At 51.6% G+C, this 110,564-nt stretch overlaps 2 protein-coding genes across 71 annotated transcripts; one reads left to right on the top strand and one right to left on the bottom strand.

Annotated features, from left to right (window-relative positions):
* Nucleotides 1-7,943: 7,943 nt before the first annotated feature.
* On the bottom strand, nucleotides 7,944-92,563 carry Myo9b (myosin IXb). 53 transcript variants are annotated; one of them, NM_001271066.3, is given in 42 exon segments: nucleotides 7,944-8,842; nucleotides 9,232-9,363; nucleotides 9,582-9,715; nucleotides 9,982-10,029; nucleotides 10,367-10,490; nucleotides 12,220-12,351; nucleotides 12,427-12,532; nucleotides 12,713-12,841; nucleotides 12,920-13,112; nucleotides 13,504-13,577; nucleotides 13,994-14,105; nucleotides 14,314-14,352; nucleotides 14,739-14,912; nucleotides 15,032-15,130; nucleotides 16,694-16,869; nucleotides 17,031-17,158; nucleotides 20,429-20,550; nucleotides 21,258-21,312; nucleotides 22,097-22,930; nucleotides 23,325-23,641; nucleotides 25,063-25,185; nucleotides 26,359-26,469; nucleotides 26,878-26,958; nucleotides 27,614-27,736; nucleotides 29,445-29,484; nucleotides 31,211-31,324; nucleotides 32,847-32,861; nucleotides 33,097-33,186; nucleotides 34,206-34,287; nucleotides 34,784-34,988; nucleotides 35,328-35,469; nucleotides 37,621-37,742; nucleotides 39,972-40,106; nucleotides 40,681-40,797; nucleotides 42,676-42,765; nucleotides 45,023-45,152; nucleotides 45,774-45,874; nucleotides 46,159-46,258; nucleotides 47,230-47,292; nucleotides 53,893-53,987; nucleotides 74,430-75,325; nucleotides 92,444-92,532. In NM_001271066.3, coding segments are annotated over 41 exon segments (6,051 nt in total). In that variant the 5' UTR covers nucleotides 75,270-75,325; nucleotides 92,444-92,532; the 3' UTR covers nucleotides 7,944-8,838.
* A 205-nt stretch (nucleotides 92,564-92,768) lies between these two features.
* On the top strand, nucleotides 92,769-107,211 carry Haus8 (HAUS augmin-like complex, subunit 8). Of its 18 annotated transcripts, none has more exons than XM_087587697.1 (12): nucleotides 92,769-92,983; nucleotides 94,835-94,893; nucleotides 98,524-98,576; nucleotides 99,498-99,587; nucleotides 100,775-100,847; nucleotides 101,748-101,840; nucleotides 102,178-102,290; nucleotides 102,585-102,650; nucleotides 102,732-102,890; nucleotides 103,606-103,747; nucleotides 104,962-105,145; nucleotides 106,915-107,195. In XM_087587697.1, the coding sequence occupies exons 1-12, from the start codon at nucleotides 92,955-92,957 to the stop codon at nucleotides 107,096-107,098; spliced, it is 1,245 nt and encodes a 414-aa protein (XP_087443823.1). In that variant the 5' UTR covers nucleotides 92,769-92,954; the 3' UTR covers nucleotides 107,099-107,195. The 18 variants fall into 18 exon arrangements, 12 of the variants coding, with proteins under 12 accessions (XP_087443823.1, XP_087443820.1, XP_087443821.1 ...); XM_087587694.1 differs by having other exon boundaries at nucleotides 101,745-101,840; XM_087587695.1 differs by having other exon boundaries at nucleotides 99,495-99,587.
* Nucleotides 107,212-110,564: the final 3,353 nt, after the last annotated feature.

Raw genomic sequence — 110,564 nt, 5'->3', positions numbered from 1 at the left:
GTTTGTGGTGCTGGTCGTTGAACCTTGTTGCTAGTGGTTTGAATCAGAATGAGCCCCATAGGCAGTGGTTTACAGAGGAAGTGCACCATGGGGCGGGGTGTGCTCTGAGATCTCAAAAGCTTAAACTAGGCTTACTGGCATACAGTCCTTTTTCTGCTGCCTGCTGATTCAGATGTGGAATCCTCAGCTACTTCTGCCTGAGTGCCACCATCCTTCCCGTCATGGACGATGATGGACTAAACTCCTGTGAACCAGCTCCTGTGAACGGTGTACCAGCCCCAAGTAAAATGTTTTCCTTCATAAAGGTCACCATGGTCATGATGTCTTTTCACAGCAGTAGAAACCTTGTGTCCTCTGAGAGAACAGTAAGAACTCTTCTGAGCCAGCTCTCAGTCTACTGCCCTGACTGGCCTCTGCCGGGATTAAAGGCCGGGCCACACTAGCACCTGCTCGCCTTCCTGACTACCACATCCACAGAATGTTCTCCTTTCTGAAGAGGGATGATGCTGTGTCCTGTGTGTGTACCACTTTTTGCTCTTCCACTCACCTGTTGCTGCAACCTGCATGACTTTGGGGTTGACCCAGATGTAGTGACATGGGATGAAGAAACAGCAGACACACAAAGGAGCTGGCACCGGGTGGGATGTTTTACATTTTAATGATTACTTGTGTGTGCATGTGCTCCTGTGCCGTACATCACAGTGCACAGATGGAGACTGAGCCTATCTGCCACTGCTCACGACTGGCCTTCCTAAGGACCAGAGCATAGTACAAAGGCCATCTCTCAGGTTGCCTGGGGTCCCATTCACTTCAGAAAATGTGCTGCGGAATACTGAGTTTAGGGTCCACAAAGGAGCACCTCTGTGGAGTGACTGATGTGTTTATAAAAAGATAGAGAGGGGATATATTTTGATGGTTGTAGTCAGGTGTGGGTGAAATGTACCTCCGTCGGCCCATGCTGAGGCATCCCTTCCTCCTGAGGAACCAGCCACACGATGGCATAGTAAAGAATAGAGTTTATTCAGGGCATGGGGAGGGGAATTAAAGGGTAGTAGAGGCAGAGAGAGGGGGGAGGGAAGGGAAGGGGAGAAGAGGAGAGGAAAGAGAGAGAAGAGAAGTAGAGGAGTAGAAGCTGGCCATGAGCATGTAGAGAGGTGGGGAGGTAATGGGGAGAAAGGGGGGAAGGGGCAAGAGGACAGAGAGGGAGCAAGAAGGCAAGAGCAAGGGAGAGAGGAGGGGGCCAGCAGCCCCTTTTATAGTGAGTGGGCACACCTGGCTGTTGCCAGGTAACTGTGGGGCGGAGCTTAGATGATATGCTACCAATGACCGCCTTCTCTCCCCAGCTGTAGTCAGTATTGTTAAGTCATGTTGAACTTTCCTTGGACCTTAAACACAAAAATCCTGTACATGCCTTGATGGCCACATTTGGCCAAGGGACTGGCGAACTGTTCAGAGAGTTCTCTGAAAAGTACTGAAAAGAAAATTATACAGATTTAAGGTTTAAAAATATGAAGTTAAAAGAGTAAGTTTCAAAATTCACAGACTCAGAACTGAAACAGGCTTGGGCAGGTCCAGGCATGCCCAGGTCCTGTGGGGCCTGCCCCGCCGTTAAAACTGACAGACCATGGGCTGGAGAGATGGCTCAGTGGTTAAGAGCACTGACTGCTCTTCCAGAGGTCCTGAGTTCAAATCCCAGCAACCACATGGTGGCTCACAACCATCTGTAATGGGGTCTGATGCCCTCTTCTGGTGTGTCTGAGGACAGCTACAGTGTATATAATAAATAAATAAATCTTTAAAAACGGACAGACCACAAAGATAAGGAAGAAGGAATGCAGAACCAGCCGGAGGTATCGGAACTGACTCACAGGCCATCTGGCAGGAAGGGATAAGCCCCTGACATTCCGGACTCTTTTGCTGCGTGACCCTGCATCCGCGCCTCATTTGAATCCACCAATCAAGTCCCTGTAACCATGCATCTGCTTCTGTACGCCCGCTTCTGCTTCCCCAAACCCTATAAAAGCCCCATGCTGGAGCTGCTGGGCGTGCAAGTCCTCCGAAGAGACTGTGTGCCCGCAGGTACCTGTGTTTTCCAATAAACCCTCTTGCTGATTGCATCCGAGTGGACTCGGCCTGGTCATTGGGCTTGGGGATCTCCTTCCCGAAGGAAGATTCTCTCTGAGGGTCTTTCAGTACGAGGGCCTGTGCTCAAATCTCTAGCATGCTAATAAAAAACCAAATGTAGGCTGGGGTCAACATAAGCCAGACTCTAGGCTGCCCTGCTGGAGGTTCTGTCCAGTTCAGGCCAAAACATCAAAAGGTGACTGATGGTGGCACTGGAGTGTTAATGCAACTTTTATTCATTTGATGGAATTGTCTTGGAGGCTTATTGCCTCTGTCTGCTAACCTGCGAAGCTTCTAGCCTCTGTACAATCTAATCTAGGCCTAGAATGTTTTAAGACTCTGAGACTTGCTACTGAATAAGCTCACCCTTTCTATTGTTTTCTGAGCTCTTGCTGGCTGGTTCAACTCACCTTTTCTGGCTCTAAGTCCTGATTCAAACTGGCCTCTGTTTCAACCTCTCCTGAATTGCTTTGCCTCAAATGAACTCTAGTAATCTGTTCTACCTTGCTGGTTCCTTCTCATTCTCTGGTTTGTTCGTTCTGTCTTCACCTGTGTCTAACTTGTTCTCTCTTCAGTCTGTTCAAGTAAAGCTGCCTCCTTCTCTCTACATTGCCCAAATAGCTTCTCTTTCCTCTTTTCTCATGAGAGTCAAATCTTTCTCTCATTCATCACTTTGTCACTCAATTAAACATCACTTTCAAAATGGGTACTTCTTTCTACAAACTAACTTTATCTTCATTGTTTGGGACTAAAGGGTTGTACCAAGGGGATGACTGTATTCAAGCCAGCAGGATCAGAGGAGTCATTCTCAGGGTTCTGGAGAATGACTTGAAGGTTAAGAGTTCAATTTTCAGCACTACAAGTCAGTTCACAACCATCCATAATTATACTTTCAGGGGGCCAAAGCCCTTTTTTCTGACTTTCTTTTTTCAAGGCACACACATGGTACACAGACATTCAGTTAAAACACCCACTAACATGAAATGAAAATAATCTTAAAAAACAAAATTAAAAAGCCAACAACCTTCAGGAGGTCTGGAGAGGGGAGATCTTTGGGTGACACTTCCCCAGGAATTTTCTTGTGGGTGAACCCCCAGAAGGAGGTGAGGCAGACAGCTCCCAGAGGGTTCTTGTGGTTGGTGAGGTCAGACGAGGCATAGGTCCTAGAGGGACATGGTGCTGACCCTTCACCCCAGTTAGATTTCAGTGAGACATATGAACAGAACAAACTCCCTCACAGGGTTACCTGTGAAAGGACGCTGAGGAACTCACAACCCAGCTACCCAGTGGTACAAGCAGGACCCCAAGAAGATATAGCAGAGAAAATTCAACCCCTTAACTGGGCCACGACCTGGGGGCACGCCCCAGGCAGTTGTGATGAATCCCAAAAGCTGACCAGAACAAACCTGCTCCAGAATTGCTGCGGGCTGAGGCTCTGTCCAGAAGCCAGCCAGGGTGACCCAGGACTTCCAGAGCCTCCTTGACAAGTGCTTAAATGACCTGACTTCAGAAGCCTATGTGGTCACCTAAGAGGGCCCCTTTTTAGGAGAGTGTGGTGGGGAAGGACAAGATTTTGCTATGTAGCCTTGACTGGCTGGGAACTCACGCAGATCAGATTGGCCTTAAACTCACCGAGATGTCGGGGACCGGACGGCTGGACTAAGCAAAGCTAGTGCCCTGCCCTGAGGAGATTCCTGAGAAGGGCTTGACCTTTTCAAAGAAAGAACATGACCCCAGAAGACTGTTGCCTCTTTGTCTAAGGAGAATATCTTGCAGTTTAATGATTCACCTTATGTCCTTGGGCACTTCCCAGTACTCCCCCTGTCCTAAGCTTCAATTCCTGCTTTAGAGCTTTAAATGCTGTACATTCCTCTCAATAAACAGACCTTGACAAGGACACTGCTTGGTCTCGCTCTTCTTTCTTGCCCGTTCTCCCGCAGGTATGGGTCCCCCTCGACCCCCACAAATAACTGGGTCCCCGATGGCAGGGCAACCGAGATCCATCTGTCTTTACCCCTTGTGTGCTGGGATTACAAGTGTGCACCACCTTGTGTAGCCCTTTGATTTTAATAAAGACTATTTTTGGGGAAAAAAGAAAGGCCAGATGTAGTGAGTGGTCCTGTCCTATCATCTCAACGTAGAATGGAGCCAGCCAGTCCAGTCAATCATGGCGCTCAGGTTCAGAGCAGTCTCAAAAGATGAGGTGAAGAGCCACAGGGGTGGGGGTGGGGACATCATTAACATCAACTTCTGGCTTCCACATGTGCATACAGGGATAAATCAAAACACTCAAGATAAATCAAAATTATCAAGAGCAGGCTAATGTTATCCTGACAACATAAACCCAGAAGCCACACCCCTTGTGAGCTGCTGCACCCCTAGGGCAGACATCCTAATTCCCCACTCACAAATCATGCAGGGCAGACATCCTAATTCCCCACTCACAAATCATGCAGGACTGGGAATCAAAACAACTCCAGCAGCCAACCCTCCCCCTTTCCCCTCCCACCCCCGCAGTGGGCACAGCTGGCCCAACCAGGGCAAACAACCCTTCATTTGCACGAAGGGCTGACTGGCATGGAAACGCTCCCCTCTCCCAGCTATCTTAGCTACTTCCTCCTCTCCCAATGACATGGTAGCATTTGGTCTCCTTAAAAGGCCGAAATCTTTGTGTATAATAGAGTGTCACTATGGTCCTGGAACTTACTGCAAAGACCAGGCTGATTTGCCTAGTTTGGGATTACCCTATTTCTTTCTTGAGACTTGTAGTTGGTCCTTGCTACTTTGAGGGTTCTTCTTTTCCCAGAGGGTTATCCTCTGCACCTCCTGCCCCATCCCATCCCTGCCATTTCACCCCACCCCCACCCCTTGATAGGAACCAGGGATAAGGGTGAGAGGAATTAGGAAAATCCATGACTCACTCACTATATAAGGGGCTGCTTGCCCTTCCTCACCCTCTTGCTTTCTTCCCTTCCCTTCCCATCCCTCCCCGCCACACGCCCCCTCTCCCAGCCGTGTTCATGGTCAGCCTCTACTCCTCTCCTCTCCCCTCAACTCCACTCCCCATGCCCTGAATAAACTCTATACTATATTGTCCTGTGCCTGGTCCTTCAGGGGTAAGGGATGCCTCAGCATGAGCCCGCAGAGGCACTGCCCTCCACCACATCATACCACAGGCCTCCACCAAACATACCTCTGGTCTCTTGTCTTTTTATAAAACACAACAATATTACTCCTTGGCTGAACTGGCTCCTAGAATTTGCTAAGGAGCCTCAAGTTAGGTCCCTGTAGTGGTTTGAATATACTTGGCCCAGGGACTGGTATGGATGTGTGGTCTTGTTAGAAGAAGGGTGTCATTGTGGGCAAGGACCCTCGTCCTAGCTACTTGGAAGCCAGTCATCTCTTAGCAACCTTTGGATGAAGATGTAGAGCTCTCAGCTCCTGCACCATGCCTGCCTGGATGCTGCCATGCTGCTGCCTTGATAATAGACTGAACCTCTGAACCTGTAAGCCAGCCCCAATTAAATGTTGTCCTTTATAAAACTTGCATTGGTCATGGTGTCTGTTCACAGCAGTAAAAACCTTAGAAAGTTTCCAATGGTAAGAAAATACTTGGGGTTGGGGATTTAGCTCAGTGGTAGAGTGCTTGCCTAGCAAGCGCAAGGCCCTGGGTTTGGTCCCCAACTCCGAAAAAAAAGAAAAAAAAAGAAAAAAGAAAAAAAGAAAGAAAATACTTGCGTATCTCTTTTGGATCTGTACTTCTGAACCCAAAAGTGGCCTTTGCCACATCGCATACACACCCAGGAAAGTCTAGGCGTTTTTTTCTGTTTGAGATTTAGGAAAACCCTTACCCCTAGAAACGGCTCATTCACTCACTTCTCTGGCACAAAGTACTGTGTTTTTCAGTTAATGTACCGGACATTTTGAGACCTGTAGCGGTTTGGTCAGTGTCTTTGCAAATGACTGCATTTCTCATACTCAAAGAACCAGGCATTTTGATATCAGAAATCTCTAGCTATAGATTGACCTATTAGCACTGTACACATTAGAAGCAATATTGGTCATGACCCTTGTCCGTCTGTCCACAGTCGCTGCCCATGCCTTTAATGGTCTCTACTTTTACATTTTGTATTTGCATTTTTAAATGCCAAGGGATCTATCAACCCCTGTCTTGCTTCAGGTCTGATGAAGCTTTGCTCACGGCTGACATTAACCTTTGTTAAAAATCAGTGAAGGTTTCTCCAGAGCCTTGTATAATCTTTGTAAATGAGGAGGACCTTTTCTCAGGCTCAACTTTGTCCCAAGCTCTTAAAGTCACCGAGCAGCATTGTTCTGTAGTAGCATCATCAAATCGATTATGCTTTTTTAAAAAGATTTATTTATGGATATGAGCACACTGTAGCTGTGTTCAGACACATCAGAAGACGGCATTGGATTCCATTACAGATGGTTGTAGTCACCATGTGGTTGCTGGGAATTGAACTCAGGATCTCCTGAAGGGCAGTCAGTGCTCTTAACCACCACTGAGCCATCTCTCCAGCCCCAACTCTGTTGTGGTATATCAGAGTCACCCTTCATCCAGCAACTAGTCTTTTATTATTATTGGAGTGGGGGGGTTGTTGAATGACCCTTTCACAGGGGTCACCTAAAACCATCAGAATAAGTTATTTACATTAAGATTTGTTAAGAGTGGCAACATTACACTTTTGAAGTAGCAATGACATAACTGTATGGTTGGTGTCACAGGAGAAGCTGTATTAGAGGGTCACAGCACTGGGAAGGTTGAGAGTCACTGCTCTAGAGCTAACAGCTTTCGAACCCTGAGCAGCAGGTCCCAGCTTTTGGAGACGAGCAGTGAGCTTCTGGACTGGCAGTACTGGTGGCCTCAGGTACTCAGGACCCTTACAGAAAACAAGGTGACGTTTTGCAACATGGTGTGACATACACAAGGTTAGCTAGCTCTCAACATCTAATTCTCCTGCCTCTGCCTTTTGAGTGCTGGTGTCTGAAGGAAAGTGTGTGGTGTGCCCATGCGCATGGGCTGCAGGAAGGCATCAGGTGCCCCACTCCACCACTCTTGTCTCCATCCCTTGAGATAGGCACCCCCCTGAGCTAGCGCAGCACCGGCTTTTACAGGGCGCTAGAGTTTGAGGTCAGGTGCTCCTACCTGTGTGGCAACTGTTCTGAGCCGTGTCCCCAGGCCCTAGTGGGAATTTCATACAGAACTTTTTTGGCACACCTGCTTCTTTTTTCAAAGGTTTTTCATATTTATGAAATATTTATGAATATTTTCATATTTATGAATTATGTGTGCTTTGCCCACACTTACATTTGTGTGCCACCTTCGTGCCTGGTGCCTGTGGAGGTCAGAGGTGTTCAATCTCTCGGAACCGGAGTTACACATGGTTGTGAGGCTCCATGTTGGTGCTGGAAACCAAACCCACAGCTTCTGCAAGAGCTTTTAGTCGTCAGCCCACCCCGCTATTCTCTGGCGCTGTTGTACCTGAGACCCGTCTCCTGAGGAAAGGTCTGGGACTCCTTGCTGCTCAGCAGCTGGCAGTTTCAGGGGACGACGCCGAGCATGGACTAAGCTCTGTAGGCACAGGCTGCTGACACCCAGGCTGAGGTCTGGCTGGGCCCCTTTTCTCTTCATCCAGAACCACGAACTTCTGCTTCAGCTCCCAGCTCCTGGGCCAATGGCAGTTCTTGTCTCCCGACTCCATGGGGGACAACTCAGGCAGTGCTGACTGGGGCCTCATGCAGGCCCTTCTCAGACAGGAGCCCCCATCCCCACTGCAGCCCAGGCAGCAAGACCATACCAACACTTGTCAAGCACTTTTATTTCACACCTCCGGTGGGGCTTCCTTGTGTCCAGGACTGGGTAGGGCCTGAGAAGAGAGCCAGCCTCTTAAGAACCCAGGCTGACACGGGGGCTGCAGAGGAAATTCGGGACATGCACTGCTTGTCCCTACAGCTCCGATCCCTGGCTCCTTGCAGCCCACAGGCAGTGGGTAGAGCATCCCTGCGATGCAGGGACTTCCCATTCTGTCCTGCCTTCAGCTGTGACCCTGTGGACAGCTCCCACAATCTCTGGAAGGTTCTCTGGCCAGATGACCGCTGCTGGGAGGTATTCAAGGGTAAGAGGTGTCTTGTGAGTCCGCTCGTTCGCTTGCTTGCTTGCTCTCCATGGCTGTGGAGTGCAGTCGCCAGGTGTGGCCCACATATCCACTTTGCAGGCTAGTCCTGCCCATGTCCAGGTTACAGCGGTGGACAGTTAATATCAAAGCTCAGACACACGTACAAAAAGTTTGGTCCTCCATTAAGGCTGTTATGAACTTAAAAGTTATGTAAACCACAAAAAGAGAAACAGTTACTGAAAAGTACAAAGGGGGGGGGGGGACTGCTGTGCAGGTTGGGGCTCTGATGGTCCTGGCCAGCAGTCCCCAGCCTCCACAACACACAGAGCTGGCCACAGCATCCCTCTGGGAACTTTTCATTCTAGATCCTTCTCAGAGAGTGAAGGCCGGCTCCACAGCTGGGATGCCAGTTCGGGGATTTTAGAACACGCAGATGGCCAGTCATGGTCCTCAGCCATTGGCTTGGCTGGAGCTGGAGGGCAGGCAGTAGGTAGGGGGGTCTGAATACCTGCGTTTGGCCCCAGGAAGTATGGCATCATGGTGGTCCAGGGGTCCTAGTGTACCCTGCGATGGCAGGTCAGCTCCAGGGGCGATGTATACGGAATGTACCTGGTCCTGTCGGCGGGCAGGTGGCTCTCGGCGCTTCACTGGAACAGCAGCCTCCTGGAGAGCAGGTGCCCAGCTCGTCAGGTGCAAGGGCAGGCCCGGAGGGAGCTTGATGTTGGCCATGGGCATGATGGGGGTCCTCCGGGGTGTCTTCACTCTGACCGTGACGAAGGATGTCGGCCTTCCTCGTGGAGGGGCGGTGGCCGCGGGGAGGGGGTTCGGGGTGGGCGAAATGGGGCAGGGGAGAGCAGGTGCGGGGGGCCCTTGGAGAGACAGACTCGGGGTTACTGCAGTGGGGGCACTGGGTGGACTCCTGCCCTGGGCCTGCCACAGTGGGGAGGGTCATTGGACGGCACCTTCACACTGACCTTCTGCGGCCCCCCGCACGGCCCTCTCCTCCAGCAGGCTCTCAGTGCTGGCTGATGTCTCTGAGTCAAGGTTCTCCTCGTCAGAACCCCGTGGGTCCAGCTCCGGCAGTCGATATGTGATGTCCTCCCTGAGGGTGGGGGCACCATATCTGAGGCTGTTCCCTCCAGGAGACAACCCCCCAAGGAAGTAGTCCTGCTCCTCTGGCCCCTCCCTCATGCCAAGCACAGGCAGTCAGTGATGTCCCTGGCATCTGGGCCCTCAACCCAGCAAGCGGCTTGGCTGCAGTGCTGTTCCAAGGGCTGTTTCTGCCTGGACAGGGGAGAGAATGGGGCACATGACACTTGCTTCTCTTCTTTGATGGACTGAATCCTCTCCATGAGAATCTCCTTTTCCCGGTCCTCGTCACCACCTGCCGCCTCCTCGGGGAGAGCCCCCAGCTCCTCCAAGTCTTGGACCACTGGGGTCCTGGGGCTTTTGGTCTGAAACACAAAAAATGCAGGTCTGTCTGGAGGACGGAGCTCAAGGTGTGGGCAGTCTAGTGCTTAGGTGGAGGGAGGGGTCAGCAACTCCAGGTTAGTTGTGAGGCAGTGCCCCCCACACCTCCCACACACACCGTGCTCTGTGCCTGGGGCACCACAGGAATCTAGTGAGGACCAAGAATGAACATGCACTTCCAGATGTTAGGACGTATCTACCCAGCGTGCACCTGGAAACATGCAGCTTGGGCCACTCAATGCGTACATACCCGGACCCCCTCATAGGGAGACGAAAACCCCAGTTTGAGAGGCCACGGCTGGGGAAGAGATAACACAGGTGAGCAGGGCCAGACCAGCAGCTGGCAGCAGCTGGAGACCCAGGCTGCCATGGGAGCCCAGGACCTGCCCCTCCTGCAGCACCAGTGTGGTTGGTCCTTGGAACACTAAGGGCTGGGGTGCGGCTCTGTGGTAGAACTGACCCACCTGGCCCTCAGAGGGGCACCTGTCGGCTGAATGGAGGCAGCCTTTTGGTGAGGGTAGGGCTTGTCCTGCCTGTGCCACCACCAGTCCACTTCCGAGTTTGTGGAGGCAGTGCTATCCCACACCCATGGCCTTACGCAGCCGCGGGAGGCCCAGCCCAAGGCCAGCACTCACGGCATTCTGCCTCAGCAGGGAGAGCCTGCGGAACGCAATGCTCTCAGCTGCCTCCAGGTGGTTGATCTCCTCCATCTTCACCTTGTATTTCCTCATCTGTTCCTTGATGAGCATCTCCACACACCTGTGCACAGACGCAGTCGGTTCATGGCCGGGGGGTGGGAAGGCAGGCCCTGAGAGCCAGTAGGGCCTGGGCCAGCACCACTCGATACCCTGGGGCCCCCTGGCACCCCAGGAGGCTCACTTTGCTTTTCTGAACCCAGGGACCCTGTCTCTTGACTTTGACAGCACTAAGACAGGAGGGGGAGGAGGGGAGAGGAGGGGAGAGGAGGGGAGAGGAGGGGAGAGGAGGGGAGAGGAGGGGAGAGGAGGGGGAGGAGGAGAGAGGAGGGGAGAGGAGGGGAGAGGAGGGGGAGGAGGGAAGAGGAGGGGAGAGGAGGGACAGGTGGAAAAGTCAGCAGCAGGGTGGGACGACTTGAACTCTAGAAAGGACAGGTATAGAAAGGCTGGGCAGCCTGCCCTAGTCAGTGCCCTGCCCAACAGCTCTAGAATACAAGCTTGGCTCCCACAGAGCTTACTCAATAGTTAGTACCAGAGGGACAGCTCAAACTCCGTCCCTCCCAGTGAGGAGAACGGTGAGCCTTCAGGCTATGAGATCACAAGTCAGACTCCCTATTAAGATCAGAGCGCCGAGGACAGAGGGAGTAAGTTTGTCTGGCCCTCCCTACAGTGGCTTCCGGCTCCTTTCTCATCCTTTGGTGGCCAGGAGTGTGGTTGGGGACCACGGAATGCTTCTCAGCCTTGAGCTAAGGAAGGTGCCGAGGGCAACAGGCCAAAAGAAGGTCCTCTGTCTCCTTGCAGTGTTCTTTTGTGTGGGTGCAGGGGTGGGGTGTATGGAACCTGAGTTCTACATGCCAAGCAAAAGCTCTACCACAGAGCCACACCCCAGCCCTTCTGAGTTCTGAGGCCCACTCATGTGCAGTGGGGAAGACAATGATGGAAACTGCTTGTCCACTCAGAGGCAGAAGTGCTTGGCCTCACCGCTCCCTCTCTCTGGCTTGGGTAGGGGTGGGAGGGTGTTTCTCTCTCTTTTTTTTTTTTTTTTGGGTGTTTCTCTTATATGCTTCTTCTCAAGGGACCCAGAACAAGATCTTCCCTGAACAGGGAGCAGGAGACTGAGCTCTCCCCATGTGGCCTACTGTCCGCAAGCTGCCTGCACTGGGGTAGCTTCTGGAACCCCAACTCCAGATCTACCTCTTGTTAAACCTGCCGAATAGGCCCTGGCAGCATCACAGAGAAGGGGTGTATGTGTGTGTGTGTGTGTGTGTGTGTGTGTGTGTGTGTGTGTGTGTGTGTGTGTGTCTGTCTGTCTGTCTGTCTGTCTGTCTGTCTGTCTGTCGGGGAGGTAAGGGAAGGCTGCTGAAGAAACCTAAGAAGGGGCCACCAGAAAGATGGCTCAGAGGGTAAAGGCGCCAAGCTTGATGACCTGAATTTAATCCCTCAGGCCTACATGGAAGAAAAGCTGTCCTCTGACCCCCACATATGGTATATGTGCCCTCCCCCATAAAGTAATAATCAAAAGGAAACTTAATGATGCTGAACCCCTATAGGTCTGACAGAATTTCTAAGCCAGCCACGGTCACCAGGAATCTCATCTGGGCTTTCTCTCTAAACAGCCAGGGAAGCCATGTGGGCTTTTGAGTGAGCTGCCTTGTTTGGATTTTATAGACAGAGTCTTTCTCTGTAGTTGGCCTGGAACTTCAGAGTCTTGCACCTCAGCCCCCCACTGTGAGGACTGTGAGGATGACAGCCATCCCAGCTGGGTGGCTATGGGTCTGGGCCCTGTGACTCACGTGGTAATCTTTAGTACGTCCTTCATGCTGGTCAGGGGGTCGGAGTTGTCAGGGCAGCGAAGCAGGCAGGGCGCGAAGATGATAGCTAGAGCTCCCGGAGACATGCGGTTCACATCTTCAAGCAGGGCCACTCTGCAGAGTCAACAGTTAGGTGGCACCCCTCTCTGACCCCTCAGCCCTCTCAGCTCCTGGGGGAGGGGTACTTGCTTGACAAGGTGGAAGATGAGCCTCTCCAGGGAGGTGTGGTTGGCTTCAGGCAGGTGGTCCAGGACTGCATAGATGGCAGCCAGCTGCTCCTGCTTCTCTGGAAGCTCTGGGGAAGCCAGGGCCATCAGTTCTGGGCGGCACTAGCTATGCCCAGCCCTTCTTCCCTAGGCGTTTGGGTTGCACAGAAGCCCTCCATGCGGGGTCTAGGTACAGATGGGAACAAACCCAACCCAAACTGCAGGCCCAGCTGGAGCAGGGTAGCTCCATCCCTTCCTCCATGGCTCACCAACAGCCCTGAGGAAGTCTCCATACTGGGCAAAAGTCATGAGTGGCTCAGGCAGCTCCCGCAGCCATTGCTTCAGGACCCCGGTGATGGCGTGGATGGGGAAGTCCTCCAGCTTAACTGTAGCAGGGTCTGCAGGGCAGGCACAGGTGAGTAGTGCATGCGCACTGACCAGTGGGGCTGCGCCAGGCACCTGCTCCCAGTGCCCACCTGTCTGCAGAGCCTGGCGTAATTCCCGTGTCCGGTTGGCAGCGCCTGACTTGCGGTAAAGACCCTCGGTATACAGGCCATGCATCTCTACATGTTCCAGAAGCTTCTCCAGCACAATGGGCACGGAGGCCTTGTCACTGGTCAGGCTGTCTACACACACGCCGAAGTGGCCTGGTTCGGCACCCAGCTCACTCTACGGTGTGGGATGGGTGGAGAGTCAGGTCTGGGTGCCACTTCCCCAGTGCCCTCCACCTGTCCCTGCCTACTCTGTCCCTGAAGGGATGCTTGGAAGGGGCAGCTTACTCCATGAAGCCCCACAGGCTGGGTGTCCCTACCTGGGAGAAGGCCCCACCGCCCCCGTACTCTAATTCTTGCTGGGACCCTAACACCTTCATGGACAGTAGAGGGCCTCCCTCTGCCAGGCCCAGGACTCTTCCACAGGGGTTAGGAGCCTGGCTGGGAGCCTCAATACTAGGAATGGACATGTGTCCCATACTGGAACTAGAGGACACAGCCCTTCCTGCCACTTCCCAGAGAGCCCTGGCTCTAATGTTCTAGAATGTTCCAGGGTTAGGTATACTCACCTTCCTCCGTCCAGTGTAGGAGCAATAGCTCTGAATCTTGTGCACACATTTCTTGTGGCAGGTCATCTTGCACACTAACAGGTCAGAGTGGAGGTCACAAAGAGTGCATGCAGAGGACCCCAGGTTCCTGGGAACGCCCACTCACCCACTCTCTGGAGACCCTGACTGCATTTTAAACTGCATGGGGTTTGCTACCCTTCTGCCCTGATTCCTGTGAGATGGATAGGTGGTGACTGGTGATCAACAGAAGAAACCTGGGCCTTGGTTACACAGGACATGCCCTTGGGTACTCAAAGTCTGATGCTCTAAGCTATGTGAGCAGCATGCATGGTACAGAGGCAGGGCCCCCATGCCTGACATATCACCTGCCTTCGTGTTTGTGTGTGCAAGTGTATGTGTTGAGAGAAGACTTCTGAAGGGTGAGCAGAAGACACGGGCAGTGGCAAGGGTAGGGCCCCCATGTGGCCAGGACAAGGGAAGCTTCGCTCACCACTGCATAGCAGGGCCTTGTCCATGAGCCAGATGTAGGACAGACACTGCTCACACGACTGCGGGATGTTCACTTGGTAGCTGGCAAACACATGTCCATTGTGTTCCTGGACCTGGGTCGGGAGAGGAGGTGGGAGGGCTAGACTGAGGGGACCACTTCCCCACTTTGCTGTCTCAACAGCAGCTCCTTCTCATGGCTCCAAGATGCTGGATTAGGGCTGCACATAATATATGGATGCATGCATGCACACACGCACACACATGCACACTCACACACACTTGCACACACACACTTGCGCACATGCACAAATGACTACTCACAGCACGCTCCTGCTTCCTCTTCTTCTTCTGGGCTTTGCCCTGCTGAGAGACAGAGATCTGGTCAGTTGGGGACAACTGGTTGACCTGACTGTCCCTAGAAACATCCTTGTCCTCACAAAGGAGGTGGGAAGCTTGGGAGCATTGTGACCTTCACACCTGGAGTGGCATAGATGGCTCAAGAGAGCAGCTGTAGTGTGTGTGTGTGTGTGTGTGTGTGTGTGTGTGTGTGTGTGTGTCTGACCCGGAAGGTGGTGGTGCCATAGCCAGTGGGGCTGGAGGATGCAGATGTGTTAGGGCGTGCAAGGCCAGACCAGGGAGGGGTGTGTGACTACATGGGAAGGGCTGGACCAGGAAACCAGGGAGGCACAGGCAGCTGTTGCACAGGGAGAGTCTGGAGGCAGGGGTATGGGGGTGGACCTGCCTACCTTGACCGGCTCAAAGTCAGTCTTGTTGTAGCTGCGAGTGAATTCATCCAGCAGTGACTGGAAGACATTGAGGACCAGGTTGGTGTCCTTCTCCCCACGCTCGGCAGCCAGGTTACTGACAACGATCTGGTAGTTCTCCATCAAGTCCTTGTAGCCTACATGGATCTTCCCGTTCTGTGGGAACATGACAAGGTGTCCCATGACCTAACGAGGCTGGCTGGTGGAAGAGCATGGCTGGGTTGTGGAGTGGGGCTGGGGAAGGCATGGGCAGCTGGGGTGGGGCCACCACGCACAGGCACAGAATACATGGTCTTGATATTGCTCCTGAAACGCTCAGTGGCCTCAATGAACAAGCTCTCGATGGGTGTCTTCTGTGAGCGAAGGTCATTCACCTACAGAGAGAGGGTGGTCACGGCTGCTCACTCTTAATGCCAGCCACGAGATCTAGGGCATCTAGAAACCTCTAAACAGAGCATGGACCAGCCATGTCGCTGGAGAGAGGCTGGTCCACAGGTTATGGTCACAGGAAAAATCCTGCACAGGCCTCCTGCCCTGCATGGCTGGTTCTAGATTAAAGGGCGTGATGTGTATGCATTTGAAGACGCTGACAGGACAGGATCCTGAGGGGTTTGGCACTACTTAGATAGCACGTAGGGCCTTAGGCAGGTGAGGCAAGCATCTCTGTAACACTCAGTCAAGTTCTTCAGAGAGTATTCTTTTGAAATAGTTTGGCCTAGAACTTACAATTCTCTTGCCTCAGCCTCCCAAGACTTGTGGCAACTGCAGTCGTGCATTTCAAGCAGGAACAGCAATGAGGTGCACTGTGCAGCGAAACCGGAACACACTGTGCACATGAGCTCTTATCAACACGCTACAGCTCTTTGTCTAAAGCTCGTGGGACAGGATAGTCTCAGATTGCAACATGGCTTCCCTACATATCCAGGAGTAAGGCTCACACTAAAATGCAGACTTCAGATTCAGGATTTAGACCTTCCTTTAAAAAACAACTTTAGGGGAGGTGGGTGTTGGTGGCTCACATCTTTAGTCCCAGCACTTGGGAGGCAGAGGCAAGAGGATTTCTTTGAGTTTGAGGCCAGCCTGTTCTACAGAGTGAATTTCAAGACAGCCAGGGTTATTACACAGAGAAACCTATCTCAAAAAACAACAAACAAACAAACAAACAAACAAACAAATAAAAACCCCCAAAACCAGGGCTGGCGAGATGGCTAGAGGTTAAGAGCACTGACCGCTTCTTCCAGAGGTCCTGAGTTCAATTCCCAGCAATCACATGGTGGCTCACAACCATCTGTAATGGGATCTGGTGCTCTCTTTTGGTATGTCTAAAGACAGCTACAGTGTACTTATAGATAATAAATTAATCTTTAAAAAAAAAATAAACCCAAACCACCATAACACACTTGAGGGACTCAAGAGCACTGGCTGCTTTTCCAGAGGACCTGGGTTTGATTTTCAGCACCCACATGGCAGCTAAAAGCCTCCTGTGAACTTCAGCTTCAGGGAGATCTGATGCATACACACGTAGGCAAAATGCCACAACATGCTGTTTTTTTTTAATCTAAAGGAGTTTGCTTGTGTGTGTGTGTGCACACATGCATGTTATAGCATAAATGGAGGTCAGAGGAAAAGCAGTGGGAATTGACTGTTTTCGTGTTTGGGTCTGGGACATCAAACTCAGGTCATCAGGCTTGGCAGCCAAGTGCCTTTAGCTCCAAGCCACTGCTCTTTTCTGTAGACCTCATCATGTGCCCAGCTGTCTTGCGCTCAGCTCTGGCTGGAATGCTGTGGAGTCTCCTGTGCTCAGCCTCCCCGCAGTCCCCTGTATTGTTTAATACCCTGATGCTGGGAGCAGAACCCAGGTCTTAGGGATGAGCAGCCACTGAGCTGCACTGTCTCTAGCCTGGCCATGGCTAATGACTGACATCCTTGTGGTGTACCTTGTTGAGCAGGAACTCATCCAGAAACTTGAGCTCGTTGGCATTAGTGATCTTACGGAACACCGACTCTCGCCACTTCTCGGACACTGTGATCTGTCCGACCTTACGATTTCGGTTCTTCTTCCCTTTTAGAGGCTTCTCGCCTGTGGTGTGGCGGTGCTGCTGGCTAGAAGGTACTGAAGGAACACGGGACAGTTGGAGACATGGTCAGAAACAGGCACCCACATGCACCCAGGTCCACAGGCGTGATTGATCCTAAGGCTAGGTCCTATGTCCAGGGCTCAGATCCTGCTACTTGGACCTGACAGCTATGGGTATGAGGTTAAGGGGAACCAACCATCTAGAGTCTTCCTGGCCGGGGCCTCCTGTGCAGCCTGCCCTCCACTGCCCTCTGTCTCCTCCACACCCTCCAGGCTGGGCTTCTTATCCTTGGCTTTGTGCAGGAAGAGTCGCTTAAAGGCAGATCTGCAGGAAAAACAAGTGTTTATTTTAAACTTTAGTTTTTATTGGTGAGTATGCATGTGTCTATGGGGTCTGCTATGTGAGTATAGCACCTTCGGAGGCCCAAGGAGGGTGTAGGATCCCTTTGGAGTTACAGTGACAAAGGACTGAGTCACCAAATGTGGGTGCTACCCTCTGGAAACAGAGCAAGTGTTTTAACTGTGAAGTCATCTCTCTAGTTGTCTCTCCTTCCTTCCTTCCTTCTCGAGACAGGGTTTTACTACGTAGGTCAGGCTGCCATGCTGAGGCTCTCCAAGTGCTAGGACTGAAGGTGTGCGCTCCACACGCATGGAGCTGTTTTGCTTTGGAGACAGGGTGGTCTTGACATCCTTGGCAGCTGCGCTGCATGTGTGAGTAAAGCAGCTCACACCTTGGCTCTGCACCAGGTTTAAAGCATGAAAAGCAGAGGGGAGTGGGAGACAGAGCCTCTGCTTAGGAAATCACGTTCTCAGTGCTGATTTAGAACAAAAATGGAGGTCAGGCATGGGGCACTACAGAACCAGGCAGAAGGACCACAACTAAAAGTCATTCTCAGCTCCTAGGTTCAAAGCCAGCCTGGGCTGCATGACAACTTGTGTTACAGGAGTAGGGAAAGGGAGGGGTGGGCACACTGAGACGTGACAGCTTATACCCACAATCCAGCCCTTGGGAGGCTGAGGCAGGAGGCTGGCCACACATTTGAGAAATACCTGGATTATGGAGTAAGACTTGGTTTCAAAACACCAACAAAACAAAACAAAAAAAACCCCCAAAACAAAAAAACCAAAAAACCACCACCACCAATAACAAAAAAATCCTGGTAGGTTTTTCTGTTACTGTGTACTAGCTGCTCTCTTTCTTAAAAACATTTAGCCAGGAGGCAGTGTCACATATCTTTGATCCCAGCACTCAGGAGGCAGGGGCAGGTGGATCTCTGAGTTCAAGGCCAGCCTGATCTACAGAGTGAGTTTCAGGACAGTGAGGGCTACACAGAGAAACCCTGTCTTGAAAAACCAAAAACAGGGCTGTTGAGATGGCTCAGTGGTTAAGAGCACTGACTGCTCTTCCAGACGTCCTGAGTTCAACAACCATCTGTAATGGGATCTGATGCCTTCTTCTGGTGTGTCTGAAGACAGCTACACTGTACTTATAGATAACAGTAACAATAATAACCAAAAACACAAAAAATTCAGAAACAGAAAAACCAAAACATATTGAAAACTGAAGAGGGCCACTTTAAAGGGTTCACTGTGGAGTCCTGGATCATAGAACAGATGGTGTCTGCCTGCCTGAGCTGAGGAAGACCTAGAGCAAGACTCGGCCTGTCCTAGTGTCATACATAGAATTTTAGGGCACTGGCACTTGCCACCAAGCCTGACCACCTGACTCCAGCAATTGTCCTGTGACCTCTATACACATGCCATGCACCAATGTGCGCTTGTGCGTGCGCACACACACACACACAGTGAAAACAGTGTAAAACATTTTAAAAAATGAAATGCGTTCCTGCTTCCTGAAGGCTCTCATGGGCACTGAGTCAGAACAAAGTCAGAAAAATGACGACAGATTATCAACAGTGGTTGCTGTTGCTCATGGCTGCCATTTTGGGCTCTTAGCTCAGACTCTGACTGGGAGCTTGTGTAGGAAAGGCCTTTGCATTTGTAACTATCTGAATAGAGGATGAGATAAAAAGTAACCAAGTCATGCAAATCTGATGAGAAGTGTCCTTCCAGGACAACAGAAGGATCTGGGGTGGCTCAGGGGTAGAGGACCTGCCGAACATGCGTGCAGCCCAGGGCTCCTTGAGAGCTGTAAGCAACCTAAAGCAATGTCAGGAAGCCGTTGGGTTTGAGTCAGAACCATGAGGATGGAGGCGGGTCAGTTACTTGTCTACAAGGCAAGGATGCTTGGTGTCCTCAGGGCCTGGCCAGAAGCCCAGGAGGAGCAGTCCAGCCAGGCGGCCTGAGCGCAGATCTGAGGACCAGGACAGGTTCCCAGAGGTGCGGGCAGGGGCAGGAGGTGCTTTAAGGTTTCGTGTTTTGTTTTTTGAGATGGTTTATACTGCTCAGACCTCCTCAGGGTCAGGACCACATCACGTGTGTCTAATCAAGTCTAGACCTAGCAAGAAATGACTTCACTGGAAAAAAAAAATGGAGGGCTGGACAGTGGTGGTGGCACACACCTTTTTTTTTTTTCTTTTTTCTTTTTCTTTTTCTTTTTTTTGGAGCTGGGGACTGAACCCAGGGCCTTGTGCTTGCTAGGCAAGTGCTCTACCACTGAGCTAAATCCCCAACCCGGTGGCACACACCTTTAACCCCAGTGCGCAGGAGGCAAAGGCAGGAGGATCTCTCTGAGTTGAAGGCCAGCCTGGTCTATACAGTAAGTTCCAGGACAGCCAGGGCTACATTAACCTTGTTTCAAATCCATCCATCCATCCCTCCATCCCTCCATCCCTCCATCCATCCATCCATCCCTTCATCCCTCCATGTAGAAAGACAGACCCTGTAAGAATGGACTGGAGTTTGAATCAACAGCAGTCATGTAAAAGCTGGGCTCAGGGGCACACACATGTAACCCTGCTGCTGGGCCTTGGGGTGCATGGGTGACTGGCTGGCCAGTTAGCTTAGTTGAATCAGTGAGCTCCAAGTTCAGTGAGAGACCCTACCTAACACATTAAGAGGGAGAGTGTGCTGGTTTGAATGAGAATGGCCCCACAGGTTTATATATGTCATCAGGGTGTGGAACTGTTTGAGAAAGATGAGGAGGTATGACCTTGTTGGAGGAAGTGTGTCAGGTAGTGGGCGCGGGCCACTTACAGAGAAACCAGAGAAACCGTATCTGGAAAAACAAAAACAAAAACAAAAACCAGGCCAGACTGTCTCTCTGCCACCATGATGATCCTGAACTAACCCTCAGAAACTGTCAGCAAGCCCTCGAACACATTCTTTTTTATCAGAGTTGCCATGGTCACAGTGCTTCCACATAGGGAACACTAGCTGGAAGGCCTCTGTCCATCTGTGAAATCAGAGCAGAAGACCTGGTCTGGCTGTGGCTTCCTGAGGCATCACAACCATGGGGCCTGCCTGGTGCTCGAGGTGGTCCTGAGCTGGGCTAAGTGGAAAGGGTTAGTGGGTAGGTGTTCAGCAAGGCTGTTTGGAACTATGCCTCAAACAACCAGAGTCCAATGTGCCTCATTGCTGTAACCAGCTTAGCGGAGCTGAGGCGTCTCGAGTCGGGGGTGCCCTGCTCACTTACTTAGAGTCACCCTGGGAGCCTGTGGGCAGGCCTGCATCGGGACCAGCAGATGGGTCTTCTGACTTCTTCTTATGGCCGGCTGGCTTCTTGGCGCTCAGATCCCCATCGACTTCAGTTGAAGTCTGCAAGGGACAGGAAGGGACAGGTATAGCGAGGGCAGGGTCAGAGAGTCACAGCTGGGGCCCAGACACAGCTCAGACCTCCCGTCTTTACCCACCAACTCCATTGTGAGTTTTCTATCTTTAATGATTCCATTTTATATCTTGATTTTCTGAGACAGGGTTTCTCTGTGTAGCCCTGGCTGTTCTAGAACTCACTCTGTAGACCAGGCTGGCCTCAGACTCAGAAATCTACCTGCCTCTGCCTCCTGAGTGTTGAATTAAAGGTGTGTGCCACCACTGCCTAGCAAAGATTTTATTTTATTTTTTTAAAGATTTATTTATATTATAAGCACACTGTAGCTGCCTTCAGACACACCAGCAAAGGGCATCAGATCTCATTACAGATGGTTGTGAGCCACCATGTGGCTGCTGGGATTTGAACACAGGACCTCGGGAAGAGCAGTCAGTGCTCTTATACACTCAGCCATCCCACCAGCCCGATTTTACCTTTAGAGAAAGGCTGTCAGGCTGCTATGAAGTCTGCCATGTGGGCTCCTGGCTCTGCCTCGCAAGTGTCACTATTGCTCAGCGTGTGTGCATTCACACGTGTGTCTGTGTGAGGGCATGTGTGTGCATGTATATGTGTCTCTGTGTGTGTGTGTCTCTCTCTCTCTCTCTCTGTGTCTGTCTGTCTGTATACGTGTGGGGCACTACAGCTTTACCTGTACCTTGACCGGGGACAGCTTGGAGACATCACTGGTGGAGAAGGAGATGCGCCTCTCCCTGTGAGACCGCAGAGCACAGTGTTACTAACATGTGCCATGCAGAGGGTTCCAGCCTCAGTGCAGTGACACTTACCTGGGCGGGGTTAGTCTTAGTCATCCCAGCAAACGCTCACAGAGAGGTTAGAGAGCTATGCACTGTTCTGTCCCTGTATCCCTTGTTCCACCCATACTCCTGTTCATCAGTCCACCCATCTACTCATCACCCAGGGACCTGTCCATCTCCAATCAACCTCTTTCCATCCATCACTTACCAACCCACTAGTCCATCATCTTTCCATCTCTCTGTTCCATCATCTCTAAACCTACTCACCGATCCGTCACCCATCAACCCTCCACCCTGCAAACCACTGACCTGTCAGGCTTACTAGCATGTGATGGGAAGGGCCAATGAGAATGTTCAACATCCTGGAACAGGGTGTCCTCCTGGCCTCAATCTGTCAGTACCACAGCCAAGAGGTCCTGTGTAGGTGGCCTGCCTCTGACTCCATACTTCCTCCTCAGTCCAGGACAGGCCTCAGGGGCTGAGATATGGTCCCTGATATCGGCTCATATAGGGAAATCTTGTTTGAAGGGCTATGATGGTCAGGGCATAAAGCATGCTCAGCGAGCTCTCTGTCAAACCTTACTCCAGCCTGGACCTGCGCTTCTTCTGCCCTTTGTGTTCCCCTCTGCAGGGCATGTCCCTATCTGGCAATCTTGGTCACACCTGTATATGGTCCTGGGGCCCTGAGCTGGTGTTGCCCACCCCAGTACCCTCGACCCTGTATAACAGATAGGCTTACTCTGTGGGAGTCAGGGCTGCCCCTGCAGTCCGGGGCTTCTCACTCAGGTCCAGGGATTGGCTCAGCATGGCACTGGCGAGCTTCTTGCCTCGCCATATCTCCACAGCAGTGGCTAGCCGCTCTGTGTCCGGGTGTTGGTACCGTTGGATCTGGGTGGAGCCACTGGGACTCTCGGGCTTGTCCTGAACCTTGGTGCTGTTCTCACCCTTGTCCTCATCCTGGGGGGATTCCAGGGAGCTGCTGGGGAGCACTGGGCTAACCCTGCTGTCTAGGTCCAGGCTGGCGGGCCTCTGCAAGGGACTGGGACTCCTAGGCGGATCTCCCACAATCGGCACCTGCTTTGGACAAGAGGGGGCTGCGGTCTCAGTCCATGTCTCAAGTCCATCTTCTCTGGGCTCCTTTGTGTCCTCAGGGAAGCTCTCCCCTGTTTCCAGGCTTGCCTTTCTGGAAGGTTCTCGGAGGGTGCTATTCTCCTCCCTGCAGGATTGGATGTGTTTGTTCTGTCGTTCAACATGCTCCAACCCTCGCTGCCGCCGTGACTCTCGCTTCTCCCGGCTACTGGGGACTTTCTCATGACTTTCAGCTGGCACTGTTTTTTGGGCTGGGGTCTCCATCTCCGGGCTGGGGATCTCCTTCTTAGGTGACAAGCCATTTGGGGACTTGCTGTTCATCCAGGTCTCAGTCTCCACACCCAGGCTCTCAGGGTCCTCCACAGGGTGCTCAGACGGCTGCTCCCCAGCGGCCACAGGGCTGGGCTCTCCCTCTGACATCTCTGCTCCTGCAGTCTCCCTGGCTTGCTCTGCCTTCTGCTTCTCTAACATCATCTGGCTGAAGCTGGTGGGAAGAAAGACATGACCTTATGTCAGATGTGAACATCTGGGTGACTTCTGGAGTGCAAAAAGCTGTCCAAGACCTTCAGAGACCTAGCCAATATCCACCTGGGTAGTGGTGGCCTCCCAACTTGCAAGGCTGGATGCTCAGGATGGGTCGCAGGAGAGGAGAGGTATTCTGAGTTGATTATAGCCGTCCCTCCACCAGGTCTCAATCACCTGTTCTGGGTGGCAGGTGGAGGAAACCACCTTCCCCTTCTTATGCCTACAGACCTCCCCACCTCCCCACGCCCTGACTAAGGTCCACTGGCTGGGCACTAGCAACCTTGGGCAGCTTTTTAGTGAGTGACCCTCTGGGCTCCTAGAATGCTCCAGGGTAGGAAGCCCTGCTCCCTCACCTCCTGCGCTGTAGGTGGCCACGGCAGAGGCTCTGCAGGCGGATGATGCTATGCCTCTGGTGGTGGTAGGCCTGTCTCTGCAGGTAGCCTCTCCAGGCAGCCTGAAGATACACAGCTGCCCGCGTCCTCTCCAGTGTACGGCGCACACGATAAGACCGCCAGCAGGCCTGGATGGTCAGGGCAGCATGCTTCATCTGCACAAAGTGCCTGCGTTCCAGCACCATCCGGAACCAACTCTGCAGCAGCAGGATCCTGCGTAAGACCTCACCATGCAGCCTCTCCTGCAGGGCCTGCCGCTCTGTCTCCTTCAGGAAGACCTGTGGCAGGGACAGGGGAGAGGTGGTGTGGCTGCAGGGCCTCACAGAGCCTGCGCAGGACAGGCCAAGCAACCACCCTCTCCTGTAGTCAGGAGCTACAGCTGTGGCTTCAGTGACCTGATATTATGTTGCTTTTGCCAAATAGGTTCTTGTGTAGCCCAGGCTGGTCACAAGCTCACCAGGTAGCCAAGGCTGGCCTTGTACCTCTCTTCTTTCTGACTGCTCAGGTATGCTCCCCAGCAAGAGTAGGGGTTGTTTAACATATGGAAGTAGAATCCATATAAAATAGCATTCACTCTGCGTGCACAGGCCACAGGCTAACACCAGGTGGCTCCCACACCTTGTTTTGAGGTCCTGAGGCACACTGGGTGGACTGGGGCTGCAGCAGGCACCACCCTCCCAGTTTTTTAAGTGGGGTCTGGGGAATCCAAACTCAGGTCCTTATCCTTGCATGGATGGAGTTCACAAGCACTTACTGAGCCATGTCCCCAGCCCTTTCTTGCTGTTGTTTGAGACAAGGTCTTGTTGTATAACTCTAGTTGGCCGGGAACTCACGATTCTGTCTTAACTGTCTAAATGCTAGTTGACGGGCATGTCCCAGTCCTGGCACTTCAACTCAGAGGGCCCTCAAAGCCAATGGTCTTCCACAGATGGCCGCTATCACTCATCACGTCTCCTCACTCATGCTGTAGTATGTCAGTTTTATTCCTTTTTATGGACAGACCACATTCTGCTTACCTAATGGGCATGCTGGCTGTGTCCACTTTCGGACGGTTGTGTGCAAGTGTTTTTGGGAACATCTGGTCTCAGTTCTCTTTGGGAACTTCTGGACTCGCTTTGGGACTGGAACTGTCAGGGACCTAGCTGAACTGTGCAGCCGAGTGACACTTAGTGGCACTCACTGGCACTCTCTGAGAGATACAAGGAAGGACTGGTCTCATGCTGACCTGAGGTCAGGATGTGTCATCCCTCAACATTCCTGCTCTGGAAATTTGGGTCAGCATGTGACCTGAGCTGAGGGTCCTTCAAGAGGTGGGGCCCAGTGGAAGATGTCTTCTCTGGTGCCTCTCGAGGAAGATATTAAATATGGTTCTCAAGGGACCTGCCGGTTCCTATAGACTGAGTGGGTCTTGAAGAGCTAGCCTGTCTTGTCACATGCTTCTTCCCACGTGTCCCCATCTTCTGATGTCAACTGGAGCCAGGGAGGAAATGATGCCCTGCCTCCAACTCCCAAAATAGGGACTGACAGAGCCCAGGGTGCTACGTGCCCAGCCTTGGGTCCCCCATCCTGGTGTCATAGACAGAGCTTCACTGCAGAGGCCAGGACCCTTCAGAGCACAGTTTAGGGTACTGAGGGACGTGAGGTCCTGCCTGGGTGCAAGTGGGTCTGCAATGGCAGCCTTGAGTGTGGTGGTGCTTACCTTCGTCTTCCCGATCTGGTAGTTCTGCCTGTCCACCTGCAGCTTCTCCAACAGGGCAGCAATGGCCTCCCTACAGGGCTGGACATCCTTGGGCAGCAGCACCTGGAACTGCTCCGTGAAGTCCTGGCATGTGGCAGGGAGGGACAGTATAAGCACCTTGGTAGCTGCGGTCACTCCATGAGCAGGGCCGACCAGATCCCCTCTCTTGTGTGTGGTGCTAAGGAACCATATGAGGTGGGCACAGCTGGGGTAGAACCCAGGTCTCAGGTATGTTCCCCACCCATGCATATATGAATGCCCCCCTCCCCCCCATGCATACATGAATGCAGTGCTCATGGAGGTCGGGGGAGGGCGTCAGATCTGGAGCTGATGTTACAGGCAGTTGTGAACCACCATATGTAGACGTGCAGACCCCGGCTCAGCTCCCCTGCAAGCCCAAACTGTGCTCATCACTGCAGAGCATCTCCCCAGCTCTTTTTTTTTTTTCCTCGGGGCTGGGGACCGAACCCAGGACCTTACGCTTCCTAGGCAAGCACTCTACCACTGAGCCAAATCCCCAACCCCTCCCCAGCTCTTTTTTTCGTGGTTGCTATTCTATTATTCAGTGGAAGTTTGCACAAGTGACCGTACCAGACTTGCATGTAACCGTGAGGGCATGAGGTCTGAAAGATGAGCACTGTGAAGGGTGTGTGTGGTCTGAATGAGAACAGAGACCCAGCTGGTTCAAGGCTTAGGAGGTGTGTCATAGGGGATGGGGTCAGGAGCCCCTCGGTGAGCTCTCTGCCTTCCTGATGACACATCTCTCTCTACCACTACAGAGTAAGGTGCCTGTACTTGCCAAGGCCAAAGGATATGTCTTTTAAGTAAATGGAGGCAGAGACAAGGTGCTGCCTGTTCTTGGGCACCACTGACCATGGTAACCGTGAGAGTTGCTCTCACTGGGGCTGGGGAGATGGAAAGGCTCAGTAGGTAAGGTGCTGGTGGCCAAGACTCACAACCTGATTTCAAGAGCCACGACCCATGGGGTGGGAGGACAAAGTTGCCTCCTGCAAGTTGTCCTCTGATCGCCCCAAATGTGCTCTGACCTGTGTATGTGTGCATACACACATACAAAATAGATCTGAACAAACAAACCCAGAACATGTCAAAACCTCAGGCTAGAAGATGCTCAGACAAGGGCACCTGTGACTTCCTGGATTGGTGTCAGCTTATGAATCTTCAGGTTTGGTTGTGGAAGCTAGGCCTGCTGAGGAGACCTGGCCTGCAGAGCAGAGGGAGTGGGTGTGGGTGGCCTACCTGGAAGGTGTACTTGGCGCTGTAGCCAGAGCGCCGGATGCGCACGGTCTCCAGCATGCCTGTGTAGCGCAGTTGCTGAAGCACCAGCTCATCATCAAAGCAGAGCTCCTTCTGCAAAGGAGCAAAATGCTCAGAGGCTCCGTGGGACAGCACGTGGACGTCTCCCCCAATCCCCACTCAGCACCTGGTCACTCCTGGGGGTTAAAGCTTCTTCTGTCCCAGTTTTTTTTTTTTTTTTTTTTTTTTTTTTTGAGGCAGGATCTCATGTAGCCTAGGCTACCTACCCTCCATTCCTTCTGTAGCCGAGGATGATCTTCAATTTCAGATCCTCAGTGCCGGGACGGCAGGTATGTACCTAGCTTACATGGGGCTGTGGGTGGACCCTGGGGCTTCTTGTGGGATAGAGGTTCTCTTCATTGAGTGCTAGTCCCAGTTCCTGCCTGTGGCTGGGGCCAAGGCCTGACCTCTTCATACTGCGGTGGGACCCACAGGGTCCTGCGCACACTGGCCCACACTTACCTTCTCGGCATTGGAGCGAATGCAGCGGATGAAGAAGGGCTCAGCCTTGCCCAGCGCCTCCAACAGCTTGTTAAGAGATGTCTGGAGGAAGAGGGAGTGCATTTGGAATTCCTGATCAGGTATGTGGCTCAGTGGAGAGGACCAGGACACTACTGCTGCATGGAGTCAACCAAAGGCTTGCTACTCTAGCTGTAGGGGGCCCCCATGGCTGACCAAAGACTCTTCTGGGGTGGAGGGCTACACAGCTGCCATTTTGTAGGGGTGAAGCAGTAGAGTCAAGACCTCAGTGCCTTGGAGGCGAGTGTGGAGGTAGCTGCTATCTCCCTTTCCTTTCTCTTTCAGTTTCTGCAGGGCTGGGGCTGAATGCATGCCAAGCAAGTTCTTTACCTGAAGTTACCCCCTCCACAGGTCAGTGGGAGAGCCCTGAGCTCACACTTGGAGACACAGGTAAGAGCATTACTGAGGCCAACTTGGAGGGCAGTTTCAACAAACAACAATAACAACAAAAAACTGTCTCTGAGTTTGCCGGAAGCCAGGACAAAAGAGAGCTATGCGCTCAGAGCACGGCTCGGCAGCCCTGTGACTGGCTTGCTAACCAATGGTTTCCTTTTCATCTGGGTGGTTTTCAAAAGGGAGGATGTTGCACCTAGGGCACATAATGTCACATACCTGTAAGCCTGTTTCGGGGCCTGGAATAGCAGCGGCTGGGAGGGCCCCGCTGAGCTGCACTACCCACCTGGAACTGTGCACTGATGCTGGGCGGCTTCTTCTTCTTGTGCAGGTGCAGCAGTGACTTGGTAGTTCGGTCATGCAGCGTCATGCTGATGATGAGCCTCAGGGACTTAGAGTCCAGCAGGTTCTAGGACAGACACACAGGGTCGGGCCTGCTTCCCACAACCTATAGGGGCCGCTGGCTCCTGGACCTGCCATTCCTGTCCCTCCACACCCTCACCCTCAGGCCAGAGTCCAGGGTTCAAGTCCACCAGACCTCAGTGCCAGCTTGAGCTGGTGCAGACAGGACCCACTACATCTCCCATGGCAGTGGGTCAGGACAGGGCCTTATCTGGACGAACTGCCTGTTATGTCATAAGCTCCCAAGGCATATGGATTCCATGCCTTTGCACCCCAAACTGAAACCACACGCTTTCAAGCCAATGGTATCTTTTCCCCTAAGAGTCTCATACAGCCCAGGAGATCTCGGCTCCTCATCCCCATCTCCCAAATGCTGGGAGGACAGGCACATGGTGGCTGCCATGCTTGCATTTGACTTTTCATTTATGGGACAGTTTCACTCTGAAGCCTTGCCTGTAACTAACAAGTCCCCTGCCTCAAACCTTCCTAGAGAAATGACAGGCATGCATCACTATGCATACACAACCTTATACTTTAAAACTGAAACTGCACATGCAGGGGTCAGAGAACCAGTTGCTGGAGTTGGTGCCTTCCTTCCATCATGTGGGCCCTGGGGATTAAACTCAGGTGATCAGGCTTGGCAGCAGCACCTTTCCCCTCTGAGAATCTCCTCGGCCCCTATATGATGGGTCTTCTGGGCATGCACATATGCACACATAAGTATTAGTGATACTGTGTCAGATTACTTTAAGCTATGAGTCAAGGTGAAAAGGGAACACATTTCACACATAAATTGCATCCCAGCACCTCACTGTATATATGTAAATGTCTCGGAATGCTTAAAAACAGTCAAGAATCTCAGCTGCCTCCAGTCTATAGAATTTTGGACAAGAGCTACTGACCATATTTTAAAAAACCCACATTACCCAGAGGCCCTGGGAACTCCCCACTGTGAGCACTGAGGAGAGAGTGTCTAAAACTAGACAGAGTCTGTAGGGCACTCCGGCCTGCCTGGTCCTGCAGGCAACACATAGGTAGTGCCTGACTCATGCTGGGTGGCCTGTGGGAAGCACCAGCTCCAGGCGGGAAGGACCAGCTGAAACACTAGAAGGGCAGACTTGACATGAGTGGAGCCTGGTTCCTTCTCCCACTTGCTTTATAGATTCCTGAGAGTTCCTCAGCTGCTCCTGCACAAAGGACCCCATTGAGGTCCAAGTGTGATGAAACCCGCAAACGACTACAAGGTCACAGTAAGGAAAGGAATCTGATTTCAGTACTGGGAACCAAGGAGCTAGGCAGGGGTTGCATCCCACCCCCTCTCTGGGGGACTCCTAGACAGATGAACTATCCCTGAGCCACACCCTCAGCCCCTCACTGATGGATTCTAGGCAGGGACTTCACCCCTGAGCCACCCCCTCACCCCCTCACTGATGGATTCTAGGCAGGGACTTCACCCCTGAGCCACCCCCTCAGCCCCTCACTGATGGATCCTAGGCAGGGGCTCCACCCCTGAGCCACACCCCCAGCCCCTTCACTGATGGATCCTAGGCAGAGGCTCTCCCAGCTGAGCCAAGCAGCTTTGTATTAGAGGGAGTTAGCTAGGGAAGGAAAGAGGTCCCAGAAGCACCGTGTTTCCCTCCTCCCTGTCTTAGAGTGACTTGAGAAAGGTGCTCTCAAGCCATGTGTGAGGGCGTCATCTGCGGGTGCGAGTTTACCTTGGGAATGATCTGCTTTTGTTTGATACCTTTACTCTTCCTGTCAAAATATTAAAAATGGTGTGAATGTGAGGGTAACAGGGCTGGGGTCTTGTTAGTTCAGCAGCCACGCCTTGCGGGTTAGATCCAGAGAGACAGAGAGAGGACAAATGCAGCAAGGCCACCGCTGACTTCCTAGATGCCCAAGGGCTCCTGCCTTCCACTCTGAGGGCTCTGGTCTAACTGAGGGTGCAGAAGGTACATGCAGCAGTGATAACGTGAGCCAGCAGTCGAGCACACAGCACCGAGGCCCCAAGGTGCCCTGATGCACTGAGCGACTGACCAGTCTGCTATGTCAGCTCTCCACTGGTGGGGCAGACACCTACAGAGAACACAGCCTGGTGACTCCTCACTTAATTGTCTTCAGGGCATTTGTTATGAGTATGCCATACTTGGGATGGAACCCAAGGCCTTCCACATACTGAGAGATGGCCTGCCTCAAAGCCACACCCAGCTCCGGGGTTCCTGATGCTGGAAGAAAAAAACTGAAGCCAGATCCATGGCCCAGGGCTCTGGTAGTCTCACAGTGGAATTCTTTTAAGACACAGGGTCTCATGTAGCCCAGGCTGGCCTGTATGTGCTATGTAGCTGAGAATGACTGAACTCCTGGTCCTCCTGCTTCCAGCATCCCAGTACCAGAATGACAGGCATGGAGTACGTTTCCACCCCACCCCAATCCTCCTGCCTTCGCCTCGTTCAGGCTGGGTGTCCTTGGGCAAGTGCCACAGTATTTGGGTATGACGTGGACAGGTAGAGCACACAAGAACCCTACTCACCATGCATTGGTCAGGAGCTGTTGTGTGCGTTCAGGCCTTAGGGCTGTGAATGCTAAACCTCTGGCTGTCTCCAAGCCACACCCCAGCCCTCAACTACATCTCAATGTGGGTTAAAAGAAAGCAACAGAGAAACATGCAAAAACCATGTCTGGACACGGTGGCAAGTGCCTGCAGCCCCAGCTGCTCCCAGAGCTGAGGCAGGAGGATTCTCTGAAGACTTTTTAAGTATGTATAAATGTGAGCACACATGGAGGCTGGAGGAGGGGATCCTCAAGCTGGAGCTCCAGGAAAGTTACTCAACACTGGAGCTAGGAGCAGAGAAGCAAGTGCTCTCAAGTGCTGAGAGATCTCTCCACCTGGGGCAGATCTTTGAGCCCAGAGGGTCGGAGGCCAGCTTGGACAACATGGTGAGACCCTGGCATGGGTGGGCTCCAGGGGGAAGGACCAAAAAGTCAGGCTCCTCTGGGCACAAGTGCTATTCTCAATCAGACTGTGGGGGTGACTGTGGGTGCCCTGACAGGTCACCTCAGTGGTGCTAGGTCAGCACTAAGGGTCTTGAGTCTTATCACCCCCTTTTTCAGAGAAATGCTGAACCCCAAGGGATTCAGTGAACGATGACAGGACCCATGCTAACAACTGGTCCCCAGCTTTATGTGGTCCTCACTTCCATGGGCTTCATAACAAGGTCATAGCAGGCAAAGGCTGGGCAGCGGAAGCTTGTGCTCTGCAAGCTGCCCAGTGTGGAGAGGGCTTGGTCAGCAAATCTCCTCACAGGGAGTACTGCTCAGCTCAGGGAGCTGCCAGGGACATTAGGGCTGGTCAGCAACGGCTGGCTGAGGGCTGGATTGTGAGGCAGCGCTGGGGATGGGATGAGGGAGTGTTAGTGGCCAATCATGTGGAGGAGGAGCAGACAGTGGTGGCTGCTGCACTTGGAGGAGCTGGGGGACTCACAGGAAGAAGGTGCGGGGCTTCTGGAGCCGACTGAGGGACTGGAGAAGCCTCCGCGGGTCCTCGCCCTGCCATGGCAGTCCTTTGAGGCTCTTGATGATTTGGTTATGCAAATCGCTGGGGGCCAAAAGGGGACCCAGTGACAGAGAGAAGAACAGTTAGAATGCATCCCGCCACCTGGGGCTCCAGTGCCCATCAGGGTGTCCCCAAGCCACAGGAGACAAAACATGCATTTGAGGAAGGGGCATGAGGGTGGGTGACCACTATGTCCTTCCTGAGAGAGGACTGGGCCAGGAACAGAGCTCAAGGGACCATGGGCTTAAGACAGGAACCTGGCTGGCCTGCATCTTGATATGAATAGGCTGACCTTGAATTCATAGAATTAACACCTTGCCTTCCCAGATTTTTTTATTTTAAGAATTTTATGTGTCTGCATGTGTGTATATGAATGTGTGCACCGATCACATACAAGGGTGTGCACATGGGTTGAGATATGCTAGAGGCCAGAGTGGGTGCTGTGTGCCTCAGACCTGGAGTGACAAGTATTTTTGAGTATTCCACGAGGGTTCTGGGATTCAGACTCTAGTCCAACAGCAAATGCTCCAAACTGAGCGGCCATCTTTCAAGTGGCACAGTCTTCTATATTTAAGTGGCTTTTATTTGTATCTCAGGGGACATGTCACAGCCTGTGGAGGTCAGAGGACAGCTCCAAGCAAGCAGCTTTTCTTCTGTCATGTGGGGACTTAGCAAATTCGAGAGCGTAGGTGTGGCTGCAGGCACCTTACTCCTGAGCTGGTCGGCAGCTGGGTCTTGTACGTATGCTTTGTGATGTCTATGGAAGTGACTGGGTCTGTAGAGCATGGCCCAGACTTCCTGGTGCACACAGAGACCCCTCACTGTCTGTGCTTCTCAGCTGGTGGCCACACCGCCTCTATCCAGCCCCAAGCAACCAATCTGTGTCCAGACATGGAAACATCTGACTGTTCTTTCTAGGTTTTGGTAACTTTGGCACAAAAAATTTATTGGAACTCTGTGCATAAGTGTGTAGACACATATGGAGTTGCGAACACAAGTATGGTGACCATGAAGGCTGAAAGGGTCAGAATACTTGGCACTGGAGCTACAGGTAATTGTGAGCTGGCCTGCGAGCACTGGCAGCTGGGTCCTCTGCAACAACAGGGAGTCACTTTTGCAGCACACACATTGGCCAACAACGGTGCTCAAGGCCCCAGGCAGCCTAGGCAGCTGCTCTGCTACTAGCTTCGCCCTGATTCTCACTTGCTATGCAGCATTTAATTTTATGTTTGTGCATATGTGTCTGAGAGTGTGTGTGTGCATCTGCGTCTGACTGTGTGCACGCTCATGCACATGTGTGGATGCATGTATGTGTGTCTGAGGGTGTGTGTGGAGGTTAGAGGACAACTTGCAGGGATAGGTTCTCTCCACCATGTGGATTTTTGGGTTCAAATGAGGTGGGCAGGCCTGGTGGCAAGCACCACTGGGCCATCTTGCCAGCCTCACTCCTGTTCTTCTCAAAGCATGTTTAGGCTCGGACAGTTGGCCTGAAGGAAGCCCTGTGTGCAGCCCCATACTGTGATACATGCACCATGCCTCGTGCCCGGATGGATGCCATACTTACCTCCGCTCCCTCACCCTCCAGGGAGGCACAAGAGCAAAAACAACATGGGTGACACAGGGTTAATGGTTTCTTTTACTTCCTGTGCAGCTTTCCTGTCTAGAAAGCTCTGAGCAGGGCCTCCTACCAGCCCCACATATACGCTGACCTGGCCAAATCTGGCAGTGTGTCCCCAGAAGGATGTTGCTCTGAGCTCCTAGAAGGTGGCCCTGGCCTGTGCCTCCCTGGTCTTGGTGCAAAGGCTGCTACTTACTTCCTGCTCTCATAGAAAGCCATGATGTCCTCAAAAGCGTTAACATCCAGCTCCTCAGAGCGCTCAAAGGAGAAGTCTAGCCCTGCGCAGCTGCAAGGGAGAAGCTTGGTGAAGCCAGCAGACACAGCACTGACACCGCTCGGCCAAGCATGGGCTACTCACATGGAGACACTGTGTGGTTTGAGGCCTGCCTCTCCTTTACATGGCCCCTGTGGGCTCCTAACTCCTGATTTGGTTCAGGGCCCTGCTCAGCAGCCCAGATGAACTCAGTCACAACCCTCCTGCTTCAGGAGGAGCATAGCTAGGAAGACAGGTGTGTACAGCCATCACTGCCTCGACAGTTTCCATACAAGGGGCCTGCCTGGTTCCAAGGCTGCTGGGCCATGGCCTTCCTGACCTGTGACTTCCTCTGGCAGCTTCTGAGCTGTTGAGCTAACCTGCCCCCTGCCAAGTGATGTGCAGGACAGTGAGGCCAGAAGCTCATTTGTGTGAGGCAAGTGCCACAACATAGATGTCTACCTCCAACCTTTTGCTGTCTGTCCACGGGGTCTCCCTCTGTAGCCAGGCCAGCCTTGGTCTTTCAATTCTTTTGCCTCAGGCCCCCAATCAGCAGCAAGCACAGGCCAGCACTTCCATCCCAGCTCATTCACTTCTATCCCTCCTGGAGCCAAGAGTAGACCCTGGGTCACTGCGCAGGCTCACTAAGTGCCTCTCCAGTGAGTGTGAAGGAGCTGTGCAGAGGATGATAGGGGAAGAAGTATCCCTGCTCTTCTCAGCCCTGGAGACAGAACATAGAGCTCCAGAGTCCAGCGTGCTTACAGTGATGCCTCCCTCAGCCTGTCGCCTCCTCGGCGTGTTACTCTGCAGCTGCAAAGGTCCCTTATGCCCCTCAAGCCAGGGGACTGAAAACATCCTCTGTGCTGACCATTCCTCCCCAATGTCTACTGGGATGCAGAAAGGCCCAACCAAGGGCTTTTCTGTTCTGAGTCTTCTGAGTCCACTCAGCCACTCACGGTCACAGGACCCTGCTGACAGTGTAGGGCTCTACAACAGTGTGAACAATGAAACCTCACAGGGCTGGGGATGGAACAGACTGAAGTCTCGCTCACCGGTACAGTTTCTCTGAAGGGGTGTTGGCTCCTCTTGGCAGCTCTTCCACGTGACTTCGAGTGACAGGACTACTTACACCTGCTGGGGACACAGAGTGAGCACACACTGTGTGACAAGGTCTCCCACAGCACCAAGGCTGTTATTCTATGGAATAAGCAGTCAATTCTTTTCTTCTTTTGAGAAATTGGGAACTGAACTCAAGATCGTTCACATGCTATACATGCACTCTGCCCTAATCAAGTCCCAGCCCCTCACTGGGGGACTCTAGGCAGGGGCTCTACGCCAACGCCTTTCCCCCAACATCCACAGGGGACACCCTAGGCAACATCCACCCCTGAACTGTGCCCCCAGCTCTTTCCTGGGGATTACGGCAGGGGCACTGCTTGCTAACTGCACCCCAGCCCTCTTTAGTCCTGGACACAGATTCTCCCTAACTTCAATCTGGCCCCAATCATGATTTTTCAGACTCTGCCTTCCAAGCAGCCATGCTCAGCTTTAGCATGAGCTGGCACTGCCTGTCAACCATGTTGCTTGTTCCCAGGGATGGCGCCAGGGAGGGCAGCTCTTCAGTCCCTACCTTCTGCTTTCTCTGCTCTCTCTGCACGCAGGCGCCCAGCCTCCCGCAGCACAGCCATGGCCCTGATGGCTGCCCGTAATACAGCCCAGCGGAACACAGCTACCGGGTCCATGCCGATGAGTTGGCGCACATAGGAGCTGTCACTGCCCCTTAGCAGTGCCACGATGTCAGGCCGCATGTAGTCCATGTTCTTCTCCCGGAAGTCCTGGTGAGGTGGGAGTGGCTGGTCATCCCTCAGAGCCCATGGATGCCCAGGAGTAAGAGGCTAACAGGGCTGTACCCAGATGGGTCTCAGTAACACTGCAATTCTTTTTTTTTTTTTTCTTTTTCTTTTTTTCAGAGCTGGGGACCAAACCCAGGGCCTTGCGGTTGCTAGGCAAGCGCTCTACCACTGAGCTAAATCCCCAACCCCTGTAACACTGCAATTCTGACTCAACTGGCTGATGTGGAGGTCTGGGATGATTCCAAGGACCCCAGAAGGTGCTGTCCCATCTGAGTAACAGCAAAGGGTCAGAGAACAGCATGGGCCCCGGGCTGTGCCTACCTTGATCTGGTACTTTACTCTGCCTGCGAAGTGCTGGATGATGAAGGCGGGCTCCAGGACTGGTGTGCCCAGGAAGTACTTGTTGTCCTCATGCTGCTGCTTGAATTTGGCCAGCAGAGTGTGGCTTGTGGCATGGGGAAAGCTGCAGAGAGGAGTGGACAGACACATGGACACACTCAGCTAAGAGTCCACACTGAGTGCAAATTGAAAAGGCATCTGGGCTGCCGATGGGAGGCTGATGCTGGGCATGGGCTTGAACGCAGACAGGACACACACACACACACACACACACACACACACACACACACTCTCTCTCTCTCTCTCTCTTTCTCTCTTTCCCTCCCTCCCTCCTTCCCTCCCTCCCTCCCTCCCTTCCTCCCGGCATGTATGGAGGTCAGACAGTCTGCAAGAGTTGTTTTTCTCCATCCACCTTGTGGACCCTAGGGATTGAACTCAGTTGTTCAGGCTCTGTGGCAGTCATTGTAATCTGACTGAGCTACCTAGCTGGCCCATTGGCAGCTTCTCACCAAGTACTGGACACATCCATGTGGCAAATGTGGGACTACAGGGTTAACAAAGCATTGGGCCTCCTGGCCCCTCATACACCCCAACAGACTGTCTTTGTTTTCCCCTTCACTGTTGAGCAGATTTGCTGGCTTCTATCGATCTCCCATGCAGCATCTCAGATCCCACAGTGGAGCCTCTGGCTTTGGATCCGTGTGTACCTGGAGCCAGGGTGTCAGGCTCCTGCTCCCCACAGGAAGTATGAATGCGGCCTAATAGGTGAAGCCAGACTCTGTTCTGCCCCTGGAGGGAGGCAGATGGAGCAAGAGGTTCCTTGTACTTGGCTATTTTGTCTCCATGGAGGGCAATGCCACCCTGGGTTTTGGTACACCTTGTTGGTCCCGGGCTCACTGTAAATACAGGCAGAGCCAGATGTGTGGCAGATGCTGAGCCCTGGGGAATCCACAGCTGCATGGGGGAGGAGGTCTGTCTGGTAGCAGGGACATTCAGAATGGGAAGAAGTTCTGGGAGTTGGGTCACTCACTGTCTTGGGCGCACGCACGCACATCCACACCCCCCCCCCCCACACACACCTACACACACCCACACGCAGGAATAGAAAAAAGAAAATGTCGCAGTAATGTTAACATGGCTCTTTCAGAAACTCAGGTCAGAGGCAGGGAGACAGCTCAGCAGGTGAGGGTGCTTGTGGCCAAGCTTGATGACCTGGTCCCAGGACGACTGAAGAAAACAAGTCAACAAAGGGGTTTCTCAGCTTCTGCATGCACAGTGCACACTTGTCACCCAACAACACACCACACCTAACGAGTGCACCCAGCCTGACACGTGACTGCCCTGTCATACTGCCTGTAGTGGCAGGCACAGCACCTGCTCCTAGCTGTTTTTCTCAGACAGAGCCGGGCTTGTGCAACTGCTGATTAAGAGCTCACTCCTTTCTCCTGTCTGAGCTCTGCCTCGCTGGGTGGAGATTTGGCCTGAGGTACAAACAGGGTCAGCAGCAGGATGCTAGGACTCTCAGGAGCTGGGCCTTGTGGGAGGAGTCAGGATTCTGAGGATAAAAAGCTACAGGGGATTCTCGGACTCTACACCTGCTCTTGGCTTCTGTTTTTGAGACAGGGTCTTATGTAGCTGGCCTTGATGTACCCAAGAATGACCTTGAACTCTCCATCCTCCTGTCTCCATCTTCCAGGTGCTAGAAGGACAGGTACATTATGCAGTGCTAGGGATGGAACCTACGGTTTTGGCCACAGCTGGCAGGAGCTTCACCTGCCTCTCTACTTCTTGACCTCTACATGGTGAGCAGCCTCCTGCCTCAGCACAGGGATAGCACTACGGACAGGGAAGCTTCATAGGTCTTTCCTGTTGTTTGCAGAGGAGCCTGTCATGGAGTGGGACACTAATTCTCTGAGAGTCTCCAGGACCAGGAGAGGGAATAGACTTCTCATTATAGCCACAGCAACAAAGCAAAGGGCAGCTGGGTGACTGAGATGCCTCCCTCCCTTCCCCCCCAGGGCACACACTGCTGGCTCTGCATAGCCCTAGCCTTGCTCTGGACACCGTGAGCTGCTTGTGCTGAGCCTCCCATGAAGATGTGCGAAGCTAGCACGGGTGAGCCCTGTGCCTGCTGTTTACAGAGCATGCTGGACAAGCCCTGGGCAGAAGTGATGCCCAGGGACTCGGAAGATGAGTGTGAGAGGCTGAGCAGCTCAGGGAACCTGACTTGTCCCCACACTGGCATGTGGCAGACAGACGGGGCAGGGATGCTCACTTGCTTTCCTCGTCCAGCAGGTAGAAGAGGCCAGTGGGCTTCTTGCTGATGAGGTGGATACAGCCCACGTTGTCGGTGTAGTCAATGTTGTGCCACGAGATACCCTCACCCTGGTACTCCTCCTGCAAGGTGAGGACGGTTAAGGAGGGCACTCACTGACTTGGATCCAGAAAGGGGTCCCTGCACACAGTGTGGTTGAACTGAGGGCCTTGCACAAGCTCAGCAGGGCACCACCACTGAGATACCCCCACTCCCTCTTTGGGGATTCTAGGCAAGGGCTCTCTTCTTGATCCACACCTCCAACTCTCCTGACATCTACATGAACTACAACTCCTAATGCAGTGTAAATGACGGCTACTCTGTAGATGAAGGAGTCATGAGAATAACAACTCTAAACATCCCACCATGGATGTAATTTGTGGAAAGAGGTGATTGGCAGCCAGCAAGAGGACTCTGCAGTTAAAGCGGCTGCTGTCAAGCCTGATGAGCTTGACTCAATACCCAGGACCCACGTGGTAAAAAGGAGAGAACCAAGGGCCAAGCTGTCCTCTGGCTTCCACTCATGGGCTTACATGTATGTGCATATGCATGTATGTGTATATGCATGTATGTGTATGCATGTGTATATATGTATTTGTGTGTATGCATATATATGCATGTATGTGTGTATATGCATGTGTGTATATGTGTGTATGCATGTATGTATATATGTATGTATGTATGGATACACACACAAAGTTAAAACATAAAAAGCTTCTTGGACTGTTCATGATACCTGGATAAGTGGTGACCATGTGGGAGGGAACACACATTCATATAAGCACACCTGTTCACATGTGCTGAGCAATGCCCAGCATGGTCTCGAGCTCACTACATGCCCAAGAATGAACTCCTGCCCACTTGGCCTTCTCAGAGCCTGGCGTGGCGACAAATGTTCCTGCCATGCCTGCTCTGTTCTAGTTTCTCATGGCATGTGCTTTCTAGCCTGAACCTCACCTACTGAGGCAGGGACCTAACAGTCTCCAACCTATGAGGTAAGTAAACTTCTTCCTAACATCCTCAGGCTTGGCTTCCCCATGAGTTACAGGGAGGAAGGATGGCATGGACCAAGGAGCAGAGCCATGGGCAAGGAAGGCAGGACACCTAAATCAGCCATCACTGACACCAGCAAAGTGCACACTATAGAGCTGGCTCTGTTCACTCTTGCCCAGTGGCAGGACACCTAAATCAGCCATCACTGACACCAGCAAAGTGCACACTATAGAGCTGGCTCTGTTCACTCTTGCCCAGTGGCAGGACTTAAGAGTGGTACATACCTGTCACCCAGCACTCAGAGAAGTCTGAGGCAGGAGAACCAAGAGTTCATGGCCACCTTCATTAATGGTGAGATCAATGCCAGCCTGGGCTGCATGAGACTCAGTCTCAAAGCAGGCAAGGAGAAACTTTCTCCATTTGAGCAAGTAAGCTAGTGTCGCCTGGGTTAGGGTGGCAGCATGTATGATCCAGAGAAGACAGGGCTAGCTCCACTGATCCCCTCAGGCTGTGTGAGCAATGAGGAGATGGTGCCCTATAAAGTGTGAACAGGATGGTCTCTCAGACAGTTCAGAAAGCTGTGGAGGGCTCCAGCAACTCTCCCCTTGGGTGTGACTTGAGACTTATACGTGTGTGTTTACAAGCCAAAATATAAAATCCATGGGTGACTGCATGAATTCAACATGGCCCAACCATGTGCTGGAATATTTTTCAGCCTTACATAGGAATGGGATTCTGATGCTTGAACAGGGATGAGATGGTAGCCATTCTCCTAAGTCAGACTGCCCAGCAGTGCAAAGGCAAACTAAGACTGTCTGACTCCACTGACGGAGGACTGGAGTGTCACTAATTATATAAAAACAGAAAGCAGGAAGGTCTACAGAGCCCGAGGGGTGAGGTGGGGTGGGGAGGTTGGAGTGTAGGTGTGTGAGTGGGACAGAGCCTCAGAGGAGCCTCAGAGGAGCCAGATATGGCTACAGAATGTGCATGTGGCTGCCTCTCATACCTGTGGGTCCTGCCTCCTCTGAAAGGCTAACATGGCAAAAGGAAAGAACACAGGGGACATGCTCTGCCACCTGTAGACACACACAAATGACGTGACAAATGTGCACACTGCTGCCTCGCTGCAGGAGCAGCTGAGCATCCAGAGGAGTCAAAGGACGCTGGAAGGGCTGAGCATGGCACTGAGTTCAAGGACATAGCTTTGGAATCTAGGGAACCTGTGGTGCCCAGGCCCTGCCCTGCTGATACTGAGGAACACCGCTGACTTTGAGGGTGATGGCTGGGCTGGGCTGGGCTGGGGAATGGTGTCCTCTCACCTGCTCCAGCTTGAAGATGTGCTGGGTGAAGTAGTACTGCAACTGCTCGTTGGCGTAGTTGATGCAAAACTGCTCGAAGCTGTTCCGTTCAAAGTCCTCAAATCCGAATATGTCCAGGACGCCAATGGACAAGCACTGGGAAACAAGGTGTGGTTATAGCCAGGGCCTCCTAGGAAGACTAGCCCTCCCGAGAGGGGCTGCACAAGAGGGGATGTGTTATCCTGACCAGCTTGGACCCACTGGTTTTTGCAAATGGTTCCTTTTTTACCTCTTGATAGAACCAGGCCTGCACATAACCAGTAAGCATTGGGGTGGAACCTAGGGCCTGGTGCCCGCATGCTGGCATCGCTGAGGGTGAAGCCCAGCCTATCACACTTCCAGACACCGAGTGAAGGTGCCTGGGTTCCTGTAGAAGAGCGGTTCTCACCCTTCCTAATGCTATGACCCTTTATGTCAGTTCCTCATGGTGTGGTGACCCCAACCATAAACTTACTGCACTGCTACCTCCTAAGTGTAATTCTGCTGCTGTTAGGAACTGTGATGTAAATATCTGGTGTGCAGGAGCTCTGGCACAGAAGCACAGGCTGAGGCTGCTGCTGTAGAGGATACGAGTCTCTGCCAGCCTGGGGTTTGCAGAGATCCCATGTGTTCCTAGTCTCTAAGAAAAGACAGGGTTTACTCTTGGCCGTCTCAGGGCCTGGGAACTCACAGAAACAGCCTCTTCCATGTCCTTCTTGTTGAGGAGGGCGTGGTTGATCCTCAGCACAATCCAGTCAAACAGGGCGCTGTACAGAGACTTAGCCATGGAGTCTCGTGCAGTGATAGCCTGTGGACAGAGGGTTTCTTACAGCCAGATGCCGGCTGTGGCGCTCAGAGTCAGGACCTAGTTTTGTCTTATTTTCATAGACAAAGTAGCTAGCCCAGGCTGGCCTCACATTTGCCATGTAGCCAAGGATAATTAAACAATTGATCCTACTGCCTCTACCCCGATGGGCTGAGGTTGCAGATGGGTGTCACCACAGCTGGCTTGTCACAGGTGTTCTATGACTCTGAATCTGGGGCCTCATGTGCAGGTGTGTTATGACTGTGCCATCCCCACCCCTCAACCCGGGTTTTCACCTTCCTCCTGCTGAAGCCTGCTTAATCCTATACTGGCCCCAGGACATAGTGGGAAACTCAAAGCCTGGGGCTTCAGCACAGTATGGGTACACAGCATGGCATGCAGCCTACATGGCTGTGAAACAGCCAAGGAAGTGCTTCTCAGCACACCCCCTGTAGGAGTGTCTAGTCCATCCTTCTCCCCACGGACACAGACATCTGACTCCAACTGCCAGACATGTCCCTCTAGTTTTGACTTTCCTGGATGTCATGGCAATGTTACCACACAGAATTCTGCCTCTACTAGGTACACTTGCTTACACAGCCTCTCTGTGGGACCCCTGAGCCACACAGGGATTGGGTGCACTGCAGAGAGGTCAAGTCATGTCAAGAAGTACCTTGGCCCACAAAGGCTCACCGTCCATGGAGCCTGCTGGAAATATAAGCTTATTCCCCTAGGCAGAGTCCCCATAGGGAGCGTCCCACACACACCCTGCTATCAGGTCCTTTCCCGGTGCCATCCAAATTCAATTTGCAAGCCCAATGCTCTGGACATGTCAAGAGCTAACGGAAATGTACCAGGAAGAGAACATCACATCAAGTGGAGAGGATGTCACAGTGACCTATGAGTTGAGGGTCACAGAAAGGCCACCTCAAACACAGGGGCCAGTCACCTCTTTCGCAAACAAGGCAAATGGTCGATGCTCTCAGCTTTTGGAGCCTGAAGGGCTCTGTGGCTACTAAGCCCTGCAGCCAGAAGTAGCACTGAACAGGATATAAATGATGAGTATGGCGATGTCAATAAAACTTTATCTACAAAACCAAATTGCATATATGTGGGGGTGGATTGTTTCAAAGCATGCTGGCATGCCATGAGCACAGGGAACACAGAGAGGAGTGCCTCAGGCTCCATTCCTGGCTCCTCACTTATCTACACTTTCTGATATTTGGAGCTCCCTAATCAGAAAATTCTAGAAATTAACAACTGTGCTTTAAAACCTCTGAGCACTTGTGACACAGCTCTGATGCGTCTTGAGATGCTGCACCTCATCTGGGCCAGGCCTCATCTGGTTATGCAATGGACCCGGGGTTAACTGCTACCTGCCTACGAGTTACTCAGTCTTCAACCACGGCCCTGGACCGCAGTGCCTGAGTTCAAGGAAGAGTGACGCTACCTAGTGATGGCCTGGGCGGTAGGGCACAGTGGCATGCTCTGGTCATCCCAGAGGTTAAGATCTACCTGTGCTATGTATGGAGTAAAATGGTATCTAATCAATTTTTAAAAAGGAGAGAGTAGCTGCTGGCAGTTAATATAAGCTGACAGCCTCCCTTCACAGCGAAGAGGTGAACCACAGTGGACATCTCTATCCTGAGCCGTGAGGCCATGTCTCCATGACTGGTTGTTATAACTCTGCTGTGGTTATTTCCAGTCCTTTCTGAGAGGCATCACTGCCAATCTCACACCGTACCCGACTCATACATCAAGATCTCTGGTGTGTGTGCGGATGGAGGACTGTTTGAATGTCCCTGCTTTGTGGCCTGGCAGGAGATGCACACGTGGCTCTGGCTCCCCGGGGCTGCAGCCCTGGCCTGGGCTCACACTTACCTCACTGAGGCTGTAAGGCAGGATGAGTTTGTCATTGACCGTGATTGTTTTTCTCTTGGTTAGGACCTCCACCAGGGTCTCCCGCTTTACCTGTGTCCAGAGTTGGAAGAGAAGGGTGGGAAGGTGAGGCATTTGTCTAGAGCAGATGACCGGCAGAGGCTAGGCTGGGAAGGTCTCCCTGACATCCTCCTGCCCACTATGTGCACAAACACACCTACACGTACACACATAGAGTGGAAAACCATCTTAAGAAACAAAACAAACAACCAGATCCCAAAGTGTGGTGGTGGCTTACTCTAAATTCCAGAACTGGGGATGTAGAGGCAGATAGATCTCTGTGAGTTCAAGGCCACCCTGGTCTACACAGTGAGAGCCAGGCAAGTCAAAGCTACATAGTGAGAACCTGTCTCAAGAGCAAGCAGGTAAATAACATTAAAACTAAACAATAACATAGGACCTAAAGGAAAAACCCCATAGACCACTTGTGGTAGTGTATGCCTTTAATCCCTGAACTCAGGAGGTGAAGCAGACAGATGTCTAAGCTCTGGGCCAGCTAGAGTGAGACTATGTAAAAACAAATAAAAATAAATAAATAAAGCCCCCAGAAAGGTGAGCAATGCCCTCACTGTTCAGCAGCACAAGATTTACGATTCCTCTAGCCGGCCCCAGGCCCTGCTGTCCAATCACCAGCAGTGTTTTTGGTTTTTGTTTTTGTTTTTTGTTTTTTTTTTAAAAAAGGAAACCCTTGGACCAGGCATGCTCTGCACTGAAGGCTCGGGGCAGCACTTCACCCTCCAGCCACTAGGTGTCAGGAGTGCGCCTGGTTGGATGAACAGTTTTCTGAGTTAGGAGACATACGGAATGGGAACATTCCGTCACACTTCACACCAGGACCTAGCTGCATTTGCACGTGCAGGCTTATGTGTTTGGTACAGTGAGAGGGGCATAGGATCTGTCACTGCCACATCCCCGGCCCGTCATACTCATTTTGAGTCAGGGGTCTTCACTGAGGTGCCTAGGTAGGTTTTGAACTTAGAGCCTCCTGCCTCAGCCTCTGGATGGCCAGGATGACAGGCCAGTAACATCATACCTAACCCCAAACTAGGGATTTTCAATTTAATTGTTAAAGTTATGCACATGGGTATTCTGTCAGAACGTGCACCACGTGTATGCCTGATGCTGGAGACTGCCTGCCGGAAGAGGGCGGCAGGGTCCTGAAATTGGTTGTGAGGTGCCATATGGGTGCCATATGTGTTTTGGAAGAGAAGCCAGTGCTCTCGCCTTTGGAGCATCTCCAGCCCCCCATTTGTGTTTTTTTGAGACAGGTTCTCACAGAGCCCAGGCTGGCCCTGAACTTGAATGACAACTGTGTCATCACATCAGGTTTATGTGGTGCTAGGAAGCAGCAGAGGGTTTGTGCACACTAGACAAGCCCCCTGCCACCACAGTTACAGCCTCAGCCCAGCAAACTGTGGTTTCATTTCCTTACATTGAGTTTTCTGTGTGGGGCTATGTTCATGTGAATGAAGCAGACCCTGGAGCAGCAGCTTCTGATGTCTGGAGCTGCTGTCACAGCAGGTGTGAGGGTGGTAAGAACTGAGCTCCACCCTCTGGAAGAGTAGAACCCAGCACTTCTACTGTTCAGTGTATGTAGAACCCAGCACTTCTACTGTTCAGTGTATGTAGAACCCAGCACTTCTACTGTTCAGTGTATGTAGAACCCAGCACTTCTACTGTTCAGTGTATGTAGAACCCAGCACCTCCCTACTGTACAGTGTATGTAGAACCCAGCACCTCTACTGTTCAGTGTATGTAGAACCCAGCACTTCTACTGTTCAGTGTATGTAGAACCCAGCACTTCTACTGTACAGTGTATGTAGAACCCAGCACCTCTACTGTTCAGTGTATGTAGAACCCAGCACTTCTACTGTACAGTGTATGTAGAACCCAGCACTTCTACTGTTCAGTGTATGTAGAACCCAGCACCTCTACTGTTCAGTGTATGTAGAACCCAGCACTTCTACTGTACAGTGTATGTAGAACCCAGCACTTCTACTGTACAGTGTATGTAGAACCCAGCACTTCTACTGTTCAGTGTATGTAGAACCCAGCACCTCTACTGTTCAGTGTATGTAGAACCCAGCACTTCTACTGTACAGTGTATGTAGAACCCAGCACTTCTACTGTACAGTGTATGTAGCCAGGCACACACAGACACATACAGACAGCAGACAAGACCCCCCTTGTCCTCTGTACTGAGAGGCTGCCACTGTCTTGGCCTCGGCAGGCTGCCCCACTGTGCAGCCAGGAAACAAGGGAAAGAAAGGATGGTGGAGACAGGAGGTACCTTCAGGAGCTGGGATAGTGTGTCCAATACCTCCGGGGGCCCGACCTCCAGGCCTTCATCCCGGCCTGTGGCTCTCTTCTTATAGGTGACATTGCCAAGATACAGGATGGCTGAGAGGACAGAGAAGATCCTGGGACAGGAAGAGGTTACTGCAGTTGGCGTTGCCTGTACACAGAGAAGCTCTTGTTTCTGCAGAGCTTCACGCACCCTGGCTGAGGGTGCTCTTGGCTGAGGGTGCTCTCCACTTCACACTCCCATACCTACCCTGAGTCCCACTGCCAGACAGAACCCAGGGTTCACACCTGCTACCTATGGCACTCCAGGCTTGCTGGTTTTAGAGGGATTACGCTATGTAGCCCAGGCTAGCCTTACCTGACATCTTCCCAAACACCGAGAGTGCAGATATACCACACCACACAAACTTCTACTTTTTGCTTGTTTGTGTTTGCTAATAGACAGGGTTGTTTAGCTCTGGCTGGTCTTGAATTGCCTATGGAGATCAGGCTGGTGTTGAACTTTCAGCCAACTCTCTTTTGTCTTTATTTCTTTGAGATTAGGTTTCACTATGCGGTAAAGGTTGAAGTCTCTCTGCTGTAAGGAAGGCAGCTGTGCATATTATCAACTGGTCTGAACAGTTGCCTTCCAGCTCATGGCTCCAGCCCTCTCCTGTGGGATATGGCCTGCTCTCTAGGGGGCTGTCAGTCAGATCTCCAGAACTGGTTGTCACCGGGTGGCTCAGCAGCCCACTTACTGCTTCTTCGTGGCAGGTAGGAAGCCCACCATCTCCATGGCCTGCTGAAGCCTTTCAAAGTCATGTTTGAGGTCTTCTCCATCTTCAATATTCAAGTTATGCTGAAAAAACAAAGGCGTGGGCGCTTGGGTGTTTCTGGCTGGGAGGGCAGAGAGCAGGGCAACTCGGGAGGGCCAGGAGGAGGGAGGGCCAGGGCTGGGAATGAATGGCGGCCTTTGTGTGTGTGTGTGTGTGTGTGTGTGTGTGTGTGTGTGTGTGTGTGTGTGTGTGTGTGTGTACGCTCAGGCCTGGGCTGGGGCCCAGCACAGCCAGGCTGGCAGCCTCTGACCTCCCTTTGGCAGACAGCCTTGGGTATGGTGGTGGCGCCATGGCTGTAGCTGTTTACCTGGTTGAGGTAGAAATAGTCTTGAGGCTGCTTCAGCTGAAATTCCTGACGCTCTTCCTCACTGACGCCCAGCAGCAGATAATAAAACACATGGTAGTTCCTGTGGGTGACCAGGAGAGGGAGTCAGTGCCCAGCCAGGCCCACAGCAGAGGAAAGGGTACATCAAAAGGTCACAAGGTGGGGAGTATGGTTCAGCTGATGAGGGCACAACACACACACACACACACACACACACACACACACACACACACACACACACACACACAGAGGAATAAAGATATAAAAATATAGTTACAAAAAATAGTATTGGCCAATGTGATGGTGCATACCTAAAACACCAAGCACTCTGGAGGCAGAAGAAGGAGAATCTCTGAGTTTGGCTAACCTGGTCTACAAAGTGAACTTGAGGAGATCATGGCTTCACAGAAAAACCCTACCTTAATAAAAAATATAAGTTTTAAGTATTGTTAGAAAGTAGGAACTTCTTGGGTGAGTGGGGTAGGAGCTGGGGCAGGAGTCTTACTGACTAGTTGACACTGGTTTGTTACTGGGAGACAGAGCCTCACCCTGTAGCGCAGCCTGGCTTGGAACCTGAGATCCTCCTGCCTCACAGACTGTACAGTGTGCCAGCTCTGAGGTGTTCAGGATGGTGGGCTGTACTGGGCGCAAGGTTGGAACCCACAGCAGCAAGTGTGTGGAAGAGATGGGGAGGGGAAGCTTAGATTTCAAGCATGGCTTCCCCTAAGAGGCTCACAAAACTTATTTCACCCTGTGAGGGCCAAAGCCTGAGTAGGATTATACTGAGCCAAATCCCACATTCCAAGTGCTAGAGAATGGCTACCCTTACAGAGAATCCTCATTAGTTCCCAGGACCCACACACCGGGTAACCATCCCTGTAACTCCAGTTCCAGGACCCACACGTGGTGTAGCATTCCCCTGTACCTGCAGTTCTAGGGGTCCTAGTGCCTTCTTCTGACCTCCCAGGGTACCAGGCACACACACAGTGTATTACAGACACTCAGGCAAAACACACATACACATAAAAAAGGAACGAACAAATCATGCCCTACCGCTCATCCTTCTCCTGGGAAACCAGGCGAGACTTTTCAAGAAGGTATTTTTCCACAACAGCTCTGTCATAAAAGAAAAAAAGGGAAAATAAGATATTACATTTTAGTGTTGATATTTCTTCTTTGAGTTTTTTGTTTCAACCAGAATTGATAATGAAATCAAGAACCACAGATTTAAAGGAAACACTGTTAGCACTGAGCCGCTCTTTTAGCCATCACTGGGCAATTCTAGGCGGGGCTTCACTCCTGAGCCACACCCCCAGCTCCTTACTGCAGGATTCTATGGCCATTATTTATGTCTAAGCCAAGCCCTTCCCTTGGGTATTGCATGGCTGCTCTTCTTCCTTCATTTCCCCCAGGTTCTCATACAGCCCAGGCTGGCCTCTCACTTACTGTGTAGGAGATGCCTAATCCCTTCCCTGAATCTTCTGCGTGTTGGGATGAGGCACGGAACCCAGCTGTACAAGCAGCTACCCACACTCTCGTGTGAGATTCACTGTGTAGCCTAGGTTGTTCTCCAGCTCCTGCTTCTCATCAACCATTTGCTCTGTGTGCTGGGCTAACAGGCATGCAACATGCAGTGTTTCTGTACTGCCAAGGATAGAACACACGGCCCCGTGCTTTAACAAGGTGGCCTCTGTGAATGGAGCCACGTTCCTCATCCATATCTCTGCTCAGCCTAGAAAATGGGACCAATGTGCTGCTGTCCCATGTTAACACCCTTTTGTATCATGCAAATAAATAGCTATCTACAGGGCTGGAGAGGTGGCTCAGTGGTTGGGAGCGCCGACTGCTCTTCCTGAGGTCCTGAGTTCGGGTCCCGGCAGCCACGTGGTGGCTCACAGCCATCTATGATGGGATCTGATGCCTTCTTCTGGTGTGTCTGAAGACGGCTGCGGTGTACTCATATATAATGAATAAATAAAATATTTAAAAAAAAATAGCTATCTACAAATGCCCTGAAGATCACCCTTTCTCTGGCTTCAATGAGAACCACTGTGACCCGGCACACAGTGTCAAGCAAGGTACACAGAACCCTGACAGGCAGAGCAGCCTGGGCAGGTGAAGGGACCCAAATGTTAAGGGAGGACACCAGCAAGGTCCTCAGGCAGCAGGTCAAGGTGTCTCAGACATCTGCTACTTCAGTGTAAGCTCAGTGGTGATTTTCGCGCCCTGGCTGTTCCCTGACAGGATGACAACAGCTCATATTTAAGGTTCCCCTTGGTTCATGAGCTAACTCAGCATGTCAAGGTGGGGGCTGCAAGTAGGTGTGTGTATTTACACTCAAAGAACTTTAAAAAGTTGAATATAAGTTTGATTTATTTCTTTTCTCTGGTGAAGGATTTGGCTTCACATATTAAGGACTCTGTGCTGCACTCCTGACCCTATTTTTTGGTGTATTTGTTTGTTTTTTAAAAGTCAAGGTTTCTCCATATATCCTTGGTTGTCCTGGAGCTCACTCTGCAGACCAGACATGGCCCCGTTTCTAGTGTTTCGGTCCTTCCTGTTTTCTTCCTGGGTTGGTGGTCTGATTACTGAGCCCTGTGCTGTTGTACTTGAAAGCACAGGGCAGACACTCTGTGGCTGAGCTGCACCCATTCCCTCACTTGATGAATTGTGCCCTTCTACAGTGTGAGTGACACGTGTGTCAGAGCATTTGTGGGGGTGGCTGGGAATGCCTCGCTTCTTCTGTCTTGTTGAGGCAGAACATTTGTCCTACACTGCTGGGATAAAAACACTCTGGCCAATGGCAACTTAGAGAGGAAATGAAGACAAGCCCCCAGACAGCCCAGGGCCAGTCTGATCCAGGCTATCTGTCAATCACATCATCCTCACAGATTGAAGACTGACTCTTGGCAGTCAGGTGCCAAGGACAGCAGCCAACTGGAATTACACGCATCTGTCTGTGGCTCTGCACAGTACGACCTGTCTAGCTTGCAGCTTCTGACTGGTTCTGTCGTCTCTGAGTCCCATCTCTCTCTGTAGGAGTGTGGGGATGACAGAGGAACACAACTGGTTTTTCACATGGGTTTGTGACTATGGAACTGATTGAAAGGTTGGCAAGGCCAGTGCTTTACCAACTGAACCATGGCCCTGGCCGCCCCTGCTTTCCCCTCTACTGAAGAGTAGGGGCATCTGACACACATGGGTCCCTGGCTGCATCCCATACCATTTGCCTTTCTAGAGCTACTTTTCGTCTCTGTTCAGTTCAGGGCACACATGAGGTCTGGGAGCAACAGGGACTGCAGTGTTCCTGAAGCCCAGGCTTGACACTGATGCAGCTTGGGTCCCCTTCTTCTGCAAACACTTTAGACTACAAGTATTTAAGTTTTCCAAGTATTTCCTTTAATATTTTGTTTTTTATTTTGAATCTCTTATGTTTGTGTATTTATATGTATGCTTGTGCATGTAGGTGACCGAGGAGGCCAGCAGAGGGTGGCATGTCCCTTGGTGCTACAGTTACAGATGGCTGTGAGCTGTCCTCTGGGTACTGAGAACCAATTCTCAGAGGCCCTTTGAAGGAGCAGCTGGTGCTTCTCTGCTGGGCCATCTTGCCCTTCTTGCAAGTGGCTGAACTGCAAGATACTCCACGGCACTGACAGTCTGTGGAAGAAGTGGCGACGGAATCCAGAGTACACAGGTGTCACACACACCCTCCACATACAGCACGCAGTCTTTTGGAGCCATCATGGGGGGTCAGGGACTTATGTGTATATGAGTGTCTGTGCATGTGGAGGCCTCCAATCTTTCTGGATCCGCTTCCACCTCACATATGTAGGCAGGGTCTCAGTGAGCTCAGCCATTGGCCTGTCTAGGTGGCTGGCTTGCTCTGGGGACCCCTGCTCTCAGCCTCATGGAGGATCCCAGTGCTCAGCCTTCATGCATGTTCTGGGGATTCAAACCCTGGTCTCACGCCACTCAGCCTTTTAGCATCTTAGCCATCTCCCTGGACCTCCCAGGTCCTCCACAGGATATCGTAGTTCTGAGTGGGGCATGGCTGTCAAAGCACAGGTGTGCATGCATCTTCCAGCCACGCTGCTCATGGACTTTGGGAACCCAGAACATCTTTGATGCTTGGGTTGCAGGAGTAACAGTGAGTGTTCTGTGGGGACCTGTGGTATTCCAGGCACCATCTAAGGCATTTTCTGGGAATCCTCCCATACACTAGGGTGGGTGCAGTAGTTCCCTATGGCAGATGAGGAGCTGAGACCACTACAGAACACTATGGGAAAGAAGGGTCCTAACCAGCTCTCTCCATACCCACTGACCTCTCCACCTAAGCCTGATTTTAATTTTATTTTTCTTCTGTCGTTGTGAGACATGGTCTCACTGTGTGTGTTCCTAGCTGTCCTAGAACTCACTATGTAGACCAGGTTGGTCCTGAATTCTTGGGAGATCTGCCTGCCTCTGTAGGACGTGCCATTAAGCCTGCTGGCCTGTGGGGAAACTCAGAGTGCAGGGCAGGTTCTGAAGGCACTGCCTGGACTCTTGTTTCCCTTCGAAGGAGCTGAAGAGACTTAGCGTTTAAGAGCAGCTTCTCGGGGTTGGGGATTTAGCTCAGTGGTAGAGCGCTTGCCTAGGAAGCGCAAGGCCCTGGGTTCGGTCCCCAGCTCTGAAAAAAAGAACCAAAAAAAAAGAGCAGCTTCTCTTCCACAGGACCCGGGTTCCAGTCCCAGCACAGACAAGACAGCTCACAACCATTTGTAAGTCCAGCTGCTTGACATCTAACACCCTCTTCTGGCCTCTGTGGTACCACATGTACATGGTACAAGGACATGCATGCAGGCAAAATGCCCATGCACATAAAATAAATAATTCCAAACACAATTTTAAACAAATTAGTTAAATGAGATAAAGATTGCTTTCTAGTTTCTGTGGTACACCCCATATGACCAATAGTGACTGAGAGAAATCAAGACAAGCCAGAAACAGCCCAAGGCCAGTTGGATCCACCTTATTTGTCAAGCATGGCTTTCGTCCAAGATTGACCTTGGTGGTCGAGGCTGGCCTGGAACTCATAGTCCCCTTGCCCTGGAACTCATAGTCCCCTTGCCTCTGCCTCTTGAATGCAAGGTCATACAAACACTTCCTTCTCTAGCCTCAGTCATTCAGGTTTGGCCCCTCTCCTAAAATCAGATTCCTAGGGTCAGACTCTTGTATCAGTGTCTGCCTCTCTCCTTGTATCCATGGGTAGGCAGTCACCCTGTCTCAGCAGAAGACAGGCCAGCTATGTGGACCCAGGGTACCACTTGCTGGAACACAGCAGCCCAGTACTCATTCCCCAGTCTTTGATGTTTTTGTTTTGAGATTCTAGGCAGGGGCTCTACTCCAGACAGTATCCCTGCTTTTTAGATTTTGAATTTAATTTAATTTTATGTGTATTGATGTGTTGCCTGTGTGTGTAGTGTTTTGCCTCTGTGTGTCTATGTACCACATGAGTACAGTGTCCACAGCAATGGTTTGATCCCCTGGGACTGGAGTTACAGTCAGTTGTGAGCTGCATGTGGGTACTGGGAATTTAACCCAGATCCTCTGCAAGAGCAGCCTGCCCCTAGTTTTTGGTTTTAAAGTTTTGAGGCCAGCAAGGGGTCCTTTGAGTATAGAGGACCCTCTGAGGTGATCTGCACACACAGAAAGCTAAAGCTTCAGGAATGGGGAACTTGGGCCATGCTCAGATGTGCTCTGACCCTTGGCTTTGTGAAGAAGCTGTGACAGAAATATGACCAGACACAGTGGGCAAAGGCGGCCCTGGATTGCAGGTCTTGTGGCACAAGGCAGTAGCAGCCCCAGAGGCCAGGAAGCTGGGCCAGAACATGGATGCCGATCAATATGTAAATTCCTTTCTTGAACCCAGGAGCAACACTGGAGCAGGGCAGGGTTGTGGGTGGGCCAATAGCAGGACAGCCTATGGATCCCTGAAGAGAAAAGCTGATCTAGAGATCCAGTCACCAGGGCTGAGAGCCTGCAGCAGGGTGGCTGCACTCACAGGTAAGGGTCAACAGTACCTGACAGACTGCATGTGATCTAGCCAAGTCTTCTTTTTATCTGGTTTCCTGTTCAGTCAAACTTGGAAAATTAGAAGCAGAAAACTCTGAAGTAAATGATTTGTAAGTCTGAAGTAGTAAGGCACTCTAATAATAGGATGAGAGCCATGCTCTCCTCACTGCCCTGTCAGATCCTGACTTTCCTGTACACACTCCCTCCTGTGGCTGCTCAGGAGAACACATCTGGAACAAAGAGCCTGACTGAAATAGAAGGGTCTCGGGGATTTCTGTCTAGAAGGTGGGCAGATTAGCTCAGAGGATGAGAATATATTAATAACTGCTCAGATATTGTGCCTTAAAGCTTGATGACATAAATCTCATAGTCTCTGTCTCATTTATTTAGAAACTAGGTGGAATAAAGGAAAAACAATCACTTATAAAAATTGTTGTAAGAGACAACTATCCACAGCCTTGGCAACACAGTTTCTGAATCTTGGAACTGTGGCAAGCTCATTGTGCTGCACAGCCTCACAGCACATCTGCTGCCACATGACACATGTCTGTGACTCGGATGTAGGCCCAGCAGAATGTCACCTCCACCCCTGCCTCACATCCTCATATCCACCTGTCAAGATCTGCTGCTGCTCAGCCGAAACTTACGACCACTGCCCAATAGGTCTACCGGTTTCACTCATCTGCTGACCCATGAACCTTCTGTGTACCAACAGATCCCCTGAGCCAAGCCTCTTATCCACCCATCCACCCACTTACTTACCAACCCAACCTGTCACTATTCAGTCACTCCCCATCCCCCAAGCCACCCACCCACCCATGAGCCAACCCATCTACCCACAAATCTGTCCACCCACCCATGACTCCAACTGGGCACAATCCATCCACTCACTAATACTTGTTTCTTCTCCACTCACTGTCCACTCACCAAAGATCTCTCCAGACCAAGTGCACCCACCCATTAGTCAAGCCCCACCTCCTTCATAAAATCTATAAACCTGTTCATCAATTTTCCATCCTATTTACCTACCTACCCATTCATCCACTATCTCTCCCACAAAATCCTCAACCTATCCGTCCACGAATCTATCAGCCCATCCAGTCATCCAGCCACCCACCCACCCATCTATCCCTCTACCCCTCTACCCCTCTACCCATCCATTCGCTTACCACCTAGGAACTTGCCCACAAACCCTTCAACTGAGCCATCCATCCTGGAATGCATTTAAGCGTCCAAGCTGCCATTTGTCTATACACAAAACCTACCATACATCCAGCTTCCCTATCTATCCCTGGAGACATGATTCTACTGCTGCATCTTGGCTCAGCCACTGCTCACCCCTAGTTCTTCCCTGGACCAATCACATCACAGTGCTGTCCAGAACCATCTCTAAATAATGGGCTTACATGCAGCTGATGCAGGGGTCGACACCCCACTCTGCCGGTGACACCTGGCACCTCAGAGAAGCCTTACAAAGGTCAGCAAGCAGACTGCTACAGTGTGGCCAGTTCTGAGTCAAGGCTGCCACACAAGATCCTCACTGCACAGACCTGAAACCCTCAACTCCACACTCAGATGAGGATGTACTCTGGGGCTAAGCTCACGGGGGTCCTGGGTTCCAGCCTCAGCTTGAGAGGCAAGAGGCACACAGATAGAGTGACTTACCCCCTCACGATGCCACTCTCCAGGTAGTTGACTTGGATGAACTTCCCGAAGCGGCTGGAGTTGTTGTTGTGGGCTGTCTTGGCGTTCCCAAAAGCCTGAGGAGACAAAAGCAGTGCTTCAGACTCTAGTCTGGAATCTGCACATCCTCCACCTTGGGCCCAGAACTCCTTGTGGAAACAGCATTCTTGTCTCCAGAGCCCTGAGCTACTTACTAAGAGGCTTGGATAAGGGACAGAGGACAGGGTAGAGCAGATAGCTCAGTAGCTCAGAGCTTAGCACTTGTTACCAAGCCTGACAACTGAGTTCAATCCCTGGGACCTACACCATAGGAGAGAACCACATCCTGCAAGTTGTCCTTTGATCCCCAAACAGGAACACGTGTGTGTGGATACACACATATATAAATGTAAATAAACAGTTTTTTAGGGGCTGTCTTGTTACTAGTTTTTGTTTTTGTTTTTGTTTTTTTTTTTCGGAGCTGGGGACCGAACCCAGGGCCTTGTGCTTCCTAGGTAAGCGCTCTACCACTGAGCTAAATCCCCAGCCTAGTTTTTGTTTTTTTAAATGGGTGGGAGTATTTTGCTTGTACTGTGCACCTTGTGTGTCTATGAAAAGCAGAAGAGGGCATCAGAGTCACTGAAACTACAGTTAAAGATGGTTATAACTCACCTTGGTGCTATGAATTAAACCCAGGCCCTCTGCAAAAGCAGCCTGTGCTTTTAACTGCTGGCCCATCTCTGCAGCCCAACAATTCCCAAGATGGGATTTCTCTGTGTAGCCCAGCTATCTTGGAACTTACTTGTAGACCAGGCTGGCCTTGAACTCATAGAGATCTATCTGCCTAAGTCAGGAGCCATCACTACCAGTCCTCAAGAGAGAAAGAAACCTTATAAAGCAAGTCTCAGGTGTGTGGAGGAAGCATGTCCCCATATGTTCAGCCTGCCTGAGTTCTGACAGCATGACTCTCATGCTAGGGTTAGAGGAATATGAAGCCATATGCAACTGTTCACAGGGAGTTGGGGATTCAGCTTCTCACACTTGCATGGCAAGCACTTTTACCCTCTAAGCTACTTCTCTAGAGCCTGTTGTTTTGAGCCAGGTTCTCACTCTGTGGCCTGGAGCTAGCAACAATCCTCCTACCTCAGTCTTCCAAGTGTTAGGATGATACATCTGTGAGCCCAACCTAGAGCCCTTATTCTTTAGAAGGTATGCAGTCTTAGTCAGGCAGTGTATGCCCTTAATTCCAGCACTAGGGAGGTGGAGGGGGAGAGGGAGGCATGCAGATCCTTGAGTTTGAGACCAGCCTGGTCTACACAGACAAAGAGATCCAGGACAGTTAGGGCTACACAGAGAAACCCTATCTTAAAACCAAACCAAACCAAACCAAACCACCAACCAAAGTCAGTTAGTAGGCAAGCAAGCAAGCAAGCAAGCAAGCAAGCAAGCAAGCAAGCAAGCAGTTTATACCATTTGATTACAGTTACAGAAATCTAAGACGACAGGTTGCTTCTATATTGTAGCCCAAAGAGAAATTCTACAAAAACGCCTGTGAGAGTTGAGGACCAGGTGCTCTTCCGTAATGGTGGAGGGTCAGGACCTCTTTTGTGATGGCAGAGGGTCAGGACCTCTTTTGTGATGGTGGAGGGTCAGGTATTCCTCTGTGACAGTGGAAGGCCAGGTGCTCTGCTGTGATGGTGGAGGGTCAGGACCTCTTTTGTGATGGTGAAGGGTCAGGTGTTCCTCTGTGACAGTGGAGGACTGGGTACTCTTCTGTGATGGTGGAGTGCCAGGTCTTTTTCTGGAGCTGTGACACTTGGACAGAGCAGCTAAGCTGAGGCTGGCAGCTATACGTAGGCCCACATAGATTCAAACTCCGCAGGTTCACAGGATGGATAAACAACCAGGAATTACAGAGCATGCTGTAAAACCTGAATCAGGCCAGGCCTGGTGGGCCATGTTTTTAATCCCAGCACTCAGGAGCAAGACACGGAGATTTTCACAAGTTTAAGACCAACCTGGTCTACATAACAGTGTCAGATTAATTAGCTAGGTCTCAAACTATCAGCTATGGCTCAAAACGAGTGTTAGGGCTAAGCAGGAAAGAAGTGAGGACCCATGATGGGAAGGGCCCCGAGGGGGCTGAGTGGCAGCTGGGGACTTTGAGTCCTCCCCAAGGCGTACAGGCAGCGCCCTGTAGTCTGGAGCCTCTGCATGCCTATACCAGACATAGCCTCAGCACCTCATGACCCTGTGACCCACAACATTCTGAACGGCTAGCTAAGAGGGTATATACTTAATGGTGGGGCTATATGGAACTAGCCTGTTGCTCCTGCTGCAGGTGTAGGGCTTGTGGTGCCACTGCTCCCACAGAACTCCTCAGACTTTCCCTGTGAACGCTGTGAACTGAGTCCTACCCAACTACCTAGTCACAAGTAAGACTGCATTGCTGGGGAAGGAACCCAGGGTCCCATCTCATGCATAGAGGGCAAGGCCTTACTGTCCTCTCGCACTGCTGTTGCATGTGGTGTGCTGTGGTGTATAGGGCTGCTTGTCATGTTGCCATTTCTGCCCCGAAGCAAGCAGGAACAACTGCTGGGGAGACTCTTCACTGGGCCAGCCTGCAAACAACTGTGCAGGGAGATGCAGTCTCTAGCTGCTGCCCACGGTGGGCTTCTCAGTGACAAAGCTGGCCGAGCCACACGCCCTCCTGTAAAGAACCCCAATAACCCCTGGCTTTTACGGTTGGACCTGAGTGAACTCATTTCTTTGGTTTGTTATTGGTGTCCTATTTGTGGTCAGTGGATGTTCACGCTGCCCCAAGAACTCTGTTGCTTACACGTACCCGCTAAGATGCCAATAGCACCAGGGACCCACAAAATTCGATTAGGAGTCATCAACGTGTCCCATTACAGAGTGCACATGTTCAGATAGGTTAGGGTCCCTACAGGTTGCACCATCCCTAACAAAACAGAAAGATGCTAGGACACACTGCTATTCTGGTCTGGAACCTAGGAGCTGCATCCCCTGTGCCTGGACGACAGGATCCTGGGTCTGTGTCCCCGGTGCTTAGACCACAGGATCCTGGGAGAGCACTTAGCATCTATGGCTGACTGATATTTGTTTGTTCCTTTTTTTTTTTTGTCTGAGTTTTTTTTTTGGGGGGGGGGTTGTTTTGTTTTTCTGAGACAGGGATTCTCTGTGTGTCCTAGAATTCATTAGACCAGTCTAGCTTCCAACTGAGAGATCCACCTGCCTCTGCCTCCCAGGCCCTGGGATTGAAGGTGGGCACCACCACCACCTCCCCCCCAAAAAAAGATTATGTTGAACAAAGTAATTTCCTTACATGAGAGACATGAGCTTTATCCTGGGGACTGGCCCTTGCACACAGCTGGTCCTCTTCCCTGCTCTGTGACAGTTATGTAAGTCCACCCCCAAGTTATCACCTTAAAGGTCTGGGCCTAAAACAGTGGTTCATGGCAACACCTGCCTCTGATCCTAGTCTTAGGAAACAGAGGCAGGGGGATTACCATGAATCAGCCTGAGCTACAAAGGGATCCTGTATTTTTTTTTTTTTTTTAAGTAACTGAAATAAGTTCCTGAATAAGGAACTGATGAGAATGGCCCATCTTGTCTCCTAGTAGGGCTGGGGTATACTCCATTTTTCAGAGAAGTTCCCATGATGCCTTAGCTTAGGGCTGCTTGCTATAGATGAACCCCAGAAATCCCTTCCACATCCTTATGAGGCCCTTTTAAAGGGCTGGGGACAATTTTCCCTGCAGACCTCTTAATATGTCAGGCCCAGGTCTGAGGAGAGCCAGCCAGAAGGCCTGCAGAGTACAAGGCGCTCTGATTCTGCAGTTACAGATGACCCTGACGGCCAGGGCTTTGTCTCTGCCTGTGACCTCATGCGTCGGGTATGTGTCTGAGTATACAGCGACTTTTCAAAGTCAGGCTAAAAATATCCGGTTGTAGCTATGATACACAGAGGAGCTCAGAGTGCAAAAGGGGGTGGCATCAGGCTGACTGGAGGTGGCCCGGAGGGAGGAACCAACAAAAGGGTGGACAAGCCCTGTTAAAGTTATTGAACCACAGGCCCAGGCAAGGTGCCAGGGAAAGCAAGGGCTCGGCTTCCAAAGAAATGTAGCTTTCCTCCTAATATGAAAGGCACACTGCTAATATTAGTTTGTGCACTGCTAAAAATAGATCCTGATTAGACCTACCGACTCCACTTTGGGTTCAGGTCTGGAGGATTACAACAGCCGAGTGGCTGGGAAGGATAGTGTGGTTACCACACAGTGGATACTATTCAGTCTTAAAAAGAGAGAGCTGCCTCAGTGGGGAAAGTGGGGAAAGCATTTGACATGCAAATATGACGACCTGAGTCCAAAGCCACAGAAGCCACAAGGATGGTGGACACAGCATCAGATTGACCTGTGGGCAAGTCTGTGGGACATGTTCTTTTTTTTTTTTTTTTTTTTTTTGGTTCTTTTTTTCGGAGCTGGGGACCGAACCCAGGGCCTTGTGCTTCCTAGGCAAGCACTCTACCACTGAGCTAAATCCCCAACTCCGGGACATGTTCTTGATTGATGATTCAAACGGGAGATCCCATCCCAGCTCACTGTGGGTGGAGCCATCCCTGGGCTGGTGATCCTGGGTTCTACAAGAAAGCAGGCTGAGCAAGCCAGGAGAAGCAAGGCAGTAAGCAGCACCCTTCATGGCCTCTGCATCAGCTCCTGCCTCAGACCCTGTCCTGACTTCTTTCGATAATGACTGTGATGTGGAAGTGAAGTTAGCCTCTCCTCTCAGTAACTTTTGGTCATGGCGCCTCACCGCAGCAATACCAATGGTGGCCCACACCTTTAGCCCCAGCACCTGGGAGGCAGAAGCAAGTGGCTCTCTCTGAGTTTTAAGCCAGTCTGGACTACATAGGAAGTTCTAAGTCAATCAGGGCTACATAATGAAACCCTGTCTCAAAAGTAACAACAAATATATTACAAGTGTTTTCTCTTTTCCTTTCTTTTAAAAAATTGTTATATTACGACCTGTCTGAGTATCTCTATGAAGTGTATGATGATAATTTAATTTATTTGGGGGGTTTGCACATATAGGTCAGAGGACAACTTACAAGAGTCAGTTTTTTTCCATTATGTGGGTCCCAGGGATTGAACTCAGGCTTTCAAGCTTGGCAGTAATCACTTTAACCACCTGAGCCATCTTGCTGGACCCAAATTATTTTGCAGTGTTGAGGGTAAGCAACTGGCCTTTTTGGCACTGAGCGTTCCGTGATATTTTTGTTTGTTGAGGCAGGGATGACAGGCACATGTCACTCTCCTGATTGACAACTGTTGACACTGGCCACTAACCCAGTGTGGGGACCTGTAATTGTTGGAAGCCCCTGAACCTCCGAGAGGACGGTAGAATTTCACCTGCTTCCAACCAGGCCCCTGTTCCATAACCACACTCCCTACATAGGAACATCGCCTATGGTCACAGAGATCAGAACTGAATTCTCCATGCTAATAAGGTCTCTAGAGGCCCTGAGGGTTTAGCCAAAAGCTTACATTCCTTCCTACAAAAGGTATTTAATCTCTGGTCCTCCCTGAGGGTATGGTATGCATCAATTTTCCATGATGAACAATCAAACAGTTTGGAACCAAGGACTGTCTCTCTCATCAAGAACCTCTATGGGGAGCATGGAGAAGGCCTTTGTCTACAGAGCCCCTGCCTAGGTCTCCTGCAGAAGGCCTCTCTGTGCTGCGGGCCAACTGCTGCCAAGCTAAGGACAACCCCTGGAGAGCTAAACTGGAGTCCCCCTCCCCCAGTCCCAGGCTCCTCAGCCTTGTGGGCTTCCCCACAACCCCTGCCCCCAATTCCCAACTCCCCAAGACTCAGCAGGACTTGGATGTCCAGGAGTTTGGGAGGCCTTGGCCCTGGGCTCCTCAATGCAGGCCGTGGACCTCCGGCCCTCCCAACTCCTCCGCGCAGTTTCCAGGGGCGACTGAACACTTGAGAGGCAGGGAACCTCAGCTTCAGTCTCCCGTGTCTTAAGCTGCATTTTCTCACCAGCTGAGCCACCAGTGTAGCAGCACTTCCCTTGAGCCCAGCACTGACAGGCTCCTGTGGTAAATGCAGTCTACCATTTCCACATTATTTTTGTCTGCCTAGCAGGGTTCCCATACCCCAGTGATGGGGCAAAATTTCTAACCACAACACAGAGCTCCAGCTGTCACCGGCCACCCTGTCCTTGCTCCCCTGGTACAGGAATGTGCAGAGGAGAACTATGGGGCAAAGCACCCTTGCATTCAGCCTACACTGACAAAAAACAAGCCCCGGCTGCACCACTCACACCAGGGAAACTGAGAGCAAGAGGCCATGCAACAAGACACCTTCCAGGAATGTGGGTGCAGTGTTCTCGGGAACCTGGCTGGGAAACACCTGGAGGCGATACTGCCTGCACACTGGTGGTGTCACATGGATCGAAACCGGGCAGCTTTTAGAGGCTTCAGAAGGCATAGTGACAGCTAGCATTCAGAGATGGGGGACAGGGCCAAAGGTCCCTGAACAGGGTTCCACTACCAAAATGGGGAGATGGAGAGAGGTGCTGTGTGTGAAGGACCTTACCCCTTAGGATTCTCTGTGAACAGAGATAGCTGAGAGCCTCCTTGTTTCTTTCCCAGAGACAGGATCTCACTACAGAACCACCACCACCACCACGCCACCCCCCACCCTCCACCCCTGCTAGCCCGGAATCTGCTATATGGATCAGACTAGCAACAAATCCAAAGCTTTACCTGCCTTTCAAAGACAAGATTACGAGTGCCGGGGGCTGGAGAGATGGCTCAGTAGTACTTCCAGAGGACCTGGGAGCACCCACATGGCCATTCACAACTGTCTGTAAGAGCAGTTCCAGAGGATCTAATGCCCCCAACATACGTGCAGGCAAAACACCAATGCACATGAACATTTTTTAAAAAGTGTGCCATGGGTGAGGGGCTGGGCGCCTGGCTCAGAAGACAGAGTCCAGCCTAGAATCGCCCAGGGAGGGGCTCAAGTGGAGTCTCTGTCAAAAGTCACAGACACAACACACACACGACCACAGCGTCCGTCTGTAAGGCAGGAGGAGCTGGGTTTAGATGTGGAGTGATTACTACCACCCAGGAACACACATCACCTTCTCAGTTCCCATTCTCTTCTTTCTTCCTGGCTGGGAAGAAGGCTTAGGAGCTTCCTTCCCTGCGAATGCTGAGACAAGCCTAGTGCTTCACTCTCATTATACTGGGCCTTGGAACCTGTAAATAACACTGTGCCCCATACTGAAACATGCTGCCTCTGACAAACTGCTTGTTCTACACTCTCACCCCATAAGTCTGAGTAGATAAACTCCTTGTGCTTTTTTTTTTTTTTTTTTTTTAAAGATTTATTTATTTATTATATATAAGTACACTGTAGCTGTCTTCAGATACACCAGAAGAGGGCATCAGAACTCTTTACAGATGGTTGTGAGCCACCATGTGGTTGCTGGGAATTGAACTCGTGACCTCTGGAAGAGCAGTCGGGTGCTCTTAACCGCTGAGCCATCTCTCCAGCCCCTTGTGCTTTTTTAAATGATCTCACATAGCCCAGGCTGGCCTCAAACCTGGCTTATACCTGAAGCTGACAATCTCATGATTGTCCTGCATCAGATTCAAGTAGTTGCTGGACTGCACTCTGTGTAGCTGTACCCTGCTTTTCTTTACCTGGTCATGTAGACTCCAGGAGATGTGGGGGAGGTGCTGTCTGAGGGGGGAGTCAGCACACAGGTCTTGTGGCTCAGGAGTTCTGGTGGGGGTGGGGTAGATGGGAGTCAGTTGGGGAGGATCAGTGTAGGTCTTTCTGTGATAGCACACCCTGGTCCCTTGGCAAAGCAGCACAGAGCACAGCATTCACACACGCCCTGTGCATTTCTTCTGAGACACTTGATACTTGCTTCAAACTCTCAGACGTTGGAATGACAGGCGTGTCCTACTGTACCCAACTCAAGGAGACCTTTTTTGGGTGCTTAAACTATACCCCATAATTTCATTCTACTCTTAGAAACAGTGTTTCAAAAAATGTAACTTCCTCAGGTCTGAAATAGCCTTGAGGCAAGCCAAGGCCCTTCCCTAGAGGGTTGCACCAGGGAGAAGCTGGGAGGCTGCAGGGCACAGGGCAGACCCGGAGTGCAGGACTGTCCTGTTAAGGGCTACTCAGCGCCACTCTGAAACTGTCTGTGGCTCCTGCATATCTCTGAAGAGTCCTTTTTATTCCATTTTGTCTCCACTTAGAAACTAGGCTGTAAACCATTTGCTATCCATCCTAAGGTACTTTGCTACCCCAGCTGTTCAGCCTGTCTGGGTTGCTCTGAGAGAGAACCTGCAGGCTCAGGTTTGGCACCTCAAAATAAAACAGCAGGAGGCTAGGTAAAGCGGCCTTCGGCCTTCGTTCTATCTGGCAAGGCAAGGAATTGCACTATTCTAATACTCAGGGAAGAGGATTGAAGGAGGCCTGTCTCTGCCCTTTGTTCTCAGCACTTGTAGGACTTTCAGTGTGTGTTCACATGATAAAAAGCTCATTATAAGTTTGTATATAAATTCAGGTCATAAATTGAATAAGAGGCTTATAACAAAGGCTGTCTACATGCCTATCCAATAGGAACAATTACCTGGCTAAACATTCATCATTTGGTACTAGCTTACAGGTTCATGGAAAGTTACAAGACCGTACCTAAGCTGTCCTTGAAGTTTTGTATAGATAAACTCAGTCAATAGCTTTTGCACCTGCGGTCTTGTGGCATTTATCTTCTTTATGACCTTCGGTTAATGGTCTTGTAACCCCTTGGAATGAGCCCTAGGTTTTAGAAGTCTGTTGTTATCTCAGAAGCAACTAAGCAGTACTGTTATAAAAGGGGTTTGAATGTCTTTATGCTGCTATTCTGAATGATGGTGACCCTAGCGTGCGGGAAGTTCCTGCAGAATAGACACTCTGCTTTGCATATTCCCTGAGTCCGGGGTCTTCCTTCAGCAGTTTGTGGACCTTTACACCTCTCTAGAAATGGTCCCTCACTCTCCCCCTTACTTCTGCAGATACACTGACTCTTGTAGGTCCCTACTGCTCTCTGGTTCCTAATGTCCTTGAGGTAGGGTGTGTGCAGGCAGCCTGCTGGTTTGCCTCAAGTGCTGGGTAAGGGCACAAGAGTCAGGAACTGGATAGCCCAGTCACCACTCCTCCCTAGCCTGTGGCAAGGCAGGAGTCCCTACCTTACTAACCCTGGCTATGACTTTCATCGTGTCCTCTGCACATCTCAGAGCTCCTAGGAGCATACCAGACACCACAGATGCTGGCCATGACTCCAGGTGTCCACAGGCTCCTGTCATGATCCTTATGTTCCTGCTAAGGTAGGTCAGGAGGCAAGAGCAGGGGGTATGGGAGAGGGAAGGGGAGGGACTCCAGAGTCATGCTCAGTCTCTGGGCCTGATGGCCTCCATGTCCCTGGCAGGCAGGGCGAAGGCAAGAATGAGGTTTCCAGGAGACTCTCCAAGGCAGGGATGTGGTGATGGTAGATGGTTCATAAGGACATGGGCTTGGTAGACTTGGTAGACACTGGTAAAGTGATGGCTGTGCATGCATGAGGGCCTGAGTCTAGCATCCAAAACCGACATAAGAGAAAGTCGACATGGAGGCAGGGCTTGTAATCGCAGTAAATCGAGACAGAAGGGTTCCTGGGTTTAATGGCCAGAGACAGGCTAATTCAGTGGGCAGGGTCCAGGCTTCTGAGAGACCCTGTCTCTAAAATGAAGGTGGATGGCACTTGAGGTCGGATACCTAAGGCTATTCTCTGGACATTATACCCCTTACACAGAAACAGACAAGACACAGACAAAGAAACACACACACACACACACACACACACACACACACACACACACACACGGAGAAAACACTGCCCTGGCTAGCCACAGCACTGTAAAGTTACCTGCTACCACTGAGACTCCTGCATGGGTACATCCAGCCTCTAAACATCATGGGATGCCTACTTCTAAGACTTCGTTTCCCAATTCCCCCACACTGCTAGAAGACCCAGGAGAGGGTGCCCACTGTGCACCCAGGTGTCTGCATCTGTGACACTGGTGCCAGGAACCAAACAAATACACATGGCATATGACACATTCTTCTCTATAGGGCTCTAGAATTTTCTGTATATATATGGAAGTATAGTCATCCCTCAGAATCTCAGGGGTACCCCCCAAGCCTTCCTGGTGCTCAGCACACTGGACACGTGAGTGCTGGGAGTGACTGCTGTGTGAGAATGTCTAGGGAATGGCAGCCCTGTGGCTCGGTCCCAATGCAGTCAGCAACCTGAGTGACAAACCTTTAACTTGTCCACCTCAGTCAGATGTTTTGTCATACAATGAAAAATAATGACAAAAAATTATGTCTATCCTTGTATATTTCTATGTGTACATCCACTGCAGGATGGAACCTGGAGTCTTGTGAATGTTAGACAAGTACTGGACCTGAGCCACACAACCCTAGCCCCTCCCTGGGAGACTGTACGCAGGGCACCACCCTGAGCCATGCCCCTAGCTCACTACAGATCTTTTCCATCACTCTGCCCTAGTGTCCATTCCTGCTGTGATGACAGCCTACCCTAACAAAAGAATCCTGGGGGACAAGGAGTAACTTGATTCCCAGTCCCAGGAATAGCATCCATCATTGTGGGAGTCATGGATGCAGCTTAAGTAGTCACACACACAGTTAGCAGCAGACAGAACAAATGCATCGCCCTGTACTCAGCTGCTTTCTTCACTGAGTCTAGGACCCAAACCCAAGGGATGGTGCCACCAAGACTGTGTCTTCCCACCTCAATGGCACCATCAAGACAAGACCGCTGCCACTGGTCAATGTGACCCAGACACTACTTTCACAGACAATTCTAGACTTTGCAAGTTGGTAAGTAAAGCCAAGCATCCCAGACTCCTACTGGGTGCCCACAGCACAGGCAGAGACAAACCCACATCCACAGCAGGTCTTTCTGAACGCTCACTAAGCCTTCAGGCTTCTTACACAAAAGAAAAGGTGAAACCCAAAACTGCCTATTTCTGGATTTTTCCACTTAGTATTTCAAACTACAGTTAACCATGAAAAACTGAAGCCTAGAAATCAAAACCGTTTAGAACAGGATGACTGTCCACTGTCTGAAAGAAAACCTGCCTTTGTTTGGGGATGTGGCTTGGTTGGTAGAGTGCTTAAAGCTTAGTTGGTAGGGTACTTACAGCTCAGTAGACAGAGGACTTGACAAATATTCACACGAGCTTCCATTCTCAAAACCACATAAACCAGGCCTACCATGCCTGTCAATCTGATACTTAGGAGGTGGAAGCTAGTGGACCAGGAGTATGAGGTCATCCAAACTGTAGTACAAGTGTGAGGCCAGCCTAGGTTATATGAGACCCTGCTGAAGGACAGGGAAGGAAGGCGGGGAGCACCCAAAGGAAACCTAGGGATCCTGAGGACAGTCCTTTTCGGGGGAATTCCCGTTACTGATTTCATAGGTGCAGGAAGACATGATGGACTACAAAATACAGCTTCCTGGGAACACCCAGGCAGGAGCCCTGTGATACCTCAGCACTTCCCAGTCGCTCAAAGTCCAGTGGCCCCCAGCAGGGCCCTATTGCCTGCATTATGACTGGAAACTGCTTACACCCCCAAATATGGATAGCAGGGGTTAACGTGGGTTTGAACATGGCCTTTGTGTGACTCTCTGGCATATCCTCATGCATATGGGACCTGTTTGTTCTGAGACACCCTGTAACCCAGGGGTCCCCTGGACTGCTTTCTCTCCATGTGGTCCACACACACACCAGTTCTGCGTTCTGCTCTAGATCTCTCTGTATCTGATTATCTGTCCATCTCTCCACTCATTCACCCATCCATCCATTCATCCATCCCTCAAGGGCCTCAGATTCCAGGGCTTAAGTCACATTGTTCCTTCTTGTTCCCCCCATGGGCTACTGACTCTGATGTTCTCATTGAGACCTTGTGGGGGCCTAGACACGAGGTAGGACCAGGCACAAGATGGGGTGGTGAGGGTCTCCTGAGAACTCATTCCTGTCCCCATAGTGGGTATCAGGTGACCCTGACTTGTTCAATGACCCCATGACTTCCCAGGCAATATCCCTCACCCCCTACCACTCAGCCCCACAAACATCAGCCTCCCTAGCTAACACCATGATCTCCATTCTCCCCAGTTGTCCACAACAGCCCTGCATGTTTGTCTTTACTTTGTGCTTGTGTATATTTACCCATGGGCACATATATATGGAGGTCAGAAGACCTTTCAGGAGTCTGCTCTTCCCTTCTACCATGCAAGACCCAGGGCTTGAACTCAGGTCCTGAAGTTGGCAGCAAGCTACTTTACCCACTAAACCATCTTGCCAACCCAGGACCAGGCACCTTCTAAGGTAAGTCAAGAGGGTCCTTGAGTCTCTTCTGTTCTGCCTTGGATGAGCTATCAGTTGACCAAAGTCCCCCAAAATGGTTCCTGCAGCCATCTAAGATCCCTACTTCACTGCACCAAGATTAGCCCTTCTTAGCCACTGGTCCTGCCTGCTTCTACCCCATCCTCCTAACCCCTAAACTCCCTGAGGCAAGCTGGCCTTGACTGCAGCCTCTTAGCAGGATGGGCTGGCACATGTGGACACGTGTCCTGTTCCTACCCCAGGATCCTTAAGTACTCCAGCCCTCAAGTCACCCTCAGCAGGCTGCTTCAGGGTATGCTGCTCCCTGTGGGCAAGCAGCGACCACACTCCCCGATCTTACAGCATTGCTCTAGTGGGGGACCATCAAGGGTAGAGATTTCTCTGGCTGGGGAGCCTAATTGTAGCCAGCTGTGCTAAGGAATGAAATGCTGACATAGCTAGCAAACAGAGGAACCAAGTGGTGTCTGACCACAGGGTGGAGTATTACTCAGCCACAAAAAATTAGCAAAACTCTAACACACGAACACACACTGCAACAGAGATGTATGCTGGAGACACGCTTTTGAGTGACAGAAGCCAGACCAATAGTCACGTGATAAATGGTGAAATTCATATGAACCAGCCACAGCAGGCAAAGCCGGAGGCAGGAGGTAGATCTAAGAGCAGTGGGCAATGACAACTGATATGGACAGGGAATCTTTTGTGGAGATGGAACGTTCTGGGTGATGGCTGTACAACACTGAATGTACCAGATGGCACTGTGACAGCTGATTTTGTCCACATGACAAACTCAGAAAGAAGAAACCTCAATTGAGGAATTGCCTCCATCAGACTGGCCTGCTGAAATGTCTGTGGAGCATTGTGTTAACTGATGGAGGAGGCCCAGTCCACTGTGGGTGATAGAAGTCCTGGGCAAGTGGGGCTGAGCTATTAAGGAAGGCAGGTGAGTACTGAGTGTGGTGCCTTAAATCCCAGCACTCTACAGAGGTCAAGGCTGGCCTGGTCTATACAGTGAGTTCCAAGATAGCTAATGCTATGTATGTATAAAAACAAACAAAAAAAAAAAAGGAAGGAAGAACAGAGGAAGGCAGGTAGACAGGCCTGGGGACAGCTGGTAAGCAGCATCCCTCTTTCTGCTTCAAACACCTGCCTCGGTGTATGTCAATGGCAGACTACAATCTATAGGACGGAACAAGCCCTTTCCCCCGATACTGCTTCTGGTCAGGGTGCTCATCGCAGCACGAGAGAACAACCCAGGACAAGGTTGTGTGCTGTGGTGGAGTATCGACTTTGTAAAGTGCACGCGTAGCTCGAGGCTGGAGCGCTGAGCCACAGTGTAAGCTCTGGTTCAGTACTGGCCAGGGCATCCCTGCCCATGTCACTCTACCGCACAAGCACATGGTCACGTGGCCAAGCCTGAGCGGGAGAACAGACCACAGCCCCTCAACCCCGTCTCAATCACACAGCAATGATGTCACCAGCTCCCACCAGCTGCCAACAGTCACCTGGGGAAAAATCTCTACAAGACATTTTAGAAGTTCCCCTCAGATGAACAGCAGCTGTTGAGCTGCGCTCTTGGTTGACAGAGACAGGGTCTCACCATGTAATCCAGCCTGGCCTCAAATTCCTCCTGCCCTGGCTTCCAAGGGCTACATCAACAGTCACCTGCTGCCACACCCAGCTGAGCACACAGTTAACCTGTCAGTATCAAGGCTGCTAATCACCCCTACCACATAGACTGAGGTACTCAGGTACTCCCAATTCCAGACCTTTTCACTTGAGTCAGTCTGATCAAACATCTTCATCTAGATCCCTGATTTATCCTATCAGTGAGGCCATGTCCCTGTGGCTGGGCAGAGGCAAGCCACCATACCCCAGGAAAGCCATGATCAGTGGGCAAAAGTCCTGCAGTCCCAGCGACCTACAGGGTTGTGGGGTGGAGTCCGGCTTACAGAATCTGGGGGAACCAAGTGGTGAACAAACCCCTGGGTCTGAGCGGGGACAGAAGCAGCTTCAGACTCATCCCTGTTCTGGAGCACAAGGGCCGACGTAGGCTGTGGGTTGTCTCCCTCCCTTAGACTCCTCGCCTGGTGTGAAGCCAGACCCAGAGAAGAGATGTGGGTCCACGTTTCGTTTCTGCTTTCAGAATGAGAGCCACACTGTCCTGCACATGCTAGCTGCAGCTGGGGATAGGCCAGGGCCAGACAGTCTGTGCCCTACTTCTCTGGAATGAAGCCATGTTCCAGGCATGCTTTAGGGTGAACCCCATGACCACTGTCCTAGGCTACTCTGCTGAGCTCGGGGCTGTCAAGGGTGCTGTGCCCATCAAGAGTAACAACCACTGGGCTCACAAAGGCCCCAGATGCCTGACTGCCCTTGTAAGCTCAGGCAGTCAACAGCCCACACAAGTGCCTCCTTTCTGAGGTAGGTAGTATGGAGGGCTTACTCCTCTCAGACTGGAGGATGCCCTGGATCATGCTGTCCCCACATTCTCTGAAATGGTGACTATGACAGGAACATGCAGGGACAGTGACTGACAGACCCCTGTCTTTCCATAGGAGTCTTCCTGTTTTCTGGCCAGTACTGCACTGTGAGGCTGCATTCAGGCCTGAGAAGGCAGGAGGGCCCAGTGACACCCTGACCTCAAAGCAACCCAACTTCTCCTTTTGGGGAGCTGAGAAAAAGTCCCTGACACTGCAAGCTGCATGTATCTTTGGCCTGTGCACCAGTCAAAGCCTGGGACCCTAAAAGGACAGGAATGAGAGACTAGAAAGTCACATGAGCTGGGTTAACCTATGACCCAAGGTGCACCAAGACCTGAACTCTGGCAGCTGAAACCAGGGGAAAGGGGCTTCACAGTTTCAGCTGGATTTGTTGGCCAAGCCTTTCATGCAGTACTCAAAAGAGGAAGCAGGGGGATAGACAAGTTGGGACCAGCTTTGGCAACATAGAAAAGAAGGAAGGGAGCCATATATAGTGTGGTCCATGCCTGTCATCCTAGCACTTGGGAAGTAGAGGCAGGAGGATCAGGAATCCATGGTCATCCTTAGCTACATAGTTAACTCTGAGGGTAGCCTAAGCTACATGGGTACCTGTCTCAAAGTAAACATAAAACAAAATAAAACAAAGAAATTGTGCTTACATGTACAAACCTCACCCAACACACATAATTAAAAATAAAATTAGGAAACTAAATAAAAAATAAAAATCAGGCTGGGTGTGATTTAATCCCAGCACATGGGAGAGGCAGGTGGATTTCTCTGAGTTCAAGGCCAGCCTGGTTCATACAGAGATTTCCAGGACAGGCAGAGCCACAAAGAGACCCTGTCTCAAAATAGTAAGTAAATAAATAAGCTAAATTAAAATTAAAAACAGAAAAAAGACAACCTTCTGGCACAATTCTCTGCCTCGCAGGATAACTCTGTGTTCAGGCAGGTCATGCAGGAGAAACTGGGCATTCTCGGGTGTCCTTGTGTTATGTCTCCAGGAGTGCTCCTGGCCCCTGGTAGATGAAGGCTGGCAGCCCAGCCGATCCCCTCAGAGTACAGTTCGTCACTCTGTAGAAAAGAACACAGCACCATCAAGGGGAGTGCTCAGAAGGACAGCTCTGAGCACTGAGCCCCTGAGCTGATGGGCACCCCAAGAGGCATGCTGACTGCCTCCATGGAGGGTTCATCTAGAACCCAGCAAAGCCACCAAGGCCACAGTCCTCCCCAGTCCAAGACTGCCAGAGACTGCAAGTCAGAGTGTTCTGTGGCTGAGAGTGGGAAGGAAGCCAGTAGGACTGGTACCTGGGTCTTACAAGTCACTAAGTGACTGAGAGTGACAGAGTCAGTGCTGTGCCAGCATCCCAGAGGGGCACCGCAGCAATGGGTGAGGGTAGTTGTGGCTTCACAAGCACAAGAGAATGACAGATCCTGAGACAATTATGGAGCTGGTGACTGCCTCTGGGAACCAAGCCACTGAATGTGAACAGCAGTTAGTCTTTGGGGGCCACTGTGTACAGGTGTGTCCCCCATAATTCACACCTAAATCCTTGGCCTGGGATGTGGAAGTGTGAGCCCACTTGGAAACAGGGTTGCAGGACTGTGTGTTCTATGGCTGTAACGAAACACCCGGCATGGGTATCTCACACTAATGAGGGTCCCCTTTAGCTCATGCCTCCCTTTCCCTCCCCTTGGGCTTTCACCTTTTCAGTTAGAGTCTCTGCAGGCTTTGCATGACACTTTCAATAGCACCACTCCTGCCTCAGCAGGGAAAACAAGAGCCACCTGAACACAAGTGCTGACCGAGAACACAAACCCTCACGACCAAGGCAACTGGTGCCCATCCTGTGGGCAGGACCCACAGCACAGCACCACATGTACGGGGCCATGTCCATGGGTGAGGTAGAGTGTGAGGAAGCCTGCCGTGGCACAGGGAACAAACTGCCAGGTGGTGGTGGCACATACCTTTATCCCTAACACTCGGGAGTCAGAGGCAGGGGATCTCTGAATTTGAGGCCAGCCGGGTCTACAGAGTCAGTGGACTTTTCCATTTTTTATTTTCAGATCACGTGGTTAACTGTTGGTAGCTGAGGCTAAAGTAGAGGGAGGCTTCCGTTTTGTGCAATAGGTGGTTGATCTGCACAGATGAACCGATACAAGCTGAAGAAGCCAGACCCAAAAGGAAACTTAAACTATTCTTCTCTTTTCAAGTCAGGGCCACATGTATTCCAGACTGGCCGTGAACTCCTAAGTAGTTAAGGATGACCCTAAATTCTAGATCCTCCTGGCTCAACCTCCCAAGTGCTGGGACAAGAAGTACAAGTACTGAGCTTGGCATAGGAGACCTATTCTGTTACTCGGTGGGGTTTGTTAGTATTTTAAGTTTCTGCACCATGGGATGCTGAGCCTTCCGCTGGGTTGCGGAGCAAATAGCAGAAACACACCACGCAAACTGGTGCACATCTGAGCTCTGTGACCTCACATGATGGCCTGCAATGACCTCAGCGGAAGAGGAACCTAGCTGAACACAGCAAGCCAGAAGCAACTGCAATGAATCTGCACAACAGACAGCAGCTGTCAATAGAAGGTGGGAGGGGAGGTACAAGAGGTCATAGGTTAATAGATGCCATCCAGTCCAGCCAGCCCCTTACTCCAGGGCTCCTAAGGGATAAAGAAGTCTCCCACATCAGGGTCATGCCCCACCACCAGGGTTTGGCACTCATAGGGCAGGGGTGGGGGTATCACACTCCTGAAGCCTTTCCCATGCCAATCTCTACATGATTGAGAATCTGCTGGGGGACAATGACAGGGAAGATGGCATCAAATGTGCCCCCCATATTTCTGTTTTTGCCTTCTTCAAAACATTTTATATGTATTTTATTTGTTCCGTGTGGTTGTTTGCATGAGTTTATGTGCATGGCATGTGTAGGAGCTCTTAGTGACCAGATCTTCTGGAACTGGAGTTACAGATGGCTGTGACCTACCATGTGGGAATTGAACTTCGGTCCTCTGCAGGAGCACTATGTGCCCTTAACCGCTGAGCCATCTCTCCAGCCCAATTTGACCTTTCAAAGTTTGTGCATGCATTGGTGCATATGCACACAAGTGGGCAGCATGTGGAGACTGGGGAGAGCTTGGGTGTCATACCCTGGAACACTGCTGGCCTCCTCTGGGGCAGGGCCTCTCCGTAGCCTGGAGCTCAGCCCTTACTCTAGTCTGGCTGGCCCACAAGCCCCAGCTTCCTGTTTCTGCCCCTCATACTGGGATTCGTACACAGCCATGCCCAGCATTTCCCAGGACTCTGGGTCAAACCCAAGTCCTTGTGCTATTGAGGAAAGCACTCTGCTGCCCCAACCCCCACATGGACTAGCCTTCAATCAGCTGGACACAAAGCCTACACACATGGGGATCAACTGTCAAGGGGTGCTACTTAGCTTGGGAAAGAAAAAGAGTTCCCCAGTGGCAAAAGGCAGAGGGCCCTCAGAAACAACTGATCAGTAGAACTAAAGTGCAGGGGGTCACAGTGAGCCCATTCCTGTGACTAGTGAGCCTGTGAGGGATGAAGACTGTGGATGGGAATGGATGGTAGAGACACTGCACCGCACTAGGTGGCAGCCCAGGGTGTCACACTAGTGCCCATGTACCCGGAGACCAAGTTCTGAGGTGCACTGCAGGCTTAGGTAAAATCAGCACAGTGCACTGTCTTCAGTTAGGATAGCCCACCACTGGGCATGAAACAGAAGACACAAGGTTTAGAAGGGGCACCTGAGAGGTCTGTTACCTGCTCAGTGCTCTCTGACCTAATACTTCCTTGAAAAAAATCCTACTGAGCCTGGTGGTAGTGGAGCACATTTTAAATCGCAGGGGCAGGGGCAGGGGCAGGGGCAGGGGCAGGGGCAGGGGCAGGGGCAGGGGCAGGGGCAGGGGCAGGGGCAGGGGCAGGGGCAGGGGCAGGGGCAGGGGCAGGGGCAGGGGCAGGGGCAGGGGCAGGGGCAGGGGCAGGGGCAGGGGCAGGGGCAGGGGCAGGGGCAGGGGCAGGTGGACCCCTGTGAGTTCTGAGACCAGCCTGTTCTACAAAGTGAGTTCCAGGACAGCCAGGACTACAAAGTGAAACCCTTTCTTAAAAAGAAAACAAAAGAAAGAAACCAAAGCCCACTGGTACCAGCAATGTAGTTTAGTGGGAGAGGCAGTGGTGATCTGAGTTCAATGCCTGGGATCCACATGGAGGGAAAACACACCTCAGAAAGTTGTCCTCTTACCTCTCTGGGCACACTGTGGCACATATCCACTTACAAAATTGATTGACATTTTTAAAAGCCTATTGAGAAAGAAGATGACTCAAGTGTTAAGATCATCTCCTGCTCTTCTAGAGGCCCAGGTACGATTGCCAGCCCCACAGGGAAGCTTACAACTGTTCATGACATTGTTCGAGGGGATCTGATGCCTCTGCTGCTTTCTGCAGGTATCAGGCACAGACACACATGCAAGTAAAACACCCATGCATGCACATACACACACATATGCATTTGTACACACAAGCACCAGGACACATTTGTATACACGCACATATACACACCTTACACACACCCAACTGAAAAAAAGCTTACCACTAACAGTGACTGAGCGAGAGGGGGTGGAGGGAAAGAGGGAGGGAGGGAAATGGAGAGGGAGAGGGAGAGGGAGAAGAAGAGGAAGATGGAGAGGGGGAGAGAGGAGAAGAGGGAGAAGAGCCAAGTGGATCCCTTTCTGGGACCTCAACTCCAGAGCTGCAGACCCCAGCACATAGAGACCCCTGACCTTGGTGTACTATGACCTGAGACATGTTGACCTCTTGCTTTAAAATGCCCAGAGCTGGGCTCACTCACTCATCTCTTCTGTCACCTATACCCAGAAGGCTTGCCCACAGTGAAACATTAATATCTCCCATGGAATTTAGTTACTAAGGACCCTGGGCAGCAGGCATAAGGTGCGGAATCTGAGGTGGTCTCTCCCCAGTATGCTGTGGCACCATTTCCCCCTCACTGCTGGGATGCCCTGTGATGTTCAGCACGAGCACACAGTCTGCTGGCCCAGGACCTGAAGGGCAAATGAACACCGAAGACACGTGAGCCCCGCTGCACTCATCTCCCATTTTGGAAGCTCTCACACCTGAGGTCTGCCCTGGCAGAGCCTGGAGACACAGCCTCCCGAGTTCTGTAAATGCCTCTGGGTACAATGCTCAGCTCAAGGGTCCTCAAACATCCCAGCCATCCCAGAGCCTGGACTGCTGGGGGTAGCCCTGACACCCCAAATACAGGGTTAGAATGGTTCTAAGGAGCTGACACACTAAGCCTGTTACCCTGCCTCATCCAACCAACTCCTGTGTGCACTTTCTCTGCGTGGTGCTAGGTGTGGAACCTGGGTGGCATACAAGCCCAGTGCACTCTGGGACGACAGGGGCTTGCACATGCTCAGTGAGTACTGGGGAGGCCCTGGGCCTCACACAGAACACAGCTGGGGCAGCAGGCCAGCACTCCCCACCTCCTGCCCTTCACCTCCAGGCCCTGGTGCTCACCTCCAGCACAGGCCCTGCACCCAGGATGGTCCTCTCGACGCCGCTGGCGTAGCCCTTCTGGCTGAGCGCTGTGAGGCAGTGGATGAGGAAGTTGGTGCTTTGCGTCTTGCCGGACCCGCTCTCACCAGAGATGACGATGCACTGGTTCACGTGCTTGCGCAGCATGGTGTAGTAGGCTACATCGGCCAGAGCGAACACGTGCGGCTCCAGCTTTCCCAGCTGCTGGTTCTCGTACATCTTCACATACTTGGGGTTGTAAATGGGCAGGAACTTGAAGGGGTTGATGGCCACCAGGATGCTGCCCGCGTACGTGTAGATCTTCTGCTGCACGAAGCGCAGCTTCAGGCTCTGCAGCAGGTTGGCCTCGTTCAGCTCCGGCAGGTTGCACAGGTCGTCGAAGTCCGCTTGAGGCCTTGGCAGCAGCCCTCGCTCCACCAGGCGACATGCGGCTGTGGGCTGAGCCAGCAGCTGCACGTGCAGGTACTGAATGCTGCCGTCAGCGTTGCGCTCCTGCAGCAGGAAGTAGTAGCCGTCCTCCCGAGGGTGCTCCTTCTGCGCTCGCCGAGGCCACAGCAGCACTCGGTGCACAGGCGAGTCGCTGGCATCCAGCACCCACTCCTCCCCACCCGACTCCTTCACCTCCACCAGCACATAGTGCTTCGAGCCGTCCAGGTGTAGACTGGCCACCACGTCTCGGATGACATCGCTTGTTGTGCTGTCCTTGGTGGCGGTTACACGGCATGAGGTCTGGCTCCCAGCACTGGGCAGCTGAGGGTAGATGTGCAGGTGGAAGGTGGCCGGCCGCCTTCGGCCTGAGCTGCCAGCCTCGTGAGCACTCATCCTGCCCACCTCCTGGCCTCAGCATGCCTCATCGGCGGGCCGCGCACCTCCTGCAACTGGAAGGAGGGTGGGGTTAGCCTGGTGATCACATTGGCCCGCAGCTCCAGACCCACAGCAGAACCAACCAAGGCAGTTCAGACCAGAAGCTACCAACTCTCTTGTGAGGACCCAAGGGACTCCCATTTGCCTGCTTTGTGGCAAACATCATGGAACCCAGAGCCTCCTACGCATGAGGCAGGGTAAGACCCCTGAGCCAAGACAGCACAGCTGTGGGCAGGGTGTAAATTCCAGGCAGAAGTTCTACCCAAGCCACGCCCCCCACCCCTCGCCGGGCCATTCTAAGCATGGGCTCTACCGAGGAGCCAAGTCCCAGCCATGAAAAAAATTATTTCAAATGCATTTACTTCTGAAGCCTGAAGAACAAGGAATACGAGTTGATACTGGTAATAGCCTGGGTGGAATCTTGAAGCAAGAAGCACAGTGGTATGGATTACGTGCGTCAGCCCCATGTACCAACTGAAGACAAACGAGGCCTTTGCTCAAGGACCAGCAGGAGAAGCTGCTCTGCAACCCAACACTGAATGAGAAGCAGGGGGAATGATTGTCATTGGGAGCTGAGAAGCTTCAAAGAGCGCGGACATGAAAGAAGGGTTCTGAAGGATGAAGAGGAGTTCATTCATGAGCCTGGCCACTAAAAGAAGAGTGCGGTGCCTCACAACCTGATTTTATGAATGAAGTTTTATTCCAAGGCAGAAATACTAGATGTGGCTGCTTTTGCTACAAACCAAAACAGAATGGTCACAAGGGAGACCGAGGTCTGACGAGGCTGCGATATTTGTCTCCAAGCCACTTGCAGACATTTGCTGGCCTTTGACTTTGCCGAAGTCACAAATGTGACTCGGCAGCACAAGCCTAAAGAAGCTCCCTGTGTGTGACTCGGCAGCACAAGCCTAAAGAAGCTCCCTGTGACAGAGCGACAGCATTGGTTCCCACAGGCACCATGGGAATGCTCAAGGCAGACAAGATACAAGCGTCACTTTCCGGTCTTTTCCAGATTATCGAGGAACTGTCTCTTCCCTTCCAGCCAGCAGCTGGAAGAGCACATGTTTTGGTAGAATCTGGGTCATCTGAGGCTTAGGTCCAGCTCAGTGGTGGGGAACTTGCCTGGCATTCACAGGGTCCTGGGTTCAATCCCCAAGCTTGCAAAATAAAGTATGTGTTCAATGCATATAGGCACCCTCGGTATGACAAATCTATCATCTCAGCTACTGGGGAGGGTGAGGCAGGAGGATATGAATTAAAGCATAACTCAGCTTGAATCTGTGTCACAATAAAAAAAAAAAAAGTGTGCAACCAGAGAGACTGAGATCTGACGAGGCTGCGATATTTGTCTCCAAGCCACTTGAAGACATTTGCTGGCCTTTGACTTTGCCGAAGTAACAAGTGTGACTCGGCAGCACAAGCCTAAAGGGCTTCAACACACAGTGCTTCAAAACAGCAGGAAACTAACACTCAAGTCAGCAAAGCCCAAACACACCCAGCCCCATAGGCAGATCCACAATCTGCAGAAAACCTCCCATCTGTATGTCAGTAACATTACATGCCTAGTGCGCACAGTGGCCAGAAGGGGGCGCTGGATCCCCTGCAGCTGCAGGTGCAGATGGTGGTGAGCAGCCATGTGGGTGCTGGGAACTAAACCTGGGCCCTCAGGAAGAGCAACCAGTGCTTTACGTGAGTCAGTTCTGCAGCCTCTATTTCTAAATGTGCGAACTACCAAAGGGGATGTGGTGGTACAGAGACATGTATACATGCAAAACACACATACACATTAAATAAAACAAAAAGTAAAAAATAAGACATCTAGACATGGCTTACTGTCTTCATGACTAAAAGCTGATGACCCTGAGGGCAGAAGTGCCTGACAACTGGACTAGCCCCTGGGGCCCATACAGAGAGCCAGATGTGTCAACACAAGTCTGTATTTCCACAGTGAGTCAGGACATAGGAGGCACACAGAAGACTGTATTTCCACAGTGAGACAGGAGGACATAGGAGGACACAGAAGTCTGTATTTCCACAGTGAGACAGGAGGAGATAGGAGGACACAGAAGTCTGTATTTCCACAGTGAGACAGGAGGACATAGGAGCACACAGAAGTCTGTATTTCCACAATGAGTCAGGAGGACATAGGAGGACACAGAAGACTGTATTTCCACAGTGAGACAGGAGGACATAGGAGGACACAGAAGTCTGTATTTCCACAGAGAGTCAGGAGGACATAGGAGCACACAGAAGTCTGTATTTCCACAGTGAGACAGGAGGACACAGAAGTCTGTATTTCCACAATGAGTCAGGAGGACATAGGAGGACACAGAAGTCTGTATTTCCACAGTGAGACAGGAGGACATAGGAGGACACAGAAGTCTGTATTTCCACAGTGAGACAGGAGGACATAGGAGGACACAGAAGTCTGTATTTCCACAGTGAGACAGGAGGACATAGGAGGACACAGAAGACTATTTCCACAGTGAGACAGGAGGACATAGGAGGACACAGAAGTTTGAGGCCCAGCTTGCCAACCACTGCTGCAGAAATGGGAGACTGGGACTCAGAAACAAGGCAGAGGTTGGGTAGGGTGACACTATTGTCACCTTGGTGTTTGGAAGTTGAGGCTGAAGGATCATTGAATTCAAACCCTGTCTCGCATATATAAAGAGTTGGAGGCACACATAGGGTACAACAGACCATGTCTCAAAAAAAAAAAAATCAAATAACAACAAAAAATAAGAAAGGGAGGAGAGGAAACTCATTTCTCAAAACTCCTGTGACCTCCAATTGTGCACCATGGCAAGAGTGCAAGTAGGCGTAAACACGCACACGAGTACACACAGGCACACACACGCACACATGCGCACATGCGTGCGCGCACACACACACACACACACACACACATGCACATATCGTGTTACTGGTTGACTCTAGCACATACTTTTGCTGTCGCTCAGTTTTAGGCCTGTCTTCAGATAGAGTCTCACTATGAGGACCCGGGTACCCTGGACCCCATTACGTAGACCAAACTGGCTCAATTCTCAGGCCTGCTTCTGCTTCTTGAGTGTCCTGTTCTGGTTTTGGTTTTGTTGTTTTAGTTTCAGACAGACTCACCTGTGGCCTGGCTGGCTGAGGTCATGTGGCCTAGGTCCTTCCTCGACCCGCTGAGTGCTACGGCCACAGTTGTGCACCACAGCCTTGGGACATTGGTTTCTTTCCATATTTTGTGTTTGCACCTGTGTCATGATGTACATGAGGACAATTTGCAGAATTCTGCCATGTGGGTTCTGGGGATTGAACTCCGATCACTGGGTTTAGCAGGAAGCACTTCTACCTGCTGGGCCATCTCACTGGCCCCTGGAATTTGGTTTAAATGTTTTGATCCAGCAGATCCCAGTCATTCCCACCCTCCATGAATCTCTCTAGAGAAACAAAGTGGAGGCAGGTGGACATTCCCAGCACTGTGTTTCCAGGATCCCTGAACTAGAAACCACCACAGCAGCCATAGCCAGAGGATGGACAACTTCAACACAGCACAGGTACCAAAAGGCCACTGATACTTAGATGGAACCATTGGCCCCCAATCAGTACACACAGACCTGACAATTCTGCTCTTCTAGATCCAAAGCTCAGGAACTCAGATCCCAGGACGTGGCTGCATACAGTGTGGCTTGCATTAAAAGGCAGAGACACACTGATGGATGAATGGATTAATAAAATATAGTCCAAGGGGTTGGGGATTTAGCTCAGTGGTAGAGCGCTTGCCTAGCAAACGCAAGGTCCTGGGTTCGGTCCCCAGCTCCGAAAAAAAGAAAAAGAAAAAAAAATATAGTCCAACCACAGGGGGAACAGCGCTCAGCTACAGTAGGAAGGCGGCAGTAGCCCACGGCACGTGGGTGAAGTTAGGAACCATGATGTGGCTACTGCTCATCTGGCAGGGTGACTATCTAGCATGTGGAGTCCTGGGCTCCACCCCCAAAATGTAGTCTGAAGGTGGTAGCACCTGTCACCCCAACACTGGGGCAGCGGAGGCAGGGGGATCAGGTATACAAGGACATCCTTGGTTACATAGGAAGTTTGGGCCAGCCTGGTCTGCATGACAAAACAAAGAAATAGCTGAGCACAGAGAGTGTGTGTGTGTGTGTGTGTGTGTGTGTGTGTGTGTGTGTGTCCAATGACAAGCAATGTCCAGAACAACAAGTGAGTCCACTGAGGAGGGAAGCAGAACAGAGGCTGCCAGGGGCTGGAGTGACGACTCTTCTGGGGCTGTAACAGGTTCCGGAATGGAGAGCTGTGAGGGTTGCACAACACTGAACCCACTGAGGACCTCTCTGCTTTCAATTTCAATGAAATGGAAGCACTCAGGGTATATGTCCAATGTACATTGGATTCTCTAAAACCCAGCTAACCACACAGGAAGCCAGCTGACTGCTGGCTGCTGTGGGTTGACATGGTACAGAGGGTCAGGAGACCCATGTGCTTCTGACCTGGGTCATAGCAGCAGGCTCATACCACAACCTACAATGCCACATAAACTTCCTGTGATGGGTTCACACCTTTACAGACTGAGAACCAGGTGATGTGATCTTGAGGATGGCCTGGATCACAGAGGGAGGACAACTCTGCAGGTGACAGTGCCCACCTAGGCTGACATGAATTGAATCTTCAGGTCCGCCTCTGCTTAAAACAGAACCCCTACTCCCACAATGTGTCCTGTGACCTCCACAGGACACTAATACACACAACCAAAAACTAGGCTTGGTAATGCATACCGGTACTTTGGAGGCTCAGGCAAGAGGATTCCTAGTTCTAGGCCAGCCTGGGCAACAGCGAGACAGACCCTGTTTCCTTCATCAAGGACAGGGTTGAGAGTCTGTGGGCACAGCAGGGGTTTGGGGTGGGGTTCACAGCCATGCTTGCCTGGCAGTTCAGGCCACTCTGAAAGTCAGTCATAGAATGTGCCACCAGAGTTCAAGAACAGTTTGTGTGAGGAACACAGGGACTCAAACTGAGATTCTGTCTTAATCAGCCACACATACCTACATGCTAAGTTATTCACTGTGTGCTGGCCTTCAATCAAAGGTGACCTGTAGATGCAACAGGGGGTCCTGCACATGACATCAACTAGTGATGGTGTAGCTGGTTAGTCTGCTCCATGACATTTGCAAAATAACAACAAAGACTAATGAAGTGCATTGAAAAACGTCTGCCAAATGAGACCTGACAGCACACTGCTTGTGCACCACAAATGCACATGCACGTGAGTACACACGCGCTCGCGCACACACACACACACACACACACACACACACATGCACGCACGCCCACATGCAAGCCACTCCACACATTTGTACACGTGAGCCTTCACACATCCACCCTTTACCTATGCCAAGCACTGCAGAAACATGCCCACAGCCAGGCTCAGTGAAAACTGCCCCCCCTAGAGCATGTCATGTTCTGGAAGGTGACCCCAGTGTGGATGTCAACTGTGTGGACAGGAGTTCTGGATTGTTTGCCATCACGCTGCCTGGAAACAGGTGGCCAGGGGTTATACTGCTGCCCACCCAGTACCTAATAGGGACTGTCCCCCATGGGAAAACCCAGCAAGGCCTGCCGATAGGTTCTGTCTAGTCCCTGGGGCACTGCCATTCTCCTGCCAAAAGACCCCTGACCGAGCCTCTCTGGCTATGTTACAGACACAGGCTGTGGCACTCTGTGACCAGCTCTGGCCCTTGCTTCAGGAACTGCTCTCTTGGAGGCAAGGACAAGGCTCATGGGTAAAGCTAACAGAGCTAGCTCAGCAAGCCTCATCCCACACCGGAAGGAAACTGATAAGGCTTCTTGCTCAAAACGCTTGTAGCCCTGCCAGGCTGTGGGCAGAGGGCAAGGAAGTCAGTTAGTGTCATGTTAGGAGACTTGGGCAGCCCCTTCTTCCCAGGTTAATGTGCCTGCTTCTTAGAAAATCCCTCCCATGGGGACCGCCTAGGGAGCCCTTGCCCACTAGCCATCGCCACAGGAGCGTCCTGACACAAGGATGAAGCCTTCCCGACAGCAGCATGGTACCCACCTTCAAACCTCCGCCCAGCTGCCCACAAGCACTTGGGGTGGGGCTAGGGTTCTGCTTGAGCCTAGGGCTTTAAACCCAATGAAAGCCTGGTGCAAAGATAAAATACCTATACATACATAAAATACACACAGACAGAGACAGTAGGAGAGAGGTCCAGGCCTCTGCTGGGGATCCTAGGCAGGGACTTTACTGCTGAGTCAGTTTTGAGAATTAGAGCTTCATGACAGCTCTCTCAGGAAGACTTGTTGCCTGTCTGGCTTCCGGCACACCTTCCTCATGCAATGTTCAGTCTGGGACCTGGAGCTCATCAGGCTGTGGCCCAACATCCTGTCTTAAGAGGATGTGAAACCCATACTCTGAGAATCCCCTGGTGTGTCAGAAAAGGGTGTCCACATGGGACCGTGGAGCCAGCAGACGTCTCATGGCAGCAGCCTTGGGCAGTACTAGGCCCAAGAGGACATGAGAAACTATATTCTCTCTTGCTTTATTATTTCTCTCAAGAATCATGCTGTGTGGTATATGCTGGCCATGACTTCAAAGGACGTGTAAGGACTCCAAGTGTGACCTGGTGTTCTCGTTTTACTGTGTAACCCAGGCTGTCCTGGAATCACTCTGTCTGCCTCAGCCTCTGGAGAGCTAGAGTCATAAACAGGTGCCACCATGACAGCTTCTCTGCTCTCAATAAATACTGCAAAGCTAATGTGCTTGCCCTACACCCAGTACCATCATTCATGCCCCTCCCTCTCCAACATGGACATCAAGTGCAGACACATAGACAGACAGACAGACACACATGCACACACACACACACACACACACACACACACACACTCACAACCAAATTTTTAGCAGCAAACCTGACATCTTGATCCAACTCTTGATCCGTGTAAGAACAACATGCAGCCCCAGGGTGGAGATGGGGACTGAACACGGGCGGCCACTCTTCAGGCTCTCAGCATGCCAAGCCTCTGCATGAAGAGCTGGGCTTGGAGCCACATTCTGGCAGCCACTCTGGAATTCACCAGAGGAGGCAGAGTGGGGGAGCCCACAAAGAGCAGGGCAGCCGACTTCTGTGCTATCTAAGGCTATAATTTGAAGCCTTGTGTGTACTAGGTGAAATCATTCCCTAGCTAAAAGGAGAAAGCTGGTGTTAGTGCAGGGGGTGCTGAGAGGTAGGGGAATCCTCCACAGCCAGCAGTTCCTCTCTGTTCCCTGTGGCCCTAGGTTTATCTTTCTATTTGTCTGAGTTTGTACCCTCTTCCCACCCCACAGACAGGGTCTGATTATGTAGACCAGGGTGGCCTGGAAACCCATACACCTGCCTCTGCCTCCAGAGGGGCTAGGATCGCAGGCAGGCTTGTCCCCCACACCCATCACCTAGTTACTACTTGGAAGCAGAACCCTAGTGTGCTATGAATGATGAACGCAGCTGATCTGACAGCTGCAGATCTCACAGCTGTAGGAGCCTCCACGGACAGCCCTGACCCTGACCCAGATCCACAGATATAAGATGGTCCAATGCACAGGCCAGGGGAGTTAACAGAGCATCTCACAGCTCAGCTTCTAGGTGGATGGTCCAGTGTCCATAGGAGGAGCTCACAAGAGGAATTCCTTCCCCCATGTAGAGATGGTCTGGGGAGCGGGGATCAGGGGTGGAGCCCCTGCCTAGCACCCCAGTGAGGAACTGTGGGGGTGTGGCCTAGTGCTACAGCACTTGCCTCCCATTCAGAAGGTCCTGGTTTGCAGGTGGCCCTAGGGATGCATCATGGGTTGACTGGACTCCAGCCAACTCTAACAGGGAATACCAGGAGAAGTGTAGGTAAATGGTTGGCCTAGACACTGCTGAGAGGCAAATCCCAGGATGCCCAAGGTCACAAGGTGGGGGGGGGGGCAGGGGTGTATAATAACTTCCAGTCAGAACTCTCAGCATGAGCCAGCAGCATGGTGCCATCCGCCAGGCTGAGAGTTGGTTGGGCTGATCCCTGGCATCCACTCCCACTGGGAGCCTCAAAGTGTGAAGCTACATGGGATGAAGGCTGTGACAGAAGCCAGGGGTTCAGAGGATACGTGAGCTCTAAGTGCAATGTCTGGCACTCTTTTTTTTTTTTTTTGGTTCTTTTTTTTTTTTTTCGGAGCTGGGGACCGAACCCAGGGCCTTGCGCTTCCTAGGTAAGCGCTCTACCACTGAGCTAAATCCCCAGCAATGTCTGGCACTCTTAGAAGAGCTGGCTTTAATGGTGGCACACTCCTATGTTTACAGCACTTGACCCAGGACCTCAAACACACAGGGCTAACACTTTCCCAAGACTGACCACACTCTGGAGATGCTCAGGCAGGAGGGTCTAACAGTTCAGGCCAGTAGGGATACTCATCAAGACCCTGATGGCCAAATAAGGCCATAATTAAGAATACACAGAAATGCTGAGATGAGACGTGAACAACAGGCCACTCAAGTCCCAGATCTGGAGGAGGAAGGAAGGAGCCCCCTGCAGCCTCTCAAGACTGAAGTCTCCAGGATTTGGGACTTAAAGCCTCCAGAGCCAGAGAATTCCATTTCTGCTGTTTTAAGTCAGCGGCTGTGGCCACTTAAAACAGCCCAGCACTGCCTCTAGGTGCCAGAGAGGGGACATTGGCTGTCTCCATGCAGTGGTTCTGGGCGTTGCCAGCAAGCCCTGCATGCTGTGCCTTCTGCCTCCCTGGTGTGAACATGGCGAGAAGGCGCCTCGGAGACTCTCTTGGCTCCACAACAGTGCTCAGACCACGCCATTCCTCCTGCCTGAGCCACATTTGCTGTCTGGGAGATCAGGTTCCCTGGGGACAGCACCCCTCCAAGCAGAAGCTAGGCCACCCTAACTACCGTCTGGTACCCATTCTGTCACCCATCTTTCAAGGCAGCTCTCTCTGCCTGGGGTCTACCTGCCTGTGCTCCCAAAGCCAGTATCCATCTGTCTCTCTTTCTCTCTCAAACAGGTCTCAGGCTGGCCTCCAACTCACCATGCAGCTAAGGCTAATGTTCAGGTCCCAGATTTCCTTCTTGTCTGGGTGTTAAAGGTGTTTATGTGGAGCGGAGATAGAGCTCAGGGTCCTGTGTACCCTAGGAAAGCCTTGCACCAACTGAACCCCAGCCATGATCCACCTGTGTTCTTTGAGGCAGAGTTTCTACAGCCCAGGATGGTCTAGAACACATCATCTACCTGTGTCCTTCTCCTCAATGCTAGGGTGACAGGCATGTGTCCTCCACCTTTCTTTCCAAACAATGAACGTGCTCAGGGTCTGGTACTGGGTTATCAAATGGCCATGAGGAAGGTAAATGACACTCAGCCTAGACAAAGGCGCATTGCCACTGTCACACAGACAGCCTGGACAGGACTGGCATGATCAGCACCACTTGTGACTGCCACTACTTGAAGCAAGGTCCTCCTGTGTCAGGACAACCATCCATACAGCAAAGAATGAACCTGTCCTAAGCATCTGAGGAGTGAGGAGACCCAGAAACCCATGTGTCACTGTGGACATTTGGGACATGGAGGTGGGGAAGCAGGGAAGCAGCCAGAGCTGGACACAGCTGGAGGGACCCAGGCACACAGGGAACATGGGGACAGGGCAATGTGAGGGTAGGGCCATAGGCCTGTTGGAGCTAGTGGGTACAGGGGTTCTAGTGTGGATACGAGAGGAGCCAAAGTAGGAATGGTCAGATTCTGAGGTCCCTCAAATATGGTAAGGAGCTTAAGACTGTCTCAGTGCCATATAGGGACATTGTGGACACGGATGAGGGGTCTAAGGGTTGCAGGTCCCATAGTGGTCTCTGCAGGTGTCAGGGGAACTTACAGTGGCTCTGTTATACCTATGCTAATCAAGCAGGAACTGGCTGCAGCAAGTGACAGGCCCTGTGTGCAGCCAGGTTCTGGGACATTTCCTGGTGCCCCATGGGCTGTAAAATTAAAGGCAAAGGACATGGGGAAGCAGGCAGGTCCCATGTACAGGACATACATACCTGCAGCCTTTCTAGAATTTCCATAGACCATCTGCCACTAGATCTCACTATAGAAGGCACAAACATCCTGCCTTCTACTTAAACTTGGTGAGACAGCTAGTCTAACTCTAATAGCAAGGCCTCAGGAAAAACAGGAAAGCACTCACACATGACCCCTTTTTCTATTGAAACAGGGTCTCCCTGTGGTGCCCACAGTGGCCTTAAGGTCCTATCCTCCTGCCTCATGGTGACTGGGGTGGGTTGGGGTATGTGTCCCAATCTGCCTTCAAGAGCAGTTGATTTATAGCCTAGGAGGAAAGATCAGATTAAGGTCCTGTGGTTGGAACCATCTAAGGCCCTAGGGTGGTAGGATTACCAGGGACCTAGTGGGCTTTTCTAGACTAACAGTACAGCCTGAGTCAGGGCTGCTGTGTGGGATCCTCCCCCCCCACCCCCCCGCGCACTCAGTGACATCACCCCATGATACTCTCTATCTCACATAGGCTGCTATGGGAATGAAGTAGCCATACAAAAAACACTGGCCTGGACTCCAACGGGTCAAGAAATCCCTGTGGGAAATGCCTGGAATCGCAGCATTTTAGATTTTGAATCCTTTACGCTTTTAGAAATGCAAAAAAAAAAAAAAAAAAAAAAAAAAGTCATGGTGAAGATTCCAATCAAGTAGAAACCACAAGGCTTCCACATGGGCTCTGCCATGCTCACAGCCCCAGGGAGACACTCTGCAACCTTTCCCACTGTCTCTCTCTGGATGGCAATCCATCCCAAGGTTCTATGTGAACAACCTCCCAAACACTGCATCATGTGAGGTACCTAGAAAGTTCCAGGTTCACTGCTGTGGCAGAGCCCTTGTCCTGCCATGGCAGCCCCAGGTTTGGCCCAACAGTAAAATAAAATCCCAAATGAGGCCAACAAAATGTCATGAAGCCAACGCTCCTGACCAGTCTCCTCAGAAGTCCACAGGGACCTGGCTCCACACTTCAGACCCAGCATGGCTCTGTGACCTGTGAGAAGGGATCTAACATGGGAATTAGTATAGTATGACCCGCCCTTGTGGATACCTTGGTGACAGTCACCACCCAACCCTCTGGAAACCATTTACATGGGGGCTCAGCATTCAAGTCACCAAGAAAAGCCCAGGCCCTAGGGCCAGCAGGTGGTATAGAAAGCTTGTCTCTCATGAACATCAGGATGTGAACATCATGTCCTCAGGGGACAATGTCACGCCAGAAAGTATGGGTGTCAGTGGCTCTCACAGGCCAAGGTTAGGATACTGGTCAAATTCCACAGTGCATGATACCATCCACTATAGAGCATGGCATGTCCCCAGACATCACCTCTTAGAGGCAGAAAAGCATGCTGCTTCCACAGAAGCGACTGTCACACAACTCAGGGTCCTCTGAAGCCTCAGGACACTCCCACAGCTGGGGTGGGGGTGGGGTTGCCATGAAGCCTCAGGGGCACAAGAGATGGTAGTTTGGCTCCTCCCGTGCTTATAAGTCACATGCCAGGTCTCACAAAGGGCTGTGAGCACAGTGACTTGGAAGGATGACCCTACCTAAGTGGTTGAGTCCAGACACCTGTAGTGACAAGTCATCCCCTAACTTCCTCTTCTTTCTCTGCTAAACCCATGAGGTAACTCAGAATCATCACCCAGGGAAAAGGACTGGGTCCCCAATGGTCCCATAGTCTTCACATTTCCATCCGTAGTCAAGCCTTCCCCAATAAACTCCATCTCCATATGACACTGAGATCTTGTCTTTGTCCCAAGCCAAGCCTAGGGACTCCAGCATCCTCAACTGGAAATGCCTTTGTCTGCAGTCACCTGCAGACAAAGATGTGAGTCCCCAATATCACCTCTCAGCCCTTCCTGACTTCACTCACCCAAGAGAGGAGATGGCTCTGCCTGTGGGAGGAGTAATAGGAGACCATGGCTGCCTGGCACTGCTGATATGCAGCACTCCCACCTCTGGCTCTGACAGTCCTAACGGTTTTTAAATGTTTATTTATGTGTATGTCAGTGTTGATTGTATGCGATGCGTGCCAGTATATGCAGAGGGCAGGAGAGGGCATCAGATTTACCTGGAGCTGGAGTTACAGTTTACTGTGAACTGTCCTAGGTCTGTGCTGGGAACTGAACTCTGGTCCTCTGGAAGAGCAGCGAGCACCCTTAACCCTTGGACACTCTCACAGCTCCTGCCAGGGTGTGAGCTCATGGCTGTACAGATGAAACAGTTCCTGTTCCCCTCACTGTCTCCGGGGGACAGCTTCAAGCCTGCCTTCCAGTCAACCTTCCTTCCTCACTCAAAAAATTTTAAAACCTTCCAGAAGCTTCTGTGGACCAACTGTCTCAGACAGGAGCTGGTCCGTGATGGAGTTGCTTTGGGATGTTGTTCTGTGACTCAGAAATGACTAGAAGGGGTACCCCGTTCTGTGCTATTTCTAAGTGTCAGCTGGCACTTTACCCAGCACTCACAGCTGCACACTGAACGCTAAAACAGCCCCTTGCAAACCATGGGCAAGTCAGATTCCACACTTAGGACCCAGCATAGACTCTGTGACCTGTGAGAAGGGATCTAACATGGGAATTAGTACAGTATGACATGCCCTTGTGGGTACCTTTGGTGACAGTCACCACCCAACACCCTGGAAACCCATCTACATGAGGGCTCAGCACTCATGTCACCAAGAAAGGCCAGGCCGGGTTCCTACCTATCATACACTTGTGAGCCTGAGGCAAGAAAACTGGGAGTTTAAGGCCAGCCTGGGCAACCAAAAGAAAGTCCCCAAAGATCACCAGCTCTTTCTAGGCAGAATCCTTACCTCTCTGGATTTACCCTGAGCATAGGAGGGGAAAATCCAGAAAATTCCCTCCCAGGGAGCTTCCCAGGGTTGACGTGGCCAACCAGCTTACACACTCCTTAAAGTGTTTACTCAACAGAGAAGAGACTGGATGAGCATAGCTTGGGGGAATGATCAGTCTCCACAAAGCCCTCTACTGGGTGACAACCAAGCTTGTCCCTGGCCTAGGGTAAAGGGCTGAGATGTCTCCACCCTTTGACCACGTGCCTAATTCCTAAAGTCTGGGTACTTAAAAACTTTTATTTTTTGCTCCTTTTTGAGACAAGTCTTATTATACAGCCTAGGCTGGTGACAACCTCAGGATCTTCCTGCCTCTGCACTTCTGCCGGGATTTCACATGAGGCCATTCTGAGCTCCGAATCCTAGCACTTCAAAAATGACTACCTCAGGAGTTGAGGTTCTTTACAGTGATGATTAAAGTGAAACAAGAGTCCCCAACATGGACCTTCATTTGTGTGGCTGGTGTCCTAAGAGGAAGTAGGACACAGAGACAAGCTCAGAAGAAGAAGACAGGAGACAAAGGAGTAAGATGGCTGGCTACCCATGAGCCTGGGGTAGATTATTATGCAACCCGCATGCAGGCACTTGCTACTGGGACTTCTAGCCTTCAGAACCTCATGACTGTAAAGTCTTGTCAGCCATCCATCCAGTCTGTGGCAGACACAAGCCGCCAGAATCAGCTCTAGCGTGACTCCATCTCACACACACACATACATATGTGCGCATGACACACAGCAGAGCCAGGACCTGCATAATGAGTCAACTCTGCCAGCTTATCCATCATCCGACAATCCTCCAGGCTGAACCCCTGAATCACTTCTCAGGGAGGCTTGAGTAGGAAATGAGTAGATGCCCAGTTCGTCAACAGCGTTTCCCCCATGTGGCGAATCATGAGGCTTTTCCCATGAAAAGGACAGAAGTGCTGAGACAAGGCCCTTTGTTCTGCCTCTCCGGGACCTCAAGGGCAGAAGAGAAGGGCCTGTCTTGCTCTGTGAGGAGGCCATGCCTGGGCCTGGCTGAATGGTGGGCTGGGCAGGGGCTGCCTGGCACAGTTGGATTGTGGACCACAAAGGCCTAGCAGGTGGGACGCTGGGGCCCACAGCTGAGAGCGGATCATCAGTCAGATGAGCCCCAGAGAGGATGACCTTCCCCACTGAGGTGCAGTAGCTATGTCATGGTCATTGGTGAGACGGGGGAAAAGGAAGAGGCAGACGAGGGGACAGCAAGGGACACGCACACCCATGCCATGCGCACACACACAAACACATGCATGCACACACGCACGCACGCACGCACGCATGCATGCACGCACGCACACGCAGACCAAAAGAACCTCAAAGTGTGCACCATGTGGGAAAGGATGGCTCCCTTGAGGGCCTGGGCCCATGAAGGAGATAATGCAGCTTATCAGAGGCATGTCAATGGGGCAACCTCTGAGAATGGAGTCTGCTAATCTTGCAAGAAAAGTAACAGTTTGTTTCCAGATGAGGACAGAGTCTCCAGAGACTCAGGTCAGTAGTGATACAAGGAGAAAGGAAACAATGGCTCTGCTGTGCCTCAGCCAGTTCACCTGCCCTGCTCTCCCGCTGGTCTCCTCCCATGCAGCAGCCGACCCCTGCAGATGACCCTGAGATGCACTGAGGCCAGCGGGGACAGCAGCATGGCATCTATTCCCACCTTGGATCCATTCCATGTGGTTAACTTCACTCCACACAACCTGTCATCATCTTTGGTCAGCACACACCTGCCGATGCAACCTGGGGACACTATGGTATCACATGGTGCATAGGTGGCCCTGTACCAGACATCAGGGCAGTTTGAGAGTCAAACTTGAGTGAAGGCTATTTTAGAGGGCTGGGGAATACAGACACGGACTTGTTGGCTTTTTGCTCTCCCAGGATGCTAGAGATTCCTGCGCCATTTGTGTGCTAAGAGCTAGAGCACAAACCTAGCCTCCCAGTCCCCGCTTTCTGGTCCCAGAAAAGCCTAGAGATCCATCTCCAAAGCCAGTACCTGCCTGAGTCCATTTTGGGAAAATCGAACAAGGACCCTCTCCTGGGGGTTGACTGGAAATGAAAACTGAGACAAACTAAAGCAGAGGCAAGTGTCCCAAAGAGCAGAGTGACTGGTCATCCTGTGTTCATCCCTACATGGCTTCTCAGGTTTGGCTGCAGACCAGACACCTCTTCACACACCAAGTCTTGCTCTCAGTGTCCCAAATTTGGCCCCTGTGATAAATCATGCCGCCTGTCACTGTGAAGCTCTCCCAGAGGGAATGCCATTCTTTCCATGTAAAGGGACAATGGTGAGGTGTAAGGAGATCTCAGCTCTGCTCTCGGGAGGCAGCCAACCCCCTTGGCACAGCCAGCTCTTGCTTGGTTAGATTCTGGACCCATTCACCACATGCTACTCCAGAGAGATAAGGAAAGGGAAGCCACAAGTTCATGGTCTCTTGTCAGGAAGGGAGTCAAGTCCTGCAGTCCTAAGTCCCACCTGACCCACAAGGTACCAGTTAAACTTGGGAGAGGGCTTTATCTAAGTAGGAGGTCAAAGCCAGAGCACTGCGCTTCATTCGGATAGCATCCTGGACACCCAAATGGAGCTGTGACTCCATGATGGAACCCTTACCCAGTAAGCATGCACAAGACTCTAAGTTCCATCCCCAGCATTTGCAGGCCAAGAAGAGACAGAAAGTCAGCGCTGCATAAAACCAAAGGGTGTGTACCAGAGACATGAAAGTTAATAAGCAGGGTTAGCTCTGGAAAAAGGCTGACACAGGCCACTCCAAAAGAGAAATAGGCACAGTCTTGCCCCAGCCCAGACCCCAAACAAGGTGCTTGCTTCTTCCAGGAGACCCCCAGTGAGTCACAACTCCAAGTAAACAGGAGAAAGAATGTGGTCATGCATAGGAAAGTTCATGTCCTTCCTGGGGTCTCAGGACCAAGAAGTCTCTGATATTCCGAGCATGACTTGCACCATGGGCTCTTGAGCAAGCTAAGCTGAAAGCTTTCTTCTAGAACATTCTGGAAGTGAATGGGGCAGTCATGTCTCCGAGGCTTCCTTTATATCCAGATCCCTGTACCAAATGGAGCTCTAAACCTGGCCTCCTTTCAGCAAGTACACAGCAGACAGGGAATACTGGCAATGAGGGCAAGGGGGGCGGGGGGAGAAAGTGATGCCAATCAAAACCAGGCAGTTCCAGGCTGCAGGAGCTGACAGGCCAGTGACAACAGCCGTATAGTTGCTCATGCCACCTCCAGCCATTCCTGGACACCTTAAGACACTGAAGTCGCAAAGACTAGACAATATCCAACAAAGGATAACCCGAGGGGCTGCAAAGCGCTGGAAAGTGAGTCAAAGAGGCACAATAGGCCTCCCTAGAAAGCCTTGGTCCTAAGGGTCCCAAGAAAAAGAAGGAAGGGTTCGCTGGCAGCTGTGCCTCCATGAGGAGGCTGAGCTCTCAGCCATCACTGGGGGATACAAGGATGCGACTCTCTTTAGAGAGTGCCTTCCACCATACACGGCTCCCTTTCTTCTGAAACACACAGTTCGAGGTGTCATAACCCACCCCCCCCCCAGTTCCACCTCCCCTAGAGTCCAGCTACTCCTTTTTTGAGCAGAAAGTTATGTGCCTATCAAGACAGGGAGAGAGGAACCCAGAGGGCCCTGGGACTCGCCCTGGCGGATCACCCAGCTGTCTTGGTGTGAAGTCAGGAAGAAGATGAATCAAGAGGGGAAGGCGGGGGCGAGCCTCTAGAGGCTGCACCCTGTCATCTCCCTTTCCTCCTCCTCTCCCCTCCTCCGGCCCTCTGAGGAACTGTTTTTGCGTGTCTTTCCAGGCCCACTGTTTTACACATTCCAGCCCCAACAGTGGGCTGCCACAGACCGTTTTCCACTCTCTGAGCGCCAGGCACCTCTCCTACACTGAAGGGCTCGGACTGGGAGTGCAGAAGTCCTGTTCCCTAACACGGCCCCTCGACTCCGCCTTCCTGGCCTCCCCCGTTTCCTGAGAGCCCCCAGATGCCACCTTAGCCATGTCCTCTCCGTAGCCGTCGCTCAAAGCCGCGGTAAGCCCGCCAATCTCAACCCCCTCAGCGTCCACGCGTCCCCCAGGCCGCATCCTGCCCTCACGCCCCAGGACCCCAGCAGCAACCCGGTGCACAATCCCGGATCGGGTCTCCACGAAGAGCCACCGCGAGAACTCACCTGGACTTGGACCGCTGCGCGCCGCCGGTCTCCGGCCGGCCCGCCCGCTGCTCGCGGCCCCCCCGCCCGGAGCGACCAGCCTCGCCCTCCGCTCCCCTGTGCGCCCTCACTTCCGGGTTCCGGAGGCGCTGAGTGGGCGGGCGCCAGCGCGTCGGAGAGGCGGGGCGCCTCGAGGTCATGCCCCGCCGGAAGGCGCGCAGCGAACGCCCACTATGGTTGGAGCTTTCCCCTTGCCCAGAGTTCTCCAGCTGAGAGGGGCGGGCACTATGATAGCCACGCCCCTCCCCTGCACTATTTAGTCGGCTCACACTGGCGCCGGAAGCCCACGCATCTGAGGGACATCTTAAAGCCACTCCTTTCAGTACTCTTGGCTCTGCTAAACCAACTGTAGCTAGCTTGGAGCCCGCCCCGCGGCCTGCTTTCGGAGAGCACCCAACGTTTTCCATCACTACTCCCTGCCCCTTGGCGGGCGGGACTCTGAGACGTTTGCCTTTGAGTGGAAGGCGGGAAGATGGCGGGTGCCTCAGAGCGGGACGCAGGGTGAGTTGGGATCGCAGAAGGGCGGAATTTAGGGGCTCCTGAGGGTTAGACAAAAACCAGATTCTGGGCTCACAGGCAGCGGAGCTGGAGAACTGGGATCTTATGAGCGACTGCCAGAATCCCTTCCAGACCGGAAGCCCTGGCCCCATAAGTGTGTGCTAGCAAGCAGGGTTCCAAATGTGGCTCAGAAGTGGAGTTGCGCGTGGACTTTGGTGGACTTTCTCTCTCTTATTTTCCTTTGGAGACAGTGTTTCTCTTTTGTAGCTAGCCCGGAGCTATGGAGGCCAGGCTGTCCTTGAATGCACAGAGATCTGCCTCCCAAGGGCTGGGTGGGATCAAAGGCCTGTGCCACCAACACCCAGCGGTTTTTTTTTTTTTAAGGGAAAACGTGGCCCTACAAGGCAGCACGACTTTAGTCCCAGCACAGACATTTCCGTAGACTAAAGGGTTGCCTCTAGAGTTACTTGCTGCGCTCTCCTTTAGCCCTGGCTCACTGTGAGCGCTTCACACCCATGTGTCTTTGTTTCATAAGTCTGGAGGATGAGGGTCACAGGCTGATGTAACTGTGTCCAGCAAAGGACACTCAGCGAAGGTCAAGTGGGTTTAACAGCTCCGCAGGTAAAGGCTCTTGCCACCAAGCCTCATAACCTCAGTTTGATGCATGGGTTTCATCCGGTGAAAGAAGAGAGCTGACTACATGTTTTGTCCTCTACCTTCCATGTGCATGTCATGCCACACGAGCACCGCAAACTACATAAAATGTAAAATGCTGAAATGCTAAGAGAAGGGGCCTAACGTAGGGGCCCCCTACACCTGAGACTTCCAGCCCTGAAAGGCAGGGTGGAGAGTGGGGACTCACAGGACAGGACAGGGCCATGTTACTGAAGCCTGGTAGTGAGTGGTGGGCAGGCTCTGAGGCACCCTGAGGGACAACAGGTGCACCTGCACTTTGTAGAATTACAGGGGCCCATGTTCTCCTATATGCCCATGATCCCCCCACACTCCCCCCCAACACCAGAAGCCTCCAGCTCCCAGCCCTGCTCTCGACCTGTAGGTGCGAGAAGAGGTTAGAATTCCCTGGAGCTAGAGTTCAGCTCTTCTGCAAGAGCAGCGAACACCCTTAACCTGTGAGCTGTGAAATGAGATTTATTTGCTTGCTGAACAAGCCCAACAACAGTTTAGGTCCCCGGAAGCCACATAAAACTGGATGCAGTAGTGTCTGTAATCCAGCACTTCCCACAGGGATTTGGGAGGCTAAAGCAGGTTTCATGGTCTACCAGTTGTGTCAGCCTTGGTAGTAGAATGGCAAGTTGAATAGTTGCTGGTCATAGTGACCAGGCAGTCTAGAAAGCTGATCCTTTGCAGAGAGAAGGCTGTGTCATAGTCCCCCACCCCACCCTGCCAGCTCATCCCTATGACTGGAGCTAAAAGAACAGATCCAGAATGTTCCAGGTCTCTTTCCTCTTGCTTTCCTTCTATCATCTACCTAGCCCCTGTACTACTTATGGCCTTGTCAAATCCTCTGCCCCATCCCTAAGCCCTCACACCTGTCTGGCCGTTAGCATACCTGTCAGATAAGACAGGGATCTTGTCTTGAGGGGAAGCTCTGGTCTCTCTCTGTCTTAAGAAGCTCTGAGTCACACAGAGACATCTGAGGATTGAGGGAAGCCCATAGCCTGCCTTTTGACTTCCAGGAAGGTGTGAGAAAGGTGGTACTCTTCCTGTGGAGCCTCTAGTGGGAGCAGCCCTCACTTGGGTCGAGCTCCCACTGTCAGAAGGAGGCAGGCGGCTCTGGTCTTTGCACAGCTCTCCAGCTGTATGAACAGTATATCTCTCTGCTCTCTCTTGCAGGAAGCCTGCAGCCTCTGGTGCAGGTGCTGTTCCCAAGACAAAGGGAAGGAAAGTACAAGGTGAGGGCTGCCAGGGTCCTTTAAAAAAGTGTCTGTCTGCTTTGTCTTTTGTTAATATTTCTGTTTAACTTGTTATTCCATGTGCATTGATCTCATTGTAGGGGTGTGCATGCCAAAGCATGAGTGTTGAAGGGAGAGGAAAAACCATGGGAATCACTTTATCCTACCATGCGGGGTCCCAGGCTCTGAACTGGGTCATTGAGCTTGGCTACAAAGAGGCTACATGCTGAATTTCTTGCTGGCTCTGATTTCGGGGAGAGAGTCTCATAGAGCCCAGGTTGGCCAGTAAACTCCTGATCCTCCTGCCTCAAAATATTGCCATCTATTTCATGAAAGGGTTGAGTTATTAACAGGGGAACTGTGATGGGCAGAGATGCATGACTGAGGCTATTTGCTCAGTGGCATGCCTTTGGGGACTATAGTTTTCATCACTGAGGTGTCATTTGACTGCAGTGGTTCTCTAGAGAGTTAATCTTTTTTGCCAGGCTCTCAAGACAGGATTTGCAGGTGGAGGTCTGGAGGCCAGGCCTGCATTCTTCTTCAGAAGCTGCATTCCCAACTCTGGACAGTGCTGGTGGCACAGGGCCACATATCCATTTCTACCCTGAAATCTGCTGAGCCACCCTGTGTGGGTGCTAGGAAGCAAATTCAGGTTTCCTGAAAGAACATGGAGTGGTTTTCAAACCCTTACTCATGTTGTCCTTAATTATACTCTGGGCAAGGTGGGGGTCATGCATGCTAAGCACAACTTGGGGCAGTTTTTTCTCTTCTTGTACCATAGAGGGCCTTAGGATCAAACTCAAACTCTCAGGGTTGACAGTGATGCCTGGACCTGGTGGGTTTACCATATGGGATGAGGGGTTAGTCCTAGGGATGGAGCCCAGGCCCTCACACGTGCTAGGCAAGTGCCTAATCGCTGAGCCACATCCCCAGCAGATGTTGGTTTGCTTGTTTATGAAGATGGCAAGGATGGACCATGGGCCCTCACCGTGCCAACGCAGCTTCCTATCACACAGTGGCCCAGCCTGGTAGTCTTGTTTGTAACCTCTGCTATGTTTGCATGCTGCCTGGTTTTATTAATATAGCCATATCCTCAGGGTGACACAATCTTCATGGAGACTCCCACTGTTAGATGACTGCAGACAGGGACCAAAGGTGAACAGGAAACCAGTGCAGAGATGTTATGGTGTTTGTGTGAACTCTTGGACTGTTAGTCCAAGATGACAGAATGCTGAGAACATTGGTGTCCCCACTGCTGGAAGTAACCAGGACCACAGATCCCTGTCTTTCATCAAACCTGAAGTTTCCTAGCTGGCATGGTGGCACACACCTGTCATCCCAGCACTTGGGAGGCTCAGTCAGAAGAGTCTCCTGAGACCAGGAATGTGAGGCCAGCCTGGGCAACCCATCAGCCACAGTCCTAGCATGCAGACTTCCCCAGCCCTGCAGGGGAAGCAGCATGTCGCACCAGAAAGCCAGTGAGGCCCAGGTTGCTCTGACAGAGCAGCTGCTCGTTAGCAATAAGGGATAGGGCTTAGTGTGCCCAGAGGCTCTGAGACCTCCGGTTTCAAGGACCCAGCAGCAGGCCAGCCTGTCTCAGCCTGGACTCACTACTGAAGGAGGAAGGAGCCCCGAGTCCTGGGCACAAAGCTGCTGGGAGCCCCATGGCCTGGACTGCTGGTGGCTGCTGGGGTCAGGAGCAGTGTCTTGGTGGGTCCTGCTGTGGTGAGAGCAGCAGAGCTTCTGGAGGACAGAGAGGGAGCCAAGGAGAGCGGGAAACCAGTGTACAGATCTTAGAGTGTTTGTGTGAGGCAGAGCTAGGAAGTGGGTCGCAGGGGCAGGGGAGCAGCAGGCTGTGTCGGTAGAGCTGAGTCAACCCAAGGACAGAGTTGCCAGAGCCCAGCAGCATGGGGTAGGAGAGTATGTCAGGGGAGGGGCTCCTGTCCTTCTGAGACAGTCTCCATCAGAGACTGAAGGGCTGGGCCTAGGCAGCACAGGGAATTAGGAATGAGGGACTGGAGAGTTGTGGGAAAAGAATGCACCTAGGAGTGAAGCAGGGCCCACGTTGTGGGATGGCTGAGGCCAGGCAGAGTTGGGTCTTGCTCGTCCTACACTGGGCCAGGACGGAGGGCCCAAGCTTAGCAGCCACCAAAAGAAGCCAAAGTGTCTGAGGAGGCCTACATCTGATTAAGTCTCATGAGGGTCCCACCCATGGTAAGGCAGGAATCGGTGAAAGAGAAAGATTGTGGGTGTAACCGTCCTCACCTCTGAAGGGATGAGGCTCATGGCTCCCACAGGACTAACCATGCAGGAACACGAGCCCTGTGCACTGGCCTCCCTGTCACTGGGCTGCTGAAGGCTCTTCCTGCCTTCAGTTTGTTGCTGTATTAACCTGGTAGCCTTATTTCCTGAGAAGCTTGGGTGACTGAGGTGCAGAGGAACAAGGTCCAGCTGAGAGGAGGGATCAGAGTGCCCTGCGGTTGGCAGACAGGCTCTGAGATCTGGCCTGAGCACTTAGGCCAGTGTGCCTGTTTGTCTTAGCTGCAGGCTCAAGAGGGTTAAACTGAACCAGGGTCAGAATCCCACATGTGGCCTACATTTTCCAAGCTTTTTCCTGGTTGCAAGCTCTGGGCAAACTCACTTGGCCCTCTACACCCTTCCCTGAGCTCTAGATGACTCGGATGGATCTTGGAGAGGTCCCCAAATCCATGCCAACACAGCAGTGACATAATGGCAGTGTCGTCTAGGGTTCCAGGAATGGATCTTTTTTTTTTTTTCCCTCTGCTGGCATAAAGAATAAGAAAGTGGGCAAAACAAGGCCAAGCCTTCCTAGAGTTGAAGCCCAGAACACACAAGACTCCCCAGGGAGGGGCCCATCCAAGATTCGGCTTATTCCATGGTGAGTGAGAGGTGCCTATGCACACACATGTAGCTGCTCTGGGACTAGAGAGGTCATCGGATCCCCAGAGCTGATGTCACTGATGGCGGTGAGCCTTAGAGAGGCCTTTGGATTCCTAGATCTGGCGCTGCAGATGTTTGTGAGCCTCCATGTTGGCGCTGGGGACTAAACTCTGGTTCTCTGCAGGAGCAGCAAGCACTCAACCGATCAGCCATTTCTCCTGCACCTTTTTTAAGAATTACGCTTATTTGCTTGACGGGGGTGGTGATGCCATGATGCACAAGACTGAGGTCAGAAGATAAGGCTTGGGAGTAATTCTCTTTCCATCTTGGTCGCACACATGGAACTGAGATCATCCGACTTGGTGACAAGCCCTCTCTACCCAGTGAGCCATCCTACTGGCCCCTGGCTTTCACTTTCTAGGATGTTTCTGTATTTCATCCTACTTGATGCCTTGATGCTTACTCGTAGTCCAGGAACTCACATACCAGAGGCTTCTATAAACGTCTTATAAACACTAAGTATCCTCTCAAGGTTACTATGTGTGCGAGCTGCCCTGTGCATACCTGGAAGGCTGAAGGATCCAGTCTGCAGGGAGCAGAAGGCTGGGTGCTTTTTCTGTCATCGAGCATGAAGGGCCTGTCCTGCTTTTCATTGTAGGGTCCTGGTCCCGCTCTGGGTCTTCCTGGTGCAGTAGTCATGTTCTATGACAAACACTGTGTCTCCTACAGGAGGAAGAGTGGTCGAGTCCCGGTACCTGCAATATGACAAGAAAACAAAGAAGGTAATGAAGTCCTTTGATCCCACAGCCACTGTGAGTGGGTGAGGCGGAGGGCACATGGGCAGCCACAGTCCAATCCTGGAGGACGCCTTTGGGCCCTTTGCCAGGTGCCTCTGCGACATCCAGGCCTGGACACAGTGAGGACGATGAGTCTGGTTAGTGCAGCATCGGCATATGTCAGTCTCCATGGTCTACGGCCCTGCACCTCCTCACTGGTCCTCTTGCTTTTGAGACCTCTATTTTGCCAAGCCTTTTCTTTAAGACCATCGCCTGGATCGCCCAGGTGGCTCCTAAGGGACAGACACTGACAGCAGGCATTTGGTATGGATCACAGGCAAAATTGCCATGGAACATTTTGCCATCCTACCCAGAATGCTGTGACAGGTCCCACTTAGGTAGTGTTCTCTTCTGGAATGTTCTGTGTGGTACTTTGAACTGTGGATAAGAAGGCTAGCAGTTCTTCCTGCTGTCCACACGGTCCTCCAGCACCCTGAAAGCTGCAGTGCTCACCTAGAAGGAAGCACATTCAGGTCAGGGAGTGCCCTGAGGAGCTCAAATCAGCTTCCTGATCGTCCCTGCAGTGACACCTCACCCCTTCAGTGCAGTGGGCCTATGGCTTTCAGGTTCCGGATTATCTGTTAAGCTCAGTTTGTAATCAGAATGTTTTATGTTCAGCCTCTGCCTGGACTGTACTCCGAGAAGAGTGGTGGGGGTTCAAGGGTTCCTGGGGCAGCATCTGGAGAGCAAGCCTAAGTGAAGGGGTTTTTACATCACCCTACAGGCATATTCCCAAAGATAGTTATCCCTGGTTCATTTAAGCTGCTGCTGAAGATGCCTTGAAGGCATGGCCACAGCGCCCCCATGTGTTCACATGTGATGTTTCCATTCAAGAGCTCTGATACCAGCCTTCTCCTACCCCAGCAGGTGGCCCCTGCATCAGGCTGGAGTTTTGAGTATCTGTGTTGTCATGATTACACCTGCTGTTTTCTCCTGGGGCAGAACGGATCTCAAAAGGTCTGAGCCAGTGTGGCATTCTCTCTCTGGTTGAGGATTCTTGGAGAGCCTCATCTCTAATTCCTGAGTGAAGGTGTAGAGTAGGAGAACTCCTAGATGTGAAATTCAGTGTTTTCAGATTCCAGGTTTGGGATGAGAAGTACTCGGTGTGTGCATGTGTACATGTGTCTGTGTGCATGCACATGCAGGCCAGGAATGAACACCAGGACCTTCCTCAGTCACTGTCCACCTTGTCTGCAAACAAACTCTCACACAGAAGCTGTGGCTCACAGATGAGGCTGAACAGGCTTAGAGTCCCACAGAGCCTTCTGCTGCCAACCTTTGAACGGGTGACAGTTGTGTGTGTGTGTGTGTGTGTGTGTGTGTGTGTGTGTGTGTGTGTGTGTGAGAGAGAGAGAGAGAGAGAGAGAGAGAGAGAGAGAGAGAGAGAGAGAATCTCAATATGCAGCAGGAGTCCCTGCAGCGTGAGCATTGCCAGGGCAGACACATGCTTGACTGTCAGGCAGGCAAGAAGCAGACCTCATGTTAATGCTCTTGGTTAATGGTTAGAGCTCATGGTTGATGCTCTTCCTGCCCTTGAAGGCCTGGCTGGCACCTGCCTGGAGACTGCTGGCTCTGATGCTGGCCTAGACAGCCAGGGCCATGGCTGATGGATGCCCAGAGTGACCCTCATTCTTGGCAAACTTCTCTACTCCAGTCTGAATGTGCTTGGGTGTTTAATGCAAGGACTGGGTTTAGATTTCCTGTTCCATCCTGCTGCCTCCTTGTCTTCCTCAGAGGGTTACCTGCCCCAGTGATGAAGGAGAAGGGTGAGAACCACAGCACCACCCTACCATGCTTCTGCTTGCTGATCTGTGGTATCTGTCGACATAGAACCATTCCTGTGGTGGTCCTGTTGCTGTTTGTAAGCTTTGAGGACTTATGCCAGTGTAGGAATGTGTAGAGTCATCCTGGGAACACTACAGGAAGTTGGTCTTCAGGCCCACAAAGCACAGACCTGAAGAGATACCCAGGTTTTGAAGGAGGTCCAGTAGATGTGCTGTTAGTTTCCTGTGTCTGAGGCATGTGACTGTCCCCTGCTGAACAAAATGTATACACAAAACACTTAAGTGTCCCGCTGACCTCTGAGAAAGAACAACAGGAAGATGGCTTGGCCTCTTCACTCTCTGTTTCTGTCCACATAACAGGTTTCTGTAGCAGCCAAAGGAGAGAAGCCCCCCACCGAGGGAAGGAAGGCCAGCACAGTGCCTAGGAGCAGAGGTGGGGCCTGGCTGTGGAGGGGGACAAGTGGCTGGGTATAGGGACTCTAGGATCAGGAAAGAGGCTGCCTGGCATCCCATCCCCCACAGCAATGAAGACAACCACACACAATCAGGCTCATAGGCCGGTCTGATCCAGACAGTCCCTGGCTTCCCAATGATTATAGATTGTGTCAGGGGAGCACCATGGACTCTCTGTAAGAAAGGTTCAAGTGGGGGTTGAGGATTTAGCTCAGTGGTAGAGCGCTTGCCTAGCAAGTGCAAGGCCCTGGGTTCAGTCCCCAGCTCTGAAAAAAAAAAAGAAAAGAAAGGTTCAAGTGTTTATTAAGGGATCATGGGGCAGAGTGTATGAGGGCACAGCCATATGTCCACAGAACTACTTGTAGATCCAGAGAGCAGGGAGGGAATGACCAGGAGCTCCTACCTGCTGCTGCCTTATGGTTTCTGCAGAAATTATAGCCCAGTGTCAATTAGGAGGTGGAGGCAATATCAGTTCAGGGTCTTTGGCCACATGAGGAGATTGAGGCCAGCCATGTGCTGTGGCATGAGGAACAACGACCAGCAATGAGAAAATGAAATATAAAAATTGGCTGCTCAGCTTTGATACTGCTGACTGCTGACCTGGCCAGGTGCATCCTGTTCACCAAAGTCTCACCCAACAGCTGTGGCTTCACCCACCAAAAATCACAAGCAAGTGGCCCAGCTCCAAATCCAAATGTGTGCATGCATTGCCATGTCTCAGGTACTGTTTCAACTCAGCTGCACAGCTCTCAGGATCCATGAGAGTCCAGCATGCACACACCTGAAAGAAACGGTCCTGGAGCCTCAAGCAGTACTGAGGGGTGTGGGCCTCTGCCTCACTCCCCAGTGGAACTGATCTTGGCATTCTTTTGGACAGAAGAGAGCAAAGTGATGGGGACAAGCAACCTGCAGTCTACCATGCTGGAAGGGCATGGCTTGAATCCACCAGACCTAGACCTTTCTGCTATTGACGGTAAGTGGTTTCTTTATTTTCGGGCGAAGCTTGCTAGGATGGTCCCCAACCTTGGATACCCTTTTGCTAAGTTGACTCGCTCTGTGAGAGCAGCATGTACCTTTCATGCGCACCAAGCCTGGCATTGTGAGTCCCCGTGTGGTCCCAGTCCCCATGTGGTCCCAGCTCGGCTTGTTCTGCAGGACTGGTCTCCTGTCAGGTGGGGTGGCAACTGCAGTACAGGTCCCAGGCAGTGCTGGGGCAGGAGGATTGAGTCTTAGGCCAGCCTGGGCTACCTCTTCAGAAACCAAGTGGAAAACACTCTTTTTAAAATAAAATGACATGGACTTTCTTTCAGACAAAAGCATGTCCAGGAAGGCTCCCCAGCTAGAAAGGTCAGTGGCAGGAACTGATAAGTCCACATCCCTTTTGAGACCTGACCAAAAAAGGACACTTCGAAAGAAAAGACGGGTGAGCATGGGGACAGAAAACAGGTCTCACTCCCTGCAGACAGGGCTCCAGGGGCAGAGTGAATTGGCCCTCTGGCTGGAGACCAGGGTTATAATACCCATGAGTCCTTGCTCGGGTCGGTGTGTCCACACAGTGAGCAGGGACCCCCGTAATTCTATCCCAGGCAAGATGAGAGCAGGGCTCCATCTTAGCCGAGCAGACTTGTTCTGTCTGAACCTACAAAGTACACAGAAGAGGGGGTTCTGCCATGGGTACAGCCAGTCCTCTGGGAACTGAAGAGCTGGACCCCTGCAGGATCTGCAGGAGACCATGGACATGATGGAGTCGCAGACGCTGCTGATGACCCTGCTGTCTGTGAAGGTGAGCATAGTTCAGCCTCATGTGTCCCTGTGTGTCTTCTGTCCTCTTCCCACCCCACCTGAGTCAGTCTGGTGCCCACAGGTGGAGAACAACCTGGCTCTGCTGGAGGAGAAGGCGGAGAAGGACTTGGCAGCCATGTGCCATGAGAAGGAGAGGCTGCAGAGGCAGGCACTGGAGCTGAGGCGTCAGCTGCTTCTCAGACAGAAACATCAGGAGCTGGCGGCTGCCCTGGATGCCCAGGTGGGTCTGAGCATGCTCCTGAAGCACCCAGGGCACACAAGGGAGGGACAGTCGGGGTGTCACCATTTGCACTCTCACAACTCTGCTCAGGCTCCTGGTGTCGGCATGGTGCTGTATTAGGACGTTTGAGAGGAAAGGGTCTGTCTGGCTTACACTTCCATATCACTGTTCATCACAGAAGGTGGTCATGAACTCACACAGGGCAGGAACCTGAAGGCAGGAGCTCTGATGGAGAGGCCATGAAGGAGTCCTGCTTACTGGCTTGTGCCCCATGGTTTGCTCGGCCTCCTTTCTTACAGAAGCCAGGACCACCAGCCCAGGGATGGCTCCACCCACAGTGGGCTGGGCCCTCCCCCATCAGTAATTGAAAAAATGCTTTACAGCTGGATCTTGTGGAGGCATTTCCTCAACTGGCTCCTTCCTTTCTGACGTCAACCGGACACACAAAACCAGCTAGGACATACTGTGTGTGGACACCTGTCTGCCACATTTTCTACCAATCGGCTGCCATCCCACCCTGGTGCTTAACACAGTGACTGTCCCACCCAGGGCAGGTCAGAGTGGATCCAGATGCCTGGACAGGCTGGTCCGTGAGGCTGGAGACATGCAGTGCCAGAGCAGGGCTTAGCATACGCAGGACTAGTCCATTTCACAGATCATTCCTGTCTGTGTGGGCGAGCACAGCATGTTCTACCGTGTCCCCTCCCACCTGCAGACTGAGGTGCTGAGCCCTCTTCCGCCTGTGTTAGAGCGCTTCAAAGAGGAATACAAGACACTGGGCAGAGCCCTGGACACCACGAGGCACGAGCTGTCCATGCAGGCCGTCCACATGGAAGGAAGTGGGCAGGAGCTCCTAGGTAGGCATCTCCATGGCAGGAAGGAGCCCCAAGACCCACATGTGACATCCTAGGTGCCTCAGCTCTGGCATGGTTCCAGAACCCATGTCCTCACCAGTGCGGGTAGGAAAGTGGGTAACTGAGTAAGAGATTCTGTCCGCAGGCTGCTGTGAGGACAGCTGGATGGTACTGGGGAAAGGGGCTCCTGAACTGATCCTGGGCCCTACCAGTGGGGTGGGGTGTTGGTGAGGAAGTCACTGTAGACCAGTGCTGATGCACTTCGGTGCGTCTCTGGAGCAGCCCACTTCACGGGGATGGCTGAGCTGTACAGGGTTTGCTTCCTGCTCTCTTCCCTCATGTCCAGTGGTTGCTTTCAGGACCCCAAAGCATAACTAAAGCTGTGGGCCCTCGAGTTTCTTCTAAAGCAGCAGAGTGGGACTGGGCACAGTTGTATGACTGACACCGCAGCTCTTGGGGACTAAGGCAGGAGGGGATCACTAGAGCTCGGTAGTTAGAGTCCAGCCTGGGCTACGCAACAAACCATAAAAGCTACAATGGCCTGCAGCTATCCTTTCAACACTTGGAGCCTGTGAGATCCAGGTTATCCTGAGCTACAAACTGAGAGCTTGGGTCCAAAAAAGGGCACAGAGTTTACCTGGAACCTCAGACATCCTCCATAAACTAAACCCTCCCTAGCTGTCTTGCTGCACTCATCACAGGCCTCTGCACTGCCTGCCAAGGTGAGGACAGAAGGGCAGGCTGTGTGTACTGCACACCTGCAGGGAATGGGGATTTTCACCCCCTTGGCCTGTGCTTGGTTGCATGTGTGGGGCTGGCCTGGGCTTGGGGCACTTGTCAGAGCATCAACTTTTCCCACAGCTGGTGCAGGTGCCAGGAGTTTGGCACTTTGTAATGGGGGCCAGGAAGGACAGGGTCCAGTAGAAGAACAGAGTATGAGAGAGAGCAGGAGGGCAGCTAGCAACCTGGAGCCTCAGCTCCTTTGCCCCACAGGGAGCCCTGCTGGGCAGCTGTGTGTAACGTGTTACCTGTGCACCCCATGCCTGGGCATTCACTTTCCAGCTTGTGTCCTTCACTGACACTTGCTGGAGACAGTGAGAGCTCTGAGAAGAGCCAGCTCTACCACCAACACCAGCCTCGACGCCAGCCTCTGCCCAGCAGAAATCAATGTCGCTTTGGTGAGCAGAGACCTACTAAAGTGACCTGTGTCTCCACAGATGATCTGGAGCCAGCCCTGAGGACCACCCTGCAGCTCCTGGGTGATCTGAGCATCTGCTCCCCAGAAGACAGTGCACAGGTGCAGGGGGCCAGCACGCAGCAGCCTGGGGCCAGTGCACAGCTGAATTGTTTGCTGAAGGAACTGAAGGGCTTGGTCGCTGAGAAAGACCTGGAGCTCTGCAGGTGTGCGGCTGACCTCCCTCTCTAACCCCGCCTACTCCTCCCTCTCTAACCCCGCCTACTCCTCCCTCTCTAACCCCGCCTACTCCTCCCTCTCTAACCCCGCCTACTCCTCCCTCTCTAACCCCGCCTACTCCTCCCTCTCTAACCCCGCCTACTCCTCCCTCTCTAACCCCGCCTACTCCTCCCTCTGTTGTGCTCCTCCATCCTCTCCTTTCTTTTCTGCCGGGCACTAGGGATGGAACCCTACCTAGTTGGTAGCTCAGATGAAGGCTGGTTCTGTCTGGCTTTGAACTTTTAGCAATCCTTCTGCTTCAGTTTGCTGAGTTCTGTAACACCAGGCATATACCATCACAGCCAGCTATTGTGGGTTGGAATTTTGTCTGTGTGCCTTCGTGTGTGTGTGGGGGGGGGGAAGTGTGTGTCAGTTTTCTGTTTGGGCATTTGGGCACATACATGATGCCAGGGCATGAGTGTAGAGGGCAAAGGACAGCTTTAAGAGTCTTTCCTCTTTCCACTATTTGTATCCCAGGGGTCCAGATGAGGTCAGAGGCAGGATTGGCAGTAAACAACTTCACCCACTGAGCCATTTTGTTCAACCCAAGAGAATCTTGCTCTGTCTGCTCTCACAATGCTAAATGCATTCAAGTAGATGGGTCCTAAAGGACTCTGCAGGGACTGTGAAGTATGCCACACCCACCACTGTCCTACGCTGTCCTACAGGGTAGATCAGCCACCACTCACATGGACAGGGGAGACAGGGTCTTTGTCTTGCTCCCACTGTCTAGCAAGCACACAGGTTACCCGTCTGTGTCCTGAGTGGTAGAGCAGATGCACCCGAAATCCACATTGTGGCTCATGCCCTCAGTCACCTAGAGCCTGTTAAAGTCTCTGTGGATACCTGGCCATTGGATAAAACGATAGACAGAAGGCATGGCCATGTAGTGATGGGCTGAGGCTCACCTCTTGGGTTCGCTCCAACAAGGTCTCCTCATGTAAACTTTGCCCACTGTTGAGGGTGTGGAAGGCTTGCCACTGAGGTCCCAGATACCCAGGAGTCCGGGGCAGAATGAAGGTAAGCATTCAAGGTTGGCTGCTCCTTGCTTTATGGAGAGACTTTATACAGAACTCTTGCTTGCTAGGCCTGACAGCAAAGGCCTGCCATCTCAGCTACATGAAGGGCTGAGGCAGAAGGATCATCAGTTCAAGCTCAGCTTGAGGAAATTGAGATTCCTCAAGAAGTAAAAAGAGGGAGGGATGGAAATGGAGAAACTCAGCATGTTACTTACGCAGCGTGTACAATATCCTGGATCTGTCCCAGCAACATGGACACACACATGCCCACCAAGTTTGCAGTCAATTCAAAAAAATCTTGGGGTTGGGGATTTAGCTCAGTGGTAGAGCGCTTGCCTAGCAACCGCGAGGCCCTGGGTTCGGTCCCCAGCTCCGGAAAAAAAAAAAAAAAAAAAAATCTACCCTGCCTTACAACTCTTGCTCACTTCCAAATACACTTAGGGTTGAAAATAAATCCTGAAATCGGGTTGAGAATAAATTCTGAGTTCAGTCTCTAGGACTGACCTAGAGAGAGAACAGTCTCCTGTCAGTTGTCCTTTGACATCCACAGGAAGCTGTGTGTTTTATGCAACATACATGCATACACGTGCATACACACGCACACACATACACACACAGGTTTTTTAATTGTTTTTCTAAGGTCTCCATTAGAGTTTTGGCTGCAGGCAAAATTGTCTCTTCTCTTTCTCTGTCCACAGACTTGTCAGCCAGGTGGTGGAACTTTCCTCCCAGGCCAGTAAAGAGGCAGCTTTGACGAACCAGGAAGTCTGGGAAGAGGCACAGGGCACCCTCACCAGCAGCCAGGGATACTTCAGTCCAGATGTCCGCAAGGACCACAGTCCCACCCAGGACAGGACAAATTCCAGCAGTCTTGACCCTTGATTGCTTCAGGGCTGCCTGCCCTGCCACTAGTGAATCCCAAGTCCCTATCCTGTCCTTGCTGTATGTAAATAAATGTAAATAAAAACATGTAAATAAATGTCAATGTCACTTTATTTCCTCAGATGAAGGGTTGAGATGAGAGCCTGAGAGCCATACCCCTTGAACTGAACCCACAGCCTTGTTTTCTCTGTTCTAACAGACAGCTGCAAGCCTCCCTACACTGTAATCTTCCAGGGTGACTGACTGAATCCCCTTCTTCCTGCTGATGGATTTGCTCTGCTTGGTCTCATACTAACCTTGGCAGTATGTCCTAAGCTTCTGGCTCTTTCTCATCCTCTGGCTTGTTCTGTCTTCACCTGTGTCTAATCTGTCTCTGTAAAACCATCCTGGTACAACTACCATACATGCACCACACCATACTTATCTCTCTCCTCTCTCCCTCAGTGTGTGCAGAGGCCATTGGATTCCCAAGCAGAGTAAGGTGTCAAGATGTAGACAGAAAAAGTGGGAACACATTCTGATGTCCGTGGTGGCTCAGCAGGTAAAGGTGCTGGCTCCCATACCTGAGTTTTGTCCCTGAAACAACACATGGTGGGAGGAGAGGACAGACTCCTGCAAATTTTCCTCAGCTCTACACACTTGGGCTGTCACACACATACACTGAGTACATAAATACGTGGGTAAATAAATATCAAAAGGAATGGGGGTGGGACTCAGGTAGGCTTGCCTAGCATGTACAAGGCTTATGTTTAATCCAAAGGACTGAGGAAACAAATTCTATTTGAATCAAACATGCAGGTAGTCTCTCTTGTTATAATTTCCTCAAATATCCAGGACACAGACTGGGCAAGGCTTGGCACAGGCCTTCCATCCCAGCATTTGGGAGGCAGCAGGAGGGTTTTAGAAGGAGGGAAGGGAGCCTTCTGGGGCTGGTAGCTGTAAAGGTTGTCAGGTCGCTCTGCAACACAAGTGACCAAGCTGTTACTACAGGGGAGGTTGCTCACTTCTGGGCCTGGGCTCTCCAGGACTGGCTCAGAGACCTGCCACATCCGGCCTAGGCCACACAATCTCTGCACAGGGTCTTGAAGTACCATCCTCAGAAGAGGGGTGGCAGTGGATGGAGGCTTGCCCTGGAGATGGCATCCAGGCCTAGACAGTGTGGGTCAGCTGTTCCACCTGGCACAGGGGGTTCAAGGCCATCCTGGGCTACATAGTGAAACTGTCTCATTAAAAGGCTGCAGAGATGTCTCCACAGTTAAGAGGGCTTGATGCTCTAACGGAGCACCTGGCTTTGGTTCCCAACACCCACATAGCCCATATAGCCCATAGACCATGACCCAAAATAAATGTTCCCTCCCTATGTTGCTTTTGGTCTTTGTGCTTATCATAGTAATAGTAATGGTTCCCAAAGTGAGAACCAGTGCCCAGTTCACCATTACCCAACAGTTGAACAGCATCACCAGAAATACAAGGTGGCCCTGGAGGTGTGTACCAAACAAGGTGCTGTCCCACAAGACAGTTTCTGGTATGAATTAAGGGCTTTCCAATAAACACAACAGGTGTGTGTGTGTGTGTGTGTGTGTGTGTGTGTGTGTGTGTGTGTCTGTGTCTGTGTCTGTGTCTGTGTCTGTGTCTGTGTGTGCGCGCGTGTGCGTGTGAGTATCCCCATCACTCTGTCCTGGACCTAGATACCAACTCCAGGCTGTGTACCTGTCTCCTCACTGTCCACTCTATCAGCTGTTACCCTGGGTCCCTGAAGGCCCAAGTCATGCATGCACCACCATCCCCATCCCAGGTCTGGGCTCAGGGCCCATGGGCAGGGAGCTGGAGCACAGTTCTTCATTTATAGAAGCCATTGTTGCTGCCCAGCCTTCCACAAGCAGGACATATCCCTTCTGATTCCAGAAAGGGTTTGCCCTTGAGATCAAAGGGCAGAAGAGGCAAGGTCAGAAGACAGTAGGCGGGAAGCAAGGCAAGGGGGAGTCGGGGGAGGGATATGGGGAGGTGTGAGGCCTGTGCAGGGTTGGGGCAGCTCGTAGAGTAGAGCAGGGTGGCCTTCCTGGTGTCGGGGTGTTGCTCAGTCTCTGGGCAGATCTGTGCAGGTCTTTCCAGTTTCCATCTGTGGTTGGGACACAGTGGTCCCCAAAGTCCCTTAAGGCACATATGCAAGACGTCCAAACTTCAGAGCAAGTCCTGACTCTTGAACTACAGAGTGGTCGCAATCTCAGTGTTTGTGAGTTGCCGTGTCATTTGGTTGCCCTCCTCGGAGACTGTCCCCACTGCCTCCCCTGTCTGTCCCAGGGCTTGCACTCTGTGTGCTGGGCCAAGAATAAGCTGGCGTGTGGTCTGCCCAGCAGAAGCTGCTCACACTGCTCCACACCTAATGCTATCAGCTTGGGCACTTGCAGACCCCTCACCCGCATCCATCTGCTCCAACCTTTGTCTCCATATCCCCTCCTATGAATATTTTTGTTCCTCCTTTTAAGAAGAACTGATGCATCTGCACTTTGGTTGTCCTTCTTATTGAGCTTTATGTGGTTTGTGGATTGTATCTTGGAGAATTCAAGCTTTTGGACTAATATCCACTTATCAATGAGTGCATACCACATACCAGGTGTTTTTTGTCATTGGGTTCCCTCACTCAGGTTAATATTTTCTAGTTCATTCCATTTGCCTATGAATTTCATGATGTCATTGTTTTTGATAGCTGAGTAGTACGCCAGTGTGTAGATGTACCACATGTTCTGTATCCATAAGAATGGGTCAATTTGCATTCTTCTATATGCTGACTTCCAGTTGAGCCAGCACCATTAGTTGAAAAAGATAAAATAAATTCGTATTTGGTGTTTTGGGTGTTTGAAAGCTCTTGCAACTTCCAGTGTCTAGTGCTTAAACCACATGTTTTGTTTTTTTATTTTTTTGCATTCTTCTATACTGACCTCCTATTGAACCAGCACCATTTGTTGAAAATGCTGTCTTTTTTCCACTGGATGGTTTTAGCTCCTTTGTCAAAGATCAAGTGACTATAGATGTGTTGTTTCATTTCTGGGTCTTCAATTCTATTCCACTAATCTACCTGCCTGTCTCTGTACCAATACCATGCAGTTTTTATCACTACTGCTCTGTGATACAGCTTGAGGTTAGGGATGGTGATTTCCCCCAGAAGTTGTTTTATTTTTGAGGATAGTTTTTGCTACCCTGGGTTTTTTGTTTTTCCAAATTAATTTGCAAATTGCTCTTCCAACTCTATGAAGAATTGAATTAGAATTTTGATGGGGATTGCATTGAATCTGTAGATTTCTTTGTTTTTTCTTTTCTTTCTTTTCTTTTTTTTCGGAGCTGGGGATTGAACCCAGGGCCTTGTGCTTGCTAGGCAAGCACTCTACCACTGAGCTAAATCCCCAACCCTGTAGATTGCTTTTGACAAGATGGTCATTTTTACTATATTAATCCTGCCAATCCATGA

Source organism: Rattus norvegicus, chromosome 16, assembly GCF_021556685.1.
Source record: "Rattus norvegicus strain SHRSP/BbbUtx chromosome 16, alternate assembly SHRSP_T2T, whole genome shotgun sequence".
NCBI lineage: Eukaryota > Metazoa > Chordata > Mammalia > Rodentia > Muridae > Rattus > Rattus norvegicus.
This window is presented reverse-complemented; position numbering and strand designations above follow the sequence as displayed.

Coding starts and splice junctions, on each gene's coding strand:
- Myo9b (XM_087587497.1), bottom strand. CDS start 75,269: ATGAGTGCTCACGAGGCTGGCAGCTCAGGCCGAAGGCGGCCGGCCACC. Junction 53,988..74,429: donor GTGCAGGGCCTGTGCTGGAG/GTGAGCACCAGG, acceptor TTGTCTCCTCAG/GCTTTTGGGAACGCCAAGAC. Junction 33,187..34,205: donor CCTTCAGAGAAACTGTACCG/GTGAGCGAGACT, acceptor TCTCCCTTGCAG/CTGCGCAGGGCTAGACTTCT.
- Haus8 (XM_087587693.1), top strand. CDS start 92,955: ATGGCGGGTGCCTCAGAGCGGGACGCAGG. Junction 92,984..94,834: donor GCCTCAGAGCGGGACGCAGG/GTGAGTTGGGAT, acceptor TCTCTCTTGCAG/GAAGCCTGCAGCCTCTGGTG. Junction 102,651..102,731: donor TGACCCTGCTGTCTGTGAAG/GTGAGCATAGTT, acceptor TGGTGCCCACAG/GTGGAGAACAACCTGGCTCT.